Below are 144,179 nucleotides of genomic sequence, written 5' to 3' on the forward strand. Positions count from 1 at the left end.
AAAATCATGTCCACACTTGGAAAAAATCTGATTGGGTAGAAAGACAAATTAGATGTGAACCAATAGCCAAATAGCATAGCATGACCTATGGGTTACTGGGATATATTTGTGCATAAAGAGAACAGTGGGGGAAACTTAGTTTAATGGTTTAATGAGATAGTAGGGGCATGATATTTTGAGTTAGAAACTTTAAAAGCTATTATTACACTACTTCAACATTTATAACTAGTGAAACTAAGGCTCAGAGAGGTCAGTTAATACCTTCTAAAGAGGCAGAGCTGGGCTTTGAAGCCAGGTCCACCTGTCCCTAAAATGTGTATTCTTCCAATACACCTTTCCACCTCCTATGAATGGGTCTAGACCTCTGTCTTTGGGGTCAGATTTCACTTCCTAGAAATGGAGCTACATGACACTTGGTTCTTACTTCATTATTCTGTCCCTGTTCACACTTGGCAGCAGTGAAACATCTGAGTGAAAACCAGGGAAGGTGTTGACAAAGGACTCCAAGCACAAGAAAACCAATTCTGAATACCTTAGATATTTTCCAATTTTCTTATATGATACTATAAGTAAAAATGTATTAAAATAAGAAAAATATTCATATAAAAAAAGAAGAAAATCCTAAACTTTCTTTTAAAGAGCAGGGCTGAAGTGACCCACCTGAGCAGTAATGGCCAGGGGTCCCCCTCCCCCTGCCAATGCATCCTCCTCTCTTTAGAGCACATGCTGGGTCCAGTCTGGAATTGCATGGGATTCTCTTCCCTCCCCCACTGCCAATCTTCCTTACCCATATGAGGATGCCTCACCTTTGGTGCAAGCAAATATAGACAAATAACCACAGCTAGAATTGGAAAAACGCTGGATGGGCTGGGGTTTCCGTGAAGAAATGGCTAGATTGGCATGAATACAACCTCGTGGGGAGGAAGGAGGTGACTGATTCTATAGGATCATTTGTTTTATTTATTACAGTTAGGATCTGAAAAAGGCTGAGTGCACTGAGACAAATTCTTCTCTGTTCTCGTCTCCACTAAGCCCAAATTGAGATGGGTATTAGAACTGAATTTTTAAAAATTTTGCATCAGTTTCATCCTAGATAGAAATAATCATGTGTAGCTGGTGTGCCCTGTAATAATAGTTATAATTAATCTGTTGAAGGTCTGTGCAATTCAAAAAGCAATAGATGGGAGTGATAGCTGCTCCTTGGTTTTGTAGCCTTTGGCTTCAGAGCAAAGACTGCGGGTTTGAGAGGAGATGATACAGCATAAAACCCAAGAGCCACCTTCCATCAGCTCCTCCGCTACATCTTCATCTACAATGTCCTGTGGATGTCAATTGTGGGGGGAAATGTTATGTTTTAAAAATCAACTCTCCTGAGTTTGACTATAAATCTCTTATGGAAATTAAAGATGAAAAACACATTTCTTTTTCACTGGTCTCATTTGTCTAATAAATGCCTTAGGGACTCACAGCTCAATCAATGTTTCCAATCTCCTGAAATTAAATTATCTTCCTTTCGTGAGCTAGATGAAAATGATTTAAGTAGGTGGAATAATTTGGCTCTTATCTTAGTGTTATTGACTGAATGGCAGTATTATCAATGTTTTTCCCATCCTGTGTTATTTATTTCAAGAACAGCCTGGGATTTCTGGGGGGAAAAAAAGATTATTTCACTGAAGAGTGTGTCTCCAAATTAGTCAGACTCAGCAAATAAAGGACATTCCCATTTACCCTTCGACTAAAAGTGTAAACTTAAGGCCAGTGCCCTTTCTCAAATGAAAGTAGATTTAGTCCTCTCCAAATCAAAGCATTCATAATAAATTTAGAGCTTTCTCATGTAAAATAAGATAGACACACAAATTAGAATTACAGAAGAAACGTAGAAAAATGTCTCCATCCTTCGAGAAGAATAGTTTATCTTGGTATATTTCACTTATTTGTTTATTATACAAACATTTGTTTCACAATCATTATGTACTAGACTCCAGGCCAGGCTCTGTGGACATAAAGATGAATAATGCAGAGGCCTGGAACTCACTCACTTTACAGATGGAGAAGTACACACATAAATAAATAATGTTGATACAGTGTGTAAATGCTACAGTTGAGATATACAATTGTGCCCTATGTGGGTGGGAGTCAGGATATGAGCAAACCTACATGACGTAAAATTTAAAGCAGCACTGTTCAATAGAAGCTTCTGTGATGATGGAAATGTTTGATTTCAGCACTGTCCAATAGTGCTATAAATTTTTAGTTCTATTTAATTTTTACCGATTTTAATAGCCACATACCTACCATATTAGATATGGCTACCAAATCTACCATGGTAATATGGCTACCATATTAGATAGCATAATTCTAAAGCAATGGTTCTCAAGCTTTTAGCCTGCAGCAGAACCACCCAAAGACGTCAATTCTAATTCAGTAGGCCTAGGGTGGAGTGCAAGAATTTGCATTCCTAGAGGCCCAGGTGACTCTGATATTTCTGGTCCATGGATCTCAATCTGAGAAGCACTGTTGTAAAGGACTCAAGTTCCTGGAAGTCAGCAGAGGGCAACACCTATCCTTTGCCAAATAGACTTATCATGAAGTCAATGAAATGGGCTCTAGGACCCTCACTTTCATGGTCCCTTCCAACACCTAAGAGGGGCTTCCACAGTGTGTGTTGCAGGTAATAATTTGTAAAATTTATCAGCCTGGGATTGGTTAAAACCACTCTGACCAACTCTCCATTACACTTACTTTCCTGATGGGTCATGTGAAGGGGTTTAAGGCATTTGGGGAATGGTGCTAAGGAGAGATTAAATTGAGCATCTATTTTTTTTTTTTTTTTTTTTTTTTTGGCCACGAGGAGGATATTTTTGTGGTTTCCAGTCATGTGCATGTATGGAGTTACTATGGATGGCCCTGGAGTAGGAACTGCATCAAGAATGTTCTCACCACCCACTCTATTGACCTGCTGGCACTGAGTAGAAGGTTCAGGCCTACAGGATGGTGCCTTATGCAGTCTCCCCAGCACCAAATAGAAGTATGTGAGTCATGGGAGAGAAACAAGGTTTGAAATGGAATCTGTGGAAAATGTTTCCAATCATCAGACATTTAAAACTGTGAGTGAAGGGTTCAATTCTTACAGGCACCTAGTCAGAATGGAAGCTCTCTTGGACAGATATATACTGGAGGATTAGACAAATACAATTATAAACAAATCAGTCTCTTTTGTTTTCTTTTTGAAAAGAAAACAATGTTTTGATAAAGCTTGAAGACACTGTTTTACTTGCAAAGTGGCAAGAGGTTTTAGAATATATCAATGAAACAAGTGAAAAACCAAAGTCCAAATTTGGATATATAAAAGGGGTATTTATTTTGGTCATTATTAAATTTATATATTAAAATGTTAAGAGAAAAATCCAACCAAAAATGAATGAAATATAAAAGTTATAAAAATGAGCAACGTATTTAGTAAGGATTCTTATAATATTGAGAAGCAAGCTGTAGCAAAAAAAAATTCTTTATATTAAACCCAAAGTAGTAATTCATTAAGAGAAAGAAATACACTGTGAGTGAAATTAAGGAATGGGCTCTTTGGGTTGTTTGATATTCCAGTTAAGGAAGAGGAATAAGTCCCATAGCAAAATGGAAAAAGAATGAACTCTTACTGATTTGGCACAAATCATGGATATGACCAACTATAACCTAAAACTTATAAGAAGCCACTGAATGAGAACCGTGGTGACAAAATAGTTTATGAGTGTTGCTAAGTCACAGATATTTTTAGAGATTAATCAGTATATTAAAAACATTGAAAAGTCCTTGAATCTTACAGTATTATATGAAAAAACTCAATAGATGCTTTTCCAAATATGACACTAATTCTAAAAATCAGCCAAAAAACAAACTTGGAAACTAATCTTTTCTTTGGTAAACTATCAATAATTAAAAAAAAAAAAAAACCCAACAACGCTAAAGGAAAGACTGAATCATCCTCCTCATCTCTTTATAGGAAAATATTACAAAAGTGCCATCTGAGGAGACTGAAACCAAAAAACTCTAGGAGAAACAAGTACTTAAAGGAGAGTCAGAGAGCTAATTAATTAAAATGTTATTTTTATTTTTGCCATGTTTGTGATACTTGTCAACAGTTTAATTTAATGATTTTAAATTTAATAATATATTATTTCTTTTATCATTTTAAATCTTTAATTTAAACATGCATTTGTATTTGCAATTTTTTATTACTTCTTCTTCAAGAGGATCCAAAGATGGTAAAGGCTTTCGGCTCTACAAAACTTGAATTTACCCCTGCCCTTCCCCAAATGCTTAAGAAGTGAGTTGAAATCAAGCTTCTATAAGCAAACGGACTTAGGAAAAGCTTTCTTCACAATTGTACCTCCAGTGTTTACCATGGTGCCTAACACTTAGTAGATGCTTAATAAAATAAAAATTTTAAAGAATAAATGAATATTAAAGCTCATGTTCAAATAATGTGAGCAATTATTCAACACAGAAATACATGAATGGAAAGGGGGCTAAGGGCAGGGGGATCAGGGGAACCTTCTTTCTGTACATCCTATTTTGATGTTCTTCAGAAATTCAGATTTATTGGTCTTGTGAAGAGCACTCTTCTAGATTTCAAAGGTCTAATGTTATATTTGACAGTTCCTCAAGGAGCTCTAAGTCCAGATGAGGAGACAGACACTATGTAAAATAGAGCACACTCTTCAGTAAATGTCATTGGGATGGTGAGATAGTGCAACGGACATCAGAGGAGAGACATCACCCAAAGCCCAGGTAGTTGAGACAAGTCCATGGAGAAGTATCTTTGAACTAGAGAAAAGGAGATGAAGTCAAAGACTGGGAAGGACAAGGGGTGGTGGTGGGAACCTACGTGGTCTACATGGAAGGGGACAGAAGACAAAGGGTTGGCATGAATAGGGAGGTTAGACAGGAAAGTGGAGAAAGGAAAAGTTGGAGCTACTTTGGGAAAATTAACTATAAGAGCCAATAATATTAGACCAATAAACTTGGTACCATCCTGAGGGTAGAAAAGGACACACAAAAGGTTCTGTGCATAAGAAGACAAATGTCTAGTGGGGTTCAGAACTCCTTGTCTCCATGACACAGAGGAGGGCTTGGAAAAAGAGACTGTAGGCAGGGACACCAGGTGGGAAGCTATCCCATTATCTCAGGTGGGAGGGGACACAGGCCCCTGGCTAAGGAGTGAGCATAGTAAAGGAGGGATGAGGCTGAGAAATGATGCGAAAAGGGTGAGGGGAGGCTTGGGTTTCTGATTTGGGTTTTTTTTTGTTCACACTTACTCAATGTCCAATTTACAGCAGAAGCTTTTTCATGGACTACTTCATTTAATCACCAACACTACAGGAAATAAAAGCCATCATCCCCATGACACATGTGAGGACACTGAGGCTCAGTGAGGTGAAGATACTCACCACAAGGCAGGCAGATCAGGCTGTATATGCCGCGACATGTCCTTTCCAAGTTCGTGCTCTTTCCCCATACCACACAGCCAAAGGAGGAAAGAGAGAGAGAAGAGTCAAGCACAGGTTCTAAGGGTGCAGCATGAACACTGGGATGGGTGGAAATAAAGAGGCATAAAGAAGCTCTCCACCGGAGAGTTGGTAGGGTTGGTGGGGAGGAGAGGAATGGCTGGCTTTAAAGGGAATCTTTTGTAGGCAACAATTTTTATGATTTCTATTTGAACAGCTGGAGGACAGTTTCTTTCTCCTTGTTCTCCAGGCCTGACAAGTATTTTGAGCCCTGGGACTTTGAGAGAATCACTCCACAGCTGTCCCTGACATTTGAAAATCTGTTCCCACTTTGAATTAAATGGAGTCTTTAGTCTCAGATATAAAAACTAGTGCAAAAAAAAGGCAGTAGAGAGCAGTTTGTTTAAGCTTCTCTTCCTTGTTCCAACTGACCCTCTAAATAAAAATACACAATACAAACAGGCCTCTCTGTCTCCAGGGAGGGAAAGTCTAGGAGGTAAGATCCAGAGCCAACCAAAGTTCAGTAGTTCCGTATCTAATTGCGCCTTTCTTCCTAAAGGGCCACGCCATGGTCACACTTGAGGTTAAGCTAATGAAGTATGAATGTTGCTTCCATGTATGAGTTCTTCCTTTTCTCTGTCTGAAGCTCTGTCCTTGAGGAAAATTCAAATGCTAAGGTATGCTCATGAGAGTTGTATTTCTTCTGTTCAACAGAGGAGTAGATATTTATGTATTTCCACAATTTACATTTTAACAAAGACATGTTGACTTATTCATTTCCTGACAGGTCAGTTTTAACATCTTATGTTCATCTTCCAAAGACAACTCACTATAGAGGCAAAACATCCCCCTCTTAACAAAAATCAAAAGAGATGATCACTTTAGAAGTTCCTCTCGCTACTGAAAGTGTCAAAATCAGAGAAACCCAAAACTGGCGTTCCTACAACAGGAAGCAGACTTTGAAGCCCCTGTAGATATACTTACAGGTTGAGGAAATGATATTAAAAGTGAAAGTTAACAATCTCAACTTGCACTGACTAGTTGAACACTGTTTTCAAATGTTCTTTTTAAATTGCACCAGTGCTATGGGGCTCACCGTAAAACACACAAATGGTATAGAAATATACCTCTTGAATATCCTTCCTTCACTGCCTATCACAGCTGATTACAGTATTGTGAAAATCACATATAAACATTTAAGCATAAAATGTGTATAGTACATATTCCAGGAATAATGTAAAGAATTCAGGTGTTGTACAGGATCACTCTGGCTCTATGCCACTATAAAATCACCCTGGTGTTGTCAATTCAGCTCAAAAACCCTTTTGAAGGTGATGGGCAATGATGCTGATATACCTACCTGCAGGCATGAGGAGGTACAAGAAACATTTTTTTTCTAAGCCCAAGCAGAATAAGAATAATATCAAGTCAGTGTGAGGTCACCAACTGTCTTGATTGTAAAGAACTCTTGTTTTAATCTGAGAATGTGCTTGCTTTCTTTCTTTCTTTCTTTCTTCTTTCTTTTTTGGTATTAAAATGTCCTTTCTGTAAAAATAATTTATAGCAAGAATAGATAATTTGAGGTTTTTTTCTTTTTAAAAAAATTTTTTAGGGGCGCCTGGGTGGCTCGGTCGGTTAAGCGTCCGACTTCGGCTCAGGTCATGATCTCGCGGTCCGTGAGTTTGAGCCCCGCGTCGGGCTCTGTGCTGACAGCTCAGAGCCTGGAGCCTGTTTCAGATTCTGTGTTTCCCTCTCTCTCTGCCCCTCCCCTGTTCATGCTCTGTCTCTCTCTGTCTCAAAAGAGAGAGAGAGCGCAAATGGGGGAGGGGCAGAGAGAGAGGGAGACACAGAATCTGAAGCAGGCTCTAGGCTCTGAGCTATCAGAACAGAGCCCAACACAGGGCTTGAACCCACAAACTGTGAGGTCATGACCTGAGCCAAAGTCGGATGCTTAACAGACTGAGCCACCCAGGTGCCTGGGGTTTTCTTCTAATGTCATTTATCACAAAATAAAAAGCTATCAACACTAGTTTTTTAAAACAATTTACATCTTTAAGTGTACAATTAAGTGGCATCAAGTACATTTACAATGTTATGCAACCATAACCACTATTCCAGATTCTTTCAGCCCTCCAAACAAACATTCTGTACCCATTAAACAGTAGGTTCCGATTTCTCCCTCCCCAGACCACTGGGAACCTCTGTTCTATGTTCAGTCTCTATGAATTTACCTATCCAGGAGATCCATATAAGTTAAATCGTATATTTGTCCTTTTGTGTCTGGCTTATTTCACTCAGCATGTTTTCAAGGTTCATCCATGTTGTAGCTTGTGTCAGAATTTCCTTCATTTTTAAGGCTGAATCACATTCTATTCCATGTATATGCCTGTTTGTCTAGCTACTCTTTTGTTAATAGACATGTGGGTTGCTTCCACCTTTCCGCTATTGTGAATAATGCTGCTATAAACATTGATGTACAAGTATTTGTTTCAATCCCTGCCTTCAATTCACTTGGCTGTATACCTATGAGTGGCTTCACTGGTTCATATGGTAACTCTATGTTTAACTTTTTGAAGAATTACCAAACTGTTTTCCACAGCAGCTGCATTGTATTACATTCCCACCAGCATGCATAAGGGTCCAAATTTCTGAATATCTTCACCAACACTTGTTATTTTCCATTGTATCACTTTTTTTTGTATATATAATAGTCATCCTAACATGTGTGAAGTGGTATCTCACTGTAGTTTTGACCTAAATTTTCCTAATGACTAACGATGACAAGCATCTTCTCATGTAGCATAGATCTTCTTTGGAGAAACACCAATTCAAGTCCTTTGTCCATGTTTAAATTGGTGTGTTTGTTTTGTGTTGAGTTTTAGGAGTTCTTTATATATTTTAGATATTAATCCCTTACCAGATATATGATTTGCAAATATTTTCTCCCATTCTGTCTTTTCATTCTATTGTTATTGTACTTTGATACACAATGTTTTTAATTTTGACGAATTCTATTTTTCTAACGTTAATTTTCTTACCCATGTTTTTGGTGGCATATCCAATAAACCATTGCCAAATCCTATGTCATGAAGATTCTCCTCATGTTTTCTTCTAAGAGCTTTATAGTTTCTGTTCTTACATTTAAGTCTGATCCACTTTGACTTGATTTTTCTATAGGTTGTAAGGTAAGGCTCCACCTTCATTCTTTTGCATGTAGATATCTGTTTTTTTCCAGCACCACAGGTTGAAAACCCTGCCATTTCCCTATGACCAATCTGGGCACTCCTGTCAAAATTCACTATGTATGAGGTGTTATTTCTGTGCTCTCTATCCTATTCCATTGGTCTATATGTCTGTCTTTATGCTAATATCACATTGTTTTGATTACTGTAGCTTCAAAGTAAATTTTAAAACCGGAAAATATGACTCCTTTAGCTTTGTTCTTCCTTTTCAAGATTGTTTGGGCTATTTAGATCTCTTGAGATTCCATATGAATTTTAGGATGGGCCTTCTATTTCTGCCAAACGTGTCATTGGGATTTTTATAGGGATTGCATGAAATCTGTAACTCCCTTTGGGTTGTATTGGCATTTTAGCAATATTAAGTCTTTTAATACATGAACATAAGATGTCTTTCCATTTATTTAATTTCTTTCCATTTTCTTTCATTTCTTTTGAAAATGTTATAAAGTTTTCAGCATACAAGTCTTTCATTTCCTTGGTCAAATTTATTCCTAAGTATTTCATTCTTTTTATACTGCTGTAAATGCAATTAATTTTTAATTTACTTTTCAGATCATTTACTGTTAATGTCTAGAAATGCAACTGATATTTGTGTGTTGATTTGTATCCTGTAACTTTGCTGAATTCATTTATTAGCTGTATCAATTTGAAGGGGATATTTTTGTGTGGAATTTTTAGAGTTTTATAGATATAAGAATATCACCTGTGAACAGAGATAATTTTACTCCAACCTTTTGAATTTAAATGACTTTTATCATTTAGCCTAATTACTATAGCTAGAAGTTCTGGTACTTGGTTGAATAGAAGTGTTTAAAAGTGGGAATCCATGTCTTGTTCCTCATCTTCAGTAAAAAGCTGTCTTCCACCTCTGAGTATGATGTTACCTGTGGAATTTTCATATATTGGCACCTGGTTTTTAAAAATTTACTAAGATATGGAACCTACCATCCTGGAACTACTATATAGGGGAAAGCGCAAAAGCTTGGATGTCAGGTAGACTCAGATATAATAAACCAACCTTCCAAAGTTTCTAGGGACTTTTTGCATGGAGGGAATAATAAGCATAAAATTTACCCACTTCCCTAAGCAATTGTAAAGCTAGATAAAATATATGAAACAATTATCTTCAGGAATAGGACAGTAGGCACCATGAGGCTATGGTACTTGAAACATGGGAAACACAGATTTGATCCCATTGCCTTAGTTTTCTGTTGGGGAGGAAGCGGAGTACTTTCTAAACTGTGGCACAAGACAGCAATACTCAGAACAGCAGAAATCAGGGGATGCTGAAGTAACTAGATTTTCATGGGGTCCTCTTAACTTTTTGCCCAAATGCTATTGTACACATACAGGGCAAAATTTTACAAAGCCTGACAAAGAAAAACTAAGAAGAGTTTGAGAACTGATAGAGATTCTGGAGGTCAGTGTGTTGGGAAATAATAGAGTTTCACCTGCCAGCATGGAGATACTATTGGAATCCAACCGAAATCCTAAAAGAAGACACGTACCAGAGATAGAACCTCTCTAGCCACCCAAGCCCACCCTAAAAAAGCCTAAAATCAGATTTTGACATGATCAAGCTGAGCTTCAGTGGGTTACTTGCTCAATAATTTTTTGTTAGCAGCTTCAATATTATTTGAAGGAAGTCAATATAATTCAAACTCTCAACATATAGTATCTACAATGCCCAGCATAGATTGGAAAGTAACTAAACACTGTAAAGGAGCAGGAAAATGTAACTCATTATCAGTTAACAGAAACACTTAGAAATGACTCCTACACTAAAAGTAGCTCAGAAGGACTTAAAAACAGCTATTATAAATATAATTAAGGACTTTAAGGAGAAGATCAACATAATGAGAGTAACAAGGTAGTCTCAGCTGAGAAATGGAACTGAGAAGCCACATGGAAATTTTAGAACTGAAAAATATATTATTGAAAATAAAAAATAGTAGATTTTGAACTTCAAGTAGAAACTTTCTTAACTGAAACAGAGATAAATAAGATGGAAAAAATGAATACAGCCTCACTGATCTGTGTGATAATACCAAACGGTCTAACACGTAAGTGATCAAAGTCCCAAAAAGACAGGAGAGAAAAAAACAAATTTAAAGAACTAATGCCCTAACTTTTTCCAAATTTTAAGTAATCTAACTTGAAGCTCCAAGAGGCTCAAAGAACTCCAACCAGGGTAAACATAGATAAAACCATAACAAGTCAAATTGGTGAGAATCAAAGATAGGAAACCTTAAGTGCATTCAGAGTAAAATAGACATTACAGGGGCATCTGGGTGGCTCAGTTGGTAGAGAATACAACTCTTGGTCTCGGGGTCGTGGGTTTGAGCTCCATGTTGTATGCAGAGATTACTTAAAAATAAAATCTTAAAAGAAAAAGGATGAAATAAAGACATTTACAGATAAATAAAAGCTGAGAGAATTCATTACCAGAAAAGATCTGCATTTCAGGAAATACTAAAAGTTCTTCAGTTTGAAAGGAAATAATAATAGATGGAATGTAGGATTTTCACAAAAGAAAGAACTAAAATGTCAAATATGTGGATAAATAGGAAAGATTTTTTTTCTCATTTCTTTCAAAGACAATTGACTGTTATTGGAAGAGGCAATCTGTGGTAGGCTGTGAGAGTCTGTGAAAGTTCCTGCTGCATATACCAGATTTCAAGGCCTATCTGTCTAATAATATCTAATAATACCTAATATCTAATATCTAATAAGGAATAACTAATGTTGCTAAGCAAAACAGCCAGTAAGTAGGTCACGGCTATAGCCATGGATACTGGAGAACTGCTCATTTACCAGCAGTAGGAAGACTGGCTTTTGTTTTCTGTTTTTTATGTTTTTTATAATGTTTACCTCTTGTCCCAAAAGTTCCAGGCCCTTGACCATGGGTTCCCTGGCTGCATCACAAACCCTTTATATGTATTGCATCCATCTCGGCCCACCACACAGAAGTTTCATGTCTTCTGCTAGCTTTCATGAAATAATAACAGGTTAATTTATTAGCTTGCAAGGAGGGTGATATCTCTGAAACTTCACAGGTCTTAATATACGTTTAAGCAAAAAATTGTGACAATGTATTATGAGGTTTATAACATATGTAGATTTTAAATGTGTATTGTAGAATAAAGAATGGAAGGGATTATTTTTTTTTCAACGTTTATTTATTTTTGGGACAGAGAGAGACAGAGCATGAACGGGGGAGGGGCAGAGAAAGAGGGAGACACAGAATCGGAAACAGGCTCCAGGCTCCGAGCCATCAGCCCAGAGCCCGACGCGGGGCTCGAACTCACGGAGAGCTCACGGACCGCGAGATTGTGACCTGACTGAAGTCGGACGCTTAACCGACTGCGCCACCCAGGCGCCCAAGAATGGAAGGGATTAAATGGACATACACTAGTGCAAGCTTCTTACAGATGCATGCTATAATCCCTAGAGCAGCATACTGTCTAATAGAAACAGAATACGAACAAGCACAAGATACCTATGTCATTTTAAATTTTCAAGAAGCCACATTAAAACCATATGATAAATAGAATGTTTATTTTGATATTTTATTTAAGTCAATATCTTCAAAATACTATCATTTCAACATGTAGTCACAGAAAAATTATTAGTGAGATATTTTACATCCTTTGCTTGTACTAATTTTTGAGAAGTTAGTGTGTATTTTATTTTTTAATGTTTATTTATTTTTGAGAGAGACAGAGAGACAGAGAGTCAGAGAGGAAGGGACAGAGAGAAAAGGAAAGAGAATCACAAGCAGGCTCCATGGCTGTCAGCTCAGAGCCTTATGTGGAACTCGAGCCCACATACCACAAGATCATGACCTGAGCCAAAATCAAGAATTGGACACTCAACTGACTGAACCATGCAGGCACCTCATAGTGTATATTTTAAACAATGAGCACATCTCAGATATTGTAGCCACATTTCAGGTGCTAATGGAGCTAATGGCTAGCCTGTTGGATGACACACCTCTAGAGCAACCACTAACAACATAAAAAAGAAGGGATAGCTGAAAAGCCAACAGAGAAGATAAAATGGAATACCAAAGAAATACTGTTTTAAGCCAGAAAAAGGCATAAAATAAAAAAAAGTCAAAGAATAGGTAGAACAAAAATGATTTCTAGGTATGGCAGTTCAGTCTGTCATCAGCACCAGACAGAATAGAGCACAGGAAAGGTAGGCAAGAAAGCTCAAGTAGTCCAAACATATTTAGTCCCAAACCCACCCATAAAAAGCTTTGTGAATTTATTCCTTTATTATAGAGCTTGTTTATCTGTTTGCTGAAGCAGTAGAGTGCTGTAGTTAAGAAGATGGATTTGGATATTAGCCCTAGATTTGAGTTTTGGCTCTGCCATTACGTGAACCTTGGACAAATTCCCTCATTGCTCCAAGCTTCAGTTTCTTTATCTGCATAATTGATATTATAACTACCTTAAATCCGTGTCAAAAGTGCCTGCCATCTTGGAAACCCTCAAAAATATTACTTTTTTTTTTTTTATTATTATCATTATCCAGCCATCTAACTCTAAGGACCATGAACGATGGGCTAGACACCATTCAAGGCAGCAAAGACTCAAGGGTGAATGGCAAAATTCTTTTATTCGATACAGAAGTGTGACACATAATATCTGTCTACTTACATGGCCATCATGAGGTGGAAGTAAGAGGTAGAGAGAATCAGTAGAGTAAATATATAAACGTTGCTATGTCAGTGTTCACAGGAGGATGTGTAATCTGTTTTCCTTGACAAAACTCAGTAACCAAGGAGCCTGGAAAAACCATGAGTATCATGAGTATAGCTCTGTTCCAATCATTCTTTCCAAAAATTAGCAAGATTTATTCTACTAGTGAATGGAAAATAAATTATTCATGTTTAAGTTAAAAGAAGAGTTTCTATTTGTTCACCAAAAAGTTTGAATCTTTTTAATCTTAGTACTGTTAGGAACCAATTAGTATTTTATTGATAGTCTTCTCCATTAGCTTCTTTTTGCAAAAGTATTGTGTTTGTTGGCATATATAACCCAACCCCTAATTCACAGAGTTATTCTCTAATGAGGACTACCAGGTTTTTTAATGCCAAATGTATAACAAGCACTTTCCATACATATTTAATCTAGTTTTGTGTCCAAGCCTGAAACATGGCATCAGAAAGCTTCTTTTGACAGATGAGAGCCTGTGATCTGCCAGGGTCATATAGTGGTCAGTGCTGGGGCCAGAATGCAGAAGGTCAATCTGACTCCACCCACATCATGCAAACCCTCCCTTATATAGTTTCCTCTTCCGGTGGGTACTTAGGAGAGAGCAATTGCTAAGCAACGTTATTTCCAATCTGTTCAAAGTGTAAGGAATTGGTCACACCTCTTCCATTTTTACACAACATTCAGAGGCTCTCCAGAGAGACCATATACTTCAAGCAGGAGTGCCGACCTGGAGTCACATGTTCACTGTCAAGAGTGGCAGCCAAGCAAGGTAGCTGAGAATTCCCCTTTTCCCACACGACTTCTAAGTTAATCATGTACAAATATAAAGAAATTATCTGAGCTAATATAATGTCTTATATCAAAACTCCTTTTTATTTGTATTTCTGTATTATAAGCACTGTATATTTTATTAATAATCTGCCTCATCCTCTGAGTAAATTTAAGTCTCAAACAAATCTCATGGCAGGATCTTACTGGTACCATCTCCTGACACAGTTTATCCAAGAATAAAGAGCACCATGCAAAAAGGTGACGATAAATGTTTGTTGATTGGATTTTCATGAAGGTCTAAATTTGGCCATCTCTCACTTTCAATTTCTTCTATTTAAATTTGAAATCATGATAGAAAAATAGGCAATAGTCATTTGCAGGCATTCACAGAAGAAGAAATACAAATTACCAATAATAATAAAATACATAATAAGTGAAATACATAATAAAATAATACATAATGAAATACAAATACATAATAAAATAAAATAAATAATAAAATACAAATGACCAATAATAATAATGTGAAATATAAATGACCAAAAAAATAGCTCAACTGTATGAACTATAAGAAAGAAATATAAATAAAGACAAGGAGAAACCAATATTTATCTACTCAGTTGACGGAAACAATTTTGAAATAATAATGCCTAGCTGCTGTTATATTGTTCAAAGTATCTGGAAAACAATACGGTAGCATGTACCAAAAGCCTTAAAAATTTGGTAGTTCTTTTCACCAAGCATTTCACTTTTAGGAATTTATGTTAGGGAAATAATTATGGATGCACAAAAATATAACAATAAGGAAATTCACTATAGCATTATCTCCTATTATTTAGTGATTAATAGTCTAAATGTCTAAAGCTTAAATTGATTAAATAAATCATGGTCAATCCATATGACCATGGATTAGAATATGATACAGTTATTAAGGATTATGTCTTAGAAGAATTCTAAATGACCAGTGTAAATACTGTAGTATGTTACAGTATGTATGGTTTGTACAATATGACCGTGTGTGTGTGCGTGTGTGTGTGTGTGCATGTGGACTCAAAGAAGATTTCACAAAATTTCAGTAGGGGTTATCTCTGGGTATTGAGATTATGGACGATTATTTTTCCTTTCTCCTTAGCTTCCCTGCCCTACCTCCCTACAACAGAGGGTTATTCTAAATATCTCCAAATCCTTCAATTAGAATATATTCCTTTAAGAATGAGAAGCAAAAAGAGAGAAAAGGAAATTGTGATATACTTTTGGAAAAAGATGACATCACGCTTTGCTAACTTCTTTGAGCATCATAGACTCTCAGAGGAGGGACAAAGCTCCTTTGCTTTACTTGTAAGGGCCCATGAAATACAGAAGCCCAGTCACCAAGGCCAAAAAGACAAGCTTTCTGGGTCATCTTCATTCTCTGTGTCATCCATTAAGTCTAAAATATTTTACTGAGTACCAATTATGTGCTAGGCACTGGGCATATTAGAGTCAGGGGGAAACAGAGAAAAAAAATAGAAGGAAGGATGGGAAGGAGAGAGGAAGGAAGAAAGCTTTCCTGATACATTATGAGGGAATCTGACCTCAATCGAATGATGGCTTATGAGCAGTGCTGTGAAGAGGTGAGGTCCACCGGCTGCATAAGCTTACTTAGGGGACTTGCCAGGGTCAGAGCTGCTTTCTCCAGGAAGCCAGCATTAAGCTAAGCTCTGAAGGAAACATAAGCATCAAGACGAGGAAGGGGATAACAGAATTCCAGGGCAAAGTAATAGCGTGTGCTGGAGATGCTGGGCGGGAAAGAGCCGGGTTGCTATAGGAACTGAGGGCTGGCAGGGATTGGAGTAGGGAAAACCAAATCAGACAAGGTCTTGTGGACACACGCAAGGGGCACCACTGAAAGGCCTTGGTCAGGGTGGGGAGGGGTCCTTCACAGATTTGCATCTCAGCAGGAAGACTGGGTGCCAATTGGAGCGTGGATTTCAGAGAGGCCTGGGGTGGATCCTGGGAGACCATGAGGAACCTGTCTAGGGTGGCAGCAGTAGGGACAGACAGACACAGATGGGATGAAAGACTCTCATGCAATCAAATGGAAAGCCCTTGGTGACAGGCAGACTATTTTTAAGTGACTTCATCTTTGACTCCCTGATGGGGAGTCTCCAATCTTATAGTTCAAAAGCTTGAGCAAAGGAAAGACCAGCTTTTTGAACAAAAAGTGACAACTCAGGGCCATGACTTTTTAACACAATTAAATTCCAGGTGAGCAGAGGCCACAGCCATGGAAAAGCACTGTTTTGCCTGAAAAGTACAAAGTGCCTTTTCCCTTGCTTTATTCATCAATAACCTTACAATTGGAGCTGACATATCCAGGCTTCAAAGAAATAGGAAAGACCTCAATTTCTGAATATTAAGCAGCTTGCCATGAAATTGTCTGACCCTTTGTTTCAACAGTGTCCAGTGGAGATAGGAGACGTGCCACTCATTAGACTCCTTTAGGGGCTCGCCATTTTACTGGCTGCCTTCCATGGCCTCTCTATTCTGGACTTTGAAGGTCCTGTTCTTCTATTGTCACTTCACATTTCTAATGGGAAGATATTCTTCTAATAAGATATTTATGTCCCACATAGGTCCATCCATTTTGTCACTGGCCATGTGGTATAGGCCTGGCTTTGGCTGAAGAGCAAAGTCTACAAGCAATTTCCAAGTAGTGGGGTCATTTGCTTTGACATCACTGGAGGGGAAGATAAGGAAGCATAAAGGCACCGTAATAAAGACACCTTTTTCTCAGGAGTCAAGAACTTGGATCTGAAGCCTAACTGTCTGCTTTTCAACTTGGCCCTACCACCTGTGATTTTGAACTTGTTACTAACTATGCCTCAGTTTCTTCTTTAGATAATGAGGACCATGATAGAACAAGCCCAGAATCTCTAAACTAAAATCTTTGAGTACAGATGTATTTAAAATTTTTTAAGTTTATTTATTTTGAGAGAGAGAGAGAGACAGAGTGAGCAGGGGAAGGGCAGAAAGAGAGGGAGAGAGAGAATCCCAAGCAGTCTCCATACTGTCACCGCAGAGCCTGATGTAGGGCTCGAACTCATGAATCATGAGATCATGACCTGAGCCAAAACCAAGAGTTAGATGCTCAAACAACTGAGCCACCCAGGCGCCCCAGTACAGATGTATTTTAAAATTCAGAATTTCTGGGGGTGCCTGGATGGCTCAGTTGGTTGAGTATCCAACTCTTGATTTCAGGGCAGGTCATGATCCCAGGGTCATGGGATCAAGCCCTGTGTCAGGCTCTGCACTGAGCATGGAACCTGTTGAAGATTCTCCCTCTCTCCCTCTGCCCCTCTCCCCCACTGGTTCTCTCTCTGTCTCTCAAACAACAACAAAAATTAATAATAAAATAAATAAATTGTTCAAATTTCTTGACTTTAGAAAAATAATAAGTTTTATATTTTATAACCACTTTCAGTGGGGTCTGGTACAAGACCCATTACCCACTAATCACTTGCATTAATATTTCTGCAATGAAACCTAGGTGGGTTAAATTAAGACTATATAATAGACTAAACAGACTATTAAACTGAGTAGACTATGAACTCTCAGTTTAGATCAGACTTTTTTTTTACTAAAAGAGTTTCAAAAAAAAGTCTTCCTTTTTCAAGACTTTGGGATTTCCACATTGTAGATGGGGGATCATGGAGATACAGCTACCCCATAAAGCTGTTATAAGGATGAAATAAGTGAGGGAATATATATCAAGGTGCTTAGAAGAGTATCTGGCACATAGTAGGTGTCCACTTGGCTATTTTTTTATTGCAGAGGAGAAAAAAGATCTCAAAGATCATTATTTGTGATTATTTATTTATATGTTGAGGTTACTGCTGAGGAAGCTTACTACATCAGAGACTAGAAAGCTCTCCATGATAACCTCTCTAGAAGAATTCTAGGTGTATTCAGCAACCACTGCCAGGAGAAAGAAGTCAAGAAAATCTCCAGGGATCTGATGCAAAGACAGACACATTATTTTATTTCAGCTGCCACCTGCCAGTCCATCAAAATGGGCTCTCAAAGAATTTGGCTTGAATGTGATGAGTGCAAATCCCATAATGGCCAGCAGAAAGTTCAGGAAGCAACCACAGTTGGATGTACCTATTGAAGCCTGAGCCTAGGGCTTTGCTCATGATAGGAGCAAATCAGGTAAAAGAACTCTCTTCATTCTTCACCCGACTTCTGGTTTCCTCTCTAATGCTTTTCCTTCAGTCTATTAAAATCACTTCAATCTTAGGGGAGCCTGAGTGGCTCAGTTGGTTAAGCGTCTGACTTCGGCTCAGGTCATGATGTCATGGTTTGTGAGCTCGAGCCCTGCATTGGGCTCTGGGCTGACAGCTCAGAGCCTGGAGCCTGCTTCAGATCCTTTGTCTCCCTCTGTCTGCCCCTCCACTGCCTGCACTCTATCTCTCGCATTGTCTCAAAAATAAATAAACATTTATTTATTTTTTTAATTTTTTTTTCAACGTTTTTTATTTATTTTTGGGACAGAGAGAGACAGAGCATGAACGGGGGAGGGGCAGAGAGAGAGGGAGACACAGAATCGGAAACAGGCTCCAGGCTCTGAGCCATCAGCCCAGAGCCCGACGCGGGGCTCGAACTCACGGACCGCGAGATCATGACCTGGCTGAAGTCGGACGCTTAACCGACTGCGCCACCCAGGCGCCCCTAAACATTTAAAACATTCTTAAAAATCACTTCAATCTTAGTCAAATGAAGTCTTGAGAGCATTCTCAATTTGAGGAGAGTTATAGCTACAAGTTGGTCATTGATATCATGCTATAGAGAATTTTGGGGCGATGTGCATCAGTGATTTCAGACTAGACCTGCATCTTGGACCATGATATTCTGCCTTAATCAGAAAATGCCATTTGTTGCCCTTTCATTATTGGAAATTGATCAGATTGACCTGGAGAACCCACCTCTTCCCAGGCCAAGGTACAGATTCCTCAGACAAATAAAAATCATTTCTGTTTGTACTTTGTCATAGAACTTACAGACCCATTTAGAAACCAAGTACTTTGCATATTAAGCCCCCCAGAATAATGATAATGAATATTAATATGATACTACATGAGGCAATAATAAGGAAATGGGGGTAAGAGTGTTAGGGTTTTTTTCAGATAGTCCTGCTACAGTTTATCTGTTGAAACAAACAGTTATTGGAAATACCTGATGAGCTGCCTCATTTGTCTGGGGCGAGTAAAACAAAGTTTAGTATACATATGTAATAGTCAGTTGAAAATATTTCAGAAAACTCAATCCCATTTTCTACGTGAAACCCAAGCAATTTTTCAAGAAGCAAAGTCTCTTTTATTAAACGATAGTACTAAACAAATTTGTTGATCGTCATCTCCTTCCACTAGAAAGCAAGCTCACTGATAGTAGAGACTTTGCTGCATTCCCAGTGCTTGAGACCATATCTGGTGTGCTAGAGTGCTTAATAAATACTTGCTGAATAAATAAGTGAATGAATCTGAAGCAAGTAGACAAATAGTTGGATTTTTCCTTGTTTTCTGTAGAAAGCAGGCTGTTTCTATACTTTTCTATCAGGTACATACACATAATGTAATGGTAATAAAAATCCAAGGGGTTTCTTGGATCTCACATTTTCCCTGGGATGAGTCTTCCAAAAGTCTGGGAGATACTACGGAAAAACTCAGTAGTTGGCACATGTAGCCCACATAACAGTGGCATGAAAATAGTTAAATAGTGAAACCTCAGCAGGCAGCTCAGGGGGCTGCTAAATGATGTAACACAGGAAGTGGCGTGACTTCCTGACTTCTACACACTGGGGAGTCATTTTTAGTTTTCACTCAATCTGGAAGCCAAAAGCATGAAGAGATCAAACCTCACTCATCCAGCTGTAGTGTGGCAGAAACACAGACACAGGTCAAAGTGGTAGTGCAATACAACAGGAAATTGTTGCTAATAGAATAAATATCTGAGGGTCATTGAAGGAAGAGTGGCCATAGTTGAAGACAAGGGTTGATGAAGACACATTTGCCATTGGAGACAGTGCCACATCATCAGCCCTCAGTGATAAAGGAGAGTTAGGGCTATCTGCCACCTGCTGGCACATGAGATGTAGATAAAATTGGCCTAAAGCCCCTTCCATGTATGCAGAAGTGCAGTGCCCACACCAAGATTGAACCACTTTCCCAAGGTAATTGTATTCCCATGTCCTCAGAGTCTCACCTTTTATTCTGAAAATCTCTGCTTAAACATCAAGAGTTTTCTTCTTAAGAACACTTCCAGGGCCACCTGGGTGGTTCAGTCAGGAAAGCATCCATCTGTTGATTTTGTCTCAGGTCATGATCTCATGGTTTGCATCAGGTTCTGCGCTGAAAGAGTGGAGCCTGCTTGGGACTCTCTCTCTTCCTCTCTCTGTTTCAAAAATAAACATTAAAAAAAGAACACTTTCAGAGATGGCCATCCTGATAATAACATCTTACCCTGCAAGAAAATAAAGGCACCATCCATATGCAAACCCCTATGAAAAGAAAGCAGCTTGAAACGCAGAGGAAGGGGATTACAAAAAAAAAAAAAAAAAAAAGCAAAATAAAAAGTACAGCTTCTTTGGCTAAGATTGGTAAGGTGTTGGAAGTCAATATGAGAGCCTGATGGTATATTTAGTTACCATTTACATCTATAAAAGCATATTTTACATAACTATCATAAATGTAGTTCAGAAATAGGACATTGTTAATGAATTCTTTTGTTGTCTTTATAAAGCTTCTAGTTAAAGAACTCCTCAAGACATTTCGGATTGCTTGAATTTGATGAGCCATAGCTGATGATTTCAAGCAAATCCTCATTCTCAGTAAGCAGAACTCTGTAGAACAAGTGGCTCACTCTGTATTCCTATGTGGGTCTACTACGTGTTATACAAAATGTCTATCATTTAGCACAAAAATGTTTGGGAAAAACTAAGATGATTTAAAAACAAAACAAAACTGAATGCCACAGACCAAATCTTATAGAGTAGCAGAGGTTCTCGGACTGTGGCCCCAGACCAGCAGCAATGGAATCACCTGGGAACTTGTTAGAAACGCAGGCTCTCAGGGCCCACCCCAGGTTTCCTGAATCTACAACCTAGAAACTCTGGGTTTAGGGCCTGGCAATCTATGTATTAACAAACCCTACACCTGAAGCTGATGCCCACTCAAGTCCAACCCCCACTGCCATTTCCAAATGTCAGAACAATTCCTGATTTATGCTTCTTTTCATCACTAGGTCCTTTGCTTCACAATCTATAGCTGGATCCTCAGATGGCATGTTGGCAGCCACTTATAGCTCTCTGTCGGGATACCTGCTCCCTGCTCTGCCATCCCGGAACCTTCCACTGGTGTGTTGGCTATGCAGTGCTATGCATGAGTGGAAGGGCTTAGCCTCAATTGCTCTCCTCATTCACTGGTCAGAATTCTCTCAACACCTTCTAGAGCGCTCAAAGGTCCCTAGGGACAGCCTCCATGTTCCCATCCTAGAACTACCAGCGGGCTTATTAGAACACAGTGCCCACCCCCATTGCAGAGTTTCTGATTCACCTGGTCTTGCATATAGCCCAAAGAATTTTCATTTCTAACAAGTTCCCAGTTGAAGTTGATGCTGTTGTCTGGGGACCACATTTTGGTAATCACTGTTGAAAGCCAACATCTCTAAACTTATTTACAGATGAGTACCTAAAAAACAAAACAAAACAAAACAAAACAAAAAAATCAACCGAGACCTCCCCCTTCCCCAAATGGCTACTTTGTGATGTCTCCCATGAAATCCTAAATGCCCATCAATTAAGTCAGTGTATTTGTTTTCACTGGTAATTAAGTTCCACTTACTTCAAAAGAAGTTTTGAGGTAACTAAAGTTACCTGTCAGCAGAAACAGTCAATTTATCTAGTGAGCTCGGAGAAATGCTTTTCCTCCCAGGGGAAATAGTGTACTCTGTTTACTTCTCCAATCTGCTTGCCTTGGCCCTGACTCTGGTTCTCTTAAACTAAGTTGAGGTGGGAGGCGGGGAACCAGGGTTGATAAATTTTGCCATTGTGATGCAGAACAACAGAGGTAGTGGAAGAAGGGGACAGACTCTTGGCTTTGAAGAGAAAGTGGGATGTGACAATCATCCCTCCAATGACCAAAGAAATTAACCTTCCTCCACACCAACTTAAAAAGGAAGCCCTCACTTCCCCCTCCTTCGCCACCCCTTTCACGAAGCCAAACCTAGAAATAGAACACAGCTCAGCTCTCAGGGCCATTCCCTCCACCACACCTCCAGAGGCCACATCTGCTGCTCCCGGAACAAACTCTGTTCTCACAGCTGCACAATTCACTGCTGAAACCCTAACCCTGAGAGTGGGCTGGAGCCAAACGGGAGAAAATGCCAACAGGGCAAAAACCTCATTCCAGATTCCAAATGTTATTCTGTAGCCCTCCAAATGCCAAATACTGCCTGCTGGCACCCCGCCAGGTCCCTGGTCCACAGCCCACATAGGAGCCTATGGAGACATGGGGGTACTGTGGTGTTGCTTTCCTGAGTTCACCACTCCACCTGGGGGTGCTGGACTCTAAGGGGGCTGTTTGGAGGGGGACCATGGCATAAGGTCATGCGTCACTTGCTGGCTCCTCCCCATGAAAGTGCAACATGAACATCCAGCCTACCTTAGACACAAGCTATCCTCACCGTGCTCATTCAAGTGTCAAAGGTCCTGGGGGAACAGTATTCAAATGCATCGCACAGCGGTTCCTTGGGAGAATAAAATATGAGAAGTGAAACTGAACATTCACCCCTGTAGTGAGAGGACAGAGAGGACCCGGAAGGCCCTTTGCATTGGGACTGCTAGTTTTCTGTGGGTCACACGCAAGGTCTCTCATGGAGGGTGTCACGGTGGTCCTCCTCCTTATCTGGACTCTGATATCTCCCAGCAGCAACGGCAAAGCCTGGCCCCCACACACGGTCTGCCGGGATGGAAACTTGGAAGTGTTCTACCAGAGTTGTGGTAAGGTCTTTCAAAACATCATTTTTTGTGTTTATGGGAAAATGAAGGCCCATGGAGGGGGCCACTGAAGTGCTTAGTTGGGGTGGGGAAAGGATGAGGGGCCCAGGGGCTAAACACTTTCTCCACTTGTAGTGGGTCTGCAAGGTGATTCGAGAGCCCTTGGGGGAAGGAGGGGTTGGAGGTGTGAGTAGGAAACAGCCCAAAGAGAGCCACGAAAAGGACATGAAAAAGGCCTTGAGTCTAAATGGAGCAGTTCATTAATACTGCAGAGCCAGAAAACAATGAAAATGACTAAGGAGTCTACCAAATCCTGACACCCCATCAGCTCAAAATTAAGAAAAGATGTTTTCAGGGCACCTGGGTGGCTCAGTTGGTTAAGTGTGCCATTTGGTTCAGGTCATAATCTCACAGTTAGTGGGTTCAAGACCCACATTGTGCTTTGTGCTGTTAGCTCAGAGCCTGGAGCCTGCTTCGGATTCTGTGTGTGTGTCTCTCTCTCTGCCCCTCCCCAACTTGTGCTCCCTTTCTCTCTCTCTCTCTCTCTCTCTCTCTCTCTCTCTCAAAATAAATCTCTCAAAAATAAATACACATTAAAGATTTTTTTAATATAAAAAAATAAAAAATGCTTCCAATAGTCACCACCACCCCAAACTGTATACCTGGGCTATCTTTCCAGTTTATTTAGTTTGCAAATTGAGTGAAAAGATCACATATGCCCAAAGAGTAGATTCCTGCCCTTTGTATGACACTCCAGAGCAGTGTTGCTCATGAATTCAACACTTACCTGATCTCTCAATGCCAGGGTTTTGTCCAGAGCCAGACATAACCAATGAGAATGAGCCATGGTTATTACCCCAATGGGACATATGTCTTTGCTAACAAAAAACACAATCTAATCAATAGAATGCAGGGAGCTGCTGCAGTCAGAGTCAGAACCAACACTTTGGAGCAGAGTGCCACAGACTGGGTCTTAAACAACAGATATTTATTTTCTCACAGCTCTTTGGCTGGAAGTCCCAGGTCAAGGTGTCAACATGGTCAGTTTCTCCTGAGGCTTCTCTCCTTGGCTGGCAGATGGTCATCTTCTCCCAATGTCCTCACGTGGTCTTTCCTCTGTGCCTTCTTGTCTTATAAAGACACCAATCCTAGTGGATTGGGGCCCACCCACAGGACTTCATTTAACCTTAATCACCTCTTTAAAGACCCCATCTTCAAATAAAATCGCATTCTAAGGTAACAAGGGTTAGGATTTCAACATATGAATTGGCAGGTGGGGAGCAGGGAACAATTCAGTCCACAAAGGGAGCCTGAGTGGGAAAAATGAACTCAGCCTCAGGATCACACCTTGAATGAACATTAGAGGGACAGGTTCATGGAAAAGTATGCCAGTATGAAATATGACACTTTGGAGGTAGACAGGAAGAAAAAGGCAGTTCTGATTGGAGGAGTTAGAAAAAAGATGCCCTTTAAGTATTTAAATTGGCCCCATGATAAGCTGGGGAGTAATGGAGATGTTGCATTTGAGCAGATAGCTGATCCTACAATTGCCACCTCAGGAGTTTCCTTGGAGAGGCTGGGATGGTCAGGCTGGCCTCCAGAACCATTTGTCCAACTTGACTTCACTCTTTTAAAAAGAAGGAACATTGAACATTGAAACACACAAAAACACTTTTTTTTCTAATGTAAAAGACAATGAATAGCTCAATGCTATAGGACTTGATCTCATTACTCTTGCTCTTCCCATGGGAATGAGATGCTTTCTGCTGGCATGTATGCATTGTAGGTGCAGGATAAGAGGAGAGCCTTGAGATGAATGGGCTGCTCGGAATTTGTTTTTCTAATTCATCCTCCCATAAAAGGTTGCCATGGCTGATTCCTCCCCCAGACCAGCCTGCAGCCTGCAGCCAAGCCTGGCACAGCCTTTCAAGTCATTGCCAAGAAAAGAAAGAGAAGTGGATGCACCAGGAAAAGAAAAAAAAGCATATCACCCGCCTCTGGGGATAACTCCTCCCTCTGGGTAGCTACTCAATGGAGTCAACAAATGTCGGCACAAGTCTTGCTCTGGTCACTCAGGGAAAAAGAATGAAAGAGACACAGTTCTCATCAAAGGGTAGTGGGAAGATCAGACAACTAAACAATAGGGGAAATGCTCTATGGGAAGCGCCAGAATAGAGGCGTGCGTCATGCACCGGGGGTCATGGTAGTTGGAGAGGGTGAGGTTGGGGATCTTAACCTACCAGGGAAAGGGTCATCAAGCTTGACCTCAGCCTCAAAGAATGATAAAAATGGCAATTATAACACCTTATGTCCTTGGAAGGTTTACATGTGCCAGGCACCATGCTAAGTTCTTCCTACGCATTAATATTTTACAGATGTGTAAGCAAGAGTTAGAAATGCCAGGTGACTCTTCCAAGGACACACAGGTAATAGTGGCAGAATTACATCTTGGGGGCACAGAGAAGGCATGAAGTCAATATCTGTGGAATTAAAATGAGTTGATCCCAGGCCTGGCTGACTCTGGTATGCTTTAATCTCCTGCTATCTGAAGGCAGGTGGGGTAGAGGTAAGGGGTAGGAAGGATAACTCTGGCACGTGTGTGACAGCAGGGAGATGCCAGCAGGCAGAGTTCAGGGGACTGCAGAAGGACTGGAACACAAGACAGGATGAGAAATGAGGTAGGGAATGTAGGCAGAGCCCAAGAGTGATGGTGAATTTCATGTGTCACCTTGCCTGGGCCATAGGACACCCAGGGAACTGATTAAACACTTTCAGGGTATGACTGTGAGAGTGTGTCTAGGGGAGATTAGCACCAGAATCAGTGGCCTGAGAAAAGCAGATCACCCTCCCCAGCGTGAGTGGGCACTGTCCAGTCTGTTGAAGGCCTGAACAGAAACAAAAGGTGGAGGAAGGAAGGACTCACTCTCTCAGCCTGACTGTAAGCTGGGACTTGGACCTCCTGCATGTAGCTCTTCTGGCTTTCTGCCTCTCTCTCAGGACTTCAGACACCACCAGCCTTCCTGGGTCTCTTGTTTGCAAATGGCAGATCATGGGGCTTCTCAGCCTCCATAATCATGTGAGTCAACACCTTATGATAATTCTTTTTCTATTTTATAGATATAGATATAGATGATAGATAGATATAGATATAGATATAGGTATAGATATAGATATAGATGATATAGATGATATAGATGATATAGATGATATAGATAGATATAGATATTTCTCCAGAGAAACAGGAGAACCCTAATACAAGAGACATGGTGGAGCTGCATCCCTTCGGCAATGAGGAGATTGCATTTTGGAAAGATTTCCTCGGGGAATGGGTTGGAGCATGGATATTAGATTGAAAGCTGTTTGAGGCCACAGCCAGGATGTGTAGGCTATAGAATCAATAACCCAAGAAAGAAATGATGAAAGTCTAAACTAGTATCATATCAACAGCCTCAACTTCAGAAAGATTCTTGGTATACTTTAGGATCAGCACAAAAGAAAGCAGTGCCCTGGGGGCTTCTCCAAAGGTGGGCCCTGCCTCATCTCTTGAGAGCCATTGAGATATCAGGCACTGAATGGTCACATACCCCTCCCAGATGGAAATATTCCTCCCTTTAGCTGCTGGATTCATAACAGGGCAGCTCTCTCACCCCCAAGATGTTCACATTGTTAACATAGAGCAAAGGCCACGTGTTGTGACCCTGTATCCAACCCTGGTATCCAGACATCCTCAGTGCATATCAGGGCTTCTAGAATCCCTACATTCACACAGATGTGGGGATGTCATCCTACAAAAATAAAGGATCTACTGTTTTCTGAGTTTAGTGCTTCATTATTTTCCTTCTTGTTTTGTTTTATAATTTTAGTGGGAGGGAGAGCTTTTAGGCTGGACACTGTTCTAAATAAGACAAAAATCCTTTGGGAGAAAGAAAGAAGCTCACAAGCAGTTACTGGGCTCTGAATACTGATTAGGAAGTGAGCACGATTTTCTGAAAAAGCAGAAGTCCTGCTCTGTCCAACTGTTCATGCTATAGTAAAGAAAAGAGTGGCAGTCTTTACAAAAGCAGAAGGAGGAAGAGAAGCAGCTGGGGACCTTTCTTTTGTTAAATCATAAGACAGTCTCCACAGCTAGCAAAAGCCCAGGGACTTCACTCCATTCACATGCCACAAATGTCCACTGATGTATTTATTTATATGCTGCTTCTATCACACTATGGCATCAGGTGGATTACAAAAGTCCACAGGATTGGAGGATGGAGGTAGTGGGAGAATCAGGAGGAGGGCAGGAGGGGAATAATAAATCCAGGAGAGGTCAGGACACATACAACAGATGAGGCAATGTCCAAGATAAAATATGGGGGTCTGGGGTCAGGAAACCTCATTCCACCCCTTGGGCAATACTCTCTGCCTCCTGTCCTTGATTGCAAAGTGGTGTATGAGTTTCCTATGGATGCACTAATGGTTACCACTTTCTGGCCCAAAATGACATACATATATTCTTTTAGTGTTCCAGAGGTTAGAAGTCCAAAGCCAACTTCACTTAGTCAAGGGCCACGCTCCTTTGGAAACTCCAGGGGAGATCTCTTTCTTTGTCTTTTCCAGCGTCTACAGCTGCATTCCTTGGATCATAGCCCCTTCCTCCATCTTCAAAGCCAACAGTGTCGCATCTTGCTGCAACATCTTGTTGTCACATTGCTTTCATCTATGCAAGATTTCCCTCTGCCTCCTTTTTAGGACACTGGGATTAGCATTATCTTCCTGTCTCAAGGAGATTTAATCACACCTGCAAATTCCCTTTTGCCACATCAGGCAGCATTTGCATGTTCTGGGGATTAGGAAATGGGTATCTTTGGGAGCCATCATTCAGCCCATGACAATAGGGATAATAATTTTACCTACCTCTCAAAGGCTATGTGAGGATTAAGTAAAAAGCACCGCATACAAAGTGCTTAGTACATACTATGTGCTTCAATAAATCTTTGCTGCTGATGGCTTGTAAGATATTTTACAGTCAGTAGAGGTATATTTGACTATGAGCTTCCTTGAAGCCAAATCAAATGAGATTACATTGTTTGCAAAATAAAACCAGTTTTTAAGGAGCTGTCTACGTTTTCCTGGTACTGGGATGAGCTCTGAGAGGAATCTCTCCCTAGGCAGATGTGACTCCCATCCGCTGTTTCTCATGGTGCCCCTCAGTGGGAAACAAGGGCTCATCACAAAAATGCAAATCAGGGTTAATTTTGCAAAGGGCTGCAGTAGAAACTTCCATGAATGTAAGCACTTGCAGGTCTGAATTGCTCAAGGGAAAGTTAGACTGCCTAGAGGAATGGATGAGCCACATGTGCTCCAGGCAGCCACCCATAAATAGTGTTGCCATTGTTGTTGCTGCTATTTTGGGTTTTTTGATAAGGGTTGGCAAGCAGAGGTCTAGGTTGTATCTTTTGGCAAGGGCCTTGAGTGTGAACCTCGGGGTTGTCCTTTAACAGACTTTAACATGCTGTAAGATGCTTTGACATCAAACAGGCAGAGAAGAGGGTCATAAAAAGTAAGAGACCTATGATACATTGCCTAAATGACTTCATGTCTCCCTTTTGATATGTTTGATACTCACAGTCAACCTGGCCATGCAAGTGGCTCCTGGGATGAGTCTAGGGCAGCAGTTGGCAAGTGAAGTCTACACACTAAATCCTACATGCTGCCTGGTTTTTTGTTTTTGTTTTTTTAATTTTTTTAATCTTTATTTATTTTTGAGAGAGAGAGACAGCGTGTGAGCAGGGAAGGAGCAGAGAGAGAGAGACGCACACAGAATGCGAAGCAGGCTCCAGGCTCTGAGCTGTCAGCACAGAGCCTGACGTGGGGCTCACACTCACAAACTGTAAGATCATGACCTGAGCTGAAGCGGGATGCTCAACCCACTGAAGCCACCCAGGCACCCCTACATGCTGCCTGGTTTTATATGGCCTGTGAATGAAGAATTGTTTTTACATTTTCAGATGGCTAGAAGATTCAAAAGAATAATAATATTTGTGACATGTGAAAATTATATGAAATTCAAATTTCTGTCTCCATAAAGTTTTATTAGAACACAGTCATGCTCATGTGTTTACGCCTTGTCTATGGCTTCTCCCATAAGTAGTGTGATAGTGACTGTATGGGCACAGATCCTGAAATATTAACTGTTTGGCTCTTTATAGAAAAACGTTCCTGTTCCCTGGTCAAGGTTAGGAAAGAATCTTTCAAACTCTTCACCAGTTCAGAGCCTCAAGTTCTGCATCTTCTGGATAATTTTAGCCATAGAGAGTCTATGTGGCCAAGTAATCTTGACACAAAACCACCATGAATGCAGGAAGTCATGATACCTTTGAGAAAATCATCATTTCCATAATAATCTGATTTTCCATAGTGTTTTATAATCTATAAAGTCACTCCATTTATAAGGTCTCATTCAATCCTTATGAAGAGTCCTATGAGGTATATGTTTGTCTCCATTTTCCAGGTAGAGAAATTGAAGCACCTACATATTAACTATCTTATCTAGTAACATACTGAGTCATGATACAACCCTAAGTGTCTGACTCCATGCCCAGTGATTCAAAGCGTTATCATGGAATTCCAATATGGCACAACCTATGCCATCTGATCCCAAAGATGTAGGATAGGGACAGGGAGAAGAGACAGCTCAAAGACCAAGTCTTTGGGTGAGGAGGTTAAAACCTTACACTAGCAAAAGAAGGAGGAAGAGTATGAGGAGGAAGGGAGGAGGAAGTGAACGAGAAAGGAAGGAGGAAGAGGAAGAGGAGAAAGACTTGTCTTCTGATTCAAGGATTGTTCCATTTCTACCTACACCAGCCTCCCCCTCTCTGCATGCATTCGGAGCTGGACTAGTTTGGCTCTTCCCAAGTATCCATCAGAGACCCGTAAGAGTCATAGAAGAGAAGGAACACTCACATCTACATTTTTCAGCCACGTGTATCAAGTTCTCTTTTGTTGCAAGGTGTTTGGAAATGACATCTACCAAATTTTTAAGACAAGCAAATGGAAGGCCATTCTCTTGTCAGTAAGAATAGCAAATGTTTTGATCATAGCCCTCCTTTGCAGTTGGCTTGCTTATTTTATAGGGAAACCCTATTTCCTCTGCACCTGACAGCCGTTTTCAGTGTGGAGAAGTTGGTGAGTGGGGAGAGCAGGGCAGGGGGAGCCCCATCTCCAGCAGTAAGTTGAGGGTGTGGGTGGCCCTTAGGGGATCTGGGCCAGTCACCTGGGAGGTTCTAGGGTGACTGGTCACCATGCTTCACACTTAATCAACACATACTCTTCTCTCCTTGAAGGCAATCAGCTTTGTCCATTTCTGCCTAAATAGGTTTTGCATGCTGCTGGAGTTTACAGTAGGGCAGGCACTTTATCTGACCTCCAAAAAAATCTTTAATTTCAAAGTCAAAATCAGGTCACGTGCATCTGAATAATCCATCAAGATAGTCAAAGAGGACAATTAATCAGATTTTAAAAATGCGAAGCAATGCTGGCGACATCTTCTCCAAGATAAAGGGTAAACTCCAAATGACCTGGCTGCAGAGGAGGGCATGTTGATAAAGTGTTTGTAGAAAAATTATTTTAAAACTGCCCTGGAAGGAAAGGGAGTGGGGGGAAAAATCTGCTTTCCTCAAAGCCTAATAATTCTGAAATAAATGAAGCATAAAACAACACAAAAGAAGGAACACAATTAAAAGAATAATAATAATGGAAAATATCACAGGCTCATAGTCACTTAACAGTACTTTAAAATATTGCACACAGAAAGCCATTTCTCCCTTAGTTTATGTTCCTAGATTAATAGGGATATAAATATTGTACAATTAGAGAAAAGTAGACAAACAGCCGGGGAGACAATGATGCCATTTTAAAGGGATAAGTGGGCATGCAAGATTAAACAGCTAGCTTCTGGGAGCATAGCGAGGCCTTACTGCTCAAACTTAAAGGCAGAAAGCTGATTTTAAAATATACAATTATTTGGGGTGCCTGGGTGGCTCAGTCGGTTAAGCGTCTGACTTCAGCCCAGGTCATGATCTTGCAGTTTGTGAGTTTGAGCCATGTGTCAGGCTCTGTGCTGACAGCTTGGAGCCTGGAGCCTGCTTCAAATTCTGTGTCTCCCTCTCTCTCTCTACCCCTCCCCAGCTCATGCTGACACTCTCTGTGAAAAATAAATAAACTTAAAAAAAGTTTTTTAAATATGCAATTATTTTTAAAATGTATATATTTGTAATATATTATATATATTAAAGTAATATATATAAATAATATATAATATATCATAAATTAAAATGAATATATAAATTTATAAATATATATAATATATATTATGTAAATAAATATATGTACTAGAATATGCATATTAAGTTAAAATAAAATATATATGTTATATATTATGTTATATATATTAATATATATTATTAAAAATGGGAACAAGAAAAAGTTGACTGTGAACAGGAGCTGGACCAGAGCAAACTGTGTAGGTGGGTTCCGGCTACCAAGCCACTGAGCTCCTCCCCGTTTCTGTGAGGTTGTTAGAGCCAGACTTCCCAGGCAGCGTTAATTATCCCAAGCACTTTTCAAAAGAGATCCTGAGTCCATTAGTAAATGAGGGCTTAAAGAGGGGAAAAGGCCAAGAGCCTGTGAGTCTAAGAGGCTCTTCTGCACAGGCAGGAAATGTCTTCTAGGGTGCTGTTCACTGCTCTTCCCATTCTCAAGCAAAATCGTGATAAGCAGCCTTGTTCATGTTTTGGAGGAGAATCTTTGAAGGGGCAGAGATGGGGGGAAGGATGTTGTTGAGCTCTGTGGCTATTTTTGTGCAAACAACAACATAAACCATATATTCCCCCAAGCCGCCCCCAGTGGGAGGTCCCAGGCAAGGCTTCAAACTCAGGACTACAGGAAGAGGGAGAACAGGGGACCAAAGCAGCTTGCTTGCTCCAGGCCAAAGAAGGTGAAGGTGAAAGAGCCCCTTTCCAGCCCCAAATTATGCAGCTGGAGAACCTGGCAGAGGCTGACAGGCACCAGGCTCCCAATGATGAAGGAGTACCGAGCCCGGCAGAGTCCTCTGCAATGCTGATAAGAACAAGCTGGAAGGCGCAATGCAGGAGCAATGTTGGTCACACGTATGCGGGGGCAGATGCTCCCTTCTAAAACCCAAACAACGGGGCTGGTATTTTAATGGAAAGGGAAAGATGATCCACCCAGGAACTCTGTGTCATGTGAGTTGGTGTTTGGTATCTTTCTGGGATACCTTGTAAAGTGATATACCAGGCCCCTGTACAGTAGCTCTGTTCTGGGACCCTAGAGGAGCCAACCAAGCATTGGAAGGGGTTCTCTGGGGTCCACCAGAAACAATTATTTAACCATCCATCTGGGTGCAGTCAAGGGATGATTCATGCACAGCAGGCAGTGTGCAAGTCACATCTGCCAGCCTCCTTGTGGGATCCAAGAAGGCGTCATTGTGTGTCCCTTCTTGAAATTCTGTACCAGTTCCCTCCATGCCTCTCCGCCTTCAGGACAGAAGTGAGTGGTGACCAACCCAATGGCTAGGAGGAGGAAGAAAATATCCTCAGCCTAGAAAATGCTGCTTCCAAGCACAATTAACAGTCGAAGCAGAGCTGCCAATGGGCACTGCTATTTGAAGCCTGGTGTATCCCCTTATGGCCAGGTGGGAACTGTGCCAGCTCCTGCTCTGGAGAAATCCACAACAGAATGATCAGGGTTCCCTCTGCCTGTTAGCTATTAGAATCTTTTCCCATAGCTGGGATCTTTCCTATTCAAGGGTCCTCCGTATGTTTTCATGCTCAATTCAATCTTCCTACACCATATAATAAAATCCCTTAAGCAATTAAATACTACTTGGACAATTAAGTCAGAATTTTGTAAGTTAAACACTAATTTTATTGCAGACATACATACATTGGTCACCCATTTATTAATAGAATTATCTTGAACATTTAACCTAATACAACAGATTTCCTTAAATGCTTTAAAATCTTTAAAAACAGGCAAAGCAGATACAAATTATGACAATGATGTTTCCACTTACTACCCTTTTTTCTTAAACTACAGTATTTTTCAAATATTGGTAACATGGGTTTACATTTATATCTCTAATATGGTTACACTGATATTTATTCGTACCTGTATTCTTACACCTTCCTGGGGTTATAGCCATACTTAGTTCAGTATCTTCCTAGGTGTCTGGGATGTCCCAGACCAAAGATAAAGACTATGACCTCAGACTAGCCAAGGACACAGGTTCTGAGTTACCAGTCAATTGATTCTGGGTTTGATGGCTGGTCAGCAAGCTCTCTTTACTTGAACTTGACCTATTGTGTCCTGAAGACCCTAAGGCCTTTCTTTGCACAAAGTTCCCTGTATCCTAGTGCTTTTTCCTCAAATGGTACGTGTTTCGCAGGGTCATTGTGCTGTTACTGTCCTAGCATTATTATACATTAACCTGGGCTGTCAGCATTGCAGGAAACTTCGTGGTAATGTCAAATGTACAATTAGAAGGGTTGTATAGAAGAAATGATGGATTCTGTCTGTACAGGTAAGACTAATCTGCACAGCAGTTAGCTGACACATCATCTCAGAACATACACTGAATTGTCTTTCTACTTCTATCTTCTGTGTGAATGCTGGTGCCAATTTGATTGCTGTTGTTGTCTGGCTCTCTATCCAAATTTTATATGAGACCACTCAAGTTCATCAATCCTACTGTCCCATTTTTTTTCTGGCTCAGTCATAACTCTTGGTCCTTACTCTTAGCTGCTTCCAAAGGGAGAGAAAAGTGTTTTGTTCTCTGTGGTCTGTCCATAGGGGTAGAAACACTCTGAACCTCCAAATAACTAAGAATGAGGCTACGTGCGCATCTAGTGCTTGGGATGTGACCCGACTTCCTTCCTGCTATTGTTAGGGCTGCAGCCCCCAGACATGCTTGTTAAGTCATTCTCAAAGATAGAGTCATGAGAGATGAGGTCTTCAAGAGCTCAAAACGATAGTCACTGTCTTTGCTGCCTCTTTCCAGCTACTGTCTGGAATTGCTGATTGTGGTTCCCCAACCAGCAGGGAGGAAGTTCCCAGTGGTGTCCTCCCACCCTAACGCCTCTCAGTCAGGGATGAGAATGACAGGCCACACTAGCACTTCCTTGCCATCTGTTTATAGCTCTGTGGCCAATGTAGCCATTGTAGTTCACAGTGGTAGGATAGCAACAAATTGAGGAGAAAGATGCATAGGGTAAGGTTCCTGGTGCTGCTCTACTGCTCTGTGGGGCCAAGCATCAGTTTCTGACATATTGCCTCATGGCACCTGTTATGGTCATGGATGTCACATGACCATCTATTTCTCCACAAGAATGGAGAGAATGACACATAGAGAGGAGTCAGAAGTCTACCACCCCTTTCCACAGGCTCAGGGTAGACTGGAACCTCACACAGAATTGTAAATATTCTGGCCAGAAAGAACCTCAGGGCTTCAATACCAAGTGCCTCCTTGTTCAGAGCAACTTGAGCCAGAGAGACAGTGTGTCCTAACCACAGCCACAAAACTGCATGGCAGTTGAACCCAACGGGACCTCCCAGGTCAGCTCTGCTTCCTCTTTCAGCCTAAAAACCATGATGGGTGAGCTCATCCAACTTCAGGTCAAAGATACCACATACAGGGGTGCCTGGGTGGCTCAGTCAGTTAAGCATCCCACCCTGGATTTCAGTTCAGGTCATGGTCTCACAGTTCGTGGGTTTGAGCCCTGCACTGGGCTCTAGGCTGCCAGTGCAGAGACAGCTTGGGATTCTGTCTCTCTCCCTCTGTCTCTGCCCCTCCCCTGCTCAAACCCTCTGTCTCTCTCTCAAAATAAATAAATAAACTTAAAAAAAAAAGATACCACACGCAGCAAGATCAGAACCTCTCTTTTATACCAACAACCTCAAAGTGCAAAACATCCTCTTCCTATGCAGCCCTTCTCTTAATGCAATTTGTCCATATCTTTTCTTTTCCAAGCTGCTATAAAAGAAGAGCCTTTGTATGTACAGAAAACCTATGGGGGCTCATTTATAATATCGAGAAGACCAACGTCTCCACAAATGTACTCTGATTGCAGACCTTACCTAGAAATGACATGGTTTCATAAAGCAGTAAAAGCAAGAACATGTTTAGAATAGAGATGCCTTGCACTGTGATGTGAACCTTGTTAAGTAATCTAATCACAGTTAGTAAACAAATAACCAGGACAGGGGACACCTGATGAAAATATGACAGGTCACTTGGGACCCTAAAGCCCTAACGCTTCATGCCAAGCTGCCTGCTTCTTCTGTTCTTTTCTCCACATATAGAAAAGCTTCCTCAGTGCAGCCGACTTCAGCCATTAGGCAAATTCCCAAATGCCTAAATCCTTCTGCCCCCACTCCACTGGGGTTGACTGGCTTGGGTCCGAATCTGAGGTGGAGGTTATTCCAAAAGGGAAGTACGAGGAGCCTCAGTTTCCCCAGACACTCTAATTTCTAGCCTGACCTACACTGAGTTGTTCGGGATACAAGCAGTGTGGAGAGTGGGCAGGAATATCATTTTTCCACAGTGAACAATAGCCTTCTGCCTCACATTTGGCTTTGGTTTTTTGCTAAACTGAAGAGCAATTCTCATGTGAATATATTCATTAAAAAACAAACAAACAAAAAAAGACCTGAAGAAAAATCGCCAGTGGCTCTTGGTTTATTTGAGCCAGTGGTTGAACAAAGCACAGGATTACAAGCAAGTATCAAGTGTCCTGATTTTTAATGCATAACTGATCTTACAAGAAAATAGAGGAGGTCTTTAGGAACTAAAACAAAGAGAAAGCCTAAAAGCAGAGGAAAGCCAACACTGAAGCCATATCCGCCCTCAGAAAATTTGTCTCCAGGAACTAGAACTCAGGCTTCAGTAACAGTGTGGGAGTCTGGCAACACAGTCTTATGCTGTACAAGATGGGAAATTGACCCCTCCATGAAGCTCAGTCCTTCAAAAAATTACATCCACAATTTTAAAAGTGGATAAGAAAAAAAATGATTTGGCAAATATGGAAGACAAGGAAACTTATCTAACTTACCTGGCCTCTGGAATAATAAGTGTTCCCTTAGAATTAGTAGCTACAGACCAGAGAGCCTATAGGCCTGGGTCCAAATGTACATTACCTTCATGATCCAGGAAACCCCAAGTCTAGAAATTAAATTACAGATGTTTTTTGAACAAACAAAATCTAGAATTTCCCCCAAAAGACTCAGTAAAGGAACTTTCCAAGGGATACTTCAGAAAGAAACACAATGATCTCTCAGAAGTAAGTTTGGAGGGGCACCTAGGTGGCTCAGTCAGTTAAGTGTCTAACATTTGGTTTCAGCTCAGGTCATCTCAGTTCGTGGGTATGAGCCCCACATTGGGATCTCTGCTGGTGGCACAGAGCCTGCTTGGGATTCTTTCTCTCCCTCTCTCTCTCTGCCCCTCTGCTGCTCACACTGTCTCTGTCTCTCTCAAAATAAATAAATAAACTTAAAAAAAAAGAAATACTAAAAATACTTTAAAAAAAAGAAGTTCAGATATGCAAGATGGACTAGCAAGAAAAGAGTTGGCAAATTCAAATAAGTGATGAATATAAGGATGATAATAATGTCTAGTTTGAAAAGGGAATATATTTGTTTTCCATTGTTGCATCACAAATTAGTCTAAAACTTAGCAGCTTTGAACAACAGACATTACTGTCTCAGGTTTTCTCTGCAGGAGTTTAGGCATGGTTTCATTGGGTGTCTCTGACACAGGGTGTCTTAAAAGGCTGATCAAGGTGTTGGTCTGGACTGCAGCCGTCTCAAGTCTTGACTGAGAGAAGATCTGTTCCCAAACTCATATGAGTATGGCTAGAGTCAGGCCCCAGAAGGTCACTCCAATCTCACTCAGGTGGCTGTTAGCTGGATTCAGGTCCTCAGTGGCTGTTGGCCAGAGGCATCAGTTGCTTGCCACGTGGGCATCTCACAACATGGCGCTGTGCTCCCACGGAGCAAGGGCTCCAAGCAAGAGAGTAAGAGAGAGCAAGAGAGGCAGATTTTTTTGTAGCCTAATTTCAGAAGCAACTTCTCAACACATTCGTGATGCTCTACTGCTTAGAAGCAAGTCACTGGGTCTCTCAGGGGAGAGCTTCACACAAGGGCTTGAATTAGGAGCAGGGTCCACTGGGGGTGGTATTAGAGGCTGCCTACAACAAGCCGTAATTCAGCACAAATAATAGCACATGGAGGAGGGGGCTGGTGACGGCATAAAGCATTCTGATGTCCTTATCCTTGTATTTATCAGGGAGAGAGTAAAGACCACGTTTACTTTTGCAAAATGAAAAAGTTCTGTTGTCCTATGGTAGTACAACAATGTGAATATACTTAACACTACTGAACTGTGTGCTTGAAAATGATTAAATGTAATAAATCTAAATGATAAATGATAAATCTAATATCATGTGGTTCTTACCACAATAAAATAAATAAATAAGTAAATAAATAATGCCAAGAGTAAAAGTAAAAAGGAAAAAAAGCTAATATTTGATTTTAAGCTTTATTAAGTGAAATATTCATGTTAGAAATTCAAGGGCAACTATTTAAAAACTAGCCATATAGTATATTACTTTCAAACTTGTAAAAGAAAAAAAAACACTCCAATCAATCCAAAAGAATGTCAGAATGAAGGAGACAAAGTGGCATGGAAGGATCAGGGCATTAAGAAAATCCACATGTAAATGAGAAATAATTACAAATATATCAGAGGTCCTAATATATATAAATTGACTAAGGTAAGCGGATTTGTTTTACAAAAAAGAACACTAGCTTCAACTTAAGAATCAGCTCTCTGAATTTTACACCTACACTACAATCCTAAAGCACACCTAAAACACAGACCTACAGTGAACATCACATTTAATGGTGAAACATTGGAAGAATTTCTTTTAAATCTAAAAATGAGGCAAGCATGCCTACCATCATTATTTCTATTCCACATTGCACTGAAGGCAGTGAGACAAGAAAAATAAAACATTTAAGGATTTGAAAAGAAGAAACAAAGATGTTATTATATGCATACAATAGGACTGCCCAAGCAGAAAAACCTAATCTAAAAATCATTGGAATTAATAAGAGCATTGCTTGAACAATTTCTTTGGGGACCTATGCATGACATTTATTCCAGGAGATAGCTAGCATACATAGCTTTGGTTAATTCATTTTCACAGCTGTAGAGTATATAATTATTTGTGTAGACTGCAATTGTATCCACTCTCCTTTTGATTAATCTTTTGGTGGCTTCCAATTTTTTATAATTATAAACTGTTGGCAGCATCTATGATTTATGTCTCCTTGTATCAGAAAAGTTTTCCCAGCCCAGGACTTTTTTTTTTCCTACCTCTCATGTTTAAGGCCAGGCAAAGGTATTTAGAATTGCTCTAGGGTTCTTATCTAGGAATGTTTCCCCACAATAACATCTTTCAAATGTTATGTTCTGAAAACATATGAACAGAGGCAAGAAAAGGCTGAATAATATCTAAGTGGTTACAGCAATGATGTGAAAGAGAAAGGTGAAGTGTTGAGTCAGGGGTCTACTTAAAACTTTGCTACCATCAGGGGCACCAGGGGCTTAAACAGTGAGTTAAGCCCCTGACTTTGGCTCAGATCATGATCTCACCAGTTTGTGAGTTCAAGCCCTGCGTTGGGCTCTGTGCTGACAGCTTGGAGCCTGGAGCCTGCTTTGGATTCTGTGACTCCCTCTGTCTCTGCCTCTCCCCTGCTCTCTTTCTCTCTCTCTCTCTCTTTCAAAAATAAACAAACATTAAAAACAACAACAACAAAAACTTCACTGTGATCAACGTGCTGCATTTAACTTGAGTGTGGGGTGGGTGGGGGGCAGGAAGGCTGTGGGTATACAGCAGGTACTCTATCCTCATTGATTAATCTGAAGTGAGGTTTCCCATCTTATTTTTCCTGTTAGTTTGCTATCTTCCAATATAATTATTTTATTTTATTTTTAGCAAATGTATTTTTAATCCTTTAACCAGGAGGGAAGTCATAGGATTGTGTTGATTTGGGAAGCAGAGAGATAAGCCCTTTGTTTGCTTAGGAGTTAATTTTGTTGGCAGAAGGGTCAAGCCAAAGGCAGCTGGTTCTTTTCTCCTCCAGCATCGACCTGTGAGTGATCGTAGTCCTATATCATTCATGCCATGGGATCTTATTCCTAGGGTGGTCTGTGTAACACAAGTGACAAAGTGCTGGAGAAGTGTGGGTTTTCCCACAGAAACATCCTTCCCATCCATCCTTCCCATCAGGGAGAGCTCGATTGCAGAGCTGGGACATCCAGCAGACCTATTCTGGCTCTGTCTCCCAATGTGGGGGACACAGGAAGGAATGGTGAACTGGTTTGGGGAATGAGGAATCCTACTTCCTTGATTTCACTACAAGACCCTCTGGAAGAAACTCTGGTTGGGTACCCACTTCATCTTCTCAGGAAATCTCCATGGCATCTTGAGGAAAGGTTGATTCCATGCCCTAGAGATACTGTGCCTCTTATTCTCTGAAGAAGGAGCCAGTGATCCTCCTTGAATATGTCTTCTTCCTTCAAATGCCTTTCTGTGAGTGAGCCCTTCTCTTCATTCTCAATCAAGGTGGTCACATTTGGAGACAGTGCCACTGAGTGACCCCTTTACCAACCCGCTAACAGTGAAGAGGAGGGTCTTTACACATATTATAGACTGAATGTTTGCGTCCACCACAAAATTCTTATGTTGAAGCCCTAAACCACAATGTGAAGGTAGTAGGAGGTGGAGCCTGTGGAAAGGTTGGATGAGGTTATGTGAAGGGGGCTCCATGATAGGACTAGTGTCCTTATAAGAGGAAGAGACCAAAGAGAGCTTGCTGTCTCCCTCTCTGCCATGCAAGCATACATTGAGAAGGTGGCCATCCGTAATCCAAGAAGAGGGCCCTCACCACAAACCACATCAGCCAGCACCTAGATCTTGGACTTCCAGCCTCCAGAGCTGTGAGAAACATATGTCTGCTGTTTAAGCCACCTGAGCTGTGGGATTTTGTTATGGCATCCCGGCAAACTAAGACAACACGTCAGCTCTGTCAATAGGATTGCTTCCTTGAAAAAGTGTAAATTGATTTTTTCCTCTTGTGGGACTGATTGGAGGCAGCATGGACAATTCATTACCACATGTGGGGAGAGCAGTACCCAAGGGGGACAAAAAATATATCAAGTTGATCTCATACCAGACAGCATTAGGGAAACAGATCTCAAGAATGAACACTTGCCCTGCAGACCTCTGTAGGACAGAGTGTGGCCAAAATTGCCTCAGGGGCCCCAAGGGCAGCATCGGGAAGGAAGGCGGGTGGCAAAGTAAGGAAGCTCCCTGCCACAAGTATCTAAGCTTCCCAACCTACACGTTATTACCAACAATTACCACGGCTAGCCCTGCACTTCATGGCTCCTAGTACAGTAAAACCGTGGATTGCGAGTAACTTGTTCTGTGAGTGTTCTGCAACATAAGCACATTTTTCTAACAAATTTTAACTTGATAAACAAGTGCGTGTGATGTCTTGCAATACGAGTAGTATGAGACGCCAAACATCACATGATCACAACAGAGAAAATGGCTCTTCTTCCCCACTCCCCCTCTTGCTATGGGATTGTGGGTGATTGTCTCCCATCCTCTGATGGTCAGTCTCAGGCTGCGGTGTTTGACAGAAATCAGTGATTTTTCAGAATGTTGGAAGGTGCCCACAACTGGCACTAGTGTATTTTTTGTCACTTCAAAGCACCTATGGACAGTCCTTTGCTTTTTCATACAAGAGGAAGCTTAGGAATGCTTTGCTTCATTCTAGGTCAGGCTGCCTGTAGATAGAGATGCTTTCCTCTGCTGCCTTATTGCCAGTTACATTAAATACAGTAGATGACAAGAGTTTATTCATACTGTACTGTAGTCAACATCTGTGCGAGTGTATACAATGGCCCCTTGCAGAAAAAGATTCCATTGAGCCAATAGATAGTAGTGATTCTGTTAGTGATAGTGAAAGTTGTCCTACACAATAACCTTCCTCTCTCTTGTCTCCCTTACACCAGCCATGAAGGTTTTCAAAGCTAAGTGCAGGTTAATTTATTTTTCTTTATATTTTGTATTTTTTGCATTATATTACAGTATTGTAATCATTTTTATATGAATATTTTGGTGTTGTAGGATGAACCATCTGAGTTTCCATTATTTCTTATGGGGAAATATCAATATACAAGTGCTTTGGATAACAAGCATGTTTCTGGAACGAATTATGCTTGCAAACCAAGGTTTTACTGTATTTGAATCATTTCTGAGAAATTCTTCTCATGTCACAGAGGGAGTCTTGTCACAATCTCCAAGGCTGAGCAGGTATAGAAGCTATCGACCCCATATTGGACTACAAGCTCCTTCTCTGATTTCTCCCTGGGGAACACGTTTCTCTAGCAAGAATTTTCCTTTAACAAGACCTGCTTACATTGCTGGAGAGAATGTAAAATGTACAGCCACTACGGAAAACAGCGAAGCTGTTTCTTAGGAAACTAAATATACATTTACCGTATTACTCAGCCATCTCAGTTCCTGGTACATATCCCAGAGAAATGAAAACTATGTCCATATAAACCTGTATGTGACAGATCATAAGAGCTTTATCTGTCATACTCTCAAATTGGCCAAATGTCCTTCAGTAGGTAAATGGTTAACAAACCATAGTGCATCCATACTGCAGAATAGAGCTCAGCAATAAACACGAATTAGCTGTTGGTACACACCACAACCTAGATGGATCTCAAGGATGCTATGCCAAGTGAAAACAACCAATCTCAAAAGGTTACACACCATATGCATCCATTTGTATGACATTCTCCAGATGACAAAATTATATTGATGGAGAGCAGATTGGTGGTTGCTAAGGGTAAGGAAGGGGATAATTATCAAAGGGAGCCTGAGGAATATCCTTTGTATCTGTGTCTTGATTGGGGTGGTGGTTACACGCGATAAAATTACATAAAACTGCACATGCACATGTGTTCACATGTGTATACACTAGTGCATGTAAAAACTGGTTAAATTATGTAAAATGTTAGCATGGAGGGAAGCAGGTGAAGGATACACAGGACCTCCCTGTACTCTTCTTGCAACTTCCTGTAAATCTATCATTATTGCAAAATAAAAAGTAAAAAAAAAAAAAAAAAAGGCCCAGCTCTAGGTTTGAGCCTAAGTCCCTGCATCTCACTTTCAGCAGTTCTGTTGACAGCACAGGCTCTGAGCCCCACATTCAGGCTCCATGGCCTTGGCCTCTAGGGCATCTGAGAAACTGGCACCAGAAGGAAGTGTAAAGCTTAAAGCATGGGCACCTGGGTGGCTCAGTCCATTAAGTGTCCGATTCTTGGTTTCAGCTCAGGTCATGATCTCATAGCTCATGGGTTTGAGCCCCGCATCAGGCTCAGTACTGACAATGCTGAGCCTGCTTGGGATTCTCTGTCTCTCTGTCTCTCCCTCTCTCTCTGCTCCTCCCCCACTGGTGTTCTCTCTCTCTCTCTCCCTCTAAAAATAAATAAATAAACTTAAAATTTTTTTAAAAAGAAAGCTTTAAGTGGTGCCAAGTTTTTCCTTCTACAGATGAGGAAAGAGAGGCTCAGTAAGATGGCTGGCTGTCACCTTGACTTAAATTCTGAGTTAAGTAGAAGTAGCTATTCCTATTACTTCTAGAAAGAGTCCCCTAAAATGGTTAGCCTAGAAGACCACAGTGACACACAGTTGCGGTTTTTGTTCTTGTGGAGTGTGGGATGGTGGGAGGAGAGTATTTAAGGACTGCAAAGGACAAACTGGTTTTGGGTCAAACTGGACATCAGCAGTACAGTTATTCAATTCCACATGATGGGAAGATGTTTGGCAAAGTCTGAGAAAGGCTGAGAACTCAGAGCTTACCTGCAAGATGCAGGCCAGTGATGACGGTGCAGTCTTCTTAACTCCAACAACCACAGAAGCATGTGCTTCACTGGGGCGCTTGAGTGGCTCAGTTAAGTATCTAACTCTTGATTTTGTCTCAGGTCATGATCTCATGGTCTTGTGCTGACAGTGTAGAGCCTGCTTGGGATTCTCTCTCTCCTTCTCTCTCTGCCCCTCCCTGGCTCATACTCTCTCTCTCCCAAAATTAAAAAAAAAACAAAAACAGAAACGTGTGCTTCACTAAGGTTGGCACCTTCTTGGGAAATACATAGGAAGAAAGCAGAAATCCACCTTTCCAGTGCCTTTCTAAACAAGAGAAGAAAGAAAGTTAAGTATTCTGGCCTTTTCAGGATCCTTCCAGAGGTGACTCTAGGAACTTTAAGATCTGTGTATGTTCCTACAAACACCACCCACCTCTGACCTCAAGTCTTCAAAGAATCTGAACTGACTGCATATATAACATTCAAGGTGAACGCCACAAATGAAGAACTTCCCTGATTTCACAAAGGGCTTTGTTGGCAAATGTGAAGCTCCCAGAAATTATATGCTCTTGAGGCCTTCAGAGTTTTTGTATGTGTTGTTCTCTCTGCCCAAGTTTCTTGGAAAAGAGTACCTGTGTATAGACAGTCTCTCTGGGTTCATACTGCAGCCCCTTTCAGGTGTGTGACCCTAGACACTTTCCTTAAGCCCTCCTTGCCTCAGTTTCCTAGACTCTAAAATGCAGATAATAATACTATTTCTCTCTTAAGGCTTTTGAAAGTATTCAAGCTAATACACACATAGTGCTTCGAATAGCACCTGTCTGTGGTCAGAGCTACAAAAGTGACCACTGATTTCATTCTCCTGCGTCCCCTGCAGCTGGCAAGTCTGCGCGCTGGCATCATCTCCATTTGGTGGCCATCTCTGACTACTCACACTGGATCACGCACACCCCCCTTGTTCTTTGTTGCACCTTGCTATGCTGTGTGGAGATTGTCTATTCACCTTTCCTTTCTCCTTCTACACCCTGTGTTCCAGAAAGTCAGGGGTTATGCCTAAAACTAACTCATCTTTGTATCTTGCACAGTGCTTAGCCCATGGTAGGAGCTTCAAACATGTTCGGGATTGGATCAATAGACTGGTATTAGTTTCTTGTCTCCCCTGTTGATGTAGCATCTCCTACTCTATTTTCTGGTCGCCCACAAAAAATAGGAAGAGTCCAAATGCTGGCAGGCTCTGATTGGTTGGTCTGACTTCAAGTGTGTGTCCCAAACACAATCTCACCAGAAGAACATTGACCGCCCCCCCTCCCTCCCCAGTCTGAGTACTGAGAACTATAGGGGAAAGTGATCTTTATGTCCACTTGTATTAGGAGAAGACAAATTAAGATTGAGACTTCTTAAAACAGAAATGTTTTAGGAAAACATCTGAGGAGATAAAGGAGCAGGCAGACCATTTCCAAAATCACTTCAATCCCTTACTTACCCCTGTCTGATTGTTTTTCAACGTTCCTTTATTCACTCAACAAACAATTATCCAATACCTATTACATAGTGCAAATCAGACAAACAAGATATTGTCGGAGTGTGGAATTCAGAAATAGTAAAGGGACTGTATGTTGTTGTTGTTGTTGTTGTTGTTGTTGTTTTTCATTCTCAAATTCTTATGGAAATATTTTCTGGAGAGTTTATAGCTTAAACCTTACCTCTCTTCTGAAAATGAAGAAGTTTTTATTTCTTGGTAGCCTGTACTTGTGCCTGTGTTCAGGAACAGAGGCAGCCTCTTAAGAAGAAAAAAAATTCAATAAAAAGTAGATGGACCCAGGAACTTTGGTGGCTCAATCAGTTAAGTGTCTGACTCTTGACTTCAGCTCAGGTCATGGATCTCATGGTTAGCGGGTTTGAACCCTGCATTGGGCTCTGCACTGGCAGAGCAGAGCCTGCTTGGGATTCTCTCTCTCTCACTCTGCCCCTCCGCCACTCATACTCACCCTGCTCTCTCTCTCTCTCTCTCTCTCTCCCTCTCCCTCTCCCTCTCCCTCTCCCTCTCCCTCTCTCTTTCTCTCTCAAAATAGATAAACTTAAAAAAAAAAGTAGATGGACATGTTGACATTCCATCCCCAAAGGTCATGGAGGTTTATGGAGAGATACCAAACACATACAACACGACACATTCTGCCGACAATGACACCCAAAGCTTCTGAGCCCCACCATGGTGGACCTTGGTCACCTTTGTGGACACAAAGGGTATAGGAAAGTAAAGCCAATTAGGCCACAAAAGACACAACTAATCATTTAATTATATACTTAATTAAGGCCAGAATGTCTTTTATTTTCAATCACAAAGTTTTAGTATTTTTTAAGTTTATTTATTTATTTATTTTGAGAGGGTGGGGGGTGCTTATGGGAAGAGCAGAGAGAGAGACAAAGAGAGGATCCCAAGCAGGCTCTGAGCTGTCAGTGCAGAGCTTGATGTAGGGCTCAAACCCACAAACCATGAGATCATGACCTGAGCAGAAATGAAGAGTTGGACTCTTAAACGACTGAGCCATCCAGACACCCCAAGTTCTTAGTATTTTTTAATTTCAGGGATTGCTTGGATCCCTACGCACAAGTGATTGCTCCCCCCTCAGCACAGAGGTCTGAGTGAGCCCTGTAGGCAGCCCACTGGTCCTGGATGGCCAGCTTCTCTGAGCCCACACTTTCTCTTCCCCTTACATGCCCCCCACCCTTGTCCACTCTCTCCCAACAGCCCTCAATGTCCACCTTTTTACCTCTATCCTCTTGGTCCCTGGACCCCATCTCAAACCTTTCCATGCCTGGGTTAGTGTTTGGCATTGAGTCCATGTTCCTGAAATGAAACAGAAAAAAATTCTCTTAAGGGGCTGTTCCAACAATTCTAACTAAGCCTTTCTTGAACGAATTCCTTTACAAGCCACTGGGGTGGCTACTGAAGCCCTGGAGCACCTGGTGTGCTTCCAGACCCTCAGCATGGAGACAATGGGAAATATTTTGTCTAGAGAAAGAAGTTAGAGAGAGGAAGACAGGTAGGGGGGAGCCAGGAATATGGTGAAACACCCTCCGCGCCCCCCCCCCCCCCCGCTTCTTCATACAATCTATAAATTTGTGAAAAGTTTTGTGAGGAGATTTCTTAGGAAATCTGTGAAGTGATTAAATTTTCAGCCTGGAATAATAGCACAATAGATCTAGAAGCCCACCCATGCCATCCCAAGCTCAGGGAATGAGCACACAACTTAGTGTGGCTTATGACCATGGTTTTCACAAGTCGCTGAACAATAGAATCACCTGCGGAGTATATACGAATCTTGAGGCCCAGACAGTATCCAGAACATCTGAGGCAGGACCCAGGCATCAGTAATTTTACAGAGCTCCCCAGGTGACTCCAATGTGCAGCCAAGTTTAAGAACAAGGGACAAAGAACATCTCCAACCTCTAACCGTGTTCAGTGTGATCCTATTTATATCTCAACGGCTGAGAGGCTCTAGCTGACATCTAGGTTTTGTTTCAGAAATATCTATTGAACTTTACTAAATTATTTTAAACCCTAGAGTGCTCTTAACGTGACAAAGAAAATTTTAAAAAGAAGTTAGTTTCATTTTGAATTGTCACAAGAAGTATAGTCAATGTTGCCCTAACAGAATCCATCCTTTTTTGCCCAATGATTGAAAATCTACTATGTAGTTACCACTGGCCTAGATGCTTTACATGAATTATTTTTAGTTTTTTAAATGTTTATTTATTTATTTTGAGAGAGAGAGAGAGAGAGATCAGGAGAAGGGCAGAGAGAGAGGGAGACAGAATCCCAAGCAGACTCTATGCTGTCAACACAGAGCCTGACTTGGGGCTTGAACCCATGAACCATGAGATTATGACCTGAGGTGAAGTTGGACCTTCAACCAACTGAGCCATCCAGGCACCCCTTGGATTGCTTAATTCCTACAAAAACCTTCTAACACCTCTGTTTTTTCATCTGTGCTTTCCCAGAGTCTTTTGGGTTGGGAAACAGCCGCCCAGCTTTGCAGAGTAACAGTGAGCTAGGCAATCCTAGCAAACAATCCTTGCAAGGAAGTCTAGCCAGCAAGCCTAGCAAAACTGAGGACTCGGGTCTGCCTTGCCTTGTCCCTCCTCATGATCAACCTGAGACACAAGAGGAGCAGGCTTGGTGCATGTATCTGGGTTCATTCCACTTCTGTCCAGAGCTCTGTTTCCTTCTCTGAGTCAGTTGACCTCTCTTGCTGTTTGTCTATCACACACAGCTGTGTGAGAGCAGAGCCACAGCAGGCTGAGTCTCGAGACTGGAGTCCATCACTTTGCTGCCCTAGATCTCAGCCTCTTCATCACAAAATGGAGATATTAATACCTGATGTCCTGGCCACCCACAAGACAGGGGCCAGAGTCAATGATTCATATATATCTTGGAACCTCCTGGTACTTTGGGTGCAAGTCCAGTTCTATAAATAAGCAGACAGAGATGATGTCAGATGTTCCCTCTCACCCAGTTTACTGGCCCCTACTCACTTATGCTTCATATTCCACAGCACCAGACGCCAAGGACAAAGTCCTTAGCTTTTTCCCAGTTCATGATTTCCAGAAGCAGGAGGGAATTCCTTTTCAGCGTGCCCAGCATTTGAAGAATAGTCCCAGAGTTTATCTTCAAAGCCACACACACCATCACGTAAACCACCTGTACATCATAACCCAGTCCTTGTGCCCTGTCAGAAAACAGAGAGATTTGCAGGAAATGCAGAGGTGAAATATGACAGGTATATCCTGATTGTGTCTCAGTGTCACCAAACACTGCCATGGTTTCTGACATACCTAAGCCAAAGAGTATGAAACCACATGTGTGCTCCTTCCTGGGAAAGAAGTTTACCTGCTGGTGAAATGTAAATCCTCACCCTCAAAGTGTAGTGGAGACTCATGCTCTGAAGTCTAATTTTCCATTAAAAGGAAAAAAAAAGACATTTTAGCTTTTCTCCATTTTTCTATCCCGTATGGATTGACTACAGATTAGCAACAGAAAGTTAAATAATTTTAAATACTAAACAGAATAAGCAAGTTCCTTGGATGCTTCTAGACTTGGGGGAGCCTACTCAATCAACATCAACAGTAGGGCTCTGGGTAAACTGGCCTAGTCAAACACAGTTTGAATACACCATCTGCCTATCCAAGATAAAACAAGAAGTCAGATCATACATCTGACTTTGGCTATGTGAGTCAATTCCCAAGGAAATACCTCCAAAGAGACTGGAACATGGTGGGACTGCTATTATTTGAATTAATGGCCCATTGGGGGGCATCCCTGTGCTGTCCTAGAGTAACAAGATTTGAAAGGCAGAAATAAAAAGATATCAGGAAATAACAGAGCAACATAGCTAAAATACATTTGCCACATTATAAGTCACTTCTCTATCTTCAAAGGCAGAGAGGGAGTCTGAGGGAAGGGGTAGAAGGAATGTACCACAGTGGCATCAAGGACGAAAAGAGGAAAGTTAATTTTATGTTGCCATGGTAATGAATTTCCAGCAAAGACATCTCACTTACACATGAAGCCTTACACACCATCCTCTTTTTAGGGATCCACAGTGACCTTTGACAGTTGTCCTGTGAATCACACAAACAAATTAAAATACCCCAATCAAAAAAGGCAGACTTCCAGATCCATGCACAAGTAGGCCTGTATAAGATACAGAATACAAATTTGCAGAATTGGTAATCATGTAACTTAAAGGAAGAAGTCAAAAGCAAGGCTTATTTGTTGTTTGGAGTTTTTTGGGGGAAAAGAATTCTGAAAGATGGCAGAGGAATGAATATCTTCTACTATTTAGCCTGGGATTAGATTTTTGACCACACTCTGAAACTCCATCCTAAGTGCCAAAGCAAAATTCTTATTATGATGATGATAAAGTTAATGTACTAACACCTGCCAAGAGAAACTTCCAGATATGGGGCGAGGTTTGATATCACTGGCCTTACAACTCAGTCTTCCCCGGTAATTGCTGGCACCCACCAAGCCTGGAAATAAATGCTCAACTTCCCTTCTGTTATCATCAAACTAACTGACTTTCTGTCCTTCCCATCTATTTATCCAACCATCTGATATTCTGAGACATGCCTACTAGACTAGATTCTGGTTATGTGGTGATGAGTAAACAAAGCCTAGCTCCTGACCACTCACAGCTTATACCCTATTGCAATCTACTAGAGTGCAAACTAGTAATAATTCCCACACTCACGATGATAAAAATATACACAGGGTACCATGGGAGACCAGGGGAAGGACAGGTGAGAAAACCCCAGTTGGAATCCTGGGGAGGGGGTAGTTGAGCCGGACTGTGAAGGTGTAGAAAACAAAACAAAACAAAAAGTAGGGGAGGCAATCAAAGTTTTCCTATGTGGGGTCTAAACTTCTTACAAGACATTTACTGGAAATTGGCCAAATTGATTTTTACACTGCAGATAGAGGGAAACATGCTTTCGGAAAACAGAGAATAAAAGTAAGAGTGATTTATCAGCAAAAACTGAGTTAGCACCTGCCATTGGAGGTGCATATCAGATATGACGGGAAGGGAAGGAGTAATCAAAATACAAGGGAGGCGAATATGATATAATAATATACAATAGAAAGGTCCTGCCCTCGAAGATCTGACATTAGTTGAGGAAGCAAGACATTATCATATAAAGCATTGAGTAACTATGCAATGTAGCCCATGTTACATGCTAAATAATCAGCATAGATCATAAATTCATAGGAATAAAAAGAAAGAAGCTGGTGGAATGAGGTAATATATTTCCCAAAGAGGTCAGGGTTTGGATAGAAGGGAGAGAAACCATTGCAGGTAAGGAAAGCACGGATCATATCATGTCACCCTCTCCTTCTACAATCATCAATGGCTCCCCAAACATAGTTACTGGCTCACTCTTTGGGCTTCCATGGGCCAGGACATCCCTACTCAATATACTCCTGAAAACTAAGATGGCTTTTTTGAATCTCTATATCCCAAGCATTAAGCACAGTGCCTGCCACTGGTAGGGGGTTCAATATATCCACCCCAGAAACATATGGAGCCAGTCAGAGATATTTGAATCCCAAGTTACTTTGGACCATATAAGAACAAGAAGGATTGTGAAGGCACAATTTGAAGGGCTGTTGAGGGTTCCAGCGATACAACACAAAAGGCCCCCCATGATGATGAATTCTGTGCATCCACTTGGCTAGGCTCTGGTGCCCATTTGTTTGGTCAAGGTGTTGCAGTGAAGATCGGGGCACCTGGGTGACTCAGTCGGTTAAGCATCCGACTCTTGATATCGGCTCAGGCTGTGATCTCATGGTTGTGAGATCGAGCCCCACATCAGGCTCTGCACTGAGCATGGAGCCTGCTTGGGGTTCTCTCTCCCTCTCCCTCTGCCCCTCCCGTTTGTTCATGTGTGTGTGCAAGTGCTCTCTCTCTAAATAAAAAAATAAACTTAAAAAATAAAAGATGTTCCCTTGAAGGTATTTGTGGATGTGATTAACATTTATAATCAATAAGCTTTGAGTAACGCTGGTTATCCTCGCTAATGTGGGTGAGACTCATCCAATCCTTTGATGGCCTTAAGAGAAAATTCTGAAGTTTCCAGAAGAAGCAACAATTCAGTTGCAAGGCTGCACCATAGAAATGCAACCTGAGTTTCTAGCCTGCTGTCCTGCCCTGCAGATTTCAGACTTGTTAGCCCACACCCACTTATAGTCATACAAGGAAGAGAGAGACAGAGAGAGAGAGAGAGATTACCTTCGTGCAGCAGGAAGAACATGGATAAGCCTAGAGATCGACTTGGCAGAGACATGGGAAGGCCAGTGGAGGTGAGGCTTGAGCTGGCACTGCCATAAGAGCAGAAGAGCCAGTGCTTCACCCAGTTTTTTTAAAAATGTTTATTCATTCTTTTTTAGAGAGAGAGAGCAGTAGTGGGGAAGGGACAGAGAGACAGACACAGAATCTGAAGCAGGCTCCGGCCTCTCTGAGCTGTCAGCCCAGAGCCTGACATGGGGTTTGAACTCACAAACCACAAGATCATGACCTGAGCCCAAGTTTGATGCTCAGCCGACTAAGCCACCCAGACGCCCCAGTGCTTCACCCATTTTGCAACAGTTTGGAAAAGCTAAGCAATCAAAATGTAAAGGCATGCGTGTGCATGTGTGCATACACACACATATGCACACACACACACACACACACACACGCACATAAACATGTATAAAACTGGTACAGTCTAAATAAACTCTGTTCATGGTACCAGTGTCAGAGTCCTGGTTCTGATGTTGTACTCTATTATATGTAAGATGTTGTGATGGGGGAAAGCAGAATGAAGGGTGAGTGAAACTTCTCAGTATCTTTTTGCAACATTTTGTGAGAATATAATTATTCAAAATATAAAGTAAAAAGTAACCCTCAAGCAGAGCTATGAGATATTTAAAAATAGTAGCATGAGATTTGGCCCCTCTGGTAACCCTCAAAGCACCCAGCAATACGGGCTGCTGCCTGCCAGGTGACACCCATGAACTCCAGGACTCAGCAACCGATGCCTGAGAACAAAGCAGCAAGGAACCCAGCAGAGGGCACTACCCGCCCCCAGACCCATCAAGCTTGCATCCCTACCACCCTCCAGTAAGGAACTACATTTCCAGAGCCTGTGCTGTTGGGTTTAGTGTTCTATCCTGATTCTAGCTGAGGCTTGGCACTGATGAGAAACTACCAAGGCGAGCTTGTCCTCTCCTGGACCATCCAATTCTGGCCCAGACCAGGCGAACGCAGGCCACCAACAGAGATTAAGGCACAAAAATTGTTCTGGAGCTGAGATTTGTTAAGACCCTACTCACACTTAGTCCCACCTGTTTATCTAATTCTATTCTACTCTATGGATGAGCAAGAAAACAGCTCCAGGACCACTGCCCTTAATATGCAAGGCAGATGCAGCCAGCTGCTTTCCCGAAGCCTCTTCCTCACCCCCAGCACCATTTGCTTTCAGCTGTTTAGAGGAGCCTGCCTTCCATATGCACACATGTCCCAGAGGCCAGGGACAGCAGAGGCAGTTTGGGGCATCCCGGGCTCACTCCCTGCAACTACCATCCTCCACCTTGGGCAGAACCCATAGATGTGAACAGAACAGACAGAAGGGGGTTATAACACAGAGGCTAAGGAAAAAAATATTCAAAATGATAAGATTGTATATCTTTCACGATGAAGCTTTGGCTTTTTCCTCAGCTCATTTGCCATTCTACAATGAAGTGTCTAGAGGAAACATTTATCTCTGCCCTCATAGCCCGGGAACACCAACTCTCATTAACTTTCCAATTTCATTCTTTCAGAAGATCCAAGTTCAGATAATCCAATTTATATGTATTAAAAATTACTTGAGGCAAGTGTCCAAGGGACTCTCTCCTCTCACCACCACCACCCCGCCCCCAGCAGTTTTCAAATTACATAAGAAGAACTACTTTAAAAATGCAATCCGCCATCTTTTATTTTGGTAGGCGATTCCGAGCCACTTGCCTGGCAAGTGACAAAGAAGTTCTTGAAAATAGAGGTTCTCCACCACAGGCGGATTTGTCCTCCAGGACACATTTTGGCAATGTCTGGAGACATCTTTGGATGTCACAATTGGATCTAGGGGTAGGGGGTGCTGCTGGTATCTGGGGGGGTCAAGGCCAAAGATGTGGCTAACATCCTACAATGCATGGGACAACTCCCACAAAATAGGGTTATCTGACCGAAAAAGTCAGTAGTGCCAAGGTTGAGAAAACCTGTCTTAGAGTTCTCTACAAGTTTACTACATACAACATTTATCATTCAATTCATCAAACAATCACTTGGAACTTAGCATAATCTTAAAGCATTGTGCTAGACCCTGAGGCTGGGAGCCTGCCTTACAGCATCTAGTAGAGGGATGGCAAAGGTATAAAGAAAATACAAGGCAATATAGAGCCTGAGTGAAAACACAAATCTGCAGAGGGAAGGCTAGCCTCTGAGGATGAGACTGGGGGACAGGAGGAATTGATGTCACTTTTCCCAAGACAACTACAAACTGCATGTTCACTCTCAAATATAAAATTCGATCGCAAATATAGAATAAAAATAACCGCTAGGAAAGATCACCAAACCCCTAAGAGATTTTGAAGCAATCTGTCTTTTTTAAAGTTTATTTATTTTGAAAGAGAAAGAGAGAGAGCTGAAGGGGCAGAGAGTGAAGGAGAGAGAATCCCAAGCAGGCTCTGCACCATCAGCACATAGCCGGATGTAGGGCTTGAACTCATAAACCAGGAGAGCATGACCTGAGCTGAAAGAGTCAAAAGCTTAACCAACTGAGCCATCCAGGTGCCCCTGAAGCAATCTATTTTAATGTTTTTATGTATCCAGCCTCAGAGAGAAGCAATCTACTGCTTTCTTTGTGACTTTGTTCCCTATTAAGATTATTCTCCTGGGCACGTCTAGATAGCTAAGTCAGTGAAGTTATTCAACTCTTGATTTCAGCTTAGATCATGATCTCACAGTTCGTGGGATGGATCCCCATGGCCCTGGCCCCTAGGGCATCTGAGAAACTGGCACCAGAAGGAAGTGTAAAGCTTAAAGCGAGGGTGCCTGGGTGCCTTAGTTGGTTAAGCGTCATGATCTTGGTTTTGACTCCGTCATGATCTCACAGTTCGTGGGTTTGAGCCTGGCATCAGGCTCTGTGGTTACAGTGCTGAACCTGCTTGGGCCTCTCTCTCTCTCTCTCTCTCTCTCTGCCCCTCACCCCCCAAAGAAATACAATTTTTTTAAGATTATTTTTCTAACAATATTTTTCCAGTATCAAGATGTTTTATTTCCTTCTCCTGCCCTTTGTTTATTTTTTCTATCTAAACTTTTAAAACATCAGTAAACATTCAGGTGCACTTTCCTAACTGTCTGTTCATTGGCCTCTTTTTTTCAATACTGAGTGCCAAATACTGAGCAGGGACGATTGTCTCCATACCTCTTTCTCCCATTCCCCAAGCTGAAAGAATCCCAGGACCACACAAAGGTGCTTATGACAGAATGGTCTTTCCTCAGGAAAATGGGTGGCCAGATCAAAGAGGGTTTGATCAAACAGAAGTGCACCTTAGATTAGATTTGCAAGGCAAAATAGCCTAGTGATCATTTCCACAGCAGATACCACAGACAATCACATATCTTCCAGGTCAGCAGTGTGGATGATAAAACTGTCTGGAACACCATCATTGACAAATGTGAGCTCATAGCTAAGCTGAAATTAAAACCAGTTATGAAACAGAATTATCACATGCCATATGCCTGCGCACAAAATATTCCAGGCCATCTTACAAATTAAATCATTAACATATATCTTTGAGGCTCTACTTCATGAATACTTCTGCACAATACTGGGCTGTAATTTTTTGTTTGTTGTTAAGTCTGGGCTTGAATCTTGACTCTACCCACATGATAGAGTGGGACCTGGATAAGTTCATAGAACCTCTCTGAGTCTATATTTTCCCATCTGTGAAATGAGGAAAATCATAGTTCTCTCTCAAGATTGTTGTTTATTCAATTGGTCTAAGTCCTATCAGGAAAATACAGATCATGTCAGTAATTTTCACTGGGACAGTGAGGAAGCAGCAACCACCAGGAGGGTTGGGAGAGCAGGGGGCAGAAGTTGGAGTTACCAGAACCTGGAAGCTTCAAAGAAGGACGCTGTGAAGCTGAGGCACAGATTGCTGGGGAAAGGGAGACAGTTTCTGCAGCAGAAACTATTGTAGCAGAAGCTTAGGAACCCACAGAGATGAGCCTCAGCTCATTCTGGGAAGGTGTAGAAGACAGCTGGACACTGGAATCTATCGTCACTGCCAGGGTGACAGGCCATTTCCAGGTGACACTCTTAGGAACTAACAAGTATGAAAGAAGGAGCAGATTCCTTCCCTCACTCAGCCTCAGTCTCCCTCTGGCACTTCTGCTGGTGGGTGGCAAAGGAAAAGCATAATTACAGAGAGCCCTGGTTTACGCAGCACAGTTTGGAAGACTGGATCTGGAGCTGAGGAAGAACAGCTTAACTCATGGCCCATTCAATCCATTTGTTCCCTATAGGTACAGGGTGTTTTCCATGCAGCCGACTGCAGGGCTCTGCTCTACACACTAGGGAGTCGGGAGGATGAAACAGAAAACTCTTGTAAAGTGCACAACTCGTTGACCATTACAACTTAGACTCTCAGTTAAAATCAGTTCTCTCTCTCGGGCCCAGTGGGAAACAAAAAGAAAGGACATAGAAACCAAAACAAAACAAAAACCCAGCTCCTTTCTTTCAGGAGCTTCCAAGTTTAGATTGAGTGTTGTAGGATGAATCCAAGAGCAGATTACAAAGTAATATGTGTTGGTACATTTTGAAATAATATTTCAGACAACTGTTTTAAGAATTTGGAGAAGCCAAAAAATATTTGGGGGATGGTCAGGGAAACGCTCACAAAAAAAGGATGGGAATGAGCAAGTCCTCAGTATTTAGACAACAGCAAAAAGGGTGGGACCATTACATGTTAGAGAAAGCACATTAGCAGGTAACTTGGCAGGAATTTGCTGGGTGATTACCTGATCTCAAAACATGGAGGATGAACTAACAATGTGGAGTATGGAAGGTGGGGCCAGTAGGACATTTCCTGACTTTATTCTGAGGCATAAATGAACTTCTGGAGATTTCTGATGAGCAGAAGTGCAAAAGATATTATCTTTGCAGTCCCTATCATATCTAGCACAATACCTCACATATAATGGAATATTTGGGAAAAAAATATTACATTGAATGAGATGAGATGGCATGAAATTACAAAGGCAGGTCTTAACTTTGAAAATTTGTATAGATTTCCCTCTGTTTTAATTATAATAATGCTTTGTGAAATGTTTAGAATAACCAATAAGCAATTTTAAGGCCAAAGGTTCAGGAACTAAAAGAATTCAAGTAACGATAAAAATGTCAAGTCGGATTGTCACCCACCCATCAAGACACCGTGCTCATTTCAGATTGACAGCCTTCCATTGGTGAACATCGTGTTGACCAATATTGGTTTTGGAGAGACTTGGAGGGATTATTAGAGACATTGTGAATTTATGCAAAAAAAAAAAGTGCTGGGCAACATGGTGTTGAATCCATTTTAGTGATTCATGTAGGAGAAAAAAAAATATCATTCGTGTGAATTCTTAATGTGAGTTTGCAGAGTATACAATGTACTCACACCTAATCTGTTGTGTTCTTCTTGGCAGATCCACTACAAGATTTTGGCTTTTCTGTTGACCAGTGTTCTAAACACTTGAAGTCAAATCTCAACATTAGGCTTGGAATCGTTCTGAGTAAGTCAAGATTATTGACATGAAATGAAACATTGCACCATCTCTTCCTGCTCCACACACCCCCATTTCTTGCATTAACTCTAGTGGCCAGCTAAGCCACTGTTGCCCACCATTCTGTGGGATTAACTCTATTTCCATCTCTATTTTCACTTCTCTTCCTGAGTGATATCCAGACACAGTAGAACTCTCACTGAATGCTGTGCTTTTGTACTGAAAAGACTCTAAGCATTCATTTGGATGATATAAGCACCTGGAATCAGTATATCCAACAGCAACAAAAAATAACGTCAAGCCTAAATATTGATGTCTATGCAGGAAAGAGCTTTTGCTTTGTTATCCCAGCAGCAAACAAGTCAACCTCCAGCAGCATAGCTTATAATTTGCTTTATTTCATTTCGCAAAGAGTTAATGTGATTCCTGAAACTTGTGACAAAGGCAAATACCTTCTCCCTCCACCCCAATCAATGAGCTAGGTAGCTGTCTGATTGTTTGTTTTTATTTAGCTATGCCTTTAACAGTTAATCATTATATTGCTATAGCTACTAGAGTATCTCCTTTCTAAAGTAGTTTTATCAAAGCCAGAACAGAAGGATTCAATAAACTTCATGTGTGGAACCATTCCAGAGAAATGGAGGGAACATTGCTAGGGACCAAGAACTCTCATGTATCTTCGCATTTCTGGAAACTTGCACAATATCTGGATTCTATAGCAGCAGCTGAGTAAAAGAGAAATGGAATGAGAAGTAGGTGCAACATAGTAGGGAGAAATGGAGGAAAAGACGCAGAGAATTAGAAGCCAGCACTGACAAGCACCCTAAGGCTTCTTGTATAACTGTGATATAGTATTTACCTAACAACTGTGGGGGGTGACCAAACCCCACCACCCTCAGGGGAGGCACACAATACTATGCAGCTGAGAAGTTGTAGAAGCCAGAGTATCAGGGCTGGGGAGCACGTAGAGTGACTACCTTGCTCCAAAAAGAGAACGTTCATAAAAGGGTCACAGTTCATACCGAGGGCTTCTGCCATTATCCCCTGTAGCTTTGCCTAAGTGTTGTTTTACAAATAAATGAATAAATAAATAAATGGAAGGAGGGAAGGAAGGAAGGAAGGAAGGAAGGAAGGAAGGAAGGAGAGAAGAAAGAAAGAAAGAAAGAAAGAAAGAAAGAAAGGCAAAGAAAGCAAGAAAAAGGAAGTTAGGAAGGAAGGAAGGAAAAATGGAAGGAGGGAAGAAAACTTTCCCCATACAAAGCAGACTTCTGGAAATAAAGGCCCTTCTGCTCATGCTTCTATAAACGTTGAATGCTTTGATACACAGCGAAACCCACACTAACAATAAAGCTGGTCTTCTCTTACCTTTAAGGAGAGGACATCAGAGAGCTGTTTCTTGACATAGCTCTCTTCACTAAAGGATCGTCCATTTTGAATTTCTCCTATCCCATCTGTGAAGAGGACCTACCGAAGTTTTCCTTCTGCGGGAGAAGGAAAGGGGGTAAGCCGTGTGACTTGCCGACTGCTTGCTTGGGGTCTAGAGAGGGATGAACAATGGCTTCCAGTTGAGGCTGGAGCCCTGGTTCCACCCCTCACCTTTGGACCAGCTTAACCTTGCTTAACAGCATGTGTTATATGAAAACAGCCCTAAAGCCCATTTCACAGGACCTACCATATACAGTGTATGTGAAAATCAAATGCAACATGCTTCTGAGGCACTTTACAAACAGAAAAGTGTTGCTGTTAGTGGTGGCACCTTATCAAAAAAGGGCTGGCAACAGAAAGAGCCAATAGCTTTGCCAAATCCACTGAGATTCAAAGTATCTCCAGGTTTCTGCTCAGTGATCTCCCAGTAAACAGGGTCTACTCAATAGGTCAATGGACTCTGAGAAAAAGAAAAAAAAAGTGAAGCTTTCTAAATGTCACTATTTTATTGTGGTCTTGCCCACTCGAGTCATTGACTGATAGGGCTATTCGGTAGCTAGGCTTAAAGTACAAAGCATAAAACCATTACATCATCCCCTCCTTCCTTTTTCAATTCACTAGCCGCCTACCCCCGTGCCATATGTACCTAAGGAACACAAAAACTCTACTCCAGCCTGTCCTCACCTCGCTCTGCACCTTGTCCTCACCCAGCATCTTCACCAAGGCCTTGAGATGCCTCTGTTTATTTAACTAAAACTTAGGTCTGATCTGTGAGTGTCCTCTCCAGAACCACTCTCCTCCTCCTTCCCAGTCCCAAGGGGGAGCGCACACCTAACCCCTTATGCCAGAAACATCCGCTTATTTATTTATTTCCTCATTCAGATAGGGCAGGGTGAGATCACCCAATTATGCTTTCTAAACAAAGGATCTAGGAGAAACTGGGGTCCCCTTCCCACAGTAAAGGGTGCTGACAGAGGAAGTTTGTGCAGGAAAAGGAAACAGGGGATTAAAGGGAGTGTAGGCCCACTGAAGCCCAGTGGGCTTTGCTGTGACGAGTAGGTGACAGGCCTCAGCTCAGCCTTCCCTCATCATCCTCCTCTCTGTTCTCCAAAGTATGGGGTGCTTACTCCTATTGTAGCACTTGCCATATTGGCCTATTTATGGCCACTTTACTGGCCTCATTTATTCCCACTTATCATCCCCAATAGACTATGGGCTTCTTGAGGTTGGAGTAGGAGCGTCTTAGTCTCTAAGGCCAGGACTTCAAATGCACCTGCTACAATGGGAGTACTCAGTACAGCGTGCGTGCAGATAGAAGGAGCCCACATCAGTTAAGCATTCTGTGCTGGGCACTGTTCTAGGAGCTTCACATCCAGTAAGACATGTACTTACTACCCCAACCTTTTGAGCACAACTTTAGTACTATTAATATGCCAATGCACAGAGAGTTTCAGCAACTTGTGCCAAGTCACAGAGACAGTGTGAGAGCCATGGCTCAAATCCAGGTGAGCTGGCTCTGAGACCCATAATCTTAGTGAATAAACAAAAGAAGAAACAAGGAATTGTGCCTTTTGGCCAGGAGTTTATTTAAAATCATCATTTAAGAACTCATTCTGGCCAGTGATCTGACTTTATTTTAAATGGGGACATTTTTTTTCCCCTCCTGGCTAACTTACCATAGACTGGCCAGTCAGCTTTCCTCTCTGAACTTGCTGGAAATATTTCTGATTTATCGAATGCATTCGTGTACTTCTTCTTCACTAGCTGATACCTATTTAACCTTTTCCATAGGCAGCATCTACAATTTTATTGCCTGTCTTTTGCTTATCTTCCCAAATTTTCCCCAAAATAAGTGTTCTTGAACCCACATGTGGAAACAAGTACACTCGGAAGCACTATGAGCTTAGTAAGAAAGAGCACATACTGTGCCAACCTTCACTCGTACTTCCTTCTATTCCCTGAACCAAGTCTCCCTCACTCCCTCCTGAATGATGGAAATGGTGTCCTACCTGGTTTCCCTCCTCCCTACTGCAGCCAGGGTAGTCTTTTCTCAAATAGAAGGTCTGATGGGGCTGGAGAGGCAGGCTAGACCCAGCCGGATGAATTACTCCCTCTGGATGTTCCTGGAGCACCACACTCTACTTACCTCAGCTAGAATCGTATCCCATAGCATGTGTGTGTGTATCTCCCTCCTTAAACCATGAACTCCTTGAAGGCAGGAATATTTCTTGCTCCTCTCTCTGGAGATTTGGCAAAGAGAGCCTGGCACAGAATAAAGATGCGATAAATACTTGTTTTATTGAATTTTTATATGACAGATTGAATGTAAGTTTACCAGCTCCCCTTAAAAGTGACTCTCTAATAATGCTTATATGTGCCACAAAGATACAGGTGCACCATATCCTAGCAAAGGGTGAATTATCTTGATCCTCCAAGTTTAATAAAACCTGGTTTTTCCTCCTATGAATAGTTTTAATAGAATTAATAAAATAGAAAAGATATTGTTCTCCCAAACTGAGGTGTCCAATTCAGTGTAAGAGCTCAGAAGGCTGGTGTTTACCTTATCTGAATGCCGGGCAGTCCTGCAGTCATTTATTTGCTTTATTGCCATGGGCTGAAACCTGCATACTCAGTCTGAGAAGCTGGCATTTGGGGAATTGCCAGGAAATTTCACATCGTATAAAGCAATCAGAGAAGTGATATACAAATGCGGCATGAACAAATAATTATGCAAATTATATAAGCCAGAAAATCTAACACCTTAAATTTTGAGGCTTCTTGGGTTATTACTTTTTTTTTCCAACCCACCCACAAACCTATTGCAGGAATGATTCTATTGAAAGAAGTGATTAATTCTAAGACCAGAGAGAAGCCAATTCAAATCCAAGCACAAGCTGCTGTTGACATATTAAGAGGCAGCAGAGTCCCTCTGGGGTTTGCAGGTCCTTCTGAGCAGAGCAGTGAGAAAACTTGGTGTCTGCTGAAGGTGGCACAATGGTGTTCAGTATCATTTGTTTGATGTCATTATTTCCACGGCATTACTATGCATTACTCTGCACCCTGCACCCTGCTGGCTGTTCTCTGAGCCAGAAAAACTACAAAATGGGGGAGGGGGACCTGGGTGGCTCAGTTGGTTAAGTGTCTGACTTTAGCTCAGGTCATGATCTTGCAGTTCCTGAGTTCGAGCCCGGCATCAGGCTCCATGCTAATAGTGCAGAGCCTGCTTGGGATTTTGGGGCACTTGGGTGGCTCAGTCGGTTAAGTGTACAACTCTTGATGTTGGCTCAGTTGGTGAGTTTGAGACCCACATCGGGCTCTGCACTGACAATGCTAGAGCCTGCTTAGGATTCTCTCTCTCCCTCTCTCTCTGCCCTCCCCACACCCTTCCTTTGTTGTAAAAAATAAATAAACTGAAAAAAAAATGTTTCTTAATGTGTTAGGCTTAGTGAGACCATGTGGATAAAACAGTGTGTCCTTTTCTTCTGCATCTTGCCCAGCTAGCTCTAAGGCAAGAGGTTGTCAGATTTAAAGACCAAGGGACGGGTGCTTGGGTGGCTCAGTCTTCGGGTGGTATCAGACTTCAGCTCAGGTCATGATCTCACGGTTCATGGGTTCGAGCCCCACAACAGGCTATGCACCTGGAAACAGCTCGGATCCTGGAGTGTGCTTCTGATTCTGTCTCTCTCTCTTTCTCTGTCCCTCCCCTGCTTGTGCATGCTTTTTCTCTCAAATATAAATAAATAAACATTTACAATAAATAAATAAATAAATAAATAAATGCCAAGGGATGTTCTTCTTTTGGCATTAGCATTTGTGGTGTGATTAGCAGTTTGAGGGAAACAGTCTATATATACAGTTATAGGGGATTGATTAAGTAGATCATTGTCCAGCCAAACACAGGTTCAATATGCTGTTGCAGGAGATTATTAAATTACTTGAAAATATAAAAATGTTGTTAAGTGACAAAGAATATTGCTATAAAAGAGTGCTAACTCTTGGACACTGTTTTTATTAAAATATGTGTAAGTGGATGCACCAAAAAGCTCTGAAATAGTACACACTTGGGTGCTAATAGTGGTTATCTCTAAGTGGTAGAACTACAGATCTTTGTTCTTATCTTTTTGGAAATCTCTTTTGCTTTTACAATAAATTTACAAGGTTGTTCTTTTTGAAGGTTAGTTGAGCACTGTAGGAAAGAACGAAGAGGGTGAATTCTCTTCTTCTTCCTCTTCCTCTTTTCGAAAAGCATCTTGACCTACTTAATATTCAGTGATATTTAGAGTCAGAAAGTTCTGAGTCAAAATGTAGCATAGAATGTCAAGGGATTGCTTAATATCTGCTTTGTGTTTTTTTTCTGGGATACTCAACACCCCTTCCCCCTTTACCCAGCTATGGGTTCATTGAGAAGGAACCAAAACAGATCACTGTTTTACTTTGTCCTCTGTTAATGTTCCCATAGTGTCTTTCTCGCCTCTGGTGGCATCAGGTCATGTAGATTCATTTGCTTTACTTGATCTTGCTGCTTTCAAATTGACATCAGTTTTTAAGACTAAACTTGGATTAAATCGAATGTCCTAATGGCCACACCTGATTACTAACCATAGAGAGAGAAGCTGCAGTAAACTTCCTTTATACTCAAGTTAAGAACAGTAATGTCAGAAGAAGCTCCGTGGCTTTGGGCCGGTCCGCAAGGGCCCTTACCCCAGTGGATCTCAATCTTGGTTGTACATTAGCTACACCCACGCTGTTCTGTGCAGTGGCCACAAGCCACAAGCCGTGGCTACCCAGCCACGGAAATGTAGCCAGGCTAGTTGAGATGTGCTATAAATGTAAAGTACACACTTAATTTCAAAGACATAATACGAAAACAAAGAAAGTGAAATACCTCAACCATTGTGATATTGGTTATGTGTTGAAATAATATTTGAGACATACTATGTTAAGTAAAATATATAATTACTATTTTATTTATTATTTATCAAAAATAAAACATTGTTATTGACATCATTAAAATTAATTTCACCTTCTTAAACATGACCACTAAAAAATGTAAAATTACACATGCAACTGCCATTATATTTTTATTGGGCAGTGCTCCATTTTAATTTACCTTTACAATGTTGAAGATCCCAACACCCCACACCACAGACTAGTTAAATCAGAATCTCTAGAGGTACAACCCAAAGCAGGTGGTTTCAACACTCTGCCAAGGTTGAGGAGTACTACCTTAGCCCCAGACAGGGATGACTCCATAACATCTGGCATTATCACAGCATTTAATACATGCCAGGGACCTTTGCAGATGTGTTATGTATATTAACCAATTTACTGTTTGTATCAACCTTGTGAGGTATAGAAGCTATTATTGTTATTATCCTCATGTTAAGAGAAAAGGAAACTGAGTCCCAGAGAGGTTAAGAAACTTACCCAAGGTCACAAAGCCAGAAAGTGGTAGAGCTGGGCTTCTCTCCAAGAAGCTGGGCTCCAGGGACTCGCTCTAAACCTGTCTGCTACATAGTCTCTTTGAACATCAAGAAAACTCTGCTAGAGAAGTATGACTCATTTCAGCCCTCCACTAGAATTGGAAACAAGATTTAAAAGGCACAACAAAATTATAGGAATCAAATAATCATTTTGGGCATAACCAGTCATTATATACGGTGGTGGTTCCCAAAGTGTGGTCCCTAGACCAGAAACATCAGCATCATGTAGGAAATTATCAGAAACACACATTTTTGGCCCCACCCAGACTTATTGAATTAGAAACTCCAGGGTCAGGGCTTAGCACTCTGTATTTTAAAAATCCCTTTGGGTCACAGGTCAGCAAAGTTTTTCTGTCAAGGGTGAGGTAGTAATTACCCTTTCTGTAAAGGGTAATATTTTAGGTTTTGCAGGCTATATGTTCGTCTGGCCTCTGCAGGATAAAAGTATAGACAATATGGAAATGAATGGACATGGCTGTGTGCCAATAAAACTTTATTTATGGACACTGAAATGTAAATTTCATGTAACTTTCCTGTGTTGTTAAATATTATTCTTCTTTTGATTTTTTTTCTATCATTTAAAAATATAAAAACAACCCTAGCTCATGTCTGCTGAAAAACAGGCCATTAGGGGTATTTGTCCCACAGACTATAGCTTGCCAGTCCTGCTCTAGATGGTTCTGTTGCATGCTAAGTCTTGAGAATGACAGCTGTAAGGAAAATAAGGATTCAAGGCTCTTAGCCAGAATTGCCGAGCACAGGTATTCTCTGGCTTTCACTGTGGTGAACACTCACCTAAGGTTCAGGATAAATTAAGATTGTTACTTTGGAAAATGTAACAACTTTGCTTTAAACTATGCTTTTCCAGTGCCAACAAATTAGATTTGGGGCAAAGAAAGGGACATAACAGGAAGACAAATGAGAGAGGCCAATGGCAGGGAAGAAAGAGAACTGTTTAAAAAGCCAAAGGAGCACCTGGCTGGCTCAGTCAATGGAGCATGTAACTCTTTATCTTGGGGTTGTGACCTCAAGCCCCACATTGGGTATAAAGATTACTTAAAAATAAAATCTTTAAAACAAAAAAAGAGATGAAAGAAGGAAAGAAGAATGGAAGGAAGGAAAGGAGGAAAGAAAAGTCATAGAGTAGGACTGATAATCTCCTCCTCTCTCCACAGCTGCCATTTATAGGCTGGGGATAGAAGCCACTTCTTTCTGGAGAATCATTTGATCTCTCTGGTTCTCAGTTACTTCATCTATGCAATGGGAGTAACCATAATTCTTTTTCAGGTAATAGTGCATATTAAAAAAAAGAACATGTCTGGCACATTGGAAAGCAATAAACATGGCAATGACATGTCTCTCTGCCTCCTCCTCTACCTGAGGGACCTCGAGGCAGGGGTGGAGCAGCTTGAGGGACCCATGGCTGGTTTACCCAGGCTAGGGTTTCCCACAGGAATGAACCTAGTAAGGATCCCGACTCAAATCAGCTCACCAGAAGCTGGGGGCAATTGACCTAACACTCTGCCACCTGCTCAGGATTCCAGGACTTCCTGTGGAGTAAATGAAGAAGTCTCTTCTTGTGTCTTTGTTTTGTTTTGTTTTGTTTTGTTTTTTCCTGTGTTGGTCTAAAGTCAGTCTCTAAAGTTCTCATTTTATGCCCCTGACTTGACTTCTTTCCAGAATGAGTGGTGGTGGAAATGTCCACTTCTTTCCTGGAAACATGACATCTACCCACAGAGGTATGGTTTGTCCCCAAGGCCCCAACAAGACTATCCCACAATGGTCTCATATATAAAATTTTTACAAAATTTGGATTTGTCAGCACTGATCTCCACCATGAACGAGACCCCACAGCTTTGTCTAGCTTGGAAATGAGTTGAGCTCATCTCAGTCCCTTTCATCCCCTTCTGATTTATCATGAGGTCAACATACTTTGATATCCATTCTCAACAAACTGGGGTTCACTTTGTTCAGCAACTTTCCTGGAATATCCTGTCTCAGGAAGATGAGCATAAAATGAAAAGAAGAGAATAAAACTTATTGTAGGACTTACTGTTGAACATGAAACTGAGATACCAATCTGGGAAGTAGGAAGGATCCACTGCAGGACACACTCCACCCAAACAGAATGTGAGGTGGGGATACTCAAAGGAACAGAGTGGCTTGTGTTTTGGCTGTCCAGAATATAGTGTGCAGGGCTATGTAGAAACAAAATTCTCAACTGATAATGAACCTGGAGCTTTGGCAAAAACTTATATTAAGACCATAAAGTAAATAGAATGAACACAGGATTTTCATTCTTGATGACAAAGACACATCAATTGTCAGACTTGACTCTGGCTAAACTTCTATGCGTTCTGGTCAGGGTGGGTCAACCCAGGTTAAGGGTATTGGTTTCACAGCACTAAGTACTAATTGGCCTTCAAAACTAATTTGTTTATTGTTTCATGGATTAACTTGTGAATATCAGTTGCACCCAAGCTCTTGCCAAAACCAACTGAAATTAAGATAGAAGTTTGGGGCACCTGGGTGGCCCAGTCAGTTTTGGCTCAGGTCATGATCTCACGGTTCGTGAGATTGGGCCCCATGTCAGGCTCTGCTCTGACAGCGAGGAGCCTGCTTAGGATTCTCTCTCTACCTCTCTCACTCTGCCCCTCCCTTGCTCGCTCTCTCCCTCTCTCTCAAGATAGATAGATAGGTAGATAGATAAATAAATACATAAATACATAAATACATAAATACATAAATAAAATAAAAGCTTGAAGAAGTTAAATAACAACATGTGTGTGTGCACACACTCATGTGTGTATACCGGGTATATATGATTATAAAGTAGGACACCTTAGGTCAAGGGGAAGTAGACCTTGGCAGCTGTGATTGGCATGGCTGAAACACAATGAAAAGCTGAGAGGACTTGATGTCACATGCATGTCAGAATCCCAGAGAGGGGCAGAACTCAACAGTCTTCAGAAGATCTGCACAGTGCACTCGTCTCTCTATGTGGAGGCTACACCTTCCAGGAAGAGCAAATCTATTAAATAAATACATACAACAAGGAATCTACCCCAAAAACCAAGAGCACACTTTACACACTGTATGTTAACCAATTTGACAATAAGTTATATTTAAAAAAAAGAAATACAACAGATATTGATATACTTCATGCAATATGTGAGAGACAGATAAAAAAAAAGTAGTTGTGGGATTAATTTCAAATGCATTTGGAAAGCTTGTAATTAAAATAAATATTACAGGGACACCTTTTATAAGCTGAAGAACCCTTTAGTCAAGGAAATAATTGCTCCCTGGTTTATCTTTTGTGTAAATCTGAAGGTTACTGCTTTAAGTGTTTGTCCAAAGTGAGGGATGCATTGTAATTAGATGAATTTCAATAAACACAGAGTAGGTCCCCTGAGTACTGTATATAAAGTCTGACATGACATTTCCCACAAGGTAGATATTATCTCTGACAGCAACTAAGGGATTCTGTTATAATAGTCCCTGATTTTACTTGTACGAATAAGACAAAGCCAGAAGCATAGGGGATGCTTAAGTTGGCTACCTGTCCTCCTTCCTTTTGGTTAGTTGGGGTGTCTTTCATCTGTCCTGGTTTATGCCAAATGAGTGCACTTGGCCATCCTCCGAGCATCATTAATATTAATTACAGAATCTTCTCAATCTCACTGTCTGTAACAATGCAAAACTCGGTCTGAACAGTTCTATCTAGATCAGCAATTCTGATTCCATCCATCAGATTTCTATTGCCCTAGCCCTCTATGTGTGCCTTTTCACAGGTCTATGAAATGGAGGAAATTCAGAAATTGCCTAGATTTGGAAAAAGTCCCACAAATGCTTTCTGCAAAATGCCTTATGCCTTGCATTGCTGTAGCAGAAGACGCAAAAACACCTTACAGGCAAGTGCTTCCATGGTTAATCTACACCAATGGTCCCGACAATCTCTATAAAGCATGCTCCCAACCAGGCACCCCTACCGTGAGCCTCACTTCTCAGGCATTTGGGGTTCACTGCACATGGATTAATGAATGTGAGCCCCAGGAGCACGGTCATTGATTTCTGCTATAAGAGAAGGGGAACAAGCAATTTTATCTGAGGCCTCACTTTTAAGATATGTCTTCTCTAGGTCATCTGTCCCACCTATTTGCTTACCCCTGATATGTGGGTCATTTTAGGCCACCTGCTTCAGGCTTTCTGCTTTGCTGTCCCTGTACCTCCTTCTCAAACTCTCACGATCCCAGATTTTTGTCCTCTTTCCCTCGATGAAAAAGTGGCTTAGATGGGAACTCATGTGTCTTGGTTCCACTTCACTTGGATAAATCAATAGACCCATGGAGGGGTGATACTTCTTGGCCACCAGGGACAGTACCAGGTGGGGAGCCTGTCATTGCCGTCCCTACTGTCATTCTTTCGCTGCAGGAGCACACTACCAAACCTGATATTATTCTCCAGGAATTTACTGCTGCCTACCTTATCTCACTGCAGAGCCAGCTTGGAGGGGGGCAGGGGGGCATAGCCCAGGACAGTGGTCCTCAACCTAACATATACATCACATCACCTGGAGGACTTTTCAACCACAGATTATTGGACATGCCCACCCCCACTTTCGATTCAGTAAATCTAGAGAGGAGGTTTAACATTTGCATTTCTTACAAGTCCCCAGGGGAGGCTGCTGATGCTGGTCCAGGGACTACACTTTGAGAACCACTAGCCTAGATAGGGATAAGCCCAGAGTTTGAAGCTAAACCTGCACGGAGTTGGACCACCACTGCCATTTGTCTGTATACAACTTCAGGCAAATTACGCAACCTCTCAGAGCCTCACTCTGCTCATGTGTACAATAAGGAAAATACGAGACACCTCATGGGATTCTTACAAGGATAAGATGGGGTGATCCACACAAAGCCCTTAGAACGGAGTTTGGAGTGATAAATGGAAGTTACTTCATGCAGCTGATTAGGGGTTTCTCAAGCCAAGGCTCTGGGCCCCTGAGGTCATCCATCTCAGAATGGAAGTCTGCGTTTTAGCAAGGCAGGCAGAGGCAGTAGAGCTTTCAAGGGTTTGAAGTTTAAGACCCTTTCTCTCTGAGGTGGCAAGAACATGACTGAGCTGTGTATTCTCTGGTGGCTGACAGAGCCGAGTCTCCATGGCCCCTGTGTGCCCCTGGGGAGACAGACCCATTTGCATTTCTCATGGAACTGGACATTTGGAGCATCATCTCCTCAGCCTTTGGCCTTTCTTCTCTTCATGTTGTATTCCTCGTCTGCACCCTTCAAGCAGCTGTGGATTTGCTGGGCAGCCACCACTGCTGCAGACTGGTGGGGAGTCTGCAGAAGCTGGGGTGTGCTACTGTGATAGCAAAAAACCCCCCTCTTAACACCGCAAAAACCAAAGTGGAAACAATGATCACCCTGGAGAGGGCACCAGCAAAAACCAAGCAAAAGAGGACTTTTTCATGAAGGAGGAGGAGAAGAAGAAGAAGAAGAAGAAGAAGAAGAAGAAGGAAAAGAAAAGAAAAGAAAAGAAAAGAAAAGAAAAGAAAAGAAAAAAAGAAAAAAGAAAAGAAAGGAAACCTACGGCCTATTAAGGAATCCCATAGGCCTGGGAGATTTCCCTCTATCCACAAATTCAAGCCCATTTGTAAGAGCCAAGAATGTTTTGAAACTCTCCTATGACATCACATTTTCCCTTTAGTTGAGCCCAGCATATTTAGACTAATGATAACCCAGGACCAAAGCATTTTTAATTTTCTAAGGCAATACAAGCTCCTTTACAAATTCTCAGCCTGTTGTAGATTTTGCATAAACCTGGCTCAATGACTCCCACACTTTCATGTAATAATCATTTAAGAACCCAATTAAGAAGGCCTTCTCCCAGCTCCCCGGACCGCTCCAAAACTCTGATCCCACGGGTGGCTGGTATTTGCATATTGGCAAACATTCTGAGAGCTCCAATCTGTGTGGACCCCGGAGACCCCCGGTCTGAGAGAGGCCACCCTCTGTAATGTCTATTTCATTATTTCCCATCACACTGCTGTTTCCTGAGTCTGCCCCAGGTTCCTGGAGATCAATTCAATTTCTTCTCTTTCTCCCCAGCACCGTCTTCTTCATTTCCATTTCTGGAAATCCAATCAGCCCGCCAATTCACAGGCTATATTTTGAGAGTTACATTAAGTATTTATCTGCAGGAATTCAGAAATAAGTTGGTAGGGACAAAAACTTAAACTTTCTTTCCTTTCTGATTGTCAGAAGTTATGTATCTCTTGGAGGGAAGCTGAGCAGCCAAGACCAAAAGGTCTTACAGGAGAAATAAACTTGGAAGCAAATCACTTCACCTTTTGGGCCCCAATTCCTCATCAGTGACTTAATATTGGCATTGTTTGCTGCAGTAGCCACTAGCCACATGTGGCTATTGAACACCAGAAATGTGGCCAGTCCAGAGTGAGATGTGGGCTTTGTTTTTAACTTTTGTTTATTTTTGAGAGACAAAGAGACAGAGAATGAGCAGGGGAGTGGCAGACAGAGAGGGAGACACAGAATCTGAAGGAGGCTTCAGGCTCTGAGCTGTCAGCACAGAGCCCAATGTGGGGCTTGAACCCACGAACCATGAGGTCATGACCTGAGCTAAAGTCGGACACTTAATCAACTGAGCCACCAAAGCACCCCTGGAATGAGATGTATTTTATGTGTGGAATACACACTAAATTTGAAGACTTTGTAAAAAAAAAAAAAAGTATGAAAAAAGGAATTCTAAATATCTCATTAATACTTTTTATATTGGTTACATATTGAAATTACATGTTTAAGATGTGGGTTAAAATATATATACATTACTAAATTAGTTTCATTTGCTTCTTTTTCCTTTTTGTCAAATGTGGCTACTAGAAAATTTTGAATTATGTATGTGGCTCACGTTATATTTCTATTAGACGGTGCTGACCTAAAGCTATCCAATATGATCACCACTTGTCACATGTCTGTATTTAAATCATTTACATTTAAATTAAATTAAAAATTCAGGTCATCAGTCACACTAGCCACATTTAGCTAGAGGCCACCATATTTGATGATGCATATGTAGAACATTCCCATCTTTGCAGAACATCATTAGACATCACTGATCTAGTAGTTTCTACATTGCTTTAATTTTTTTTTAACAGTCTATCCTGAATTCAAGTGTGTGAATTTGTGTTGGAAATTTCACTCTCTAGCCCAAGACGTAAGCCCAACCAAGTATCTTCTCTTTTGCTGAAATCTTGGGTTATGCTGGTGTCATGGTTCTGAAGGGCCCTTTGTCGGGGACCCAAATCCAAACAAGCCATCACTCTTGACCCCTTCTCAAGTTGATCACCTGGAGCCTCTTTTCTTTATCCAAGACCACTGTGTAAGTTTCCTACTACTGTAACAAATGACCACAAATTTAGTAACTTACAACACAAATTTATTCTCTTACACTACTGGATGTCAGAAGCCTAAACTCAAAGTGTCAGTAGGGCCATGTTTCTTCTGGAGGCTTTAGGGGAGAATTCATTTCCTTGACTTTTTCAGTTTCTAGAGGATGCTGGCATTCCTTGGCATTTATCCATCCTTGTGATCTCACTGAACTCATCCAGGTAATCCAGGTTAATCTCCCCATTTCAAAATCCTTAATGTAATTGCATCTAGAAAGTCCCTTTTGCCATGGAAGGTAACATACATATTCTGGGGATTAGGATAGGGACATCTTGAGAGTAGGCACTCCTAGCCTGCACAACTCCCAAGTGGAAAACCAATCCATCCTGTCTGACCTCTGCATACCATGTGAAAAGGTCAAATAATTGGGGTGCCTGGGAGGCTCAGGTGGTTGAGTGTCCGGCTTGGCTCAGGTTATGATCTCATGGTTTGTGAGTTGGAGCCCCGCACTGGGCTCACTGCTGTCAGCACAGAGCCTACTTTGGATCCTCTGCCTCCCTCTCTCTCTCTGCCCCTCCCCTGCTCATTCTCTCTCTCTCTCTCTCTCTCTCTCTCAAAAATAAATACACATTTAAAAGAAAACCTTACTTTTTATTTTTTAAAAAAAGCCAAATAATTGTGTATAATCCAAGGAAAACTCAAACTCTATATGTTTTCAATGAAAATACCCTCACAGAAGTCAAACAGTTTGGAGACTTCACAGATGATACAGTCACTGATTTACCTGAGGAGAGAGAACGAGTTTTTCTGTTAGGGGACCATATCATTCCTAAGAAAAGGTTTGCCTTGTTGGGCCATTATTGTCACCCTATCCAAGACCCCATAAAGCCCCCACCTGTCATTGGACCCTACTCACAACAGAAGCTATTTGGCTAGAAGTCAATTCCATGACCCATTTGCTGGAATCATTCTGGCAGAGGAAGAAGATAAGATGGCAATGAGACATTTATAAAAATGTATTATTAAGAGGAAGCCAGTGTGCTATTAGGAAAAAAAAAAAAAGAATAGGGATAACAACAGGCACATCTCTGAATCACCAGAGAAGTGTAAATCACAGGACCATGAACAAGTAAACCTTGGAAGGCTTCTCACTTCATAGTTTTATAAGTGATCCATTGCAAGTACACAGTGAATGTTTTTAAGTTGTAAATAATATTAAGTTTCTCTAGTGGAAAAGGCCAAAAGGAAGTTCTCATAAGCCCATTTGAAGGAACAGGTAAAGATATCAAAGTAGCATAAGCAAAGCTAAGATGTAGTAATCCAAACTCTAATCAGATAGTTATGAGCTCCAACGTACAGCTGTTAATTCTGAAAAAAAAAAAAAAAAAAAAAAAACAACACAGTTATGATGCCCAGAGCTTTATGGGGTCTCAGACAGAGTGACAATAATGGGCCAAAGGGGCCAAATGGCATGCTGGACATCTCAAGATATGTTTGGAAATAAAATTGAACATGTTCTAACTACTGAGCTCCTAGTAGCAACAGAAAAAACTCTCCCAATAAAAGGGTCATGTGATATGCCAGGGAATCCCAAAAGTTCGAATCAGTGAATGGAAGACACTTCGTTTATTATAATGCTCCACTGCTCAGCGACAGGAAGTGTCCATGTGACTGAATGAAGAAACCAGAAGCCAAGAGGCTAGCTGTGCACCTCTCCCTCTCCTTCTCTGCTCCCTCTTCCCTGAGCTTGTCGGCTCCCTCACCTCCACACACCCAGGGAGGTCTTCACCTCCTTGTCCCTTTCTCCCAACTCCCGTCCTCTCCAAAGCACGAGGCTCCGAGCCATCTCAGGGACAACCAAGGCATTCATTCTTCTTCCTGCTCTTTGGCGTAGAAGCCAGTCAAAAAGCAGCTTTCAGGGTGTTCACATTGTTCCTAGGCTGGGTGGCTCCAACATTAGACTCAGACCCAAATATATCAGCAGCCAGCTTTCTAGGACTAGCTTTTATGGGGCCTCAATAAAAGGTTCACCTTCTGCCAGGAAGCGTTCCTAGTTTGGGCTCCCCCCGCAAAGTCAGAGACAAGGACTTGGGGGTGAGTAGTTATGCCAGAGAGGAGGAAAAGCCAGGAAGGGATAAATGGGAAGCTGATTTCCAGTGTGAGAACTGGGGCTCACTCCCACTGGGATCCTTCGGGAACCGCGGTGTGCATCTCAGAATTGCCCCTCTGAAAGTCAGGAGGCTGTGGAATACATCCCCAGATTCCAGTCCTTGTGGGTTGAAGGCCTGCAGAGGATAATGTCCCTGCACTTCCTGGTTGTCCTACACGGGCTGCTGTGCAGTGGGAAAGTGTAGAGAGGTGTGAGCTCTTGACCTGGGATAATGTCAGAGGCATGGCTGATGCCACCAAGGCTGCCATGATTTCAAAACTGGTTAGGGGATGTGGCCGGGACACCAGAAGTATCTGCAGGTGGGGCCCAGCCCAGCCCCAGCGTGCACAGTCTGGCCCCGTGGGGCAGGAGCTGTGTTTCTGCTTCCAATCACCTACCCCCTCGGCCAGGGCTGCCTGTGCAACTGTACTCAGAGACTAAGATCACTTGTGAGGTGATACAGGCATGCTTACCTGGTGGCAAGCCCTCAGGAGGGACATAAGAACTGCAGAGGCTCTAGAGACTAATAGGTGAAATGGCCCAGGAGATGGAGAAGCTGACAAAGTACCACACCACACACACACACACACACACACACACACACAATAAATAAATAAATTAATAATAATAATGATGATGATGATGATAGTAGATAAAAATTGGGCCTGGGCCTGGGCCTAGCCTGGGGCTATCTGCCCAAACTGTCTGGAATCCATCCCTTGAAACCTGGATGAAACCTCCAGGCTTTCAGGCCCCCAGGGAGTCTATCTGCAGCCACACTCAACCTGGAGGCAGGGGACCCTGTTCCAGGTCCCCACGCAGGCAGGCTCATTATCGATTTAAATGAGTGCCCTAACCAGCAGCTAGTGCCCTGTGGGACCAAGAAACACGTTCCACACCCTGCAAGGATAGAGACTGAAAAAAGCAGAGCTAAAACCAGGGAAGAGATGAAGACAGGTGCCTGGGCCTGTGCCACCTACAGACTTGGGCCTCTTTAAAGAAATGCCCAGAGGCAGAGAGAGGAAAGAACAATATATTTAGAGCTCACCAAAATGAAGTAATACACTCGCTCCCTCTCGCTCCTGAGACGAGGCTTTTGGTCTGGTTGGAAGGTTCTCTTCACTGTGGGACCACTGCCCACAGGAGCCCTTGTATGGGGCCTTCCCAGGTCCTGAGGTGCTCCCACTCCTGGAGGACAGGGTGAGGGCTGTGCCCTCCTAGTTCAACACAACCCCCCAAAGATTCCCCCAACTGGGCCAGGCAGGTGAGAAAAGGCTCAAAGCTGAGCAAATAAATGGTCATTTTTTAAGTCTTTGTCAGAATATACTAATGGGCTGACTTATCATAAATTATAACTCTAAGCAGTTTTACACTGTCGAGCACCCTAATAATGCTGAAATATTGATGACATTTTTGTAATAAATTTGGAAGACTGGAGGCAATTGCAAGAAGGCACTAGCAAGGGCCAGGAAACGGGGAGGACTCCTCCCACAGAACCCACGCCTGCAGGGAGCACTTCCAGGCCAGCACCCGCACTGGTGGCTGAGGACAAAAGGCTATAGAGTGGGAGGCAGCCCTGAGGCCCTCGTCCATCTGATCCAAAACCCTTTGGGATCTTTTATTTCCACAATTTAAAAATCAATTTCCTTTCTGAAAAAGACACTCTGTGCCAACCACACAAAGATTTGGGTCAAAAACAAAGCCAATTCGCAGAAATGACTTCATGGGCTCAGAACCGGGGAGGTGGATTTCTTTAATCCACAGCACACTAAAAACTGATAAAGATTTCAAATGGAGGAAAGGAAGGAGTGGGTACAGATATACTGGGGCTCTTTTTATAGAACGGGAGTGTGAGAATGTTAATTAAAGGAATCTCAGAATCAGGGAGGATCTGAGAATGGAAGGGGCGAGAATTTAATTTTAGGTGTTGTTTCATTAGGTTAAAAAAAGAAGACAGTTTCATGAGCTACCTGCAGCCATGCTCCGGAACTTCATGGACCCCCCAAAAAGCTCCAACTGAAACCGTAAAGTGTAAGAGACAGATTTAATGAAAACCCCCTTGGCCCAGTAAAGAACCCCTTTATTTGAAACATAAATTCGCAAATCTTGGAGCATTAAATGAGCATAATAGAATGTTAGATGTCATTCTAATGTTATCCTTCAAAGAGTTGTCCTCATGCATTTCTTTAAAACAAAGGCACCCACAGAATTTACTGGTTGTTAGCTCTGCCAAAAGGTTCCAAAACCTAGGCCTGGTGTGTTCCTCAGCATCCAAGTGAGTTTTCATTACGTCACCCTTCTTCACATCCAGTGAATAATAATACAACTAATAACAATAACAATAATAATAACTAGTGATTCTGCCCTTACTGGGGACCCCACTCTTCTCATCAAGTTTATACACAAGTTCTCTGGTCCTCTCAATGCCCTGCAGGAGAGTCAGTCCCATTTCTATCTTGCAAGTGCAGAAATTGAGTTCCAGAGTGGATGTTCAGCTGAGGAATGGGAGAGCTGGGTCCTAAACCCAGGTCTGTCTGCTTCCAAGGTCAAGTAATTTGCACTATGCCACCTTAGAACAACCAGTAGAAGCACAAAGCAGGGGTAAAATGTTTCCAGGGGAACCCAACCAGACCAGACACAGACGGGCACACTCCCTCTCTTCATTCTTGGGCTCTGCTCCTGGGCTGCACTGCATTCCCATACCTTGATGGCCAGCATGAATGATTTTGACTGGTTCATGCCCACAGCATTCACAGTCCTTGAATTGTGGGTAGCAGAAACAAAAGCAGACAACAAAAGCAAAGGGATTTTCTGAAAGGCTATCTAGGAGTCACAGATGCAGTAAGAAGGCTGCAACCCCAGGCAGACAGTGAACGGCTCTAGATACCGGTGAGTTGAAATCAACCATCTTTTGACAGAATAGATTGGTCCTGGGTCTCATTGTCTTCTTGCTCAGATTATTCTGGCTTGGGTAAAATAACATCCCCTGGGGAAGAGAGAATTTCCTAAAAAGGAACAGTGTACTGGTAGTTGGGCCACTGCATTGCACAACTCCAGGGGGCACCACTCACATAAATTATAATGTGAATGGTACGCCCTCAGGGTGTACAGTATGCCAGCACTACAATCCAATCCTAGGCAGCCCCCTCTGAGCTCTCTGCACTTGTGAGATACACCACCCACATATATCACTCACTCCTCACACAGTTAACATTCAGTGTAGCTAGTCATTGTATCTTTCTCAGTTGCACCGGAAGATTCTCAAGGATAAGATCCAGAAGTTCAATATCTCTATTTCCAAAATCATCTTGTACGGAAAAGTAGTTTCCAATTAAAGTTTTGCTTATATCCACAACCAAATATCAGTTTCCTTTCAAAAATAAATGGATCACTTCATTTAGTGCAATGAAATAGGAAGGCTGTCCATCTGGCATCCACCATGTTTGTGTGTTCTCCTTGTGAGGTACAAGAAATTGACCAAGGGAAGGAAGGATGGATGTGTTGGGGGCACGAGCATTTAACAGAAGCCAAAGTCTATGCAAAGAATGGGTCTCCTGGTAGAAGTTGAGGTTCAGATTGCCTGGAGAGGCCTTTTTCAAAAAGGATTACCTTCATGCCCCTGATAGTATTCTGTGTGGGCAGCTGTTCACACACCAACCATGCTGCCCTTGACCCAAAACCTCATTTCATGGAGATTTTGTTCTGTCTCCAAATATTTACTGAGCAGTGGTTAGGCACCAGGGGATATGTGAGACAGAAGTCACTGTGCCATTAAAAGAGCTGAATACCTAATGCCATCAATAAGAGTCACCTGGGTGGCTCAGTCAGTTAGGTGTCTGACTTTGACTTCTATCATGATCTCATGGTTCATGAGTTCAAACCCTGCATGGGGCTCTCTGCTGTCAGCACTGAGCCAGTTTCAGATCCTCTGTCCCCCTTTCTCTCTCCCGTCCCCCACACATTCTCTCTCTCTCTCTCAAAATAAATAAGTAAACGTTTAAAGAATATATTTAAAAAACACATAATGCCATCAATAAACTAATAAGCACTTTTTTTCTCCTCCATTCTCCTCTACCATCCCTCCACCCTCACCACCATATTGGCTGCTCTGTTGGCTCATTCCCTAATCCAGTCTCTCGTGTAAACAGCCCAGGTCCAGAGCCTTCTAGCAGGGAGAGGATTACAATAGCAGGAGCAAGAATGAAGTTGCTTGACAAACCCATGTCCTGGCTCTGTATCTGCTCATTCAACAACCTCTACAACAACCCTATATTGCACCCTGCTGTGTGTTAGATTCTGCAATGTACTGGGAGCTATGCAAACAAGAAGGCACGGGCTACTGCAGGAAACAGCCTGTAAACAAATGATTACAATTCTGGGTGGCCAATGATTCAAATGTTTCACATAATATTCTTGTCTCCTGTTGTATCTAGCACCTGGCACAGTGCCTGGCCTGTATTGGGCGGATGCCCTGTAGAGTGGATTGGTGAGTTAGTATATTAATGGCAAATACTTACTGACTGCTCCCCATGCGCCAGATGCTATTAAAAGAGTTTTACTTGTATTAACTCATTTGATTCTCACAACAACTCTGAGGTGAATATTATTATAACCTGCCCATGTTTCCTGATGAGGACACTGAGGCCCAGAAAGATTAGGTGACTTGGCCAATTAGTAATAAGAAAAGACAAAATTCAAACCCAGCACAATCTGACCCCAGAGCCTGTGCTTTTAGGCACCGCTTATAATGTGTTAAGTGCATGGGGCTGGGGAGTCACAGAGGAGGCAGTCACAGCCCATCACCACCATAATGTCTCAGCTGATTCACCTCCACTACCATTTTCCAACTACCGTTTCCATCATTCCACCTCAATCCCTGACTCCCACGTCAATGCTGTGTGTTGTCATCATCAGAAAATGCACCACTTCTGAAATCTCATTGTGAAGCCTTCTGCCATCTGAAGCCTTCACCATGTCCTTCCAGCTCACCCATTCTAGGACCTTGACAGCTGTGATGGAAACTCCATTCAACCAACTCTACCACTGGTTCTACTATCAACCCCCACCCCCACCTCCATTTTCTTCCCTACCTTCCTTAGATTCCATGGTCTGTTATTATAAGCTTTCCCCAATCTATTCCCAACAGTGTTGACTTTCTCTCCTTACCATTCTTGCTCGGTAAAACTACCCAACCATCTACCCTCTCCATTATTGCATCAGAGCTACTGAATGTTGTCTCATTCCCTTCCCTCAGGGCTTAGCTCAAATATCATCTCCTTGGAGATAACCAGCCATCCAACCAAACTTGGCGTCTCCTAGTTTGTTATTTTAGCAAATTACTTATTGAGTGCTTTCCAGACACCAGTATTAGAGCTTTACATTGATTAATCCTTTGATTCCTCAGAGCTCAGGGAAGTGGACACTGTTATTTTCATTATTATACCCATTCTGAAAACAAGGAAACTGAGCCCAAAGAGATAATGACTGTCCAAGATGAAACAGTTATCACAGGTGGTCTCAGGATTTAACCCCAGGCAGCCCAGCTCCAGCCTGGCCTCCTAACCATCTCACCATCTGCCTCTCTTACACCACCTACATGTCTCCTTCTAGCACTTTCAACAATCCAGACACTGCCTTGTTTAGTGATTTACATGTTGTCGATGTTCTCCCTAGAATATGAGCAACTGTGTGAACAGAGACCTTCTTTCCCAATCTTAGATCCCTATTGAATAGCGAGCACAGATAGTAGGAGCAAATCATTTTTGTTTAATATGAATAACATTTGTCTGTTTTGTATATGTTTCAGAGCAGATTTATTATGCTGGCCCCATCAATAATCCTGGATTTGAAATTCTCGAGGTAAGGTTTTGGTTTTCTGCTCTGTTCTGTTACTTAATTATTGTATCGAGCAGTTTCTTGAGTTTAAACTTCAACAGTTTAAACATTTTCCACTGACCCCTACCAAGAAAACCGTTCTTCAGTAAAGCTGATACCTCATGATGGGTACTCACAAACACTTAACACACTGGTTTTACCTTTTTCGTTATAACATTTTATGTCTGTTGGACCCTCTGGGATTCCCCTGGGCAGACAGCTCCCACGGAGAGGGAGGCCCTCATCCTGTCCTGCAGGATGGTTGGTATCTGAGGGTACTGCATGGGCTAGAGCTGCTGGGGCGTGAGCTGTCTGTGAGGCTGGCTGTTCAGAGAGAGGAAGACACACACACACACACACAAGCGTGAAGGGTAAAGGCCCCCAGGTACCAGCCTTACACTAGTATTAGTGGGCTGTCACCAGGTGAATAAAATGCCCCCACCCTGAGCATTCACCGGCAGGGCTCACAGCTAAGGGTCCAGTTTTCCACAAATTCCTTTCCGCAAAATAATGTGACCTTCTTAAATGGCTGAACTCAAGCAGCTCTGACATGAGCAATACATTTTCAATATGCTACTCCTGAGAGAATCTTACGGGACATCATAAAAGAAATCACAAGGTTGTAATAACTTTCTTTTTTTGTTTGTTTGTTTGTTTGTTTGTTTCAACTTTAACCTCTCTGCTTTCCAGATCCCAAAACCCATCTATGGCTCTGGGAAAGGGTTTCCTTCTGCGTAAAGAATCTGTTTAACTTTTCATTTATCTTGTGTGTGTTTCCTTTCTGTCCCAGGCTCTGGGTTCCTAAGGTGCAAGCCGTACTGTCTCTAGAACATCCTCTAGCTGTTGCTCCCACAGATGGGAAGTTTGCGGCTTCACCTTCCCCTCTGGGGTTCTCCAGAGTCTTCTCTGCTGGCCTTTCATTGAAATATTAGAGTCTTGCAAACTCTCTTCACTTCTAGGATGTGGAACCAAAATTCTCCCAGTTAGTTTTTTCTTTAAGTCTTTGCTACTTGAATTCTTTTCTCTTCCCCGATTTCCTCCTGAACCCCTCCCTTCCCCCTTCCCCTGGCAATTGGCTTAAAATTTGCAAACAATAGATTTTCATCTGGCATTACTGGCTTTTTAATTTTATATTATTTCAATTTATTTATTTATTTTGAGAGAAAGAGCATGAGCAGGGGAGGGGCAGAGAGAGAGGGAGAGACAGAATCCCAAGCAGGCTCTGCATTGTCAGCACAAAACCCGATGCGGGGCTTGAACTCACGAAACGTGAGCCGAAATCAAGACTGGGACACATAATCGACTGAGCCATCCAGGTGCCCTGCATTATTGACTTAAAAAAAAAAAAAAAAAAAGCAGCTCCCCTCGGGAGTTGCTATGACCTGGAGGAGGGGAAAAGAACTTCCTAGAGACACAGAATCCTTTTGAAAGAAAAATCTGGCAGAGATGTAAAAAAGCTTTACTGCATTCCCCTAGGACACTTGGGTGAGCTCAGGATCTGCATTCCTCAACCAATAAGCGGTGCTCAGGCATGTCACCCGGTGTGAGGACAAAGCCAGGCTCAGGTGTCCTGGCCATGGGCATGGCTGCTTAAGCATCTACTGGTCCTCTTTGGCTGGTCCTCCCACCTCTTCCTCATCTTTGGGGCCTAGGAAGCAGAAGCCTGGCCAGCCCTGACTGTGCCCCAGCCTGCTGACACCTGGCCAGAATCAACAGGGGACATCACCCAAGTGGGACACATGCAACCTGTCACGTATGCAGCAGAGGCAGCTGGAGGCCTTAATCTCAACATGAGCTCCCACGCTGGCGGGGGACCAGCTGCAGCCAGCCCAGGCTTCCTTGGCAGCCAGCCAGCCAGCAAGGCTCAGAGACTTTGCTTCCTAATATGGGACAGAGACAGTGTGAAGCCTTCTGGTTTTAAAAGACCTGCCCCGGATCCCCTCCTCCCACCAAATCCCCCAGAGATGGGCCTCTGTGCTAATTCTATCCCTGTTCGGCTGAAAACTTTTCCACTCAGCAGTCAATCTGCAGTGTCTTGGTATTATTTGCTTTTCAACACAGCCAGTCCCTTGGCCCAGACTGAGGTCCTGCCTGGAACCCTGCATCTCCAGGACTGCTGTTTTCTGAATTAGAATTTAGAGGCCTTTTGGGGTTCCAAAGTACGTGGACAGCTTACAGGGATGGTCTAATTTGCGTAAGTGCTAAGGATATAACTATAAATTCCTGACTCGCAAATTTAGTGCTCTCCTCAACAGCACAGAGGCTGCTGCTCTCTGTCCCTTGTCCCTCCCTACTCTGCCCCTCCTGTCCTCCTAGCATGACCCTCCACCTGCCTGAGGATGAGCATAGTTGCCTAAATACCCTTACTCCTAAACCAGAGTATGCATATCCTGGAGGTAGGTATGCACGTATGTAATGTAAGCAGTAATTCATCACCTAGAACCTTCCTGCAAATACTACATCTTTTCTTAGGCTTATAAAGCATTAATGAAAAATTCATTTGGTTTTCAATAATTATGTAGGGTGTGTACCTGAAGGCACAGGGACTCTAAAAGAAAAGTGGACAGGAATGATGGCAATGATGGTGGCACAAACAGAGGCAGGTTCCCATTGCTCTTTACTCAGAATTAATTCTCTAACTTTTACACTGCTTTGGTGAAATTCCTAAACTGCTTCTGAAATCACAGCTGCTCCTGTTTGGGTGATCAGCCTCAGGGAGCCCCGCTGTCGCTGTCGCAGGATCCTCCAGCTGAATGGTGCCCTGGGGGACGGCTGTAAGCAGCCTTCCCCCCTCAGCCACCATCCAGTGCACAGCCTGGCTCTGCCCAACGCACTTTTCATTGTTGGGGAACCCGCTCGCTCCTGGACCTTTGCTCATTGCTAGAGAGTTGTTCTTTTCTTTTCTTTTCTTTTTATTTTTTTAATGTTTATTTATTTTTGAGAGAGAGAGAGAGAGAGAGAGAGAACGAGTGGGGGAGGGGCAGAGAGAGAAGGAGACAAGAGTATCTGAAGCGGGCTGTGCTCTGACAGCCTAACTTGGAGCTGGAACTCACGAACCCTGATATCATGAACTGAGCCGAAGTCAGACATTTAACTGAATGAGCCACCCAGGCGCCCCAAAAGTTGTTCTTTTCTAACAAAAACTACCTCTCATGCAAACTCCATCCAGTGTTCTGATTTCTTCCTTCCCTCTGGCTTCTACATATTAAACCCCTTTCCTTCTCTGAATGACAGGCACTTCAAAGATGTGCCAGGAATCTCTTGAGATCCTTCCCTCTTGGGCCCTTTGCCCTGCTTCCCACTAAGTCGTGCCACCCAGAGTGTCTCTTCTCCAGACGGGTGAGTCTGCAGACCTGCCACCACCGTGTGGCCTCTGGGGGTTTGAGGCGGGGCTTAGCCGCTGAGCAAACACATGGGTTTTTCTGCGATTCCATATATAGCCCAGCTGCTAACCACAGACGAAGGGAGTCCTCTGTGGAGTGTGGTTGCCAGAAAGGAACCCTAAAAGGTGGTAGTACTTTTTCTGATAGAGCGCTGTGGTTTCGTGTGGGTGAATCTTGTGCCTGGAGGTCTTCTCTGTCTTCCCTGGATCTTCCAATTGCTCAGGCCAGAGTCTTCAGAATCACCCACAGCTCCTCTCTTTCTCTGCCACCCACATGGGTTTCCTCAGTAAATCATATGAGCTCTTCTTTCAAAATCTATGCAGAATCCAATCTCTCTTCTCACCTCCCCCATCCACTACAGGCCCGAGTGGTCCCCTACCTGGTCTTAACTGCTTATACTCTCTGTCCCTACAGTCTTTTTTCAGAGGGCGGCCGGAAGGATCTTCTTAACATGTATACATGATCAGGCCACTCCTCTGGGGAGGAGGCTCTCATGACCTGCGACCCTTTCCAAGTGGAAGCCAGTGTCTCCCCACCATGGCCTGTGAGGCCATCCCCGATTCATGTCCTTCCCCCACTTCCTGTGGTTCTGTCTCCCTACAGCCCCTTGGGCTTCCTCGCAGTTTCTCGAATGTGGGGCCCAGCCCTCAAAGCACTTCCCCATCTACTTCAGGTCTTTGCCCAAAGGTCACCTTTGCATCAAGGCCTGCCTTGACCACCCTACTTAAAACTGCCAACGGCCCAGCCCCACCGGGCCCAGCCCGGCCCTGCTGTCCATCCCCTTCCCCGCCTGCATTCTCTCTGTGGCATCAGCACACACAATGCACGCACAGTGAAGTATCTCATGCATTGTCTGCCTGTCCTAGTGAGGCCCATAAGCTCCACCACGTGAGTTCGGTTTCCTTGGTTCTCCTTCATCCCCAGCGTCTAACACACTGCCTGCACATCAGTGACTACCTGTCGAAAGATTGACTGATTGCTCTGGGAGTCACACACGTCATGCTTTCCCTGTGTCCCTTCCAGGGAGAATACCAGGTCTTGCTGGAACTGTATAATGAGAAGCGCTCCACCGTGGCCTGCGCCAATGCTACGGTCATTTGCTCCTGAGAAGCTAAGACGCGGAGCACGCTCTGTCTCGTGGGAACTGCAGGCTGCCCACACTGAACCTGCTCTGGAAGAAACACCAGTCGACAACAGAGAGGCTCATCAGAGGCGCAGGTGCAGATTTTAGCCCCGGGGGCCAGACGTCCCCAGACTCCACAGGTGTACGTGCTTCTAAAGGAGCCTCCTGATGGTCGCCAGCCCGTGGGTCCACCCTCCTCCAAACGGCCAGGCTCTCCTGCTTCTCATCTCCTCGGGAGCACTTCTTCAGTTACCCAGAATAAAGAAATCTGGCCCACAGTCGCTCCTGATGGTCTGTTCAAAGGATCTTAGTGCCATACTTGAGTTACAATGTAATTTCCTCCAGACAGGGTGCCAGGTGCTGGCGCAGCGTAAGCAGTTCTGAGATTCAGGAAGCTGACGTCCTGAGGATATTGGGAAAATATGCCCCTTCTCCTCCTCCTTCTCCCAGGCAAGTCCCAGGCCCTTTGGCCGCGAGGGCTGAGGAGCCGATCAAACCCTACAGAGTGACATCAAAGTCCCACCTACCAAACCTCATTACATCTTCACCCCAAAAGCCTTGGCTACCCCTGGCCTCAGCACACCATGGCTCTCAGTAATGCATTCATTCATTCTCCATGTGTAACTACTGAACACTTAAGTACCAGGCCCTGTGCTCAGCACTTAGGATTCTCTAGGGAGCAAAACAGACACTGTCCCTGCCTCGTCAAGTGTGCGGTCCCTTGAAATATTAAAAAGTCATGTTGATCGGCGTGGACACATCCATTCACGCACAGAAACATCTCCTTCAATGCCCCCTGCAAAGGAGCCGGTTGCTGTCTGCTGTTAGAGCCGTTTTGGCAGCCCTGTCTTTTTCTGTCCCAGGATGTGCAGAATTGCATGGTGGGCTCCACATCCCTGACACCATCCTGTGCCCTCCTCCCCTACCCCAATCCTTCCAGTGTCCCTCAGCCCAGCATCTGGCCCTCTTGCTCCTACTGGGGAACTGGCATAGGGTGACTGTAGGTCTTTGATATCCACACAAATGCCACTATGTTAGAGATTAAGACAGGAAAACTACAGAGTTTAAAAATGTTCATTGCTATTAATTACCATCCGCACATAATTAAACTACCCAGAATAGCAGGCTGTAAATGCCTGGGGAATTAAAACTTTAAAACCAGCATCTGAGGTTTTTTTGGCTATGGAGAAACAAAATTATAGCAGTGTCCTCACCTACACCCATAAATGCTCGGGAGAAAAGACATACTGTGGTTATGCCCCGCTGGGGAGCAAACCTCTGAATCCACACACGGGGGTGATCCTGTTATGTACACAGATGGCATTCCCTCAAAAGAGACATGCCCCTGTTTCCTTTCCCATAACATGCAGTAAAAGTCGTGTGGAGGGAGATTCTGGGCACTCACACGTTCCAACAGCTCAGGACAGTGGTCACAGCCTTCCAGAGGCAGGGACAAGTAGAAACAATCTCACTTCTTATTTTTCTGCAATTTCCCTTCCTATTCTTTTGTCCTCTTAAAATTCATTGACAATGCGTGTGTACGTGCACACGCGCACCTGCGCGTGAGCATGAGACAGAGAGAGAAAGAGAGAGAGGTTCAGATCTCTGGGTCTGGCTTAAACAGGGGTTTCCGTGTACAGGGCTGGCCCTAGCCATGACTGAGTACACATGAATACACAGAGGCTGCACTAAAGGATTGACTTGAGAGGAAACCAAAATGTCTCTGTGTCCTGTCACGGGCCTTAAATTTCACCGTGAGTTTCATTTCTGAAAGCTGAGAAAGTTTTTCACTGGTTCCGCGTCTCCTATTAAAACACAAACTGGGGGGGCGCCTGGGTTGGCGCAGTCGGTTAAGCGTCCGACTTCAGCCAGGTCACGATCTCGCGGTCCGTGAGTTCGAGCCCCGTGTCGGGCTCTGGGCTGATGGCTCAGAGCCTGGAGCCTGTTTCCGATTCTGTGTCTCCCTCTCTCTCTGCCCCTCCCCTGTTCATGCTCTGTCTCTCTCTGTCCCAAAAATAAATAAACGTTGAAAACACAAACTGGGGCCACCTGGGTGGCTCAAATCAGTTAAGCATCCAACTTCGGCTCAGGTCATGATCTCGCAGTTTGTGAATTTGAGCCCCACGTCGGGCTCTGTGCTGACAGAGTGGAACCTGCTTGGGATTCTCTGTCTTTCCTTCTCTCTCTGCCCCTCCCCGCCCTCTCTCTCTCAAAAATAAATAAGTAAATGAACATTTAAAAAAATAGTAAAATAAAACACAAACCATCTTGGTCAGAGAAATGCCAGAATAATTATCACTATTAAACACTCTGGCAGAAAATTAATAACTAAGATGAAGTTTGGAACTGCCCCTGCAGGAAGCAAGAGTTATTCAGGGAGGGGGCTGGGCAATACCAAGGCAAGCTCTCTTGGGGTAACCCCCCCAACGTGTGGGGAGGGGGGTACACTGACAAAGAACTTAAGTTGTGTCTCATCTTCTCACAGAGTTTGCTGCTGTTTCAAAATCAATATAAAACATCCTCAATAAACTTCTCAATAAAATTCCCTGAAAAAAAAAATCAGTTTGATTCAAGATGATGCTATGTTTCCAAAGAACTCTTGTGGAAACAAGACAGTTCCAGGCATTTTGGTGCCCACAGGCCTCTCCTTATATTTTAAATCTCTGTGTTTACATATACAGTTAACCCTTGAACAACACAAGGATTAGAGGCACCAACCCCTCATGCAAGTAAAAACCCACATATAACTTTTGACTCTCCAAAAACTCAGCTACGAAGAGCCTACCGTTGATCAGAAGCCTTACCAATCACACAATAAGTTAATACATATTTTGTATGTTATATGTATTAAATGTTGTATTCATACAACAGAGTAAGCTAGAGAAAAGAAAATGTTAAGAAAACATAAGGAAAAGAAAATACACTTACAATGCTGCACTCTATTGAAAAAAAATCAGCAAAGACATGGGCACTGGCAGTTCAAACCCATGTTCCATTTTCAATTACACATATGCATGCTGTTCCAGGGTGTGTATCTATATATTTGGTGGGAAGGGTCCAAGGCCAGCACTCAAGCACAAAGCTGAAGATCCATTTGGGCAGTGTGACCAGGTCACTTAGAATGTGTGAGCATAAGGAACAGAGACTCAACTCAGTCTTAGACATACAGGGGCCTCCTTGGCCCCTTGATTGCTGAGCCCCCACGTGTTTCTGGCACCAGCTTTGGTTTGCCGCAGACACTAAAACTTCTCGTGGTGCTTCACCTCTATTTCTCCATGGTTCTTGCACCTCTGGCCCTCTGAATACTGCTTTCACTCTCAGTCTTTCCTATGACAGCAAACAGTTTCACACCCTGTCCAGTGTACAAAAGGAGAGAGACACCCTTCTCCCAAAGCCCTGCATTCCTTCTACGTGCAAAGACTTGGGTCACATGACCTCTCGGGCCCTTTGCTTTGGCCCTGCACTGATTGGCTTAACCTAGGTCATGTGACCCGGTACTGCACGGGATCAGCCTTAACCCGGCTGGAACCACACTTGTCCCTAAGTGTAAACTGGGGGAGTTGGAGAGGGGTAAAAGGAGAAAAGGGGGAAAGATGCCAGGAGGCCCTAGCATGTCTGGAATTAGATCAGCACTGCAGTCCTAACCCTCCCCTAGCTGCTAACCGAGTGAGTGACTTAATTCTCTAACCTTGGCTTGCTCACCTGCAAGTGTCAGCGGTGACACCTGCCTTATAGAAGTACTGAGACTTAATGCATGGCAGACCCTTAGAGCTTGGCAGGTGACTCAATAAAAGGGAGTTATTATGCCGAGGTGGTGCCTAGTCCCTTTGGGCTGCTGTGACAAGAGTCCCTTAACCCGAATGTTTTGTAAACAATAGACATTTATTTCTTACAGAATTTTGGAGATTGGGAAGCCCAAGATCAAGGTGCTGGCAGATTCAGTGTGTGATGAGATGCTGTTTCCCAGTTTATAGGAGCTGTGTTCTTGAACATGGAGGAAGTGCAAGGCAGCTCTCTGGGACTTTTTTCTTAAGGGCACTAAGCCTATTCATGAGGGCTAGACCCTCATCACCTAATCTCCTCCCAAAGGCCCCACCTCCAGATACCATCTCCTTGGGAGTTAGGATTTCAACATGTGACTTAGGAAGGACACAAACCATTTGTCAATAAGAGGTAGGAAGGAGCTAAAGCCCCTTTCCCTAATTTACTTCTCCTGTCCCTCCTACGTGATTGAGGTAGTCTTCCAGCCCTGCCCTTGCCCATAGCCCACATTCCTTTTTAAGTATTCAGATGATTCCTTGGCATCTAGATTTCTTTCTTCTAAGTGCAGCTAGTTTTATCAGACCTGGGATGGGGCATGTCCACTCAGCCTCGTCCTGGAACCATGAGCTCCAAAGAGGATTGAAGAGAAATATCCAGGTCCAAATTTCCCCCAAACAAAAACATTCTTTTTTTTTTTTTTTTTACATTTATTTACTTTTGAGAGACAGAGAGAGACAGAGCATAAGTGGGGGAGGGGCAGAGAGAGAGGGAGACACAGAATCCAGAATCTGAAGCAGGTTCCAGGCTCCAAGTTGTCAGCACAGAGCCTGACATGGGGCTTGAACCCACAAATTGTGAGATGGTGACCTGAATCTAAATCGGAAGCTTAAAGGACTGAGCCACCCAGGCGCCCCTTCCCTAAACAGAAACATTCTAACCAGGCCAAACAGGCCCAGGAAAGAAAATGTGCATAATTCTGAATTAAATTTGTTTCTTGTAAAAGGAAAAAAGCAAAGAAAAGATACACATGCAAAAAGGAGGAACTAAATGTAACATCTGCACATTTAACAATTACATCTGCCTTCAGCGAAAATAACCCAAAATAGCTAGCAAGAGAAGGGAAAGGGCCACATCCTGATTTTAACCCGAATTGTGAGGGAGGCAGTTCATCGGGTCTCAGCAGTTCAAGTTCAGATTTGAATCAGCTGCATTTTTTGTCAGTCAGCAAAACAAGTTCCTCTAATTTCCTGATCATTTTCTCTGGCAGGCAGGGGCTCCAGGAGAATTGGGAAAGAGCTAGTTTACATCCAGTTTGTAAATAACTTCAGTGGCTCCATTTGGAACTGAAGGCTTCAGCTACCTTCAGATGCACCAGACTGAACTTTCTCCCCCCCCCCCCCCCCCCGCTCTCCTCTAACCCAGCTTTCCTTTAAAATGTGTGACAAAACCAAATTCTTTCCCCCAGTATCTTGGTCTCCTCACTCCTGTGGAAAAGAATTTATGCATGGATGTTATTTCAGCTGAAAACAATGATTTCTTCCCTTAGCTGATATTTTTATGGATTCCCTGAAACCCAAGCAAGGTCTAGAAAAAAAGAAAACATCCATGCCGCAGAAGGCTGTACCATTTTATTGTGGCTTTCCCTTCTTCTATTCAGAAATGGAAGAGAATTTCAGAAGGGGCCAGAGCATATTATAGAAATGATCAAAGGGATACAACCAGGCTTCAGCATAAAGAGAAATTAAAAGGATTTTAAATGAGCGGGCTTAGAAAGATAGCATCTGAGAAGTCAGAACAACAACAATAATAAAAATAATAATACCATGGCTTGAAAGCTAACCATTATTTGAGCATTTGCTATGTGCCAGACATTGATACATGTACACATATTTTTCCTATCTCAATAACAGCCGGTGCACAGGTGATAAGGTAATTCAAGTTGTAGAAGAGAAAGCTGGTGTTACAGAAGGGAGGTAACCACCCGCCCCCCCCCTCCCCCTCCTCCTCCCCCTTCCCATGAGCCCAGCAGGCTGGGATTTAAATCGGTCTGACTGGAAACCCAGACTCTTGCTTGTTGCTTGGTTGGAGGTCATATAGTAGGGAACACTTTATGGGTTTAGCTGTGGGCTTGCAGAATTTAAGTCAAGAAGCAACCAGGCTATAAACAAAGGTGGGCTAATAAAGAGTTCTATTAACCCATTGATGAGAGCAGAAAAGAAAAAAAGAAAAGAAAAAAAAAAAGACCATGAATGTTTAAGGAATATACTGAACTACTGAGTTTCATGATTTGAAAGAGCTACACTCTTCAACAACAACCAAAACAAAAAACAAAACAAAAAACTCTTGGTCATTCATGTCAAACCTGCCTGGATGAATTGGATGAATAGTCCAGGAGAGCCTTGCTTTTTCACTTTCTCCCTTCCTCCCTCCATCCCTCCCTTCCTGCCTCCCTTCCCTTCCTTCCTTCTTGTTTTCTTTCTTCCCTTCTTTTCTTCAGTAAATTTTTTATCCAGCACCACCTACTTGCTGACCACTGTATTAAAGATAGTACATAGAATATAGAAATGAATAATATATAATTCCTGTCTTATATTTTAGGCAAAGGAAAGAAGCAAAGTATCAAAAATCTTATAGGATGGGTAGTCCATGGTAGGTAGCAAGAAAGAGGAACAGAACACTCTGGCTTCATGGGGAGGGTGTACAGGGTTGGCTTCATGGTGGAAGGAGCCATGAGCTGGCCCTTGAAGGATGGATGACATTAGAGACCCTGGTGCCCATGATGGAAGCAGTCCCAGCTCTGGCTTCCTGGCTATCAATCTGGTGTTTCATTCCCAGTGACTGGCGCATACTGTATTTCTGCTATCATTAGGCAATAAATTTGATTTTAGATGAAATGAAGTATATAATAAAACACTCTCACCCAAGCACAGGCTTTTCTGTTAATGCTTAGTTACAATCCCCAGAACTGAAAGAATCAGCAAGCGTTTCTTGAAGCTTATTGTGAACCCACATCTCAGTCTGAGCCCATCTCCCCATCAAAGGGTGCCCTTGCCTCCCTCTCGAGGAACTCCTTTCCATCCCTCCCTGGTGAGAAGGTATTCTCTTCACCAAGTGTACCCTCACCCCTGTCATGTTTAACTCATGTTGTCTTCATCCCTGAGTGTTGAGAGGTGTGGGTCTGACCCAGTAAGTGAGGGTCCTGTGTAGGTTCCCTGAGGATGGGATGGATGAAGGAGAGAGAGGGGTTGCCAGCCTGAGAAGCGCCTGGAAAACAGCATGGTAACCTGAACAAATGCAGTGAGAGGGGACCAGAGACTGGAGATGCAGGGGGCAGGGAGCAGAGAGCAGCTGTTTTGAGGGTAATAAGCAGCAGGTGTGAGGAAATTCAGGGCAGACATGGTACCCATAGAAGCCAGGAGGCCTGGATGGGCAGACCCATAGTGCCTGGCCCTGTGCCCGTCAACCTTCTTCCCACATTTGTTTTCCAGAGCCCACGTAGTCATACTCATGTACCACAATATTCACTGGAGCCAAGATCATGGTCTTTGTAAGTTCTCCCCTGGGTTCCATCCCTTTGGACTGCTGTAACAAAAATACCATAGAATAAGGAGCGTATAAACAACAGAAATGTATCGCTCATAGTTCTGGAGGCTGGGAATTCCAAGATCAAGGTGCCGGCATATTCAGTGTCTGCTGAGAAGCTGCTTCCTGGATCGTTGGTAGCTGTCTTCTCAGTGTATCCTCACGTGGTGGCGGGGGCGGGTGAGGGCATTCTCTGGGGTCTCTTTTTTAAGGGCACTAATCCCACTCCTGAGACTTACACCTTCATGACCTAATTATCTCCCAAGTGCCCACCTCCAAATACCATCATCCTGGGGGGTAGATTTCAACATATGAATTTGGGGGGCGGGGCACAGACACTCAGACCACAGCACTTCTTTCCTTTCCTTATCTCATTTTTGGTAACAAAACGGAAGTACAGTAAAACCTTGGTTTGCGAGCATAAATCGTTCCGGAAACATGCTTATAATCCAAAGCACTTGTCTATCAAAGCAAATTTTCCCATAAGAAATAATGGAAACTTAGATGATTTGTTCCACAACCCAAAAATATACATATAAAAATAATTATAATACTGTAATATAATACAAAGTCACAAAGAAAATACAAAAAATAAAGAAAAACAAATTAAATTGCACTTACCTTTTGAAAAACTTCATGGCTGGTGTGAAGGAGTCAAGAAAGAAAGGGTTATTGTGTAGGACAACTTTCACCATCACTAACGGAATCACTGTTATCTATTGGCTTAATGGAATCTTTTTCTTTTTGAGCAACTTTAACAAGGAACCTATCCATTGACACTTGCTTTTGCCTCCTGAGGGTTTCATGGAAATGCGACACTGTATTCTCTTTAAACATATTCATCGCTCGCACTGCTATAGCCTTATTTGGGTGGTGCTTTTCTACAAAATTTTTCACTGTTTCCCATATTTGACATATCTTCCTAATCTCATTTAAAGTGAGGGATTCCTCTGCTTTTTTCCTCCTCCTCCTCTACAGATGAGATGCAGATGTAGACTTCTTATAAAATCTTGCAATTTCCACCACACACATACCTTGTTCATACTTCTCGATGACTTCCTTCTTAACTTCCACCATAATCATAATCTCATAGCCATGTTCAGTGCACTCAGAATCTTAGAATCAGAAACAAGCCACTAAAGTCATCCACTGAGAGCTGCATCACACCTGTTCTCGCCCTCGAGGAGTTGTTCCCAGAGGACTTTCAAGGCTGGGGAAGCAGCTCTAAAAAAAATAAAATAATAAAATAAAATAAAATAAAATAAAATAAAATAAAATAAAATAAAATAAAATAAAATAAAATAAAATAATAGTGGGGCCCCTGGGTGGCTCAGTTGTTTAAAGGTCCAGCTTCGGCTCAGGTCATGATCTCGTAGTTAGTATGCTTGGGCCCTTCATTGGGCTCTGTGCTGACAGCTCAGAGCCTGGAGCCTACTTCAGATTCTGGGTCTCTCTCTCTCTCTCTCTCTCTCTCTGCCCCTCGCCCCCTGTCTCTCAAAAATAAGTAAACATTTAAAATTTTTTAAAGTAATTAAAAATCAACACAACTTTGGAAAGAAATAAATTCTCACCTTAGCAAAGGACACCATGTCATCTCTGCTGGATATCTTCAGGGTGGAAACCATGAGGTTGGCATCATGTTGTAGCTGAGCTCATGAGTGCAAAGGTAGAGTCAAAAGGCATCCCATCTCCCCACCCAGCCCCTTGGATTTGTGGCAAAGCCTCAAGGAGAGAGAAGCTGAGCCAGAAGCTGACTTTATAATGTCAGGGATCCCGTGGCATTTTGTAGGGTCCAATAACCATGTGGCACCTGGGCAAGCGGGTAGAACACAGCATGGCTTGTTCCACAAACTTGGAAGAACCCAGCACAAAGTGGGGGAGGAGAGAATCAGGCCTGGCACAGGCTCCATGCTTCTCCAAAACACACAACAGTAGCTTTAAGAGCTTGGACAACAGCACGAGGGGAGGGTGGTGAAGAATGAAACAGGAAAGAGCTGCTCTTGAGCTGACACGAGGTGCCCAGAAGTAACCAGCCTCAGATAAGAAGAGAGTCTGGAAAGATTCTGTAACATGCATGTGGAATGATAAGTCAGTGATATTTATTTAAGTTGTGATTGTTAGAGCATCTTCATATGAATCCACAGACTAACACAGAAGTTCCAATTTTACTAGTGGGCAGGATTTCCCTTCCCCAGAGCCACATGGGAATAGGAAATCCCATTACCTTATCGTGTGATCCCACCCCAGCTCCTTCTGTTTCCCTACTTACATCTGGGACTGCATGTGGACCTACTTACAACCTTTGCACCATCCCCATACTATTGTTTTTCCCTCTGCTGGAAGAAAGACAGTTGTATTGTTTCTATTGTGAGTAGAGTTCCTTCTTTACCATCCTCCTGACAATAGCATCAGAACCTATAGTCTGTTTATATTCTGGCCTGGAGTACACCCCTCAACCCCCACAGCACTCATTTACTTCACTTCTAAAGAAAATACGTGGTAGGGTCTGCAGGAGAATAAACTCCGAAGTCAGGGAAACTTGCAAAGTACTAGACAGATATGTGCATGACAAGAATGGAATTTGTGGAGAATATTGTCCTAATTGCACAGATAATATTTATAATGAACATTTATTAGCCAACGGCTTAGGGCTTTATTATGTCCCTTCCCCTCTAGACTCCACAAAAACCAGATATGGTCTCAAAGTCAGGAACATGAGCCAGAATCCATATAATAAAGGTTCAGACTTCAGCTAATTTAGCTAATGAGAAGGGAATACAGTTAGTTGTCGTGGATCCAGTCTCTAACTGTGTCACAAGGACTCCTTGGGCAGACTTCCACCATGTAAAATAGGCTTTGTTTCAAAGGAGCAGCTGCCTTGTCATGCAGCAAGATCAAATTCCATGCTTGGGACTACCACTGGGATAGATAACATCAATTATATGTGATTATAAAACATTATATGTGATTATAAAAAGGTACCCCTGGTGAAGCCAGAATCAGTGTCATATGACTTGGCTAGAAGATGACACTTTTGTGCCAAGAAGAAGAGTACTTGTCTTGTAGACAGACATGGGCCTATGCCCAGATACATGGCTTTGTAAGTGGGCACACACTGGATTTCAGTCCTCTGTCTCTGTTTGTGCAGTCCACAACCTATACAACCTAACCCAGTTGTCCAAATCTAGCTTTGGAATTGTCTCCCACCACATAGCTCATGTTCAAGAAAAAGAGCCAAATAAAGGGAATATTCTGACTCAAAGAGACATCATTTTGTGCCTATTGATTAAAGGTCCCTGATATCATCAATTACTCCACCCTACCCCAGTCCCCACTCACCACTACCAATAACCAACCTTAATAATGAGCCACCCTAGCTAAAAAGTTATTCTGGAGGTAAAACTGCTAAATGAAACAAATACATAGGCTTCCCTCTAATCTTGCTTGTTCCTGTCATTTTTCATTCCAACTCAGAACTGAGCTTGTTCTATTATAACAACAAAAATGTTGTTAACATCCTTGTTCCATGACAGCCTTGTCCTTATCGAAAATACTGCTACTTCACCATTTTTAGAGTATCACTCCCTCCAAGAAGCTTTCCATCTCTGGTACCCAGGCTGGGTTACAGGGGCTCCTGTAGTGCCCTCCCCTTGCCTTGACCATGGGGTTGCACTAACCACATTCTCCTGTAATTACGTGTTTACTTTCTGTCTGCCATACTGAGGCATAAGCAACCTGAGAGTAGAAACAAGGACTTATTCACCTTTGAACAAATCTCTCGCACTTGGCTTAAAATGTCTGATCAATGAATGGTCTAAGGAAGAAAAATAATCTGGATTGCACACTGTATTAGTTTGCCAGGCTTGCTGTAACAAAAGTACCACAAATTGAGTGACTTAGAGCAACAGAAATTTATTGTCTCACAGTTCTGGAGGCCAGAAGTCAAATCAAGGTATCATCAGGGCCATACTCCCTCTGAAGGTGCTAAGGAAGAACCATTCTGTGCTTCTCCTAGCTTCTGGTAGTCTGGTAGCCCCAGGCATTCTTTGGCTTATTAACACCTCCTCAATCCTATCTTCACATGGCCCTCTCCCTGTGTATCTTTCCATCACCTTCCCTCCATACATGTCTGTCTCTATGTCCAAATTCCCCTTCTTTTTTTTTTTAAATTTTTTTTAACGTTTATTTATTTTTGAGACAGAGAGAGACAGAGCATGAATGGGGGAGGGTCAGAGAGAGGGAGACACAGAATCCGAAACAGGCTCCAGGCTCTGAGCTGTCAGCACAGAGCCCGACGCGGGGCTCGAACTCACAGACCGTGAGGTCATGACCTGAGCCGAAGTCGGCCGCCTAACCGACTGAGCCACCCAGGCGCCCCAAATTCCCCTTCTTATAAGGACACAAATCATACTGGATTTGGGCCCCCTCTAACGATCTCATTTTAATTTGGTTGTCCATGTAAACACTTTATTTCCAAATAAGGTTATCCTAAGCTTCTGTGGTTAGGATTTCAACATATCATTTGGGAGGATACAATTCAATCTGTAACATGGGCCTATTATTTGGCCAACATTAACCCGTGGGTAATTTTACTTAATACTCATACCAATCCCATGTAGTAGGTAGTATAATTCCCACTATTCACAATATTGCAAACTGAGACTCCATGGGAGAGCACAGGGTAGTAATTAGTGCAGCCAGGTTTTGTACCCATGTGTATGTGGCCTTAACACCGGACAGAATGTCATGGTGAAGACGAGCATGGACTTGGGGTACAGATGGTCTTTAGCGGAAATTCTGCCCCTGGACATCTGGGCCATGTGGCCTCCATGTCCTCACTTGTTAAGTAGAGGCACTAATAGAACCAAAGTGTTCACATCATTTGGAGATGCGGGGCAAGTAAAAACAATCACCATATATTGTCTAGCACAGAAATTGACAAAAAAAATTAGCTAATAGTGTATCATGATGTCACTCTAACTGCATCTTCCGGAAAAGCAGCCTCAGAGACAGCACCAGATTTCAGTTAGAAATGAAGTATGAGTCTCCGGTTCATCTGTGAAGGGTGAGACTTTTCTAGCAAAGTCCACCCATCCTGTATTCACGGAGAAGCCATCTGTTTCCTTTCCAGCACCTCCTCCTCCAGCTCAGATATGGTATTCTGAGCAAAACAGGAATGTCCAGGAACAGCAACCCAGCCCAGACATCCTCCCCTCTGACACAGCTTGCTGTGCCACTAGCCTTCTAATCTGCTCCTTGCTTATCTTTGTCCCTATTGTCACCGTTTCACAATGACTTGTAACAATGGGGTACTTTAATGCAACCACGGGGATCCTCCAGAGAATCTTTCAGTCAAAGGATACAGGAGGCAGGAGAAGACCTGAGTCCTGAGTCCTGAGTCCTTAAAAATCTCCAACAAAGCAAAACCTATACTTTTCTAGAAGGTTTTTTCATTAACCAGCAGCTTAACAGTCCTAAAGTCTTCATCTCACCCAAATTCCTTTCCTTCTTTTCTTTGTGCTTAATGTGGTCTAAACTTGAGAGCGTGGTGCCATTGAAAACAGATCAGGGGTGAGCATGAGCTACATCACTTCCGGGTTATGTGACCTTGGGCAAGCTACTTAATTTTTCTATGCCTCGGTTTCTGTAAAATGGGATAACAGTTTCTGCTTCACAGATCCTTGTGTGGAATATGTAATATGTAGGGCTTAGTAGGCACTCAATACATATTTTCTCTTCTCTTTCCTTCCTCCTTTGAGCCATCTATAATTGCTCATATGCAAACGCATGATATTTATATAGAACATCAGAACAATTCTAAATACTGACTGGAAGATAATATAGACTCTAAATCTACTGATGCAACTTGTATCTTAATATACAAAGGTTAGTTTGGTGAAAAAATTTGAAGATAGACAGAAGTGATGGTTAAACAACCAAGTGAATGTACTTAATGCCACTGCAAACTTAAAAAATGGCTAAAAGTGCACATTATGTATAGTTTACCAAAAATTTTTTTTAATTTGGAAAAAATTAAAATGAGTTCATTCTGAGTCTATTCCTTACTGGGCCAGAAAAAGAAAATGGAACCATAAGTGTTTAATACTTGACATGGCCTCCCCATTAATCTAACATTTTGCACAAAGTGTTGACTATTGTATAAATCTTTTCAGATTTCTTTGATCCTGAAATTTTGGCAGACATTAACGCTATAATAAAAACGTGTTCAAAGGCATTGTTTAGATTTTTCTTAAAATGCTTTGTTCTTTGTAAGGGTAGTAATCCCTTCAACTGAAGCTGGGAACAGATTCAAACTCTTTTAATGGAACAGGAAAATATCTCTTATCAGGGAAGTGCAGAGAGGGAAGATCTTGGCCCTATTGAGTTCCATATTCCCAAGAAGCTTCTCCCCTGCCCCCATGCTCCCCCCCCCCCTTTTCCAAAGGAAAGAAAAGAAAGGAAGGTCTCTGATGCAAAGCAAACAAACAATTCTGTTTAAATATCCCAGAAAGAGTGAAAAAGGGAGAAAACTTCATTGAGAATCAGTTGCCTTGAGCACTTTGACCTTGGATTTACCTGCAATGTTTTTTTCAGTCCTTATTATGGGCTTGCTTTGAAGAGCACTGTGCTAAATACTTTCCACAAGTGAGGTAGTTTAAAAGTCACCACTATCCTGTAAACCAATATCCCCATTTAAAAGATTTTTTAATGAGGTTCAAAGAGGTTAAAATCAATTATCCAATTATCATGACTGAAACTAGTATGGTCAGTAATTGAAGTAGAACTATTCTTATCAGAACTACATTTTTGATAAAGTATGGAAACCAAGCATATGGAGTTGTACAGAGTATCAGCCCCCAACCAGGACTGTTGTGCAAACTCTTGAAGCTATGCGAGGATAGAGCCTCCTGCTTTGGGGCAGCACGGAGCCCTGCCTGGTCCTGGCTTGCCCTTCCTCATCATTTTGCTGACATACTTGCAACCTAGTCACCCATGTCTCTTCACAGAGTGTTCATCGTGTCTATCCCACCAGGCCCTGGGATAGAGGCCAGGTCACCGTGTGAACGAGGTGGACACAGCATTTGCTCTTAGGGCACTTCTGATTTGATGGGCAATAGCAACAGGGGAAGTACAAACTGTGAACACAGGACCCTATGGTCCCCACCTGTGTGAATCTCCTGCCATTGCTGTGTTAAATCACCACTAACTTGGCGGTTTGCACAAGTGTATTATCTTTCAGCCTGGAGGTCTGAGGCCTGAAATAGGCCTCTAGGTCTAATACCAAGGTGAAGACAGGACTGTGTTCCTTCTTCAGGTCCTGGGGAAAAATCTTTTCCCTTGCTTTTCAGCCACCCACATTTCCTGACTCACGATCTCCTTCCCTGTCTTCAAAATGTTGCCTCTGTGTCTTTCTTCCAGAGTCACACCTTCCTGGAGTGTCTTCCCCTGACCACCTTAGAGACCCTTGTGATTACATTGGACCCACCTGGATAATCCAGGAGGCTTTCTACATCTCAAGGTCCCTAATCACACCTGCAAAGTTTTTATTTTTTCCATATAACAAAACAGGTTCTAGGGATTGAGACAGAGACGTCTTGGAGAGCCTGGGTCGCTCAGTCGGTTGAGCATCCGATTCTTGCTTTTGGCTCAGGTCATGATCTCACAGTTCGTGAGCTCGAGCCCTGCATCTGGCTCTGTGCTTACAGTGCAAAACCTGCTTGGGATTCTCTCACTCTCTCTCTCCCTCTCTGCCCCTCCCCTGCTCTCTCTCTGTGTCTCTCACTCAAAAATAAGTAAATAAACTTTAAAAAAAAAAAAAGACAGAGACACCTTTGAGGGCTCATGTCCTGTCTTCCTCAACAAACCAGACTGAGGGACATACCTAGGCTCCCAAAGAAGAGGATGATTTCAGAAAGACCCTTTCCATTTTTTTTAACAAATGAAATAAACCCCTTGTTAAATTAAAGTATTCAAACCCAGTGCTACCAAGTAACAGCAAAACCCTGATAATCTTGAATCATTCATAGTTATGGAGAGATAATGGGTTTGTCTGAACTGCCAGAATCAATGTAAAACTATTTGTGCATGGTAGAGCAGTTTCTCAAAAAATTAAAAACAGAAGTACCACATGATCAAGCAATTTCCTTCCTAAATAACTGGAAAAAAACTGAAAGAAGGGACTAGAACAGATACTTGTATGGTCATGTTCATAGCAGCAGTATTCACAATAGCCAAAAGGTGTGCTCGCTTCGGCAGCACATATACACAATAGCCAAAAGGTGGAAAAAACTGAAGTGCCCATTGATGGATGAATGGATTTAAAATGTGGTCTGTACATACAATGGAATATTATTCAGCCTTAAAAAGAAGGAAATTCAGACACGAGTTACAACACTGATGAACCTTGAAGGTGTGCTAATTGAAATAAGCCAGTCATAAAAGGGATGAATACTGTATGATTCCACTTCTATCCAGTACTTAGAGTCATCAAATTCATAGAGAAAGAAAGTGGAGTGGGGGTTGCCATGGGCTGGCAGTGGGTGAAATGGGGAGTTAGTGTCTAATGGGGACAGTTTCAGTTTGGGAAGATGAAAAAGTTTTGGGGACAGATTGTGGTGATTGTTGCACAACAGTATAAAGGTACTTAAGGCCATTGAACAAGTGGTTAAGATGATAAATTTTATGTTATGTATATTTTACCACAATATAAAACAAAGGTCTTTGTGGATTTTTAATAGAGTTTTCATCATTAAAAAATGAAATAGAAATACCAAACAGAGGGGAACCTGGGTGGCTCAGTCAGTTAAGCATCCAACTTTTTATCTCAGCCCAGGTCTTGATCTCAGGGTGGTGAGTTCTAGTCCTGCATTCAACTCCACACTGGGTGTGAAGCCTACTTAAGAAAAGAGAGAGAGAAAGAAAGAAATATGAGACAGAGAAGCTTTGATGAAGTGTACATACAGCCTTTTGCTCAATTCTTTGTATTTATCAGACCTTCTACTCCCAAAGTTTACATTGATCTAAAGGGTCAGACCAGGTAGAGACGGCAAAGGGGCCAGGCTGTCCCCAGAATGCTGTCCTCTGCCTTGGAGTCCAACCTAGGATGTCCTTCTTTTTTACTTTGCCACACCCCCACCCCACATCCGCCATTTCAGTTTGTCAGGAACTCTTTGACAGCCAGCTATTCCACAAGTACCTGAGAAGTAATAGCTTTTCCACACCACCCACCTGCCTGCCTCAGAGTCCAGGGGAACACGAGGGGATTTGCCTACCATTTATCCTTGCAAAGGGACCCACAGAGCTCCAAATCTTGAGGTGTAGACCATAAATCTCAGCTATTTATGTGCACTTCTCTGTATTATGTTTGTTTCTCTGGGAGATTACGTTTCTCTTAAATGTTTCCAATTTTCATTCAGTACCTTTATTCTTCCTTTCTTGTTGAAAACATAACACAAGTATGTCTCAAGAAGCTCACCAGCTTTGCACATAAGCCAACACGGAGATTCGAACCCATGTAAGAGAGAAAGTGTGTGCCTGACAGAGCCTGGGTTGGCCCCAATAATTCCCAGGGCTCTCAGAGCCCTCCAAGACACAGGCATGTGGGATCCCTGTGGGGTGAGAGAGAAGAGTTGGCATATTGAGGAAGCTACACGAAACATGGCTGCTGATGTGACCCATAAGCCACGCTCTTCCACACAGGCCATGGAGGCCCACAGGTGTGGAGAAAAAAAACACGTTCTGAGGTAGAAACTAGCAGACCCTTAGGGATATTTTGTAAGTCTGTCAATAAAAAAGTAATACATGTAAAGTGCTCAACATTAATACCTGACATATATACAGCAAATGCCCAATATGGGGACCTATCACTACTAGCTATTACTGCATGACTTGGGACACATTTTGATCCAATCAAAACTGTGTTGGGCTTATCATGTCACTCAGAGATAATATGCCCTAAGCATTTATGGCCTCAGGAGAGACCCAGTGGTCTTTCTTCATGGAATTTAGAAAAGAAAAAGAAAAAAGAAGCAGAGAATCAGCAACTGTGTATCTGAAATATGGGCCCATGGGAGATTCCCATGTGTTTGGCAAGTGGAATGAAGTTCTTGTTCTAACTGCATGATTGTTAAGCTGCCTTCCAACTGTGACATGGTTCCTCACATGGACTCTTCTGCAAATGTAGCAGTGGGGTAGAATCCTAGAGTTCTCACTAAAATGGGAGTGGGGCCAGAGTTTGAGTTCCAATCCTGCCATGGACAATGAGTTGCCTAACTTTGAGTATGTGTTTTTGCCTCCTCAGGTCTCAGTCAATGGGCTAAATTATCTCAGCTATCTTTTTGGCCCTAACATCCTACATCTTTGAGCATTCTAGGCCACTGGCAATTATATGTTTCATAGCAACTAAATAAACTCAGTATTCTTTATCAAGTCACCTCGAGTTCAAAATGAACCACTTCCTCTGATCCTGGTTATTCCAGGGATAAATGATAAAAATTTAGTTTCTGGAATTACCAGTCTGACAGCAAAGCCTTAATCAAGGATAGGCACCCAAGATGTAGTCTTTCTGTCTTCCACTGCAATAGCCCCAGCTTCTTTTCCATCTGCAAAATAAAGGTGAGGTCAAACCTTGATTTGCAAAGTATGATTGAGCTTTAAAAAAAAAAAAAAAACTCTAGGGAATGCAAGCTGGTGCAGCCACTCTGGAAAACAGTATGGAGGTTCCTCAAAAAATTAAAAATAGAACTACCCTACGATTAGTTAGGAATTGTACTAGCAATTGCACTACTAGGTATTTATCCAAGGGATACAGGTGTGCTGTTTCAAAGGGGCACATTCACCCCAATTTTTATAGCAGCACTATCAACAATAGCCAAAGTATGGAAAGAGCCCAAATATCCATCGATGGATGAATGGATAAAGAAGATGTGGTATATATATTCAAAGGAGTATTACTCAGCAATCAAAAAGAATGAAATCTTGCCATTTGCAACTACATGGCTGGAACTGGAGGGTATTATGCTAAGCAAAATTAGTCAGTCAGAGAAAGACAAATATCATGTGACTTCACTCATATGAGGACTTTGGGAGACAAAACAGATGAACATAAAGGAAGGGAAACAAAAATAATATAAAAACAGAGAGGGGGACAAAACATAAGAGACTCTTAAATATGGAGAACCAACTGAGGGTTACTGGAGGGTTCGTGGGAGGGGGGATGGGCTAAATGTGTAAGGGGCATTAAGGAATCTACTCCTGAAATCACTGTTGCACTATATGCTAACTAATTTGGATGTAAATTAAATAAATAAATAAATAAATAAATAAGTAAAATGTAACCAAAGAAAAGACTACCTAGAAAATTACTTTGGAAATACAGTGTATTCTGAAATAAAGTCTCAAGATATTAAAAAATAATAATAATAAATAAATAATAAAATAAAATAACCTATATTTAAAAATAAAAATTAAAAAAATTAAAAACTCATGAATTATGAATTGTACATTTAAATAAACACAAGTTATGCTTTTCATTTACTTTACAAGTGTTGCTGGGTGACAAATTTACACTACCAGCCAGATAGGAAGAAAGAATGTGGTCTGTTTTGTTTGGACCTGTACCTGATTCTGTTTTCCTCTTGATCTCCCACCTATCAGGTAGCAGAGGAAAGATAATTAATTATAGACTGATTTCTGACCTTAGTTAGATGCAGTAACTTAAACAATCCCTTTGATACTCATTCTTGGGAAAATTATATCTCAGTGCCCTACTTCCATGTCCATCCCTTCCAAGATGTACTGGGTATATGGGGGTAGAGGCCTCCTATGACCTCATGGTGGTGGAATAAAGGGGTCTGGGGATCCAGGAACTATCCTCAGCCCCATTTTGTCATGGTCAATCTGGCACTAAGGTGGCCTGATTTTGTCTGTTGGATCTGCCAGTCTGCTGATGACATTTGTGCCTCATGACCCTGAGGCCCGTGCCTTTCCGGTGGATCCTCCCATTGACTTAGCCTTCTTTCAGCTCTTACTGGTTGACAGCTGAGTCTGAGTTCCCTGACCAGGCTCTGTCGTGGGGTTCCCCACCTTACCACAGCAGACCATAGCTTTCAGCCCAACATTTACACTATGTGAGAAACTAGGTAAGGTTGAGAATGTTAACCAAATTTGCTCTCTGTCCAACTATGTCATACCACCATGCTGGATCACACCATGCTAGTGTGGTCCCTGCATAGCATTGTCCTTCAGGGTGCCAAATGGTAAAGAGGGGAAGCATATCCCACCCTCTGTTCCCCATGTTCCCTTTGATCCATCTGTCACCAGTACTGTGCTGATAATTTAGCAATAGACTCTCCAAGAGTTTGAAATGTTTGCCAATTATCATGGTGCAAATATCCCCACCATGTCAAATTTTAAGAGTTTGTACAAGCCAGCTCCAACACACTTCTGATTCTCAGACACTCTCAGTCCTCCTCAGCATAAAAACAGAAAATTGCAACACACTTCCAACCAACCTCCCCTACCTCTTTTTCACTATTTTTTTCTCTCATCATCTCCTAGGATGGAAAGGGATAGGTTTTCCCTCTTTCTCCTACCCAGAGCAGCAAGCTGCACAACTAAAGCATCTTCTCTATGCTATGGAATGAATAGAACCCCTCCACCCAAGATACTAAATAAGAGATAAAAATATTAGAAAATGGTTTCCTTTACCAAAACATATTGTCAGGCTGGAACAATCAATTTTGAAGGTCAGAAGCTGAACATCCAATTATTCATATTAGATTGTTTCTATCAATCATCAAGTTCACTGATTCTTTTCTCTATCATTTCCATGAAGCCCACTCAGGTTTTAAAATGTTGGTTACTGTATTTTTCATTTCTAAAGTTCCTGTTTGGTTCTTTTCACCATTTAGAATCTTTTGTTTGTTCACTGAGACTTTCTATCCTCCCACTGTTTTCAAGAGGGTTTGCCATTACTTCTTGAAGCATTGTTATAATTACTGCTTTAAAGTCTGCCAGATAATTCCAACATCTGTGACATCATGGCTTTGGCATCTGTTGGTTATACTTCCATGCAAATTAAAATTTTCCTGGTTCTTAGAATGCTAAGTGATTTTGGATTATTTCCAGGATATTTTGGATATTATGTTGTAATACTCCAGGTCTTATTTCAAACCTATGGGGAATGCTGATGGTTTTGTTTAGGCAGGGAAACTGCTTTGTTTAACAGACTCTGTTGGGTTCAGCTGCAAGTTGTGAACAGCCTTCTGTCCGTGTGGTTTAAATATCAATACCATTTTCAAAGCTTTTGCAGAGTTATTCAGATGTGTCTCCCATGTGTGTCACCCAGTGGGCAGTCTGGGTGCTGGGCTGTGGTCTATCTAGTGGGTCAGTGCTCAAAGTCTGTGTCTCAAAGTCTCAAAGTCAGTTCTGTTTAGGGTCAGATCCACGCATTTGCAGCCCAGTGGTGAGCCCAGCAGTTCATAAACAATTTTACAAGATTGCTTTTCTGAGTTCCTTTTTCTCTGTGATCTCCCCAATACTTTCTGGTCTTTTCAGTCTCCAGCCAGAATGTTGGAGCTTATTTACTCACTATTACACACACTTGGTGCAACTGAGTCCATGCTTGGGACAAAGCAATGAAAAAAAGTTTAAAAAACATTAACAAGTGTTCAGTGCACCTTCTTGGACCACAGCTCTTCTGACTGGAGTTCTTCCTCCCTCAGAGTTTTGGGGCCCCCATTGCTGCCACTATTCCTGCTGCCACCAAAGAATTGCTTAGGGGCTGAGATGCAAGAGAATGGAGAAATGGGGGAAAATATGGGGAATTTCCCACTTTCTATTAGCATTAGGAGATCCCTTATCCACTCCTCAAGTCAGACCCAGAGAGCTTCTCCTAGATCTTTCTCTGTGCTGGTGCCACTTTCCAGGTTGCAGGTTGTGCTGAGTCCAGGAAATATTGGAAGGGAAAAAAACAAACTCACAACTGGCTTAGTGGCAATTCAAATGCTAGTCTTCTTCCCTGATTCACTTGCTACTATTTACCTCCAGAGTCCTTAAATAGCTGTTCAAGTTTTATACTGATTTAAGTGGGAGAGACTGGATGAGCTGTGTTTAATTCATCTTATCTAGAACTGGAACCATCACAATGTAGTCAGAGAAATCTTTCTAAAGCACAAATATGCCCAGGTCACTCCTGTGCTGAATGTTCTGTAAAGTTCCCTCAAAGCCCTCCATCTGTGATACCATCCACTCTATAATCTGGGTTTTCCTCCTCTCTCCAGCTTCCAGCGACTCCCACCTTTCAATCTACACTGAAGCAACACTGAGCAGTTGAAGCTCCTGGAGTACACAGTACTCTCCTGACCACCTAAGCTTTTGCCCATGCTGCTCCCTTACCTAGAATGTGCTTACCCTTTCTTTCTTGGCTACTTCCTCAGAGATCTTAGTTGAGATATTGCTTTCTCTAGAAAAATGTTCCTTACCTACAAAATGGATTAGTTTTCCCTATAATGAGCTCCCATTGTAGTTTATCATAGCACTTCATCACTCTGTGCTAGAGTGTGAGCACCTTGAAGGCAGGCACAGTGCTTTCATGAGTTTCTAATAAAGGATCTGGAGAATAGTATGTTCTAATCAATACCTGTGGAATTAAATTGTATCCATATCAACAGTGCCCCTGAGAAATTGATTTTCCACCCTTGAGCTGCTGCCTCCCTTGCCATTTGGTTCTGTGTCAACAATATGCCCTACCCTGGATCTTAGACTCCACCCCAGATCCTGGCCTGCACCTATCCAAACTTCCATTGTCATAACCCCCAGATTTTTGGTCCCATCTTTAGACTCAGGTGACTGAGTGCTGCTCCCTCAGATGTCCACCCCTTGACCTCAGTCACTATCTGTAGAATTGAATAATATAAGTAAGTATTCACCATGCCCTAGGAAGAAGATTTCCTCCCCCAGAACTTTGTCCAAGCCCCTGGTAACCACCAGATAGTAATTACATGGAACATGATTTGGGGGTTCAATTTACCATCCTTCCCCATCTGCCTGCCTAGACCTGCAGAGTACAAAAGAAATCCGATGTGCAAGCCATAGGTATAATTTAAAATTGTCTAGTAGTCACATTTTTAAAACAAGAAAAATAAACAGGTGAAATTACCTTTAATAATATATTTTATTTAACACAATATATCCAAAATGTATCATTTCAACAAAACAATATTTTAAAAATTATCCAAGAAATATTTTACATTCCTGTGTTCATACCAAGACTTCAAAATCCAGTTTGTATTTTATATTCACACACTTCTCAATTTGGGCTAGCCTCATTTCAAGTGCTCAAAGGCTACATGTGACCAATGGATGCTATATTGAACAACCTGTGACTGGAGACTGGGTATTAAATTGTTAGCAATAGCTAATGTTACTTACCCACAAGAATGTGTACTTACAACATGACCAGCACTCCATACTGAGCCTCTAAGATTTTTTTTATGCATTATCAAATTTAATTCCCACAGCAATCCCACAAGCTAGGGACTGTCACAAATGAGGAACAATCTCAGAAATTAAGTTCTTGACACAAGTGGTTCAGTGACAGAGCCAAAGCTAGAACCAGACTGGAGTATCTCCAGGCTCATGTACTTACTCCTCTTCTACTGCCTTCTAACCTGTGGGGCACTTAATAAACATGGAATTTGCTAACCCTCAGATGCCATTCATTGAAAATACACATAAGGGTTAAAAATTCTTGGGGCGCCTGGGTGGCGCAGTCGGTTAAGCGTCCGACTTCAGCCAGGTCACGATCTCACGGTCCGTGGGTTCGAGCCCCGCGTCGGGCTCTGGGCTGATGGCCCAGAGCCTGGAGCCTGTTTCCGATTCTGTGTCTCCCTCTCTCTCTGCCCCTCCCCCGTTCATGCTCTGTCTCGCTCTGTCCCAAAAATAAATAAAAAACGTTGAAAAAAAAAATTAAAAAAAAAAAATTCTATGGATAGCATAGCCAGAAAGTTTAGATGGGTAAATTCATGTTTTGAAAGTCATCAGAGACAACAGTCTTATACTTCCAGAAAATAGCTCATGTGCCTGGTCAAAGAATAGATGAATCAATGACAAGTCCAGTGAAAGGTAGTGTTTATTATGTTCTAAAGCTTTGAAAGCTTCAAAAGGAATTAGTTTAGAAAAAGTTAATTTTCATCAGATTTGACAGACAATTAAAATCAAGCTGGTTTTCTTCTTGGTCCCCTCATGCAACAAACTGTTAGCCTCTGAGGCCAATGTTTTTAGCCTGGTACACAGTGGGGTGGTTTAAGCTGCTTTCTCACATGCTGTTTTCAAAGACCTCTCCATGATGAACATCAGTGGTTTCCTTCTCTTGCCCTTGCTAACTAAGAGGAACGCTGTCCTAGAAACAGGAACGTGAGATCTACTAGTACTCTCAGCCTATGGAATAAATATCATCTCCCAGTAATAGTCCTGGGTGATTAAGCTTTTCTTTTTGCCATCATTCATTCCATGGGAATTATTTACTCCTTTAACCTTCAGGATTTATATACAAAATGTATATCTTTTTCAATCAGGATTAAGTTCTGTTTTGTGGAACAGAAAATCAAGCAGTGAGTTACACAAGTTGGAAGTTTATTTTTCTCTCCCATGAACCTAGGCTGTCTAAAATCAGTGGTGCTTGGGTTTGTTTTATTGTGTGGCTTCATATCTTCCACAAAGGGCTTCTGACTCATGGTCCAAAATGGCTGTTTAGGGCCAGTCATCTCATCATAATCCAGCCAGCAAGAGAGGAGAAAGGGCAGAGAAAGAGTGCACAGTCCCCTTCATTTAAGAGCCATTTCTGGAAGTTGTTTATGCATCTTATACATATACCATATGAACCAGAATTCAACACAAGACCATCCAAATTTCAAGAGAGGACAAGAAGTGTAATCTTTGCTCTGGGTGTCCGCAGCAGCAATGAGAATGTGCCTCTTGGATCTGTAATGGCAGGAAGCATAATTTTCCGAGGGCCCCAGCTCCTGCACTCTGAAATCCATCACCACATTTGCAGTGAGGCCGTGCTTCCCACAGGTTGCTCCAAGCCAATGACTGAGTGCATCAGAGATACCAAGGCAGGCTTATGTGTAGGAGTCGTTAAGATTCTCTATTGGCAACAGTGGCTTGAGAACTGTATTGATTATCTGTTGCTGCACAACAAATTACTCCAAAACATAGTGGATCCAAACAACACATATTTATCTCACAGCTTCTGTGAGCCAGGAATTCAAATGTAGTTCAGCTAGACACTCTGCTTCAAGAAGTCTCGCACGAATGAAGTCCAAGTGTCAGCCAGGGCTGTGGTCTCATCTAAGGCCTGGCTGAAGAAGATCTCCCAAACTCACTTAGCAGTTGGGGTCAGAATTCAGCATCTCATGGGTTGTTGGACTGAGGGCCTCAGCTCTTTCCTAGCTGTTACTTGTTACATGGGACTTTCCAACATGGCAGTTTGCTTCATCAAAATCAGCAAGAGAGTCCAGTAGGATGGAAATCAAAGTCTTTTGTAACAGCATCATGGAAGTGACATCCCATCACTTTGCCATATTTTCTTCATTAGAAACTAGTCACTAGGTTCAGTCCACCCTCAAAGGGAAAGGATTCACAAGGGCATATGTACCAGGAGACAGAGGCCATTGGGGTTCTGGAATCATTTCTGGAATCTGCCTATCACAAGGATCCCCTACAGCTTTGCCTAACTTTCCTTAGAATTGCACTGTAGTCTAATATGCTTCCATCCAGCCTGCTTCCTTCCTTCCCCTTCCTCCTTTCCATCTCTCCTGCACTTCGGGTCAGACCTGCATTGCAGTCCGGTGGTCCTTCCAGACTTCCTCTAGCTCCCTTCCCATCCTCTCTAACAGATATTCACCTTAATAAATCCCCTCTTGGCATCTGCTTCTCAAAACACCCAGAACAACAGAGTGGCCATGAGCCAGATAGGATTCTGCTGTTCCTGTTGTTGAGGAAGAAGGGGAGAATAGATTATGAGAAGTCTCTTCCAGCATACTTAATGTATTTATGGACCTATGGACCTCAGCACATACTATGTTAAAGGTAAAATACAACCTCCCCCCTCCCCGAAATAAAATTTAAATAACCGGAAAAAATTATTTCTACCTTTGACAATATATATGTATTGTGTGTGCTATGATAAGCCTTTACCTAACACAGAACTTAAATTTCTAGAGAGCAAGATCCTAATAATAAAACCACTATGAAATAATGATAAAGACTGGTATCAGATTTGGTATTTGTTATTGCATAGCGAGAGGGGAAGATGGTAGCAGAGTAGGAGAACCCTAGGCTTGCCTTTCCCATGAAAATAAGTAGATAACTATCAAATTATCCTAAAGACCCCAGAAATCAATCTGAAGACTGGCAGAACAAACTCCACAACTAAAGGTAGAGAAGAGGACGCACTGAAGAAGGTAGGAAGTGCAGAGAGAGGGCTTGGAGAGAAATGGATGATGGCTGCTGTAGCAGTGAGGGAGCTGCAGTTGTGTAGAAGGGTCAGAGGCAGACTAACACCTGGGAGCACACAGAGAAAATAAATCTCCATGGCAATTGGCTTGGAAAAAGAGAATGCCTAAATTTCATGAGTTCTTGCAACTAGCAGAGTTTAAGCCTAGAGTTTAAAAGGTCAGCATGCTTGGCTCTGGGAGAACTTGGAGGACATTGGGGCTGCTCTTGGAGAAAAAGCAGGGAGACACCCCTGAGACATAAAATGTGGAAACAGCAACGTGAAGAGCATGTGGGGCACACAGTGGAGAAGGTAGTTGTTCATCTCAGAGCATGGCTCAAAGAGGCAGCATTCACAGAGAGACCCCTCTGGCAAAAAAAGAAGAGGGAGGTGCCATTTCCCTCCCCCAGCCTTCAGTATAAGTACTGGGCCACCTGTGGGAACCAGCACAACACCAACACTCACTACCTAACTTGACAACATGAAGCCTTGCACTCCCACACTCCAGTGGAACCACTCTTCTCAGTCATATTTGCCTCAGTCCCATTGTGGTGGGCCCCTTCCCCCAGAGGACCTGCCCAAACCCCTGCCAACACTGTGTCTCCCAAACCAGCCTCAGTTTCAGTGTGCAGCATTTCACAAGCAGATCAGACACAAGGTCTCATTTTACAAGCAGATCAGACCATATCTAGTTAAAACATGCCACATTCGGGCCAGAGACCAAACACTATCCACAACAGGCAAAGAGAGCCTCTACAGAAGACTGGCCTAAAGGACAAAGTATCCAGGACACAACAGCAGATATTGGATACACTCCCAGAGTCACCAGGCCCTGGGGAACAGGGGACACTACACAGTAAGATACTACAGGACCTCTTCTTCTTAAAGCCGTTACCCTTGAGAACAGGAGATGTAGCTGACTTTTCTAACACAGAGAAACAGGCACAGATAATAAGACAAAATAAGAAGACAGAGGATTTGTCCCAAAAGGACGAACAGGGCAAGACCATGGCCAGAAACCTAAGCAAAAAAGATCTAAGTAACATGTCTGATGAAGAATTTAAAGCAATGATCATAAGGATACTCACTGGATTTGAAATAAGAGTGGAAGACATCAATGAGACCATTAACACAGAGATTAGGAATAACATAGCAGAGATAAAAGACTCAGTAAACAAAATGAGAAAGACACTTGATGTAATGAACAGCAGACTGGAAGAAGCAGAGGAACAAATGAATGACCTAGAAAGCAGAGTAATGGAAAGTAATCAAGCTGAACAAAAGAGAGAAAAAAGAACTGTGTAAAATAAGAATAGATTTAGGGAACTCAGTGACTCCATCAAATGTAATAATATTTAGATCATAGGAGCCCAGAAGAGAAGAGAGAGAAACAAGGGCAGAGAATTTTTTGAGGAAATAATAGCTGAAAATTTCCCTAATCAGGGGAAGGAAACAGATACCCAGATCCAGGAGGCACAGAGAACCCCCAATAAAATCAACAAAAGGAGATCAACACCAAGGTATATTGTAATTAAAATGGCAAAATATAGTAATAAAGAAAAATACTAAAAGCAATAAAAGAAGACAGTAACATACAAAGGAAAAACCATAAGGCTATCAGGGAATTTTTCAGCAGAAACTTTCCATTCCAGAAAAGAGGGGCATGTTATACTCAAAGTGCTAAATGGGAAATATCTGTAGCCAAGAATATTGTACACAACAAGGCTATCATTCAGAATAGAAGAAGAGATAAAGAGTTTCCCAGACAAACAAAAACTAAACGACTTCATGACCATTCATCAGCCCTACAAGAAATATTAAAGGGGACTCTTTAAGCGGAACAGAAGACTAAAAATGACAGTATGAAGTAGGAAACACAAAATCAGGAAAAATGAATATTTCTGTAAAAAAAACAGTCAAGAAACTCACACACACAAAAAGGGATGTAAACAAAATATGACACCATATACATAAATGTGGAGAGGAGAGGAGTTAAGAATGGGTTCAAACTTAAATGACCATCAACTTAATATAGCTGTTATATGCACAAGAGGTTGTATACAAACCTAATGATAACCACAAATCAAAAAACCACTAATAAATATGCAAAGAAAAAAGGGAAATAATTCCAAATAGATCACTAAAAAAACAGTAAACCATGAAAGAGAGGATGACAAGAAAAGCTCAGAGAGGGGCGCCTGGGTGGTGCAGTCGGTTAAGCGTCCGACTTCAGCCAGGTCACGATCTCGCACTCCGTGAGTTCGAGCCCCGCGTCAGGCTCTGGGCTGATGGCTCAGAGCCTGGAGCCTGTTTCCGATTCTGTGTCTCCCTCTCTCTCTGCCCCTCGCCCGTTCATGCTCTGTCTCTCTCTGTCCCAAAAATAAATAAACTTTGAAAAAAAAATTAAAAAAAAAAAAAAAGAAAAGCTCAGAGAAAGCCTTCAGAAACATCCACAAAACAGGTCATGAAATGGCAGTAAATACATATCTATTGATAATTACTTTGAATGTAAATGGACTAAATACTCCATTCAAAAGACATAGGGTGACAGGCTGGATAAAAAAACAAGACCCATCTAGATGCTGCCTACAAGAGACTCATTTGAGACCTAAAATCACCTGCAGATTGAAAATGAGGGCATGGAGAAACAAGTATCATACAAATCAATGTCAAAAGAAAGCTGGAGTAGCAATACTTATATTGGACAGAATACATTTTAAAACAAAGACTATAACAAAAGACAAAGAACGACACAATAGAATAGTAAAGACATCAATCCAACAAGAAGATTTAACAGTTGTAAATATTTATTCATCCAACACGAAGCACCCAAATACATAAAACAGTTAACAACAAACATAAAGGAACAAATCGGTAATAATACAATAATAGTAGAGGACTTTAACATCCCACTTATAGCAATGGACAGATCTTCTAAACATAAAATCAACAAGGAAACAATGGCTGTGAATGACACACTGGACCAGATGGACTGAACAGATATATTAAGAACATTCTACCCTAAAACAGCAGAATGCACATTCTTTTCAAGTGCACATGGAACATTCTCCAGAATAGATCACATTTTAGGCCACAAAACCACCCTCAGAAAATCAAAAAAAAGATCAAAATCGTACCATGCTTCTTTTTTTATCACAATGCCATGAAACTAGAAATCAGCTACAAGAACAAAATATGGAAAGACCACAAATAAATGGAGGTTAAAAAACATGCTACTAAACAATAAATGGGTCAACCAAGAAATAAAAGAAGAAATTAAAAAGTACATGGAAACAAATACAAATTAAAACACAATGATTCAAAACCTTTGGGATGCAGCAAAAGCAGTTCTAACGGGGAAGTTTATAGCAATACAGTCCTCCCTCAAGAAGCAAGAAAAATCTCAAATAAACAACTTAACTTTACACTAGACAAAGAAAACAAACAAATCCTAAAACCAGAAGAAGGAAGGAATAATAAAGATTAGAGCAGAAATAAATGACATAGAAACAAACAACAACAACAACAAAAAGAACATATCAATGAAACCAGAAGCTGGGTATTTGAAAAAATTAACAAAATTGATAAACTCCTAGCCAGATTTATCAAAACGAAAAGAGAAAGGACCCAAATAAATAAAATAAAAAATTAGAGAGTAAAACCAACAACCAACACCATAGAAATACAAACAATTGTAAGAGAATATTATGAAAACTATATGACAACACATTGGACAACCTGAAAGAAGTGGATAAATCCCCAGAAACATTTAAACTACAAAAGTAAAATAGAAAGAAATATGAAATTTGGGCAGCTGATTACCAGCAAAGAAATTGAATCAGCAATCAAAAAATTCCCAACAAACAAAAGTCCAGGACAAGATGGTTTCATAGGCAAATTCTATCAAAAATTTGAAGAAGAGTTAATATCTATTCTTCTCAAACTATTCCAAAAAAATAGAAGAGGAAGGAAAACTTCCAGATTCATTCTATGAAGCCAGCATTACCCTGATATCAAAACCAGATAAAGACACCACAAAGGGTGGGGGGGGGGGGACTAAATGCAAAAATCTTTAACAAAATACTAGCAAACCAAATACAACAATACATTTTTTAAAAATCATTCACCACAATCAAGTGGGATTTATTCCTGGGTTTCAAAGGTAGTTCAATATTTATAAATCAATCAATGTGATATATCACATCAATAAAAATAGGATAAGAACCATATGATCATTTCAATAGACACAAAAAAAGCATTTCACAAAGTACAACATCTATTCATGATTTAAAAAAAAAAATACCTTAACAGAGTAAGTTTAGAGGGAACATACTTCAACATAATAAAGCCCATATGTGAAAAACTCATATCTAATATCATCTTCAATTGGAAAAAAAACCTGAAAGTCTTTCCCCCAATGTCAAGAACAAGACAAGGATGTCCACTCTCACCACTTTTATTCAACATAGTACTGGAAGTCCTAGCCACAGCAATCAGGCAACAGAAAGAAATAAAAGGCATCCAAACTGGTAAAGAAGTAAAACTTTCATTATTTGAAGATGACATGATTTTATATAGGGAAAAGCCAAAAGACTCCACCAAAAACTGCTAGAACTGATAAACAAATCAGTGACGTCACAGGATATAAAATCAATGTACAGAAATATGTTCCATTTCTATACGCCAATAATGAAGCAGTAGAAAGAGAAATTAAGAAAACAATCTCATTTATAATTGCACTAAATAATAATGATAATAATAATAATAATATACCTTGGAATGAACTCAAAGAGGTGAAAGACCTCTGTTCTCAAAACTATAAAACACTGATGAAAGATATTGAAGATGACACAAAGAAGTGGAAAGATGTTCCATGCTCATGGATTGGAAGAACAAATACTGTTAAAATATCTATACTACCCAAAGCAATCTACACATTTAATGCAATTACTATCAAAATACCAACAGCACTTTTCACAGAACTAGAACAAACAATCCTAAAATTTGTATGGAACCAAAAAGACCCCGAATAGCCAAAGAAATCCTGAAAAAGATAAGTAAAGCTGAAGGTATCACAATTCCAGACTTCAAGTTATATTACAAAGCTGTAGTAATCAAAACAGTATGGAACTGGCACCAAAAAAAAAAAAAAAAGACACATATATCAATATAACAGAATGGAAAACCCAGAAATACACTCATAATTATATGGTAAATTAATCTTTTACAAAGTAGGAAAGAATATCCAATGGGAAAAAAGGCAGTCTCTTCAACAAACAGTGTTGGGAAAACTGGACAGGAACATGCAAAATAATGAAACTGAATCACTTTTTAATGCTATACACAAAAATAAATTCAAAATGGGTTAAAGACCTAAATACAAGACCTGAAACCAGAAAAATTTTTAAAAAGAGCACAGGCAGTAATTTCTCTGACATGGGCCATAGCAACTTTCTAGATAGGTCCCCTGAGGCAAAGGAAACAAAAGCAAAAATAAGCTATTGGGACTACATCAAAAGCTTCTTCACAGTGAAGGAAACAATCAACAAAACTAAAAGACAACTACTGAATGGGAAAAGGTATTTGCAAATAATACATCTGTTAAAGGGTTAGTATCCAAAATATATAAAGAACCTATACAAATCAACACCCATAAAACAAATAATCCAATTTTAAAATGGGTGGAAGAAATGAACAAACATTTCTATAAAGACATACAAATGGCTAACAGACACATGCAAAAGATGTTCAACATCACTGATCATCAGGGAAATGCAAATCAAAATTACAATAAGATATTATCTCACACCTGTCAGGATAGCTAAGATCAAAAACACAAGAAACAACAGGTGCTGGAGAGGATGTGGAGAAAAATGACCCCTCTTGCACTGTTGGTGGGAATGAAAACTGATGCAGCCACTCTGGAAAACAGTACAGAGGTGCTTCAAAAAGCTAAAAATAGAGCCTCCCTGTGAACCAGCAATTGCATTGCTGAGTATTTACCCAAAGAATACATAAACACTAATTCAAAGGGATACATGCACTGCTATGTTTATAGCAGCTTTATTTACAATCGCCAAATTGTGGAAGCAGTCCAAGTGCCCATCGCCTGATGAATGGAGAGAGAAGAGGTGGTATATATATTCAATAAAATATTACTCAGCCACAAAAAAGAATGAAATCTTGACATTTGCAATAACATGGATGGAGCTAGAGAGTAAACGCTAAATGAAGTAAGTCAGAGAAAGACAAATGCCATATGATTTCACTCAGATGTGGATTCAAGAAACAAAACAAATAACCAAGGCGGGTGGAGGGAGGTGCACGGAGAGACAAACCAAGAAACAGATTCTTAACTAGAGAGAACAAACTGATAGTTAACAGAAAGAAGGTGGGTAGGGGATAGGTTAAATAGGTGATGGGGATTAAGGAGTGCACTTGTCATGATGAGCACTGGGTAATTAAAATAAAAAATTTTTAGGGGTGGCTTGGTCAGTTAAGCATCTGACTTTGGCTCAGATCATGATCTCGTGGTCGGTGAGTTCAAGCCCCGCAGTGGGTTCTGTGCTGACAGCTCAGAGCCTGGAGCCTGCTTCGGATTCTGTGTCTCCCTCTCTCTCTGCACCTCCTCTGCTCTCTGTCTCTGTCTCTGTCTCTCTCTCAAAAAATAAATAAATATTAAAAAAATAATAAATAAAAATAAATTTTTAAAAAATTTTATGTTTGTTATTGCATAATTTAAAGACGTGTCTTACACCCAATAATTTTTTTTAGGTAACAGTTTTCACTTAAGTCTCTAATTTTGTACTGATTTTCCAAAATGATTGATAGATTAACCTAAATTTGCTAAGAAATCATCTTTAAAGAGTGGGAAGGAGGTTTTAGAAACTCAGATAATGGACAAACACCTACTTTGGGCAAAGCTAATGAATGCTGAGTCACGAGGTATAATAAATTGCTCTTAGGGAATCTTCCCTATTGCCTCAAATGCAAACTGTCCACTATATTTTTATTTTTGTATAATTAATCTCTCTGCTTTAGCATTGTTGCTAATGTGAAATATACCAATAAATACTCTATTTAAAGAATAATTCTTCTATTTCCTTTTTGCACCACAAAGAGATTATAAAAATGGGGATAGTTAAGTAAGCTTTCCTATTACTGTTTCCCTAAGAGCCTACTGTGTCGTTTACAAGATCAACCAGAAGGTGGCAGTAGTGGCCAATGAGAAAATCTTGACGCTGGCCCTCTATCAGCTTTTCATTGTCCTGTGGATGCTTCCTGGATCTAATCTGATGCTTTTGAAAGCGATTTCCTTCTTACAAAACACCAGGCCCAAAAGAAACTAACCTCATCCTGCAGATAAAGAATGTTTGTGCCTTATAAGTTGTCAAACTCTCTCAGCTACAGCCAGATCCTCAATAAATATTTTCCCAGCAGCAAAAGTTAGCTGTGCATTTTAGGAAGCAGGATGGGAGGCTGGTAGCACTGAAGCCCCAGCCCTTACCAGATCGGTCCCTCAGGGTGGTGGGAAGGTGTATAAAGAGGAGGACCCAGCCAAGCAGCCAGACTTATCCCAGCTCCAGGAAGGCTGAGCATGCTGAAAGATTCTGCAGGAAATAACCAGAAGCTAAATAACTATTCTGTTGAGGTAAGAGTGCCATTCCCAAGTTCTGAGTCACTCACACAGAGGGTTTTCCCACCAACAATATCCAAGTGCCTTCCTTGTGCAAACCTGGATCTCATAGTTTTCCTGAGAGATGTTTAATTGAAATGGCCTTATTGCTACCTTGTAAGGTACAGACCATAGTATGCCCGCTCAGACAATGATGGGTTCCAGGGGATTTGGGAAGCCACTTAAGGGCTTGAGATCTGACCCCGAGGGAAACCAGGTGCCTTTCAAAGTTCTTAAGCAGGGCAGTAAGGTGGCTAACTGAATTTAGAAGTAGCAATGAAAAGAAGCCAGTATGAAGGTCTCAAGGTAAAGAGGTTTTCTGCCCTTGAATCTCAGCATCCAGCCATTTTTATTGTATTTCTGATGACATATTTTGAAGACTGTTGAGGAAAAGTCTGGCAATGTGCTCATACTGTCCTATCTCTGCTGCATCCCTGGGGACCAAGCAGTCCCCATTTCCATATATTCAGTCCCCAAGGAGACAAAAGATGGCAGAATAGCTCATCAGCCGTGGCATCAGAGGGACCCAGCTTCAGGATTCGGAAGAATGGTTGTAGGGTCTCCAGCTTGTTTCCTCATGTGTTACATAGGGTTAATGATACTGCCGGTATCATTATGAGGATTGAATAAGATCATATATGCAAATCCTTAGGACAGGGCTTGAGCTGTAGTAAATTCTCGATAAACAGTAGTCATCATGGACAGACTTGACCTGGGGCATGGTCATCAAATAGAGCAAGCCTGCTGACCAGCAGATGCCAGCAAGGTCTGAGGTTCACCATACCCCACAATCTATTAAGATCCTTGCACACATGCACGCGCACATGCACACGCACACCAGGTCTGCTTAGAGTCATTGCTTTCTTCAGCCAAGATGCCACATCTTGAAGGAAGGTTTCCTTCCTCCAGCTGCATGAAAAGGTTTCCAGAGGGTCCCTTCTGCAGCTCAGCCCCCACAGATTCTGCATCCCTGCAGTGGCCCTGGCTCTGGCCCACTGTACAGGACTTACCTGAGCAGCCCTCTGTTTCCACTGTCTCCAGAGAAAAGTCACCTGCTGATTTTGATAAGAGTAACAGAAATGTTTGCTTATGTGGCGTAAGAAACCTTGACACCAAGACAAAGCTCTAACACATATTTGAACTATAGGGAAGGAAAAGCATCCTTTCTGAGGTTAGAAAGAAGATGAGTACTCACAGAAGCTACACAGTAAAACACCACTGCAATAAATACCGATTTCGCACCTATTAACCCCTGAGAATGAGCTTGCAACAGCGTAGGTAGTTTTTGCAAGTATGTTTGCCACTAGGAATGCCACTTCCCGTTGTGGTGAGGCCGATGGATGTTGGATGTACTGGCCCAGCAGTCCCCTGAGAACCTGGAGTATTTACCAGGGCTGCCTTGGTGGTCAGCATTCTGTCCTAGCCAGTTGTATTCCAAATGCCCTTATGTGCCACACAGGGCAGCCATGGAATGGGTCAGCCTTCTGAGTAAAAGCTTCCAAAGCTCCAAAAGGGCTTCTTACTGGATGAAGGAGTTAGCCCCCAGACCTCACTCTTGCAGTGTAATATGATTGGTTAACAAAACCTGTGCAGCCCTGGGTTTGAAAGTTGGTTTGAAATATGTTTTCCCACTAAAACAGGGAGGTTCATGGCAGTGCATTTACAGGACTCCCTAAAACCAGCCAAACCCACTGTAGGCCTTGTGAAGAAGACCAGGGAGCCAGGGAAAGTATGGCAAGCTGGGGGGGTGGGGGCTAGACGAAGGTCGGAGTTGGGGAGAAAACTGTATGGGGAGCAAAAGTATAGCAAGCTGGGGAGTTTGGGTTGGAGGGCCAGGAATGGAGAGCAACACAGTGAAAGGTGCCCTGAAGCCCAGGAGATGATCAAGGATTTGGGAAGCCACTTTAGGAGTTTAGATTTTATCCTGAAGGCAATGGGGCACCATCAAATGTTGTTAAGTGGGGATCCACCTGATCAGAACAGATGAAACCCATTTCCCCCTCAGGATATTGGGACCGTGGGAGCAAGCTCTGACCCCAGAGCTGGAGCTGCAGAGGCTCCAGGACCACAGGGAGGAGAGCATATGTGGAAGGAACAACTTGTGCCCTCACATTGGGGGGTAAGCAGGGGGACACTGAGGAGCTTGGCTTCAGTGTTGAGGGACTGGGAGATGGAGAAGGACCGTTTATTTGAAAGGCCAACAGGGCACCAAATCCCAAACCAGGGGGCTCATTTTAGGTGGGGGCTCTGTTTAATGCAGATGTACATAAACCACAGGATGTGTGTGTTCTACTTTCTTGGAAATGCAATTTCCTCCGAGCATGGAAACTGCTATCAGCCCAGACATGACTGCACAGCAGCACCCGAACTGAAAGAATGGTACAAATTGGGAAGACTGGGCCTACTTTATGTGAGGCATTTTTTATCTGAAAGTGTGACAAGTACCAAAGTCCATTGCCCTTTGAGCCAGAGTGTATTGATTTCTTTTCATGCCCTGATAGGAACCGCATGAAACCTGAGGCTGGTGGGAAGTAATTTAAGGTTAAAATATTTTACGATATAATAGCGTTTTTCTAAAAGCAAGATAATATAAATAAATACACCTGCAAAACCAATGATAAGGTGAATTTTTTCTATTTAAATACACCAATAAATAAATTCATGGGCCACAACCAAGAAAGCTCAAGGACACACATATCCCTAATCATAGTGAACCAAGGAAGGAGCAAATAAGCAAGACTTTCAGACTGAAATGTTTATACAATCTGCAGCAACTTTGCATGACTGACTTTGTGTTCTCCAGATGGCACATTTTTCCTAACGAAAGCATTTTTATTTTTGCTCATATTCATTTATTATTACTGTTGTTTTGGGGGGGAGTTTTTTTTTTTTTTCTTTAGAAAAATGTCAGGATTGGGGCATCTGGGTGGCTCAGTCAGTTAAATGTGTGACTCTTGATTTTGGCTCAGGTAATGATCTCATGGTTCGTGGGATCAAACCCCATGTCAGGCTCTACATTGACAGCGTGGAGTCTTACTTGGATTCTCTCTCCCCCTCTCTCTGCCCTTCTCCTGCTTCTGGGCTTTCTCTCTCTCAAAATAAATAAATAAACATTTTTTTTAAAAAATAAAGAAAAATGCCAGGATTGACAAAAAACCTAACCAAAAATATACCTAGAAACATAGCCCTACACTATTGGTCCTTCCCCTTCCAAAAGCAAAAGAGTTTCTTAGCTAAGTTACAAAAACTTGGCAGGTTTCCACAAGATTTCGAAAATAGTTTAATGGCAATATGGCTCACATATTTCTCCACAGATACATGAGAAACAGATTGATGAGTATTGAAATATAAAACATAAATACTGTATAATATGGAATCTAAAACTCCATTGGTATAAGACACACTTATTAAATGAAGCACTAAAGAAGAAATGCTCATATCTAACTCTAACGTGTCACAGTGCTTTCTTAGCGCTGTTTTTATTTCAAACGAATTTTTAAAAACATTTTTAGACCTCTTTGAACATAGAATTTTTTAAATCATGTATCACTCTCCTGCAAATGCAAAAAGGGAAATATAAGCTCAATAAACTGGTTAAGTTATGCCTAAAACTTTGTGACAAGCAGAATCTACCTCTTTGGAATCACGTTTTGATGCAGGCTCTTTGATATCCCTGTTTTCCCATACATGGTTGTCTTATGAGCCATCCAGAGCTTTCAGGAGAGGTCTGGTAAGGCTGTATTTCTTCTAAAAGTGCCCCATGATTGTCCAGGATTTTCCTCCAAGACTCTGACACCTGCTGTCTGAGCTTTGATGGTCAGATGGTGGTGATGACAAGTATGCCACACACTGCCTCCCCGACAGTGACTACTAGGCACGGAGCTTTCAGAGTGGCTGAAGCAGGCGAAGGTGCTCCTCTTAAAATCAATGAAATGGGGTGGCTATGTTCCCCCCACAATTCATATGTGAAATCTAATCTCCAAGGGGATGGTATTAGGAGGTGGGCCTTTGGGAGGTAACTAGGTTACGAGGGCAGAGCCCTATGAATTGGACCAGTGCCCTTATAATAAGGACCCCAGAAAGTACCCTCACCCCTCTCACTAGGTGAGGACTCAGCAATAAGATGTCTGGATAAGCCTGGTCAGGAAGTGGACTCTCACCAGACATCAAATCTGCTGGTGGCTTGATCCCTTGACCAGTTTCCAGAACTGCGAGAAAGAAATATCTGATGTTTATAAGCCACCCAGTTTGTGGTACTTTGTTGTGGAAGCCCTAACTGACTAAGACATACTCACTCAAAGTTAATGTGTACTTTTGCTGTCTCCCATCAACACCCCCTCCCCCCGACCCAGATACAGGGTGTGTGTGTGTGTGTGTGTGTGTGTGTGTGTGTGTGTGTAAAGATAACTTTTAGGGAAGGAGGAAGATGTGACATCCATAATAAAGAACAGAAAAAAACCACAGTTGAGAAAAACATGGCAAACCCATGGTTTGGGTCATGGCAGCGGACTCCCCAGAATGCCTCCAGCTCATCCACAGTGTGAATCCACAGTGCAGGGAGCTAGGCTGTGTAAGGTACACATAGCACAGGCTTTGGGGTCAGGCACAGCTGGGCTTGGATGTCAGTTTTCTCACTAAACCTGCGCAGTGATGCTCATGGCATGGGGCCCCTCTAAGTTCCAGGTTACTCATCTGTAAAAAAAAAAAAAAAGGATAATAATAGTATGTTTCTTGCAGGGCTGTCATAAGAAATAAATAGAGTAACTTAAGTGAATGTCATTAATAAATGCCAAATATGTTTTGCTCCCCCTCATGTATCCCTTCCCTAATAAACAGATCCAGGAATCACCCCAAAAGCTGAAAATAAATCAGAACCACCATTTAAAAAAACAAAGTTGAGAGGCACCTGGGTGGCTCAGTTGGTTAAGCGTCTGACTCTTGATTTCAGCTCAGGTCATAATCTCACGGTTTGTCAGATAGAGCCCCATAGTAGGGCTCTGTGCTGACAGCTTGGAGCCTGCTTGGGATTCTCTCTCTTCCTCTCTCTCTCTGCCCTTCCCCACCCCACCCCCAAAATAAATAAGTAAACTTTTTTTTAAGAAATTTTTAAATGAAGTTGAAATATGTTTTTGTCTGTATTTCAACTGAGAAATACAGTAGAGAGAATTTCTCCTGAAAATCACAGATTTTCACCAGCACATAAAAATAACTAAACATTGGAGGCATTTTTTTTTTTTTTGCACTCAACTACAAATGGTGATCTTTCAAAGAATACCTGTTGGCATGAGTCAAGTCTGTAGAGAAATGAGTTCTGTTCTGTCCTTTGGTGACCATGGATGGAGTCAGAGAGACTCTTTTCCAGCTCTGGCAAGTCCAGTCTTGAGCAGATTGTTAGTGATGACATAGCCCAATCCCAAGGTTGGCTTGCTCAGAATCCTTTTTCTCCACTCCCTTTCCTTAGGCACACCAACTGCAACATTCTTCTGGCTGTGCCCAGTCAAAAGCCTCAGCACAGGGCATGCAACTGCAAACCTCTGCCTTCCAGGAAACCCGGCAAACCTTCTTCCCTGGGGTTGGTTCCAGTAAAAGGTGGGGCTCAACTGCAAAGGGCAGGAAACCCAAAACATAATCCCAAACTCAGCAGTGACTTTCTTTTATGGCTTTGGGTGATAATTAATCACTTTGCCTTGGTTTCCCATCTGTGTAATAATAGTCTTATCTCCTCTACAAGTATGTTCTGATAACTAAGAATTTGGGAAACGTGACTGTTTCGTATCTTCTAATGGGGAAAACATAGAAGGAATGCTAACTACCACTATGAGACACTTGTGAGTAAACTTCCAGCCTGACCATTTAGTAAACCATACTTCTAAAAGTCTAGTTTCTACTACTACTCAAGGCTATTGTGTAGGTAGTGGATAATCCTCTCTCTCATTCTCTATTTTACCTGTTTTTGGTCTCTGCAATTTATTTCCTCCCTGATTCTGGAAACAACACTGCTTTCCATTGAGTATCTGCACTTTCTCCACCTGAATACCACATCCCAGCCCATCCCACAGCTATTTGGGGCCCCAGGCAAAGACCCAGGACTCAGGTCTGGCTAATTATATGACTCCATCTGCCTTAGCTTGGATTTTCCCGAAAGCAGAGCATTACATGCAATCGTTTATTTGGGAAGAAGGTCTAGGGAGCAGGAATTAAGGAAAGAGGAAATGTCAATGCAAGGATGTATTATCAAGTTAACCCCCAAGATGGATGCCTGGAGAAAGATCTTGCTAGGGCCTTTGGAGAAACCTATACAGTACATCTCAAGATTCTCTGCCCAAGGGATGAGAGACAAGAGCATTAATCTGTTGGCCTCTGACCCCAGCTCCATTGGCCCCTCTTTCCAGGTTGAGCATATGAGAGTGTTGAGCAAGTTCCCGCAGACGTCCCTTACTAGAGTTTAGAACAGTGACAGGAAGCTAGAAGCATCCAAAGTTGAGATGAGGCACTTGTGCAACTGAAGGATCCTGACTGATGGAGTATAGATTTAGCACCAAGAAGCTCTGCAGACTAAGGAACATCACAAAAGGAAGGGCTCACCCCATCAGAAAGGACCATTTTGCAATTGACAACATCTCTTAAACTTGTACTTGGAGGCAGAGAGTTTAAATCTCTGATGATTATGGTAAATTTTTTATAAATATATTTAGACAGTCAGGACAATCCCAAACAAAATCTTTTAGTAGATATACTTCTCTACATTGTACAAAATCCATGCATTATTTCCTACTGTCTCTTTACCAGCCAACTTCAACATTTTGCATTAAGTGTGATCTGTAGAATACCACCTCAATGAGATGATGTATGAAAGAAGTGTGCTGGTGTCAGATAAACTAGACAGATACTGTATACTACCACATTTTCTGGATTCTCACACTCAGTTTCATTCAGTGAAATTCATATGTTGAAGCCCTAATTCTCAGTGTATCAGAATGTGGCTCAGTTTGGACATGGGACCTTTAAAGAACTGATTAAGTTAAAATTAGTCTGTTTGTGTGGGTCTAATACAATCAGCTTCATGTCCTTATAAGAATAAGACATTTGAACACACAAAGAAATGTGCTTGCATGAAGGGAAGACCATGAGAGCACACAGGAAGAAGTCACCATCTTCAAGTCAAGGTCAGAGGCCTTGGTAGGAACCAACCTTATTGACACCCAGATCTTGGACTTTCAGCCTCCAGTATGGTCAAAAAAATAAACTTCTGCTGTTTAACTTGCCCAGTCCGTGGAACTTTGCTATGACAGCCTTGGCAGGCCAAGACACTGTTTTTTTTTTTTTTTAATTTATTTATTTTGAGAGAGAGAGAGTGAGATAGGATACCAAGTAGGCTCCACTCTGACAGTGCAGAGCCTAACTTAGGGCTCAATCTCACAAAATGTGAGATCATGACCTGAACCTAAATCAAGAGTCAGACGCTTAACCAACTGAGCCACCCAGGCTCCCCAAGACACTTTCTATAAAGCTGTTATTAACCCAATGATACTTTTTAAATAGCAGCAGCTCCAAATCCAAACACGATATATCTAGAGAGTCACAATGTGCATGAATGTATTAAATGCTCTGAAAAAGTCTGCAACTTCTTTAAAGCTAACTCTTATTCCCAGTGCTTAATCACCACGCAGGTACACTCTGAGTACCACAGCTTGGAAGCCACTAAAGAAAGCATCAAGCGAATTCCCCCAAATACGTGTGGAGCAATGGATTCAATGAGGAAAACTAGAAATGCCATTTCTTGGAGGAGGAATGCTCCTTCATGCATGAGCGACCTGATACCTTCAGCAAGGACTTCTTGAAATTGACGGTCAAGAATGATGAAAATCCCTCAGCGACAATTATGCGTTGTATTCTCAGGCAGCCATCACATTCTGGTCTATGCAGGCAAGACTCCCTTCGCACATTTCCCTTATGCATAATTGCCAGTTACCCTATTGCAACAGAAGTTAACTAATACAAACCCCCCAACAACACAGTCCCAATTTCACTCACCACCCTATCTTAATGGTGAGTAATTACATCTGGCACAATCTCTGCTGCTTGTGTTTCAGTTTGCAGATCACTAAGTTACACAATGTAAGTTGTGCGTCCTGATTGGGGACCAACCACCACATAACTCCATTCAGAGCCTGCCAGTGACTGGTCACTGTGCACCTGTTATTAGTTCACGTACAGACAGCAAAACTTGCAGTTGTGTGGTCTCCTGGTCTCACTGTGATAAACCCACATGACATTTTACTGACTCCTAAGACAGAATTAGCTAACAAAGATGAAGGTGTGACAAAGACACAGAAAGTCGTGATGCGGGAAGTCAAAGTTTAATGAGACATAAGCATAGTTCTAGAAGAAACATCTTTGGGGTGTCAGGTGGGAAGGACGGAAGGGTCCTTGTTCAAGAGATTCTAGATTTTCAGCCAGTGGAACCTAGAAAATGTGTTCAAATAAATGAGGAAAGCAATTGTGGGGAGAAAAAAGATAAAAATGCTGGCAAAAAAAAAAAGTCATCTAAGGGAACTCTTGGGGATATTTCATAACATTGAAGGTAAAAGACAGAATGTTGGAAGCTGAGCCAAATTTAGAAAGGAGAATAATTCACCAAGGCTTAGAAAAGGTGCTTGGCCCATTTCTTACTATTGAAAGCTCTCAAAAAAATATGTATAAAGAAATGAAACATTATATCTCAATATTTCTAAGGTTTTAAGTTACAGTATGCTAAATATTAGTTTTGCCATGTTTAAATTTTTCTTATACATTTATAACCAACAGTAAGAAAGTCCCTAATGTTTTGACAAAGATTTTGAAGGTCGTGAAATAATCTAATGGATTATTCTCATTGATTATTGAGATTGCATAGTACAGTTTCAGCTTGCTTGGTCATTTCCACAGTCTCACACTACTGTGCAAAGCAAAGACTACATGTAAAGCTCTGATGTTAAGAAGAAAATTCATGGGTCCTACTCATCATCAATTGACAAACGTTACTGAACCTACCATGACAAAGTTGTGTAAGGGACCCAAATACCAAGGTTACACATAACTTGCGGCTGAGTAAGAAGTGGTGGTAAGGACCTAACAATAATAGTTAATGCTAACATTGACTGCTCTCTGTATCTGGGCACAGTGCTCAGTCCCTTTCTTACAGTGCATTGCCTCCTACTCACCTCAGCACAGGTGGAAATTTCCAAGGACCTGAGATTAGCTATGATGGCTCAGAAGAGAAGGAGGATCAGTGAGGCCTTTGGGGACCATGGAGATATCACCCTTTTGAGATCAGTGTCTGCACATGCCCAGTGCCATGGGCTCGTGTGTCAAGATAGGCCTGGCCTGTAGCACAGCACCTGTGTTTCCTTTCTACACTTACGGGCCCCCAAAGCATAGCCCTACGAGGAATGGAGACACAACTTGGGGCAGTTCAAATGGGCACTTGTCACAGCCTTCCCCATCAGGATGAGGAGGGAAGATGGCAGATCTTTGGGTCAACCACTGCTTCTTCATCATCACATCAGATGCAAGCATCCGGGAAGTTCTCTAATGTGAACATTAGGTTGGTGTAATTCGTATCCTTCCCTGATTATCTAATTTCATGAGAGCACATTCAGGGAGTGAATTGTTGCTGGAGAAGATAGATCTACTATGCTTTCTAATTTGTTCATTGAGCCTTAGGGAACTCCTTGGGCATGAAAACTATCAATGAGTCATCTAAATTTACTTCATATTCAGAAAATCATCAGTGCTAATATGATGTGTCCTTTTTAGATCACTTGCTTCCAGGCTGTCCCTCCAGCATATGCTTTTTAGTGTCCTCCCCAACTATACTACTGGATGGTTTTTATTTTGCTATAGGCATAAAGATTTTCTGTCTATGTACATACGTACACATTTGTATATGGATATATATGGATACAGATATTGTATTCATCTTCTCAGGTAATCATAACAAACACCAAGACTGAGTGACCTAAACAATAGACACTTATTTCCTCACTGTGCTGGAGGCTGGGAGTCCAAGATCAAGGTGGTATCTAGGGGGATCTAGGGGTGGTTTCTCCTGAGTCCTCTCTCCTTGGCTTATAGATACCACCTTCTTCCTGTGTCCTCACCCAGTCTTCCTTCTGTGAACATATGCCCCTGGTGTCCATTTGTGCATCCAAAGTTCCCTTTCTTGTAAAGACATAAGTAATCTGGATTGGGAGCAGGGACATTCTAACAGCTTCCTGTTAATTTAAGCACGTCTGTAGGACCCTATCTCTAAATATAGTCACATTCTGAGGTTGTGGGGGTTAGAAGTTCAACATGTGTATTTGGTGGGGGACACAATACAACCCATAACAGATGTAGATAGGCAATAGATGGTAGATAGATGATAGATAGATAGATAGATAGATAGATGATAGATATCCTACACATGAAATCTATAGCCTGGGATACAGACATATGTCCCACAATATGAAAATGTCAACATGGATTTCAGACATCTAAATTTTGTAATTAATCATGATCCCTTAAGTGTCTTGTTTCCTCTTACAATTGTAGTTTTCACCTCTAAGCGGATGATGCATGTATGTGCATCTACATCTGCCTGCTGAAGGTCTGACCCACATTCACCATGACAGACTAGACATTTCCTCCCAGGCATTCCGCAGGCTGTGCACGTCCAAAACAAAACTCATCCCCATTTGCATAAAATCTCTTCTTCCCCATGACCTTCCTGCTTCCGCAAGGCCCTGCCACCTTCCAGAGCTCACTCTCTTGACTCTAGAGGGACCATCTCTGTCTCTTCCATCTTCCTTGACTCCTGATTCACTCAGTGGCTGTGCCTTCCTGTCTATCTGCTCTGCTGCATTCCTGCTGCCTCCACCACAGTGCAAGCCTGTCTTCCTTTGAGTAAGGAATTCCAACAGCCGCCCATGCACCTCCCACTCCCGTGTTCCCTCTGCTCTCATCCAGCCTGCACATGGCACACTCCTTGGCACGCAAAGCTTTCATTGCTCTTCACTATCTATTAAATGGAGGCCTCTCATCCTGCCATTCAGACTCCTCTATTGGATATTCGGAGTCAACTGACTGGAAAACTCTAGTCTTCACATAGCCAAACAGTCATACCCACCTATTCTGACAAAGCATTGCATTATTGCAGTTCCCAGATTTCTTCATTGATAACAGTAGCAGAAATTGCCAGCCCAGCAGGGATTGTCCCATATTGCTTCCTCTATATTTTCTTTCCTCTTCCTCCCTTCTTCCTTCCTTTCCCTTCCCAACACACATACGCACACATGCACTACACACATATGCAAAAGAATTACCTCTTTAAATACAGGAGGACCCTTAACTGAAATAATCATCAAAAATCAAGGACAATGCAAATGTTGTACAAGGAGCAAGGGGGAAAAAAAGAGGCACAAGGAAAATACAAAAATCTCGAAGTTTAACCAGTAACCATCCTGACCTCTTATAGTCTGCAGTAACAGAGACATCCATAAAAATTTATTCCCAGAAGGATGAATTAGGGCCAGCAAAAGACTTTCCTGAGGCTAGCCAAAGGCAAGTAGGGTTCTTTTTCAAGGTCAACCGGCCTAGAGACAGAAGTATATATGCTTTAAAAACATGAAAATTCTCTTTCCTTGACACCGAGTTAAAGAGAAAACATGTACATGTAGACAGCAATCTAGAGGAAAGGAAGAAGTGAAGAAAACATGGCTCATTTCCTCCCTCAGTCAAAGAGAAAAAAATTGAATAGAACACTGAGAAGGTGGTGTCATTACACGATGTTGTGCATGTGTGTTGGCTGGTAAGCTACTAGCACACTGCACGGCCTGGAGCTTTGCTGACCATGGAAATATGTACCACCTCCTTGTAGCCTCTTGAATGAACACCACAGCACTGAAAGCATTGGTGGTGTGCGTGTGTGTGAGCTTTTGCTCACAAAACCCAACACAGGCTGCTTTGAGGAGAATCCATTTCCATTCCACCCAGAGCTGCCCAAGGCAAGTCTGATTAGTTGTGAAAGAGAAAGAGAAAGGAGTAGACCCGTTGTCTTTCTTCCCTCTGCTCCTGAATACAGGCAACTTTGGAGTTGAACACCAATTGCAATATTTCCTAGCTGTCATTCAGTTGACACAGACCTGTGACCCTGTGGGGGCTCTCGGAGAAGCACACACCTTCACCCTCACCCCATAGAGAAGTAGGCCCTTCACAACCCTCCCCCAACCCCCACCCACTGTATTTCTGCATACACACACATCCAGCTGTCCTCCCTGCTCTCTTCACCATGGTTGCAGGAGTCTCCGCCCTCAACTTCCCTAAATCGAAAATTGGCAAAGAACTCAAGGAAATGAATGTCCTCCCAATGAGCCAGAGTTTTGCGATGCACTGTTTGGATAATAGTATTCTAACAGAATACCTGGAAGTTACAGAGTATACTCTTTAAACAGAGCTACCAGTTAATAAGCCCTAGAAGAGTCTTGGGACTCCCAACAAAGAGTTCTCTGGGGACAGAGAATCAGGCCAGTGCCTACATCTAGCTTGGGAACAAGATTTCATTTCAGAGACCACTTGCTACATCATATTAGGAATGATTCAGGGGCTGAATCAGGCTGCCCTGGGGAAAAGTGCTAACGTGAATTTGTGACATCTGCGTTGGGTGTGGAAAGGGGAGTGGCACATATTTACCATCATGTCAGGCATTGTTTGACTCAACCCGCACAGCTTCCTGTACCATAAATGTCGATGTCATTTCATAAACAAGGCATCTGAGTGGCTCACACTCAGAAGGGAGGAGGATGCCTTGTTTCTGGGAGACATGGATTCCTCTAATCTCCAATGAATGACTTTGACCTTGAGACTTCGCATTGGCCCAGATGGAACTTTATTAGACCTGCACCACAAGTACTTTCCTTCCTTCTGCCTTTCACTGGTGTTATACCTGCATATCATCCAAAGGTTCTCCTCCTCTGCCTTGCAGGTATCTGGTGCCCCTTTAGGAACTCCCCACCTCTCCCCTTCCCTCCTAGGTGATAACTACAGTTAAATCAGCATAACCTGGTTGGGGATCTGCTAGGCCCGATAAGGAAAAAAAGAAACTACACACCAAAGTTGCTGCAAGAATTAGCTGCATTTACTGGCAGGAGCTAGGGGCACACCCCTGGGCCTCCATCACAGGGATCAGAGTGTAAGCCTGGATAAAGCAGCATTCATTGACTTCAAAGGCTATTTCTCCAGAGTCAGGATTTAATATCCTGGCAAGGACCTCAGAGGATGGACAAGTTTTCTGCTGGAGAAACTAACGGGCAATTCTGGGTGAAGTAGAAATGCCTAAGCTGCCCTACAGGTGAACAAGAAAAGGATGAAGAAGCAGTGGGCATGTTGGAAAGGGTATGTTAGGTGAAGGCAGAACACCCACCAGAGGATGATGCTCCACAGAAGGCCCAGATGACACACCTTTCACAAGGCCATCAGAGATGTGCTGGTGAGGGGCACCAGCATCACCAAGATGTTCAATGGTGGCTCTGCTCTGCTGGCAAGGGCTGGCCACTGATGGGGTAGGCGCAGAACTGGGTTTTTGAACATCTATGGTTAGAATGAGGGAGGATCTAGAAGCACTAACAACCAAGAGTCTATGCTTAACCACCAGAAGCCATGAGGCCACAACCCACTCTATTGACTGGTAAGGTCAGAGAGGCAGCCAAAGAGGCATGTCCATCAAGGAGTGGTTAGCACAATGTGGTGTCTCAAGGGCAAAATAAACAGGCAGCTAAAAAGGGCTCTGCTTAACACCTTCAACAACAAAGGCAGAATAGAGGGGGAGGCTGATCCCTTATTTAGCTTCTAGATCTGAGCCAATTTTCAGATTTTGAATCCATTCACTAAGGAGGCAGAATCCTGCAATGCCGTGTCAGGCTGTACTGTGAAGATGGTTGTATTAGCTTCTTGGGGCTGCTGTAACAAAGTGTAACAAGTAGGTGGCTTACAACAACAGAAATTTCATCTCTCTTAGTTCTGGAATCCAGAAGTCTGAAATCAATGTGTTGGGAGAGCCATGTTCTCTCTAAAACCTGGTAGGTAATCCTCCTTTGCCTCCTCCTAGAGTCTGGTGGTCGTTGCCATCTTTGATATTTCTTGGCTTGTAGATACATCACTCCAATGTTGGCTTCACATGACTGTCTTCTCCCAGTGTCTTCATATCATCTTTCTCTGTGCCTGTCTCTATGTTCAAATTTCCCCTTTTTATAAAGACTTCAGCCATGTTGGATTAAGGCCCATCCTAATGAACTAAACTCATCCTGACATGGTTAGATCTGCAAAGAACCTATTTCCAAGTAAGCTCCCATTCACAGATATGAGGGATAGGACTTCAACATATCTTCTTGTGCGGAACACAATTCAATTCATAACAACAGTCCTCCCCCAAAGGTCATGTACTAGGTGACTAATCACTGGGGAAAAGGGAAGACATGAACTGTTCAAGGACTACTGGACATGGGGTCTGACCAAGTGACACTTGGATACCCAAAGTGTCATCATGGCCCCCCTGTTAGAGTGGAGACCTACAAGGTCAAACAGTAAGTGGAGTCCTGGCTAATGTCCAGCTCACAGTGGCCCTGCTGGCTCCACTGACATGCTTGTGGTCATTTTCTTGTTTCCTAAGTGCAAATTGTAATTGGAAAGCTTGGTAGTTGGATTAGCTTCAAAACTGGCTCTTGGGATAAAACCTATCACAGTGCAAAACACCACATCTGAAAATACTTCCATCAGCCAAGGTAATAAATCAAAAACAATATTGTATTCTGAATAATATGGTAGAAATTTGTACCACCATTAAAGACCTTAAGTATATAAAGTGGTGGTATGAACCATATCTCCATTTTATTCAGTCTGGCCCCTGCATAAACAAAATAGATCTCAGGGAATGAGATAATCTACAACAAATTAGACAAATAGTAACCCTGATCATAGGTGCTGTGCTGGACATGGTCCATGGCATGCAGTCATTGACTTGGCAGGTGACTTCTTTTCAATTCCAATCAAGAAAGAGGATTAGAAACAGTCTGTATTGATGTGAGGTGGAAAACAATATTCCATTAGAGCTTTGCCTCAGAGCTATATGAATTTTCCTGCCTTCTGTCATAAATTGTCTGAAGATAAGTGGACCATCTGAACATCCTACAGAACATAATGACATCATGGTTATTGGAGAGAAGAAATAATAGGTGGACACTTCACTGGAGAACTTGGTAAGATACATGCACTAGGGAGGATGGGAAGTAAAGAAGGTCTCTATGAGCTTTCAGGGCCCTGCCATCTTAGCAGGAGCTAGTGACCCTGACCAGCAGGAAGAGGAAGGGCTCTTTTTACACAATGGGGCAGGAGAAATTTGTGTGGAATCCCTTTAGGTGTCTCTTGGCACCCTCTCCCTCATAGTAACTGTGAATAGACACTCCTAGCAACCCCACACTGAGAAGAGGATCAGGTACCTCCAGGAGTGAGGTCTGGGTCCTACACCAGGTAAGCCACCACTGTCTACCAAGATGAGAAATAATGAGGGGCAATCATATGGAGAGTGGAGGAAGGAAAGAATGAATAGGAGTTGTGGCCCCTCTGCCACTAGCTTCCCTCCTTTAAGTGTCCCCTCTGGAGAAGAGGCCATGGGATATACTGAGGAACTGTTCCCAGAACCTGCACAGAGTAAACAGATCACCATGAGCCAAGCCTGGCACTCTGAAATCCACCCCTCCCAGCCAGGGACAGCACGGCAGTGACAGCAGTTGGGGCTCCTCTCTCAGGCAACTTGGGCTCAAGGACCTGCCATCATCCTGCCAAAGCTTCCTTAAAACTCCGCTGCACTCAGCTGTTTCCTCCTAGCCCTCCAGACTTCCTTCTCTCCTCAGAAGGGCCAGACCCACATCCCTATAACTCCCCAGCCTCCTGTGGCTTCCTCCTGATCTTAGCTTCCTGTGGCTGCTGTACCAAATCACCACTAGCCTAGGGGTTCAAAACAACACAAATGTATTATCTTACAGCCCTGGAGGTCAGAAGTCTGAAATAGCCCCTCAGGGCTGCATTCATTCTGAATGCTGTAAGACGGAATCTACCCCTTGCCTTTTGTAGCTTCTAGAAGCTGCTCACAGTCCATGGCTCCTGGCCCCTTTCTGAGGTCACTCAGACCCCTGCTTCCATCATCACGATTCTTCTGACCCTGCCCTCCTGTCTCCCTGTCTCCCTCTTATAATACAGCATCTTGTAATCATAGTGGGCCCACTCTGACAATCCAGGATAATCTCCCCATCTCTAGATCCTTAACCTAATCACATCTCCAAAGTCCTTTTTGTCACGTGTGGTAACATAGTCACAAGTTCTAGGGAGTAGGGCACAGACATCTTTGTGGCATTATTCAGCCTACATACTTCCCATTTCCCCCACAGGCATGTGTTTCTCCTACATCTAATCTCATCTTGATATCTGCTTCATGGAGAACCTGGGTCACCCCCAATGCTCCTTACATCTAAGCAAGCAGGGTCCTGGGCCCGGGCCCTATTCCTCAGGGGCCTTGTGCTTTGGAGAGCCTTCCCCAAACTTTCCAAGCCCCCATCTGGTGCCTGGAACTAGCCAGGCTGAGGGCGCCACTCTGATGAGGTTCCTGGGCCTGAATGAGATCTGTATGTATGTCAGTCTCCACCTCCCTCTCAGAAATGTTCCCCAACCCCCAGCTGTGCCTGGGTTAGAGAAGATGTTCTGAAGACCTCTTAGGCTTGTGTTTTGGGGGTTGTCCCAGGCACCCCCATCTCAGGCCCCAGTTACAGGAGGGGAATTGCCTGAGTCGATGGCTCCAGCTGGCCTCCATGGTATTTCTTCTGGATTGCATGAGATTAAGCCATCAGGGTAGTTCTCAGATGCTGATTTTGGATGATTCTCAGTCACATCAGATATAAGATGAGTTCAGTGCTCTGCGCAAACACCCATGTATCACAAACCCTTGGCTGGTGTAGCACTGGTGGCCCACACAATGGCTTTCCCTCCCCCATGTTCATGTCAGGCAGTCCCCCCCCCCCGCCCACGCAGCTCTGAAAATGCCTCTCAGGGCTTTCTAGCTAACACTCTGCCTTGCCAATGGGCCCTTCCAATCCAGGCCCACTCTTGATTCCAGTCAATATGATGACATCATGCTCTCTAGGGGCTCGAGCTGTGCTGGAGGAGGGATGGACTTCCTTGATGAATGGGACCCTCTGGTTGCTACACCCAGAGCCCCTGGTCTACCCTCTCCATTGGTGGAGGTATGTGTAAGGCAGGGATGGAATCAACATAGAAAGAGAACACACTCTAAGAATGTAGGATGATAATACAGAGGTCAGAAAAGACATGGTTGGAAGCTGTGTTCTACCCTTTTACTGTAAAATTCACTTTTTTATTTTTTATTTTTGAATATATATACTTTTTCACCATACAGAGTTACAGAAATTGTTTTACTTGTGATGACAATTTTCAAAATCTACTTTCTTGCTACTTTCCAATATGTAATACCGTATGATTATCTATAGTCACCATGCGGTACATTACATCCCCATGACTTATTCATTTTAAAACTGCAGATTTGTTCCTTTGGACCCCCCATACTGTAAAATTCAAGATAATGCATTTCATGATCAGAGGATGAGTTATCATAAATCCATGTGGCTATTCAGTCTAAAGGCAAGCCAGGGATACTTGGTTTTCTTTTCTTTTTTTTTTTTTTCCTAATCTTTTTTTTTAGTTTATTATTTATTTATTTATTTATTTAGAGAGACAGAGAGCAGAGGAGGGGCAGAGAGAGGGAGAGGGAGAATCCCAAGCAGGTGCCATGCTGTCAGCACAGAGCCCAAGGCAGGACTTGAAATCACAAACCCTGAGATCATGACCTGAGCCAAAACCAAGAGTTGAATGCTCAACCAACTGAACCACCCAGGCACCCCAGGAGTGCTGGGCTTTTTAACCATAACCTCCACCTTCCAAGGTGCAGTGGGCCACTACTCCGGCTTTAAGTCCAGTGTACCATGAAGGTCCTGCCCACCCTATGCAGGTACCCGGTGAGGCCAGAGCGGAAAGAGATGAGGGAACTGTCACATGGGAGCTGAGCACCAGCAGTGGGAGGAAACTGGGGGATGAGCTTGAAGAATAAGTGAAGTTACCAATACCAGGAGATGTTTTGTGTTTTAAGGAGAAGACAAAAGTCCCATTTGAAACAACCAAAACTTTCCTTTGGCAAGGGCCAAGCTGAATGTACTGGAAAGGGGGTGATGAAGGGCCATGTCCCAGAGGACACAGACAAGGAGGCACCCAGACTCAGAAGGAGAAATCAGCCACAGGAAGGTGTCTCTTCCCTAAGAGGTGAGAGAGAAGAGGAAAGAAAGAATAGGAAATGTGGAGCCTGAGGGTGGAAGGAGGGGAGCACAGCACAGACAGATGGCCTTAATCTTGCAAGTGGGAAAGGAGGCAAGTTGAATTTGGCTGGGGCAGTGATGGGAGGTGGGGCTGAGTGGGGAGGCTGGGCAATTCCCCTGGGGCCACAGAGGGCCAAGAATAGAGAATCCTGGTGGAGGAACAGCAGTGGTTCCCAAGCTTGCCTCCTGAGAAGAATCTCAGGAAGGGAGTGTCAAAATGCAGATTCCCCAGCTCCTTCTCTGGAGACTGATTCAGTAGGACTGGGATGGGACCAAAAACCTACATTGTTAGGACAGCCTGTGTCTATACTTAATATCAGGCAAGTTTGGGGAAACAGTGAATTCAAGCTCTGTTGAGCAGTTTGGAGAGCCCATGAGAGGCTGGATAACATGAAATTGAGGGGATTCACTTAGTATCCTTTTCAGGGCAAAACATGCTGCCCAAAAGTCCATGGGAGAAAACTTTTGATGGAATGTTGCAGTGTGAGTGGGTCAATCCAGGAGGATGGAGTTTAGCCAGGAGGGTGGGATCTATCCTGGAGGATGGGGTTTATCCAGAAGGGTGTAGCTTATCCAAGAGGGTGGGGTTTATCCATTATTCAGGTAGGTGTGGTGGGAGGTCCAGGGTGTGGGGGTTGATTGAACACGATCAAAATGATTGACCTTGGATCCATACTTAGTAGAGACCAGAGAGGTAGTCAGAGGGAACTGGTAGAGTCTGAGACAAGTGGAGGGAACAGGGTCAATGTCAGGAGGTCAGGGAGAGTGAGGAGATGGGAGTGGTTTGAGGGGGAATTGGGAATTTCAGAGCCCACCCATTAGTCCAGCACAACTTTCTAATGCAGCAGTTTTACACATGTATTTGGGGAGGAAATTATTTTTATACTATAATGAACACATTCTATTGATCCTCATGGAATAGTAAGATTAAAAAAAAAAATACCTCAAAGACTTTTCTGCAGGCTGCCTCAGGCTGCATGTCCAGCATTGGTAGCCCCTCTGTGGTTAGAGGGACAAGAAGGAAGAGTTTGAGAAACACTGCTGAGGAATGTATACACTTAAAAGCTACAGGACCAGCCCTTAAAAGAAGATCTCTCAGTACGGATGGATGGCTAGAGTTTATGTAAATTTATGAAATTACTAATAACTGACAATCTTTACTCTATGAATGACTACTTCATGCGATTCATCCTAATTCTGAGATTCACTTAGGAAGTGTTTCTCCCTCACCAATGCATGCACCATCTGGCCTCCAGGGGGCACTGCTTCTCCTCCTAAACTCTGCCTCAAAGGGCAAAGGCCACTTCCTTGGCTTCCTGAAACACCACCAAGTCAGCATTGGAACAAAGAAGTCTATTTAAGAAGGAAGCAGCCACAGAGAGACACACGAATGTGGACAGTGCAGCTCCCTGTCCCCTAAAATGTGGGCCCCAGACCAGTAGCATCAGCATCACTAGGGAGCATTGTAGACTCCCAGGCCCCAACCAGACCCACTAAATCAGAATCCGCATTTTAACAAGATTCCCCAGGTGATCTAAATGCACATTGATATTTGAGAGGCACTGATCTAGCTAGCAAGATTCTACTTATGGAACATCTGCCTTCCTGACCTCAGCAACCTGGCTGTGCCTGCTGAACATCCCCCCACCCACCCGGGAACCCTCAGACCCCTTCACTCCTCAAAACTGACAGACAGCCTAGCCTTCCCCATGATAAGTTCCTGTCTATGGGTCTGCTCCTTCTCTCAGGATATCAGGACATCCTATCTGTTGCTGTGTAAGAAATGATGCTCAAACTTAGTTTAAAGCAATAAACATTTATTTTCTCACAGCTTCTGTGCACTAGGAATCTGGATATGGCTTAGCCTGGTAACCCTGACACAAGGTCTCTCTCATACTGCTGCAAAGGGTCAGCTGTCATCACAAGGCTCCACTAGAGGGCATTTCACCTTCAGGCTCACTCTTGTCAAGGGGCCAGCTGGCCTCAAGTCCTCACTGGCTGATGACCAGAAACATTAACTTCCTGCCACATGGTTGTCTCTCTCCATAGGGCTAATAACATATCAGCTTGCTTCCCTCAGAGCAGGAGCTCAAGAAGGGGAGAAGAAGGGGGCAGAGCCAGCCAGCCAGACAGACAGGGCAACCCAGACAGTTCACCACCTTTCGTCACTAAATCTTGGAAATGACATTCCATCACTTTTGCTACTTTATGCTGTTGGCTAGAAGCAAGTCACTAGGTCTGTCCCAGGCGTAAGGGGAAGGGATTACACAAGAGCATGAATACCAGGAAGTGGGGACTATTGGGAACAATCTGAGAGGCTGTCTACTCCAGAAAGTGACCTCAATCTAAAGGGCATGCCCTCACAAGGCAAGCATATCAGAATACAAGAAAAGATCCTGCATGGTCCTATTCTAAGGATGACTGACATTCAATAGCAGGAGGTCCATTCCCATTTAATAGTAATTTTCAGAGTGATTCCATCTTAGTGTTACTTGGGAGAACTTTACAAAATACCAATGAAGACCAATGGAATCAGAATCTCGAGGGATTGATTAATTTTTATTTCTCAACTGGTTCCATTGCAGAGCTAGTCTTGAGAATTCCTGCCTCAGATGAACAATTCCAAATACTACGATGTCATGTCTGGGGTGAAGGTCACTGGGACAAAAGAAGGCATGGGAACCCATAGCTTGGAAATCTGATGGCTGACCTGCTGGGAAATGGGCTGACAGGAATAGTGAGCCTGGGGATTTAGGCCTTAAGGAGCTGTTGGGGCTATTGTAGAGGTGGGGAGATAAGACTGACAAGAGATAAATGATTTTCTACAACTGCTACAACAACAAAACTCCCATCAAATCATGAGGCTATATGACACTTGCAAGAGTTCGGAAGATATGGAGGGAGGACTGGTGGGAGGAAAGGTCAAAAAAGAAACCTATGCATTTCTAAAACTCGTCCTCAACTCCAGTTGATGGCTCCAAGGAAATGAACATAGAAAATGAAGGAAGCTTACCTAATACAAGTGCCTCCTAATCTTTTATTCTATAGTCCATAGATGCACAGAAATTCAGAACTGGAGAGGTCCTATAGATTATCTCCGCACCTTCACTTATTTGTGAGGAAACAGAGGCACAGAAAGGTCACATGAAGGATCATGGCATTGTTGGGATATGAACTCACATCTTTGAGCCTGAGCCCAGTGCTCAAATCTCAGGCATCCCACAGACAGCTCTCTCTCTGGATGGGGTGGGTTTTATTCCTCCCCTTTCACATCCATGTGAAAATGAGGTTTACTCAGGAATTTCCCGGGAGAAAGCATTCTCTTATGGGACTTCATGTCCCTTGGACAGTATCTTTAACCATAAAGATTTCAACAAGGGTTAGCCCACAGTAGGTAGTAGGTCAGTGTCACATCATCAGCACGTAATCTACTTTGTTTGATGAGAACAAGTCACTGGGTTGATTATAGTCTTCAAATCTCCCAAGATCTCAGCTTGAACCACGCCTGCTCATTAGAGGGAAGGAGCGTGCATCTGAGCCACAATCCGAGGCTCAGATGGACCTTCAGCACTGCCCTACCCGGGGGCTTTATCCAATAAAATGTCTCCATTCTTCAGGCAATTCCAACCTTTACCTCCCCTCCCTGTGCCTCTCCTGCCTGATCCATATCTCACCCTTATCCACTGTTCTCATTCTCAAGAACCGGGTCTCTCCCATTCTGTTGCTATGGCCACAAACCTCGCCCAAAGCATACCAGCACTGTGGTGTTCACAGATGTTGGCCGAAGTCCAGGCAGATGCAGAGCAGTTGGGGAAGAAAAAGTTCTACTCTGAAAGCTGTGGTCCAAGGCTGTTCATTGGACTCTGTCTCCACTGTGGGCTGTCTTTCAGAGCTGTCCATTGGCTGTCATGTGTGACTGAGAAGCAATTGTTCACTTCTCTGCCCTACATCAGCTCCTTGGGAGCCTCTAACCCAAATCTTAAAGAGCTAAATAAGGCTGTTCCCAGAGCTCAGGACCCTGGCTGGTTACCAAACACTGAAAACTTTACCAGTTGCCACCAGTTCCAAATCTCTAAGCTCTTAAGAGAGTCATGAGGAATGTTGCCCCCCAGAGGTCCAGCCCTGGCCCATTCCAATGCTCTTGAGTGTCCCATGACCTGAACTGGCTCTCCTAGAAAGAAAGAAATCTATGGTAGAGGAAATGAAGAAGCATAAAGAGAATAGAGATGTAATTTCTTTAAAACAAAGGAAAGCCTTCCTGTCGGTAACATGTCCTAAATGCACAGCTGTCCCTGGGTGATTGATGTTGGCCCAATGCTTGCATTCACTAAAATCACAAGCAAGAAGAAAATCTGAAAGGTTCTTCAATAATACCAACACTACCAAGTAACATCTGTCCCTTAGGAGTGGACAGCCTGCTTTATCCTGGTCAAGATTCTAGCTGGAATCCTCCAATGGGAAAATGCATAGGGCACTATACAGGTCAGAAAGCAGCACAAAAATGTGGCATGTTTTTTTTTTCCACTCTCTACTATTCTGTTCACAAAGCAAGGAAGACAGTCTGACCCCTCCCCCAGGGTAGGTGCCATATTGCCATAGAGCCCTGCCTATAGGTGGGGGAAGCAGGAGGTGCTAACAGGTGCTCACCCAGTGAGAGGCGATGGGACGGGATGTGAACAGGCTATTTCTGCTGGCCAAATCACAGCAGTTCCAACCACCTTCTGATATCCAGGGCTACCAAGAACCCTCCCAGATCTCATTTTTGGCATTAGTTGGCCGAGAGGTACTTTGCCAAGAGTTGCTATGTCTTTGCTAAGGAGTTGCTAAGGAATATTCTGATGGAGTTACCTCAAAGAGCAATGTACTTCATTCATCTTTAGAAGGAATAGATAAAATTATCTCTTTCCAATGGGAGAGAATATGATCATAAGTTAATAACTAGCTAAAAATTAATGAGAAAGATGTCAAAAGATGCTGTGGTTTTATTTCTTCATAATTTTTTTGTGTTCACTTGGAATACTTTATTCAGCTTATTATTTAAGTTCAAATGTTTTCATAAAGATTTAGAATTTAATTTTTTAAATTGAAGGATAACGTGTTTACCTCTATAGCTTGCAAAGCAAGCTCGAGTACAAGCCACATGGCCATGCCCAAGTCCCCATTAAGCCATCACCACCAACAGCTTTTAGCAGTATCTCGTAAGAGCATGGAAAAAATATCCTGGGTGCAAGGCTGAAAAGACCAAAGTTCAAAGGCATGGCAGCTATCACATTTCCCAGTAGAGATGGCACTGGGCTTCCCTTTCTATTCTCTTTCCCTGTGCTTCCCTTTCTATTCTCTTTCCAACATACCCTCCCCTCCCAGCACCCACATCAGTCCACTTTATTCAGAAGGATTCCTGGTCTCTGCAGAGGATATTGAGATGAGCGGAGGCCAACAGAGTAGAGCAGAAAGATACCTCAACTAGAACCAAACAAATAGGGCCTGAAATATCTTCAGAAGTTACTGGCACTCTATTGAGACACACTGTCTTTTGAAAGACAAGGACAGTTGGAAATGTCTTACGCCACCAAATGTTGGCCCCCGCCTCATAAAGGCAAACACTTTCTCCCTCTACAGAGCCTGACTGTTATCGCCCCATCGCTCACACTCACATGCACAGTGCTCAGCCTCACCCAAGCCCGAATCCCCGACAGACAGCTGCTCTGAGCGAGATCCACCCTGAAGCAGAGCAGCAGGATGAGCAATGTTTTCCACTGCGAGCAGGAGATGGGCTAAGCTGCATGTGGGTGAATCATGAAAGCCCGAACAGGGAGACAGATTAGGACTACAAGGGAACTCCACTTAATAAAGGCTGCCCCCTCCCTGCCCACCAAGAGCAGGCCTGGAGAGGAGATCTACCATTTTCCAAATAGGTAAGGGAAAATTCAAGTTGTTGTTATTCTTTTTTTTTTTTTTTTTTTTTTTTTTTGCTGAGTTTCAAATATCTGGAAGGCTCACATGCAACTGGCAGCTGTTGACTTCCTGAGCCTGTTAAAAAAAAAAAAAAAAAAAACACCAAGTATAAGGACATGATGAGGCCTAGCACAGCAGATCTGGAGTTCAATAGATGTCAGTTCAGATGTGGCTCTGCCACTTCCTAGCTGTGCTACCCTGTCAGTCACTCGCCCTCCTGGAGCCTCCACCCTCTGCAACATGTAGCCACTTCCCCAGCTGCCTTGTCATGAGGCTTCAAGGGAAGAATCCACGTGGCAGGCTGGGATGATATCTGTTCCAAGTGGCTGGCACATGAGAAATGACCACTAAATCTGCTCTGAGAGAGTGAACGTACATATTTTCAGTGTCTGGCACACAGTAGTCACTTGGTAAATATTGATTTTGTCCCTTTCCTTTTCCAGATGAGCAGCCGCCATAGTGCTGGTTCCAACAGCCAAGCCAAAATCAAGCCAAAAATACCACATATTGGAGGGGGCCAGGTCACCTCTGCAAGGTGCTGGGGGAGAGTCTACAGATGAGGACCCCAACCCTGCTTCTGTTACTAACTAGTTTTGCAGCTTTGCATGAAACTATTACAGTTTCTCCTTCCTTTCTTTGGAACCTCCCTGTTCTCCATATTTAAAAGGAGAACATTGGACTACAGCCATAGTTGAAAGCCATTTTGTAGCACCGAAACCCTTTCTTCACAAGAAACCTTACACAGAACCTCAACTGAATAAAATGACTCAGGGGAGAGGAAAAAGGCCTAAACCTGAGTCTTCTCAGCTCCCCAGCTCAACTGCTATTAGAGGTTGAAAGAAAGGCACCCCTGAGCAACCCCTAGGGTTTCTGGAGCACAGTTAGAGACTCGTAGGACTATATTCTAAATCTGACATCTTGTGATTGTTTACAGAGTAACTCAGGCACATTTTTGAGCCTGACAAAGTTAGATCAAGGCTGATGTGTAAGACATACCAGAAAGAATACAACCAAGACTACTTCATACTCAGCTCCTCAGACCTGCACTCTGGGAATAAGTCACTTGGCAGAAAGTCTCCCTTAACTGGTTTCAGCTGGAGACTCAGCAGCAGCAACTCTACAGCACTGGGGAAGAGGAGAGAGGATGGGGAAGTAATGTGGAAAAAGTGCAGTCTAATCCCGAATAGAGCATCCTGTGAACATAACCATTTTGAGGAAAAGACAGAAATAGAGCCTGCAATAAATTAGAAAGCAACCAGAGAGGGGTGGGGTGTAGGGGAAAGAGCACTAGGCAGGAAATCAAAACACCCAATCCCAGGTAGGCATCGACCGCTGACCTTGAGCAAATCACACCTGTGTCTCAATTACCTCAACAGTAGGGCTAAACCAGGTAACCTCTATGGGACTTTTCCAGCCATAAACTTCTGCAGAGAATTGCAGTCACTTAAGAATGTTGATAACAATGTTGTTATTGTTAGCATTTTCCAGCTATGTCTGTTCATTATCCTTAGTCTTCAACTGTGACATTAGTACCACATCTGAGTCCGTTGGCAGCGCTTAGGTCCTGCATGTAAAGAAAAGGGGATGGATTTGAATCTGTAAGACCAGTCTGTATAACATCTCCTACAGGCCTTTGTGCTATAAGTCAAGCAATCTCGGCATACGTGAGCACTCACCAAGTCCAGGAAAGGCAGGTAAACATATGCAGGCTGGTAAAATTGTCTAATTCTCTGCAAGGATTTGCTATAGCTCTGTTGCTTAGTTCATGGTTTCTGAGGTCACACTCTGAGGGCCTCAGAGTTACTATGCTTATACTATTACTTTTTTTTTTAACCTCGTAATCAAATGACCCTGAAGTTAGGAATAGGAGGAACCAACACAGGCAGTGAAACTCGATGCATTAATGGAACACTGGGTGTGACTGGACTAGGCTTCTTCAGGTCACAGGTGAGTCTTACAAGGTGACCATTTACCTAAAAGGGTCACTGAAGGTAAATGTAGTGTCTTTAAGGAGGACACGTGTCTTGGCTCAGTAACTGTTTAGAATGGCATTCCATCTGGAATCTGATTGCCAGCTTGGTCCCTTTCACCTCCAGATTTTCAGCTCCAAGTCTTATCAGGACCAACCGAGTGGCCCCTGGTTTAATGTATCCAGCTTTGTCAACAGCAGGGAGCAGAGACGCAGCCAGGTAAGATGGGAGGTAAGGCAGGATGTGGAACACTCACTCATTATGGACAGAATGTCAGCCTGTATACATTAGAATACTTCCAACTGCAAGTAACAGAATGCTCAGCTCAAACCAGCTTTAAGAACAAGGATATTTTTATCTCATATGATAAGATGTCCAACAAGCTCCAAGGGGATTAAAATTGTGGTTTGGCGATGTCATCAGGAACCCCAGTTCTTTCCAGCTCTTGGCTCTACCATCCTCAGGGTGTTGGTGTTGGCCTCAGGCAGCTCGTCTCCTGGTTTCAAGATGCTTTACCAGCCCTGGTTTCACATCACACTGCGGGGCCATCAATCTGTGCAGCTGTCCAGGACTCTGTGGTTGGAGGGGCCCCACACTTGTTTTATGCTTTGCTGGTGCCATCTTGAATATCTTAAAAATATTATCTTTGAACTTGGGTTTTGTGAGTGAAATTTTGTAGGGCAGTGGAGCATGCCCAGGAACAGAGGAGATATACACAATATGCATGGCTGCCCTTCCTTGCTGCCCCATTTACATGCAATGTTTGTGATGCCTGTGAGCACAAAATCCCAGTGGATGGACCCACATGC

The 144,179-nt window shown here is 42.5% G+C and overlaps 1 protein-coding gene across 2 annotated transcripts; it reads left to right on the forward strand.

Annotated features, from left to right (window-relative positions):
* Positions 1-23,091: 23,091 nt before the first annotated feature.
* LY86 (lymphocyte antigen 86) lies at positions 23,092-83,753 on the forward strand. 2 transcript variants are annotated; one of them, XM_047102307.1, is made up of 5 exons: positions 23,092-23,275; positions 56,555-56,641; positions 58,005-58,133; positions 78,902-78,954; positions 83,376-83,753. In XM_047102307.1, the coding sequence occupies exons 1-5, from the start codon at positions 23,149-23,151 to the stop codon at positions 83,457-83,459; spliced, it is 480 nt and encodes a 159-aa protein (XP_046958263.1). In that variant the 5' UTR covers positions 23,092-23,148; the 3' UTR covers positions 83,460-83,753. The 2 variants fall into 2 exon arrangements, with proteins under 2 accessions (XP_046958263.1, XP_046958264.1); XM_047102308.1 differs by lacking the exon at positions 83,376-83,753 and adding an exon at positions 77,529-77,581 and having other exon boundaries at positions 78,902-78,920.
* The last annotated feature ends 60,426 nt before the right edge of the window (positions 83,754-144,179 follow it).

Source organism: Lynx rufus, unplaced genomic scaffold, assembly GCF_022079265.1.
Source record: "Lynx rufus isolate CCGP_SWC_20201006 ecotype Redwood Valley unplaced genomic scaffold, mLynRuf1.p SCAF_6, whole genome shotgun sequence".
Classification (NCBI taxonomy): Eukaryota; Metazoa; Chordata; class Mammalia; order Carnivora; family Felidae; genus Lynx; species Lynx rufus.

What these genes read in the sequence shown, in the direction of transcription:
- LY86 (XM_047102307.1), top strand. Translation starts at nt 23,149, where the DNA reads ATGGAGGGTGTCACGGTGGTCCTCCTCCTTATCTGGACTCTGATATCT. An exon ending in TAGGCTTGGAATCGTTCTGA is followed by an intron (nt 56,642 to 58,004) that starts GTAAGTCAAGAT and finishes CTTACCTTTAAG; the next exon opens with GAGAGGACATCAGAGAGCTG. An exon ending in CTGCGGGAGAAGGAAAGGGG is followed by an intron (nt 58,134 to 78,901) that starts GTAAGCCGTGTG and finishes TATATGTTTCAG; the next exon opens with AGCAGATTTATTATGCTGGC.